At 38.1% G+C, this 130,692-nt stretch overlaps 2 protein-coding genes, 1 non-coding gene and 1 pseudogene across 5 annotated transcripts; 2 read left to right on the top strand and 2 right to left on the bottom strand.

The window, feature by feature from the left end:
• Window positions 1-865: 865 nt before the first annotated feature.
• On the bottom strand, window positions 866-16,985 carry DEPDC7 (DEP domain containing 7). Its single transcript, XM_029208381.1, has 9 exons — window positions 16,870-16,985; window positions 9,069-9,459; window positions 7,343-7,470; window positions 6,342-6,531; window positions 3,220-3,431; window positions 2,013-2,155; window positions 1,710-1,835; window positions 1,525-1,603; window positions 866-1,204 (listed from the first exon to the last, which is right to left on the bottom strand). Exons 1-9 carry the CDS (start codon window positions 16,940-16,942, stop codon window positions 1,011-1,013), a joined length of 1,536 nt encoding a protein of 511 aa, XP_029064214.1. The 5' UTR covers window positions 16,943-16,985; the 3' UTR covers window positions 866-1,010.
• A 35,424-nt stretch (window positions 16,986-52,409) lies between these two features.
• QSER1 (glutamine and serine rich 1) lies at window positions 52,410-129,274 on the bottom strand. Of its 3 annotated transcripts, none has more exons than XM_029207565.1 (13): window positions 129,177-129,274; window positions 96,888-97,000; window positions 96,330-96,491; window positions 89,439-93,137; window positions 72,641-72,969; window positions 71,585-71,701; window positions 70,855-70,988; window positions 69,269-69,486; window positions 64,022-64,159; window positions 61,435-61,532; window positions 57,942-58,094; window positions 56,600-56,695; window positions 54,680-55,359 (listed from the first exon to the last, which is right to left on the bottom strand). In XM_029207565.1, the coding sequence occupies exons 3-13, from the start codon at window positions 96,424-96,426 to the stop codon at window positions 55,219-55,221; spliced, it is 5,220 nt and encodes a 1,739-aa protein (XP_029063398.1). In that variant the 5' UTR covers window positions 96,427-96,491; window positions 96,888-97,000; window positions 129,177-129,274; the 3' UTR covers window positions 54,680-55,218. The 3 variants fall into 3 exon arrangements, with proteins under 3 accessions (XP_029063397.1, XP_029063398.1, XP_029063396.1); XM_029207563.1 differs by lacking the exon at window positions 129,177-129,274 and adding an exon at window positions 127,342-127,420; XM_029207564.1 differs by lacking the exon at window positions 129,177-129,274 and having other exon boundaries at window positions 52,410-55,359; window positions 72,848-72,969; window positions 96,888-97,115.
• On the top strand, window positions 107,938-108,545 carry LOC114886710 (annotated as a pseudogene).
• On the top strand, window positions 109,090-109,162 carry TRNAE-CUC. Its single transcript has one exon. It is a non-coding gene; the product is annotated as a tRNA-Glu (tRNA).
• Window positions 129,275-130,692: the final 1,418 nt, after the last annotated feature.

Here is a 130,692-nt window from a genome sequence, read left to right as displayed (position 1 = left end):
CTGCGTTGGGTTTTTGTCGCTGTGTGCAGGCTTTCTCTAGCTGCAGCGAGCGGGGCTACTCTTCATTGCGGTGTGCAGCCTTCTTATTGCAGTGGCTTCTCTTGTTGCGGAGCACGGGCTCTATGTGTGCGGGCTTCAGTAGTTGTGGCACATGGGCTCAGTAGTTGTAGCTCGCGGGCTTCAGAGCGCAGGCTCAGTAGTTGTGGCGCATGGGCTTAGTTGCTCCGCAGCATGTGGGATCTTCCTGGACCAGGGCTCGAACCCATGTCCCCTGCATTAGCAGGCGGATTCTTAACCACTGAGCCACCAGGGAAATCCCTGTGGTTATGTTTTTAATGTCCTTATCTTTTAGCTATACATACTGAAACTTTATAGATGAAGTGATAGGATATATGAAATTTGCTGAGGTGGGAGCACAGAATAGATTAAACAAGATTGGCCATGGGTTGACAGCTGTTGAAACTGGATGATGAGTACATGAGAGTTCATTATTCTGTTCTCCCCATATTTGTATATGTTTGAAATTTTCCACAATAAGCTTTAAAAGATGTTGAAGTTTTCAAAAGCATTAGGACAGCTCAATTTTTACTTGTCTACAGTTTATGGTAATTGACAAATTCACTGTAGCATAGCCTAAGTTTCTATCTTGTATCTTTAAGAAGTATACCTTTCAAGGTACAAACCATACTCCTATTAACTTGTAATTACAGACTTCCTTACTGTTTAATACTTTCTTATATAAACACTGCAATGTCATATCATTTAAATTCCTAGGATGTTCTATTAAGTGTCGTGCACAATAATTATAAATCAACCCACCTAAAAGAGGTCAATACTTAACAGCAATACACCATCTAATACTCAGTTTCAGACACAAAAAGTTATACAAAAAAGTTTTATTAAGTACAGTTTCATATCTGGAAGAACATCCAATATTACAATGTGATTGGATCTTTAGGATACATAATTTATTCTTAAAATACACAAGTTATATACAGACACTGGAACACTCAGTCCCCAAAATACTCAATAAAGATGTCTGGGTGACACTTATGGAACTGCCCTAGCAATTTTTTCTTCTCTTTGGCAGAAAGTTTTGAATCCTCATCAATATTTTTTAGTAAATTCATTAGCTCATCCTTGGTTGTCTTCCTTGTATGGTCAGAATAATCACTTTGATCAATTCTCTGGCAATAAATATATCCTTAAAGTTTAAAAGTAAAAAGTTCAGTTAATGAATCTATTCCTCAGACTTAACTAGAAAAATCAAGCAACACTTTTATACTTATATATATTTTTCCCCATTTTGTAAAATGCATGTAAAGATGCTAAGCACTGCTGACTTTCGAACCCTGTCAAGTTGCTTTTTGACATAAGGAGGCTCTCAGCTAAGTCTGGATGGCTCTGAGGAGATTGATTAGAGTCTAGTTGAAATTAAAGTGCAACTACTTACAGCAAAACACTTTCAAATAAACACCAGGAATTTATCCTTGTGAGACATGGAAGTAGTATTTCTCAGATTACCTGTGTCTCTGTTTGGATCTCTCCCCTTCTGAATGTCCATGAGCTTAACACTGACAATTTTATGTAGAGTTCCAGGAATCTTTAAAAAAAAAAAAAAAAAAAAAGGAACATGGAACATTATTCAAATGCATTTTAATCTAGTGATCTATTACATAAGATCAACTTAACTACTTTCAGAGTTTTACCTTAAAAACATCTTTTTGATGATCCATTAAAAAGAGTACCAGAAGATCAGTTTTGCCTTTGGATAAATTTTTATTGTCAACAATAGCTTTTGAGAATATCCTTTTCACAACCATTCGGTTGTCACTCTATAAAAATAAAACAACACACACCCAATGGTATATATTTTTAAGAATTGTAATATAAAAGGGAATGTTAAATATTAATAGCTACTATCCATTTCAGCATAATTGATGCTGATGACGGATATGTCCTATAAATATTACAGATGCTGAATACAATTAACATTTAGACAAAAGACTTACTTCTTTCTGTAATTTCAATTCAGAAGGATGTGCTGCAACAGCCATGAAATACAGTAGTCTTCTAAATTCTTCTCTATTTTGAGAATCCAAAAGCTTTAGAAAGAGCTGAGTAGCTTCTAATGCTATTTCAGTCTTCCCATTCACTTCAGCCAAAAGAAAAAAAATGCTTTTAATTTTGACCAGACACGACTATATCAAAGGGAACAAAATTCAAGTTAGAGCTTATGCTAATCAGTAAACTTATCCAAAATGATGTTCGAAAGCAAAACAAAAAGACTAGGAATTACAATGAATGACCAATACCATCAAGAAAGCCTATACTTGGGACTTCTCTGGTGGCACAGTGGTTAAGAATCCACCTGCCAATGCAGCGGACACAGGTTCGATCCCTGGTCCGGGAAGATCTCGCATGCCACAGAGCAACTAAACCTGTGCGCCACAACTACTGAAGCCCGTGTGCCTAGAGCCCATGCTCTGCAACAAGAGAAGCCACCGCAATGTGAAGCCCATGCACCTCAAGGAAGAGTAGCCCCCGCTTGCCGCAACTAGAGAAAGCCCGCACGCAGCAACGAAGACCCAACACAGCCAAAAATAAATAATTAATTAAAAAAAAAAAAAAAGCCTATACTCAAATTGGCCAGTCCTAAGTCCTTGTCATACACAAATCTTAAGATGTTAAATCTAACTTGGTTTGTAAATAAATTCTCAGTCTATGTTTTCCAATACTTCATTACATTTCGAGGGTACACTTTGTATACAGTACTGATGTATCCAACTCTACCTGAGAAAAATAAAGGATTCTCTGAAACCTGCAACTTGTTTTCAACAAGCCATATGGAACAGTCTGGCTCACTGGTACAGAGACAAAGCAGAGTGTCTGCCATTGTGAAGAGAATGAAGGGGGAATGGTGATAGTGCTGATAACACTTTCTGAAAAAGAGAACTGCTACTCTATGCTTATTAAGCTTCCAGTGAATGAGAGCAGCATTCTCCTGTAGCAACCAGAAGTCCCTGAATAATTTCAGAGCTTATTAAAGCCTCTTTCCAAATGAGGCCTAGAAGTTTTGGAAAAAACACACTTTCCATGGATTAATCCAGATCCACTCTCAGCTTGAAGTAGTACCATTTTGGTTAATTTTGAGGACAAGTAACGTTTTCCTGTTCCCTCCAAAAGAGAAATTCTTGTATCCAGTAACATCTTACTTACCTAGGAGTTCTGCAATTCCATTATGAACATCAGATAGGTGATTTAACAGAGGTTCCCTACTACTGTAATATTTGCTAATGGCATCAAACAGAAGTTCTTTCACTAAGTCTGTTCTATCTGGTTGCTCAGGAAAGTTTCTGCTTATGTCTACAACCATCTGGTCTGGAAGGTATTCCAAGCAGTCAATTGCTGAAGAAAGCCACTCATCTTCCCTATGGGAGAAAATAATTATTATTTTAAAAAGCAAAGGATAACCAACATATACTCAGTACCTAATTTACTAGCTATTTCAAGTTTCCTACCAGAATAAATCTCTAAACACCTAGATAAAGAGATGTGTAATTCTTTTTAATATATAGTTAGATCATGAATCACAGATAAAAAGTTGGGTTTAATATGTCTTTTTTTTTTTTTAAGTGAAAACAGAATCCATCCACTACAATATAGGCCTGAGAAAGACATCAAAATTCAAACTCTGCTCCTTAAATTTACTATGGAGGTCCAGAAACTCTAAGTTGCTTGCTCAGGGTCCCAGGTAGGACTAGATCCCAGATCTGACTCTTAGACCAGCATTTTTCTAATATAGTATTGCTTACTTCAAAGCTCTGTGTATGATCTATCATCTCTGACTTTGGCTAGAAGAGAATACAGGAAGATAAGGTACGGTTTCAAAATAATTAACTATTAATTACCATTTCTAATAAAATGCCAGTTGGGTTAACTTAAGAAAATTGCTACATTTCAAGGAACAGAATGACTAAGTTTTTTTTTTTTAATATCTTTATTGGCGTATAATTGCTTTACAATGGTGTGTTAGTTTCTGCTGTATAACAAAGTGAATCAGCTATATGTATACATATATCCCCATATCTCCTTCTTCTTGCGTCTCCCTCCCACCCTCCCTATCCCATCTCTCTAGGTGGTCACAAAGCACCGAGCTAATCTCCCTGTGCTATGCGGCTGCTTCCCACTAGCTCTATCTATTTTACATTTGGTAGTGTATATATGTCAATGCCACTCTCTTACTTCGTCCCAGCTTACCCTTCCCCCTCCCCGTGTCCTCAAGTCCATTCTCTACGTCTGCATCTTTATTCCTGTCTTGCCCTTAGGTTCTTCAGAACCTTTTTTTTTTTTTTAGATTCCATATATATGTGTTAGTATACAGTATTTGTTTTTCAATTTCTGACTTACTTCACTCTGTATGACAGTCTCTAGGTCCATTCACCTCGCTACAAATAACTCAATTTTGTTTCTTTTTATGGCTGAGTAATATTCCATTGCATATATGTGCCACATCTTCTTTATCCATTTATCTGCAGAATGACTAACTTTTAATATTCAATTTGTTAATATATATAGTTTAAAAAAAAATCATGTCCTCCACTGTTGTGGACTCAGGACAATTAATTCTGCCACCACCCAGGTCATGTCATTTCCTCTAGTCATCAGCTTCATCATAAGATGTAGATAGATGAACTTTAAGGTCAATTTCTGATTCTGTACTTAAAATTTAAGGTAATCATACATTTTTTTCACATGTTACTTTAGATTGTAGAAATGTAATTTAAATTCTTGTAGAATAATAAGCTTCCTCTTTATATAGAGTTCAATAAGTAGTATGTTGGGATTAATTTTTTCACATAAGGGTTTAAGGTACCTTTTGACATTCAACTGTTTATTAATAATTCATTAGAATGCAGAAATGGTAAAGTATACTAAAAATATAAGTTGTATTCCTTTCAAACATTTGCATCTTCCTAACTACTGGAACACTATCTGCTAAGGCAAAAATCACTAAAAATTAAATAAACTAGAAAATACAAGATTTTAACATTTAATAATTTTACTTAGGGGAAGAGTTTCAAGGTTATAAGGAATATAGAACTCCTCCTTAAGGAAAAATGAAATCATAATTCCCTTAGCACCTGGAGTTAAGCCTTCAAATTTTTAATCAGGAGAGTGTAGTCAGAGGTGAGAGCAAGAGTTATTTCATGATGTTTCTTGAATAAAACTAGTTAATTTAAAAACATACTTAGTTGTTTTTAATTGTTATTTTTAATATGGTTGTAAAACTAGATATAATGGCAGAACTAATTCTTAAAAGAGGACTCATGTATGAAAAGTATAGTAAACTCAATATAATAGATTTTTATCACAACAACCAGGAAGTTGGTGATGCAATAAATATATATATATGCTTAACTTATAATAATACATATGGGATAAGTATATATTCTGTTTTTTTAACATCTTTATTGGAGTATAATTGCTTTATAATGTGTTAGTTTCTGCAGTATAACAAAGTCAATCAGCTATATGTATACATACATCCCCATATCTCCTCCCTCTTGCATCTCCCTTCCACCCTCCTTATCCCACGCCTCTAGGTGGTCACAAAGCACTGAGCTGATCTCCCTGTGCTATGCGGCTGCTTCCCACTAGCTATCTATTTTACATTTGGTACTGTATATATGTCCATGCCAGTCTCTCACATTGTCCCAGCTTACCCTTCCCCCTCCCCGTGTCCTCAAGTCCATTCTCTACATCTGCGTCTTTATTCCTGTCCTGCCCCTAGGTTCATCAGAACCATTTTTTTTTTCTTTTTAGATTCCATATATATGTGTTAGCATATGGTGTTTGTTTTTCTCTTTCTGACTTACTTCACTCTGTATGACAGTCTCTAGGTCCATCCACCTCACTACAAATAACTCAATTTTGAAAAACACATATTTAATACACATTCTAGAAGACTATAAAAGCATATATAGTCAAAGGAGTCTAAGAATTTGACAAATCTGTTCATTTTGTTCCAGGTCCGTTTGAAGACCAGACAGCTTTAAGAGAGCAGACAGCCCTACATTTTAACAAAGAAGATGGAACATAATAATTTTCTTCACTTGATGTGCAAGTGAGATATATGTGAAACAAAAATGAATATGAAAAATAATGACATTTAAATCTCGGTAATTTTGACCAAGGTAATTTTGTTCATTTTTCCCAATACTGATAATATCAATTGACAAAGCATATCTAATTGTATGGACAGAAGAAGTCAAAAGATTATCTTAAAACTAATATCTTCCTATAAACACACTCAAATTATTATATGTATTTCCACATACTGAGATTCACTGTAAGCCTTGAGAATCCCTCGATCCAGATAGTTCCTGTTGCTGACCAAGTCAGGCTGCCTCTTAGGTTGAGTAACTTTAGGTACCACCTCTTGCCGTTTGAGGAGGGAGTCAAGGAGTGGAAGGTCTATAAGTTGTAGCAGACGCCCAACTGTTTCTTCTTGCCATACTTCATTAACAACTGCACAGGGAAAATAACAAGGGGAAAAGTAACAATTAATAGTTACTACACGCTCACCACAATATCTGCCTAGGCAGGTCTAAGCTAATAAACTTGTGGCAAAAGAAAAAAAAAAGAAGAAGAGAGAGAGTCAATTTTATGAAGTAGTTTCTTATAACAAAGTAAAACAATTCAAGATTTGTTTAAAGTGTAGGAGAACAGACTTTGGACAACAGGAATTCTTTTCATTTTTGTACTGTAAAAAGCAATATGGCTTGATAAGAGATCAAGTCATATAACATGTTAATAAGGACCTTGGAAGAAAGAATGATTCATTCAATCTGAAAACTGGTTTGAAACCATTGGCTGCAGATTATTCCGCTCAGGGTTTCCACAAATGGGATGGGGGAGGGAAGGTGGAAATCAGTCATTAAAACCACATTCCATTGCCACAGACAAGGAAGAACATATAACCCTGTTAATGTTTTAATATATTTCTCAAATTTTTATTTAACCTAATAAAATTTTAGGGAAAGATATATCTGAGAGCAGATTTCAAATAAATTTTTTAAAATCTGCATGTAAAACATTTCAGATTTGAATCTCTGCCAGCTGATAGGACAAAAGTCAGTGTTCCAGAATTGCAACACTGATCTATTTGTTAAAGATAATAGACCTCTGTTAAAACTTAATATAAACAGCTTTAATACACAGTGTGCTCTTTCTTTATGCTCTGAATATCTAAATTCTAATAAAGGTTAAGATTGAAAAAATTTAAATAACTTTATTTGAAGTTAGTCTTCTATTTCCTCCTGTATCATCTTTAGCTTACCTTGTGGAGACAAGTTTGCAGAGATATTTACGTGAGGGGATTCGGCAGGCTTTAAACTCAGATTTTCCCACAGATCCTCTAAACTTGCAGATTTGATATCAGAGGACTTAAATAATGCATCTGCATACCTAAAATGAAATTATTTCATAAATTCCTGTTTACTAGTAAGCCTACAGAAATATTTTTGAATCTGAGAGCTAAGAGCTTCTAGAAAGTTTATGTATTTCAGAGCAAAAACATAACAAATACAAATTCTAAGAGTAGAATGAAATACAAAAACATCCCACCTTCTTTCTCAAGCCTGAATATACACACTCTACATAAATTCTCCTTTGAGCATTTAGATTTAAGTAATTCAATGACTAAAATGTTAGTCGCCAATTTTAAAACATAATCAAACACAGTCAAACTTCATTATGCTTACTGTTTTTATTAGTTAGCTCTCTTTCTGGGGCATTCTCTGGTAGATAGTGCTCAAATACAGAACTATAATCTCTTATTCATAATTCTGAAACCCAAAAAGCTTTGAAAAACTTAAAGTTTATTCAGAATTCATATAGTGACAAAACCTGTTCTGAGACTATCACAGCCTTTATCTATCCCAGTTAGTGTGAATATATTCATTGCAGAAATACTAGTGTGTTTGATTACCAGATGCTATCCCAGATCCCTCTCAGAGTGTGATCTAGTAAATGATATATGTACATAATGACCTTTCTAAAATCTCCAAAGTTCCAAATTCCTAAACGCATTTGTTCCCAAAGGTTTCAGATAAAGCACGTGGACCTACATTTGGAAAGTACTGACTGTGCCCTACCTTATCCTCCTACTTCCTTCTTATATATAGACAGGTAAATTTTATCATGTTTTAGAGTTTAAAAAAACACATTTGAAAGTCAATACACTAAAACTCTGACTTTGGGCCAGATCTGAATTGTAAGAGCTTCAATTACATGGTCACCTTTTCAAAGCTTAGCTGAGGGGAATAAAAGGGAAAAGTTTTATCTCATGACAAATAACTACGTTAGCTATGCACTTATCACCTACATCCATTTCAATCACTGGGTTCTACAATTCTGTCCCCCAGGCTCCCTTTAAATGATTCCTGCTTCTCCACCACTGCTGCCTACTTCCCCCTCATCTGTAGACCACAATATTGCAAGATTCCTCTCCCCGTTAGGCTGTCCATAGAGCTGCTTAAAATACAATCTCATCATGCTTAACATCTGTCTGTGGCCTCCCCAACATCTGTGTGATCACGTGCAAACTCCTTAAAATGTCCTATGAAACTTTCTGCATACTGGCTCCTTTCATATTTCACATCTGCTATTTTCTGGATTCTAGCGACAACCCACCTGCTTGTCTTCACCTCTCCTGTTCTCATACCACTTTGTGTATAAACTCTCTAACATTTTTTATACTGTAATTGTAACCTGAAGCAGAAAAATCAAAGTTTGTTGATGGTTTCTGCTAAATATATGAACAAACGAGAATTCTAGGAGATACCAAATAAACAAAAGTTTGCTCTACTTTATCAAATTTACCCACAGACCCAGATTTTAGCCTAATTTACTGTTCCAAAAATAACAGACAGTCAGCATCTCATTAAAAAGTAGACAAAATCCTGCCAATATCCCCCCTGCCAATATTATGAGACATGCTACCTACTGCACTAAAGAGGCACCTCCCCCTGCCAATAGTAAATGAAAATCTAACATAGACTAACCTGGAAGGTGAAAACAGTTTGTTCTCTTTGCCTAATTGACTGTCTTGGTTAGGTATCGTTGTGAATCTATAAAGGCTGCAACTACTATCTTCAAATGTAGGCTTTTTGTCTTTTCCAAAGACTTTGGTCGGAACTGCTTCAAATACTTTGTAGTCCATAAGTGCTTGACACACTCTCACCACTTTGGCCCGAGGAATATCTACATCACCAAAGTATTTATTCTGAATTAGGTGAGAAAAAATGACATCCACAGCTTCCGAACCAACAAAACAGTCATTGTGTCTTTTTAAATGATGCCTTCGTTTTTTCACCTCCACTTGTGTTTGAAGAGTGTTTATAATGCTGCTCCATACATATGTGGCTCCAAATGGCTTCTGGGCTACACTGAAACCTGGAATGGGAAAAATCACAGTTACCTCACTCATTTGTAATAAGGTCTAAGCAATCCTTAAGCAAATCTCCAAAGTTATTAATAAGAAACAATTATGAGGGCAGCTTATTATTGAAATATGAAATTATTAGTAGCAACTCATTAAAAAATGTAGTGCTGAGCCTGCGTGTCCGGAGCCTGTGCTCCGCGACGGGAGAGGCCACAACAGTGAGAGGCCCATGTACCGCAAAAAAAAAAAAAATGTAGTGCCTACTATATGCTAAACACTGTTCTATGTGCTAGGATACAAGAGTGGGCAAAATAAAGTCCCTGTTCTTACAGACTTATTCTTTGTGGGAAGATACAGACATTATGTATATGTTAGATCAGTGCCAAGAAGAAAAATAAAGCCAGGTAAGAAAGAGAATGCTGTTTTAGATGGGAGGTCAGAAAAGACCTCTTTGACATGGTGATCTCATGGGATCTCCAGGGAAGTCCCAGCAAGATTGTTTTTACTTATCAAAATTATATTTTAAAATTCCAGGGCTTCCCTGGTGGCGCAGTGGTTGAGAGTCCACCTGCTGATGCAGGGGACACGGGTTCGTGCCCCGGTCCGGGAAGATCCCACATGCCGCGGAGCGGCTGGGCCCGTGAGCCATGGCCGCTGAGCCTGCGCATCCGGAGCCTGTGCTCCACAGCGGGAGAGGCCGCAACAGCGAGAGGCCCGCGTACCGCAAAAAAAAAAAAAAAAAAAAAAAATTCCAGATACTTCATAATTCATTACTAAACAAAGAAGGAAGTAATTGATGCTAGTTTTCCAAATATGTGAGCAGTTTTAAGAACTGAATTATGGAGACTCAACAAGATAAAGCAAGCTGAAACTAGACTTACTACTGGTACTGTATTTAGTCTCTACTGAGTAGAGCCAGAATCATGCACTGGATGGAATCTCAAAATATGTCCAGGTCATTCCCCTGGTATCCAGAACTAGGAGTAGCTGTACTGTTTCCAGCCACTATGACTAAATAAAAGGAGGATTAGCATTTAATATTCTTAACTTCCTAACATACCAGAGATTATAGCTGAGATTTAAATGAACTTAATGTCTGTTCTTTAGTCTTTTTTCAAGTCTTCATTATATTATTAATAGTAGCTAACATTTGAGGACTTACAATATGACTCTGCCTTCTCTCATTTAATAAACTGATAAACTTCTCTAAAATAGTTATTAATAATCGTATTTTGAAGAAATTGAGGCTCAATGAATTAAACAAACTTACCCTCAGTATTTTTTTTTCCCCCTCAGTTTTACAGGTAGTAAATATATACTAGCTTTTCTTAGTACTTAAATATAAATATATTAAAAGTAAGTCAGGGCTTCCCTGGTGGCACAGTGGTTGAGAGCCTGCCTGCCGATGCAGGGGATACGGGTTCGTGCCCCGGTCCGGGAAGATCCCACATGCCGCAGAGCAACTAACCCCATGCACCACAACTACTGAAGCCCTTGTGCCTAGAGCCCATGCTCCACAACAAGAGAAGCCACCGCAATGAGAAGCCCCCGCTCGCCGCAACTAGAAAAAGCCCACGCGAAGCCACGAACACACAGTGCAGCCAAAAATAAATAAATTAATTTTTTTTAAAAAAGCTTTGAAAAAAAAAGTTAGCAGATAGTTTTAGCATTAACCTTTCATTGAAGACTTGGATTAACTGAAAGAACTTTAAGTGAGCCAATGAGATTAAAGAAACAAACAAAAAAACAACTTTTAAGATTTTTGAATCCTTAACCAAGCTATTTAAAAACACTTAGTCATTACTCCTAAAATAAGATAGTTATCATAATTCTATGATATATACTATCCATAGTACACAGGAAAGGAAAATAAGCAAGGTTCAAACTTGTAGAGCTCAGATCGCCTATTAAGTACCAACAAAACAGACTTCTGGGCTAGTAATAATACTAAAGATGAAACACATAAATCATAACAGTTGAGCTACAAGTAAGTTAGCATAAAAACCCTAAAAGACTCACTTATTAATTTGAGATCAATAAGACAACTGATGGGGGTGAGAGCCTCAATGATGTGAAAAAGGCTAATCTTCACAGGGGAATTAAGAAATAAAGAATATATTTCCCCATATTAACTTGCTGTTTAAATATGGGAAATCAGGAAGTCTTACAGGTTGGATAACAAAGTATAAAAGATTAAAGAACAGGTTAGAGCAGGATAGTAGGCACCTGTGAGCCATACAATGTTTCCAGAGTTCTCCAGGCATAATATAATTCAGCCCTTTCAGGTCCCCTCTGTTCTCACTGACCATTAATTCCCAACCATTGCATCCTGGTTGCAAATATCCTGGGATATTTCCCCTTAAGCATCACCACCCGCAGACCCAAACTAACTCATGTTCGTACAGATATTTTAATACATAATCTACCCTGGACTTGATGAGTAAATGTGCCAAAACCCACACCAGGATAACCTGTTTTTTTAATGCTGCCTTCACCAGTTGAACATAGATCCCCCACATGCTGGTTTGAAACTTCTTATTTATCATCATCTAAGAGCTGAAATGAACATTGGTATCGCTGACCATGGCCCAGTAAGATGAATTATTGTGACTTCTAAACAGGATTCAAGAGACCCAAAGTATACAATGAATGTTTTGTAAGTCTAGCAATCAGAATTTAAGCTTCAGCTTGTCCTCAAACTTCACTTGCATATGAACTTGACAATTCCTGAAAATTCATCACTGTCTACATCTTGATGCTTCTTTGTTTACACTTGGTTAAGCATGTTCTGAAAGCATCATGACCTAATGATCAAAGTCTAGAGACCAGCTGCGATAACCCTGAAAAACAGACTTAACTTTTATAATTTGTTTTCTTCATTTACTGATACAAGAATTAAACATGTTTCAGGTCTAAACTGCTGATTTGCAGGACTTTGGAGACTAAAATTATATCTCTCTCCATTTAGACATGGTCATTGAACACCAAACAAAATATGTAAGAAATGAGGCATAGTAACAAATTTGACCTGTCGAATAAAAAGCTTTGAGAAGCTATCAAGAGGCTCAGAAACTGTTTTAAACTAGATCTATAACATACTACACATGCTCTTGAGCACTGTATAAATCTACACTAGTTAACATTCAGTTTTCAAGCAGGCTCTTCTTTATCTGTGTGAAAACAATAGCTATTTTTCAAAAGCAAAGACCCATCCTTTGCATGTGTTTGAAATCTACCCAAAAAAGTTTACCAGCCATAAAAAAGTTAAACTTCTAATATTGGACTTATGTGTATTTGTAACACTACTAATAATCATCTTTACTGGGCTTCCCTGGTGGTGCAGTAGTTGAGAGTCCGCCTGCTGATGCAGGGGACACGGGTTCGTGCCCCGGTCCGGGAAGATCCCACATGCCGCGGAGCGGCTGGGCCCGTGAGCCATGGCCGCTGAGCCTGTGCATCCGGAGCCTGTGCTCCGCAACGGGAGAGGCCACAACAGTGAGAGGCCTGCGTATCGCAAAAAAAAAAAAAAAAAAATCATCTTTATTTCTAAAAAGGTACACTAAATAATCAAGTTATTATAATAATAATTCCTTAAAAATCAAGTCATAAGGCAGATAGGTCAAGAAATTACATTTACTCATTAAGTCACAAGGGGATAATCAGCATCAACTATGGCCCTGCTGTGAAAACCAATTTAAGGGTGAAAACAATTCTATAATCATTTCAATCAGTGAGATTATATTAACTCCTTAGAAGATCAATAGACACATTATAAAACTGGATCCCACTGTAAGGTAAACATACACACAAGAGTTACTAAAACATGCTACTTCTAAATGAATATGTAACAATCGTATTTTCAATTTTGGACATTACACTGCCCCCACCCCCAACACACACAAAAGAAAAGAATTCAGAGAGCTCATGTTAGGCAGTTTTGCACAAAACTTAAAGAAACAGTGAGCTAGTGCCTTATTTCATTCAAATTTCCTTATACTTCACAGAGGTTCAAATTATTCAATACTTGTTAGTTGTAGATTACTGCCAACTATTAAAATATTTTAAAGAAGGGTTAACACAGTGGTTCTTAGTGGGTGATTTTACTCCCCCCGGACATTTGGCAATGTCTGGAGCCATTTTTGGTTGTTATAAGCTGAGGGAGAAATGCTACGGATGTTTAGTGGGTAGAGGGCCCAGGGACACTGCTTAACATTCTACAGTGACAGGCCAGCTCCCGCAACAATAAAGAAAATGTCAGCAGCGCCGAGGTTCAGAAACCCTAGGTTAATTGAATACTGTTTAGACATGGAAACTTGTGTTAATGCAGCAGGCACAGTGCTAGGTTCTGTGAATAGAAAAAGATGAGAGTGTGGGTTCTGGAGTCCCAGAGAACTTGGTTCTCTATTCTTGGCTCCATCATTACTAATAATGCAATCTTGGGCAAACTGCCTAACTTTTCTGGTGCAAAACAGAGTTAATTCCACTGCTCTCAGTTACTGTGAAGGTCATCTAAGATATATATGTAAAGTGGCTGGCACGTACCCAGCAATTAACAGACGTATAAAAACGAAAGGGGAAATTGTCTCAATCTAGAAGAGCCGAAGGACATGTGGATTCACTGTAATGTAATATCCTGGATGGGACCCTGGAACAGAAAAAGGATATTAGGCAAAAACTAAGGAAACCTAAGTAAAAGTATGGACTATCAATATCGGTTCACTAATTGTGACAAAGGTATTACACTAAACGTAAGATGTTAATCATAAGGGAAACTGAGTGAAGGGCATATGGGAACTCTAAGCGCTAACTTAGTGACTTTTTGTAAATCTAAATCTATTCTAAAAATGTTTAAGTTTATTTAAAAAGTTAAAAAAAAGGAAGGTCTCTTTCTTCCTCTTCCTTTCTTTGAACTAAGAAGACACAGTCCCCACCCTCAAAGAGTTTACCCTCTACCTATTCATACCACTTGGATGATGAGGTCAAGCGCTGAACAGTAGTCAGTCAAATAAAGACCACTAGCAGGTGAGATGACAAACGTGACACATACCAGAAGATTTAACTCCTCATCAGAAGATAACAAGTACATAAAATCCTAAATCATTTAGGATTTGAGAGAATTTTTCTTAAGAATTATTTTTTTTCAAAAGAGGTTTTAAAACATTACTCACAGAATTGTTAAGACAAAGGAAAAGGACTGCATTTATTGGACATTAACCAAAATTTCATGAAAATAGATAAATGTAGAGAGCTGTGCTTTGAGTGTTAAAACTAGGCAGATGTGACTGAGTGGGGAAAACTTCCTATACGCCAGTATCAATACTGCAACACTTTTACTGCATATTGGTTTTGGTAATCCAAAGTTTGTTTTCCTCTTACACAGCATTAGAGATGTCATGCTGAAGACTGACATTGCCTCTGAAAAGAAGGCTGCAGGTAAACTACGTAAAATAAATAAAGAACAATTTTAGAATATGTTTAGAGAACTATTAACAAAAGCAGGCACTGGCCCCTGCTTTAATTCATACAGATTAATGAGATAGCATATGGGAAGTACTTTGAGCTCCCTGGAAAAGTGATACCAGGTGAATTCAAAGAATTAGGTTACAGTATAAAGGGATAACAGGATAACATACCACTTTCTTGCTTGTCTATATTAAAAGACAAATTTCTCCAAATTACTTACTAAAGGTTAGCATACAGACTTTATTTCTTCTACATAAATCAGGTCCCTGGTTGTTACAGCCCCTTTAAACTATGGAAGGATTACTAATAGTTAGAGAAACAAAAATACAAAGCTGCTTGCCAGAGGACACAGAAAGAGAATGGCAGGGAACCAAGAACACAGGCTCCCATTACCATGCTCGCTAGGACTGTGACAAGGCAACTAAAGAGTGGGAAGGGGGATGAACATAGGATAACAGGTAGGGTTCCAACTGTAGCAACCAAAACAGATGAGAAAACACAGTGGGCCCTTCTCTGCCCACTGCACCTGGTGTGCAGAAGACAGTGGTCCTTTCCTTGGGTTCAAATTCGATGACCAGCATTTCAACTCTTCCCTCTGAGAGTCATCTACTTAATTTTGAATACATATTCCCTTATACGAAGAACTTGGTCACTAACGACCAAAGCTCAGAACAGGAATTTCAGCTGTTAGAGAAGACAGGACTTTTAATCACATAAAATTTGGCACTTTCTTTCACCCAGAAAGTAAGCCTAAAGAATTCTCAAGACTGTTTCCAATATTATTTGATTTTATATTCCTAAACAATGAAGTATTTCCCTTCTCTTCACACTGTAAACACTGGAGAAATTCTGAATGTAGCCATCATGCGCTTATTTGAATCCTTTTAATTGGAGAGTAAGATTAATGTTAAGATCGTTTTTAGAAAAGTACAAATGAAAAGTGGTTCTCTATCACAATTTATCATTAGCATTTTGAAGATTAAAAGGAGCATCACTAATTGTAAGTTAAACAGAAAACTGGGGGCACTGAGATGCACCCAATTTGTCCCACGTCAATCCACTGACCACTGTCACCTTGAGGAAGGAGTCACAGTTTCACTGGTTTGCTTTTACAAATGAAAGGCTTAATAATAAGGGAACTAATTCCTACAGCAACCCACATTGTAGCTACAGAAAGGGGGGAAAGTTGTAACTTCTCTAAAAGGAAAACAAAAAAGCCAAGTATTATCTGTACCCCTTAACTCTATTAACTGAGACGTAGGGTATGCTAAAATCGGAATTTTAGAACCGATCATCTGATTCCGTTCAATTGTTTGGACATTTAAAGAAACCAAGATGTTAGCATACTAACATCCTAAGTAACCTGCCTGCCAGGACATGATTAAGCTGGCAAAATTCACCAGTGTTTCTCCTTATCTCATGCAACCATTGAAAAGGAAAATCAAAAACTTCTACTCATTGAAATACTGCTTATCCAGAAAGTGTAACTAATAAATACCTTTTATGCCAAGTTCCTGCCGGTAGAACTTAATATAACAGAAACCTCTCACCACTCCCAGGAAGAGTCTGGGCAACAAACTGGGCAACAGAGGCACTGGGCCCCTGGCCATATTGTGGAGTCAAGGTTTGTGGCTGAGACAGTAACCAGTAATGATGTGGAGCACGTCTGGAGACCTACTGCAAGCGCCAGGCACGCAGTTGGCGCACAGACTAGCGCGCGGTGAAGTTAAAGTCCGGGTAACTTAGGAGAAAGCTGGCTGCGAGGGCACCAGGGTCCGGCACAGCAGCTCACCGGCGGGGGCGCCGGCCCGAACGGCCACAGCTGTGCGGAGCTCTCGGAGGCGGCCGCGGACCTGGCTGTACCTGGCGAGATCCCCCGCCCGCGCGAGAACCTCGGCCTGCGCCCCCCGCCCGCCCCGCGACCCCCAGCGTTCCCAGACCGGGTCCTCGACACCTACTGGGAGGCCTCTGCGCGGGACTTTGGAAAGCCGTCAGGTTGAGAGCCGCCGCCTTCTCCCGCACCGTGGCCATGGCCGCAGCCGCGCGGACACCGCCGCCCCAGACCGCCGCACAGCGAAGTGGGCGCCAGCGCAGCGGCCGCCAGTTAACTGGCCCGGGATGGGGCGGGGCTCCCGCCAGGCCCAGTCCCCGCCCTGTGATCGGCCGCTGCGCGCCGCACGCCGCCGGTCACGTGCAGGCCGGGGCCGACTGTAACCTGAGGCCCCGCGGGCGAGGAAAAGGTGCGGACCCCGCCTTCGAGACAGCCAGGTGGGAAGTATTTCGGGGTGCTGCGCCCTGCGAGTCCGCGCCGGCCGCACGCTGCCCGCATCCCACCCCCGCCGTCGGCACAGCCCACGCGCAGGCAGAGGTATGCGCGCGGCAGGCTCAGACCAGCTGGGTGCAAAGCGCGTCCCGCCGTGGATTAGGTCTGGGGCTCGGCCAGCTGTTTAACTGTCTTGGGCTTCTGTGTCCTCACCTGTGACGCGAGGGCAGTATTAGTATCCGCTTCGCGGAATTTTTTTAATGAAGATTACACGAACCAATTCATGTATTTTAGTTGTTGGGTCTGGAACATAAGTGCTTAAAACTATGTCACGGTGATAAGTGCCTCGAGTTTTTCACGCATCCCCACCTGTAAAGAACAAATCTTTATCTGTTTCAGGAGAGCAATGTCTAGAGGGCACAGTCAGGAGGGCAGCTAGCTGGCCTTGGGGCTGGCTGCCAAGGAAATCGGTGCCGCCTCCAAAGTAACTCTGGGTCAGGTGGGTAGGGACAGAGTTAGGAAAGAAGGGAAGGGGGCTGTTAAGGGGAATTTGAAAACAGGGAATCCAGGGATCCAGCGCTGGGGTAACTCTGAAAAGATGAGTGGCGTAAGAGACCGATAATTCAATTGTCAGATACTTAACCACCCCCCGCTTTTTTTTTTTTCAAATTTGGGGATTTTGCAATCATGTTAAACCTTTGGTACATATAATAAATGTCTTCTTAGAAGGAGGATGCCTGCGTGATCAGGTTATAAACCAGAATGGTTTTTTAAAAAAATTTATTTTATTTATTTTACTTTTGGCTGCATTGGGTCTTCATTGCTGCGTGTGGGCTTCCTCTAGTTGTGGTGAGCGGGGGTTACTCTTTGTTACGGTGTGCAGGCTTCTCATTGCGGTGGCTTCTCTTGTTGTGGAGCACGGGCTCTAGGCGTGTGGGCTTCTATAGTTGTGGCGCAAGGGCTCAGGGTTTGTGGCACGCAGGCTCTAGAGCACAGGCTCAGTAGCTGTGGCGCATGAGCTTAGTTGCTCCATGGCATGTGGGATCATCCTGGACCAGGGCTCGAACCCGTGTCCACTGTATTGGCAGGCGGGTTCTTAACCACTGTGCCACCAGGGAAGCCTCAGAATGGTTTTTAAATGGGAGTTCATTACTTAGCTTATTGGAGGAAGCTCCTACACGTAGTTGCTTCAAAATGCTAAGAAGAATACAAACGTGGTTATTTCAAAGAGCACATACCAAGAAATTGCGACCCTAGGGCCCCCAGTTTAGTGGGTTAGACGTGGGCCATTGCTGCTCCTAAGATTTAGAAACGGTTGCCAGGGTTGTCCTTTTTTTTAATGCGCTCTCTCCCCCTGGTGGTATTAAAACCCAACCGCACCTCTATTCAAGGAATTTTCCTTTGTCATTTCTCAGTTGACTACTCAGTTGACTACTGTATCTCAGAGATAAGATACAATTTAGGACGGGTTTCAGGTACTCAGCAGGCCAGTTAACTTTAGTCTACCTCATGCTGTGTAACTGAATGAACACACAAGTCCATCCTCACTACTTGGGGAAAAAAAAGATCTTATTTCTGAAAGCAAATCTTGACAAACACTAATATTGGGTCTTTTGAAAAAGGCAGGTGACCTCAGTGACTATTTTGATGATTTATATAACATTTCAAAGAATTTTTACCAGCTTGTGCTGTCTTTGTCTATCTTACCTGGTGAAATGCTCTCTTTTACTTGTCCGCATTCTATGTATCTTGGAGGCCTAATTCAAATCCCACCTTCTTTGCTGGACACATTTTTCCAGATTACACTGATATATTCCTTCCCTACAGACCCATGACATTTATCAAATACATTACTGTTTTATGGCCCCATCGTACTGATACTACCTAATTATTTCAGCACACACCTCTTGATTGCCTAGCAAAGTTGGAAAACTGTTCAGGGCAGGGAGAATATCTTAACCTCTCAGATTTCTTTCAGTATCTGTCGTGTTGGGCACATAGTAGATGTCTTATATAGTAATGATTATCCTCATTAAAATACAGAGCTTTTAAAAATATCAGCTTCATGCTTTTAAAACTTTAATTTTTTTGTTGTTGTTTGTTTATTTTTGTTTTGGCCACGCCATGGGGCTTGCAGGGTCTTAGTTCCTCGACCAGGTTTTGAACCCACGCCCTCAGCAGTGAAAGCGTGGAGTCCTAACCACCGGACCAGCAGGGAATTCCCCAAATTTAATGTTTAGGAGCCTCTAGTTAAAAAAACATTAAAAATCTCTTTCATATCTAGAAGTGTCACAATCAGTTTATGACATGAAAGGAAATTTCGTCCATCCCTTTCTGGATGAACCTAGTGCACTGCTGCACAGCCTGCAGCCTCTTTCTTTCTGTCCTATAAAACTACTATAAAACCGCATGCAACTAGGTAATTTTTGCAGTTTTTTTTTCTTAACAGACTGCTTTAAAATCATTTTTATTGATTATTAAACAAGTGTGTCAGGTCAATATTATGTTTAGCATATGGGAAAACTTCGCTTGTTCTAACTTGTCTAAGCCAGTTTAGAGGCAGGAAACAACTGTTCTGGTGCAATCCTGCATACACACACACACACACACACACACAATCACCCCCAAACAAACAACCAGCACTACCATTTTCTCTAGCAGTGGAAACTAGAAATGTAAATCTAGAAATGTAAAAAAATAATGAATAAAAATCTTTTGGAGTTTTTGAAAAAACTTTGTTATTAAGGTAGCAATTTAGTGCCATTTTTTCACTATTAAAACATGGAAAGTGTAATTTTAAATTTTCACCTCAAATTTTGGCTAAATCAAACTTCAGGCTCATATCTTAACCAAGGCTCCCCCTCCCCAAAATTGTTGTAGTGGACTATTTGTGTTTTAGGAACGGTATCCATCTCATATTCACTCCCGTTTTCGGTGGCCAAATGGTTGGGGAAATGAGGAGGAGGCCACTGAAAACAGAAAGGAATTGAAACCTGTTTTCTAGAAAAGATCTGATACACAATTTATAAAGCTGACTACTTGGTTTCCAGCCCATGACACTGAATATTTCCCCTGTCTCGCTGGTTGTTATTCCTCCATCTCCCTTCCTCTGATTCTTCCTCTTCTCCCTGCTACTAATAATGTTCAGGTGTCCCAGAGTTCAGGCTTTGTCCTCTTCTCTATCATTCACTCCTTCAGCCAGCCTCGTGTTTTAAAAAACCATTTGAAGGCTCCCCAAATCATATCTCTACTGTAAACATTTCATTAAAACTGCAGCCTCATTTATCTGACTGCCAGCTCTACATCTCCACTTGGATGTCCGGTAGGCATCCCAAACTTAACATGTCCAAAACCAAACTCCTGATCTTTCCCCTCAAAATCTCTTCCACACAAATTTCTCCAGCTAAGTTAATAGCAGCTCCAGCTCTATAGTAGCTCAGGCCAAATATCTTGGAGTCATCCTTAACTCCTTTTCTCTCGCTATACACCCACCCAATTCATGAGGAAATCTGTTGGCTCTATTTTCAAAATATGTCCAGAATATGACCATGTCCCAATACCTCCATTCCTACTACTCTGGCCTGAATCGCTACCACCTCTTACCTGGGTTACTATAGTAGCTTCCTAATTGGTCTTCTTGCTCTTCTCTTTGCCCCACCCTTTTCAGTCTCTTTTAACAGAGCGGCTAGAATAGTCCTTAAACCATAAGTAAGATTATGCCACAGATTAAACCTCTGCAAAGGCTACCCATCATTCCATTCCAGCCACACTAGTTTCTACCTGTTCTATTAACACATCAGTCACATTCCTACCTTAGGGGGTCTCTGTACAGTTGTTCACTCTGCCTGCAATGCTCTTTTCCCAAATAAACCCACAGCTAACTCTCCTGTATTCAAGTTTTGGTTTAAACGTCACCTTCTCGATGAGGATTTCCTTAACAATCCTATTTAAATACTGCTGTCATGACCTCATCTCTCATACTTATCCCTCAGCAATCCAGACCCTCCTTATCTTGGTCTTTTTCTCTTTTCCAAATTTCTTATCCTTTTCTAATACATGTACTAACTTCTAAAAATCTATGTTTAGTGTCTGTTTCTTCCCTCTCCCCCAGTGTAATCTCCATGTGGTTAAGATTCATCAACATATCCCAAGTACCTAGAACAGTGCTTGGCACACAATAGACATTCAATGAATACTTGGTGAATTAAAGAATAAAAAATAGACTCCACCTTGCTATTAAGTTCTCTTATTTACATTGCAGAATTGTCCCATAGGTTCCATTTTGAGTTTTTCAGTATTTTTTCATTCTTGAAAGAAAAGAGGTCTATTTAAGTCTAACATTTGCTTAGAAACAAAGGAAGGAGATCCTCCTTGGATCGCCACATTACACACTGTCGTGTGGTTGAGTATGTCCTCTCCAGTCTTTAAGTGGGAGAGCTCCTGTTGTAAATATGCATGACTAGGTCCATAATCCAACATCCTGAGAGTTTCTTTTTTGTGTTTGGTGAAATATCTGTACGAGGGTCAGCTTCCTAACTTTTTATTTGGTCCAGCTCCCATTCCACATAGATTGTATTCCGTGTCTTTCCTATTGCAATTTCCTCCTAGGTGGGGAAATACCACATCACCTGCGGGCTTATGTTTGGTGTGGGCGTGCTTACCCTGAGGATTTCCAACTGCTGTGGCTTTCAAAGGCCTTTTAAATGTGGCCTTCAGTTGGACTGCTCCCCTAAAGTCTTGTGACCTTATTCTTTCTGCCGCCCCCCCTGCTTTGGCTACATCACGTGGCTTGCAGGATCCCAGTTCACCGACCAGGGATTGAACCCAGGGCCATGGCAGTGAAAGTGCCAAGTCCTAAATACTGGACCTCCAGGGAACTCCCTTTCTGCCACTCTTTATTCCACCGAATTAGAGGTTGATAGTTGGATTCTACCAAGATCTCCTTTATTTACTTACCATACCACCATTCTGTTTTTTGTTTTTGTTTTTGTTTTTTTTTGGAAGAGAAGTTGAATGTCATCTCTGGCATATTTTTCTTCAGTCTGGTCTTGTTCAACACCCAGAATTTTTTTTTTTTAGGTTTAGAGCATTTGGATCCTATCTACTTATTGATGCAGATTTTTTCCTTGTTTTTTAGTTCCTTTGGCCTTTTCAGTTGTAGTTTGGCAGCAGCCTGTTATAAACTGGTGCCTGGAAGTCCAAGAGTGTATAATTCAATAATTACCTGTAAGATGTGTACAAAAGTGTTCAATCTCTTTTGCACTTGGAAATAAGCTCCCTAAATGATTTCAGGTTGTAGCTAGATTTGGGGACTGCTAGGATAGATCATCAGTGAGGCTTACATTTAGGACTGAAAAACGTTGTGCTGACTACAAATGTACCTGAGAGCTTTAAGCAGTACCCTCAATTTGTCACCACTTAGCTGCTTTTTCTTCTGGGAGTTCCTTTTTGTTTTCAAAACCAAAAGGCATTACCCCAAATAGCAAGATACTGCAGACATCAAATTATCATCACTGCTTGAGATGTGTGTGGACAAAGAATGTTGCCTGCCATTTCAGTAAACAAAGACTGTTACCTGCCATCCTGGTGTTTTTTGAATGGATAAATGATGAAATCCCATAATTAAGATCCAGGGAAATTATGGCACTAGACAGTGAATCCTAGAAAGAATGGTTCCCCTTGAAACATTGGGAAATTATAAGGCAAAAAGTCTAATTTGAAACAACTGTTTTTGTTTTGTTTTTTAGAGGATTTTATTTTCAAAGTGCAAGTGAAAGCAATCTTTTTAAAAATTAAATTTATTTATTTATATATTTTTTTCTTATATGGCTGTGTCAGATGTTAGTTGCGGTGCTCAGGCTTCTCTCTAGTTGAGGCGCACAGGCTCAGTAGTGCATGGGTTCTGTAGTTGTGGCACGCAGGCTTAGTTGCCCCGTGGCCTGTGGGATCTTAGTTCCCCGACCAGGGATTGAACCCGCATCTCCTTCATTGGAAGGTGGATTCTTTACCACTGGGCCACCAGGGAAGTCCCAAAAACAATCTTGAAGAGTCAGCAGCAGTTAGTTCTGCAGTGCCAGGTAAGGATCTGGAAGTAGCACATGGGATTATATAAATGTGTACACATCTTTGTATGCATGGGGATTATTATTATTATTTATTTATTTATTTATTTTTGGCCCACAACACGGCATGTGGGATCTTAGTTTCCTGACCAGGGATCACATCAGTGCCCTCTAGTGCCCTCTGCAGTGGGAGCACGGAGTCTTAACCACTGGACTGCCAGGGAAGTCCCTGAAACACCTGTTGACAGAAAAAAACCTGCACAACCTAAAAGTTGAGAATTATGTTTTATTTGGCCTACTTACTGAGGTCTATAGCCCAGGATAGTAGCCTCTCAGATAACTCTGAGGAACTGTTCCAAAGAGGTAAGAGAGTTGCCAGGATATATAGGAGATTTTGCTGGGAAAAAAAAAATTTAGTTGAACATCAAAAGATTATTGCTGGGCTTCCCTGGTGGCACAGTGGTTAAGAACCTGCCTGCCAATGCAGGGGACACAGGTTTGAGCCCTGGTCTGGGAAGATCCCACATGCCGCGGAGCAACTAAGCCCATGAGTCATGACTACTGAGCCTGCGTGCCACAACTACTGAGCCTGTGCACCACAACTACTGAAGCCTGCGTGCCTAGAGCCCATGCTCCACAACAAGAGAAGCCACTACAATGAGAAGGCCGTGCACCACAACAAAGACTAGCCTCCGCTCACTGCAACTAGAGAAAGCCCGTGTGCAGCAACGAAGACCCAATGCAGCCAAAAATAAATAAGTACATTAAAACAAAAAGATTATTGCTAATCACAAAAAACAGACATCTCAAGTTAATGATTTTAGTGCTTTTCTATGTATGGGAAGATACAAGAGTCTCTGCTCATTGAAATTATACCCGTGACATGCATCTTAGCTACCTAGGGCCAGTACCCTGCTTTTCTCCATCCTGAATTACCCTCAGGGCACACCATGGGAGTGGGGGGTGGGCAGCTACAGTGGCTGATGGCTTGGTGGCAGCAACCTGTTTTTTTCCATCCTGAATTCCCATCAAGGTGTACCATCAGGGGCAGCTGCAGTGGCTGATAACTTTATGGCTGCAACATCCTTTGTTTACTGAAATGGCAGAAAGAATATTTGAAGAACTAATGACCAAACAACTTTCTTAATTTGATGAAAAATCTAAATCAACACATTCAAAAAGCTCAGCAAACTCCTAGAAGGTAAAGTCAAAGAAATCCAAACCTAGGCAATCATCATCAAACTGTCAAAAGTTAAAAACAAAAAGAGACTCTTAAAAACAGTGAGGGATACTCAATTTGGTTAACAGATGACTTCTCAACAGAAATCATGAAGTGCAGAGGGACAGCATATTTCAAAGTGCTGAAAGAAAGAGACTATCACCCAAAAGTTTTATATCTGGTAAAACTATACTTCAAATGAAAGAGAAATTAAGACATTCTCAGATAAACAAAAACTGAGAGAATTGTCACTAGCAGAACTGTCTTACAAGAAATACTTCATCAGGGACTTCCCTGGTGGCGCAGTCATTAAGAATCCACCTGCCAATGCAGCGGACACAGGTTCGAGCCCTGGTCCGGGAAGATCCCACATGCCACGAGCAACTAAGCCCGTGTGCCACAATTACTGAGCTTGCGCTCTACAGCCCGCGAGCCACAACTGCTGAGCCCGTGTGCCACAACTACTGAAGCCGGTGCGCCTAGAGCCCGTGCTCCACAACAAGAGAAGCCACCGCAATGAGAAGCCCATTCACTGCAACGAAGAGTAGCCCCCACTTGCCGCAACTAGAGAAAAGCCTGCGCACAACAACGAAGACCCAACGCAGCCAATAAATAAATAAATAAATAAAATTTTAAAAAAAGAAATACTTCATCAGGCTGAGATGAAATGACACGAGACAGGAACTCAAGTCCACATAAATTAATGAAGAGCACAGGTAAGGTTAAATACATAGGTAAGTATAAAAAAATATAAATATATTTTTGTTTGTCACTCTTTTATTCTCCCAATTTAAAACAACTGTGGGAGTTCCCTGGTGGTCTAGTGCTTAGGATTCTGTACTTTCATTGCTGTGGCCTCGGTTCAATCCCTGGTTGGGGAACTGATATCCTGCAAGCCATGCAGTGTGACCAAAAAAGAAAAAGACAAATGCATAAAGTAATAGTTATAAAACGGTACTGATGGGTTTTTAATATAAAAAGATGGAATTTATATGACAGTAATAACACAAGGGAGGGGGAGGGAACACAGCTAAACTGGAGCAAATATTTTATTATTTAAATTAAGTTGGTATTAATGTGAATTAGATTATTTTACATTAAGATGTCAGTTAGGGCTTCCCTGGTGGCGCAGTGGTTGAGAGTCCACCTGCTGATGCGGGGGACACAGGTTCGTGCCCCGGTCCGGGAAGATCCGACATGCCACGGAGCAGCTGGGCCCGTGAGCCATGGCCACTGAGCCTGCGTGTCCGGAGCCTGTGCTCTGCAACGGGAGAGGCCACAACAGTGAGAGGCCCACATACCGCAAAAAAAAAAAAAAAAAAAAAAGATGTCAGTTATAATCTCCAGAGCACCACTAAGAAAATAACTCAAAAAATATATAGTAAAACAACAAAGGGAATTAACATGGCACACTATAAAGTACCTATTTTAACACAAAAGAAGGCAATAATGAAGGAATAGAGGAACAAAAAAGACATAAAACATTTAGAAAACAAATGGGAAAATGACAGAAGGAAATCCTACTTTATCAGTAAAGACAATAAGCATGAATGGATTAAAAAGTCCAATCAAGGGAATTCCCTGGGTCCAGTGGTTAGGACTCTGCTTTCACTGCCGAGGGCCCAGGTTCAATCCCTGGTAGGGGAACTAAGATCCCCTAAGCCACATGGTATGGCCAAAACAAACAAACAAACAAAAAAACATGATCCAACTGTATGCTGTCTGCAAACAATACACTTTATTTCCCTCCTCCCCCAAGCAATACACTTTAGGTTCAAAGATACAAATAAGTTGAAAGTACATAAATATTTATCAAGAAAATAATACATTGCTAGTAGTGTGCTAGGATTGTTACATACAAAGGGAAATAGCACACTGTTCCTATTTTTAAGTTCCATCAAGTGGGAACAACTAAGATGTTTAGAAATAATTCCATGGCCGTGTGAGTAGTGTTATAATAGAAGCATCTGCAGAGTTCTCTGTGACCACAGAAGAAGAAAGATCAGACTCTGTCTGAAGGAAAATAGAAGGCTTCCCTGTGGGTCTGTGTTAAAGTTGAGCATTTAAAGATGTTTACCTGATAGAGGAGGAATTAGAGGACTTCCAGTCGGGCAGAAGAAATATCATAAGTAAAAGCACGATAACATGCTTAAAATGGTGTACTCGGCAATAAAAAGCTCTGTAGGGCTGCAGAGTAGGGTCCATAAGAGTAAAGATGGGAGCTGAAGGGAGATTACATGAGAAATGTAAGGTAGGCTACATCATGAGGGGTCTTAGGTGATCAGGAAGCCAGTTTCTGCTGAGTGTGTAGAGATAAGATTGAAGGGTTAAGAATCTAGAAGTAAGGAGACCAGTGAAGCCATGAAAGATACAGATATGAGAACTAAAATAGTACTTAGTTTTTACTGAAGGAGAAATAGAAGGAAAAAAAGGGAAGACTTAACAGATCCCTTCCTTCCTTCTACATGTATTTCTTGAGCACCCACTAATGGACATGTATAGTGCTCAGTGAATATACAGAGCTAGGTGGACGATTACACATGGTCAGAGAAGAAAAGGGAAGAGTCAAAGATGATTCCTAGTATTTCTAGCTTGGGCAGTTATGGACAGTGAGGGTATCCACACTTTCAAAATCAAGGTCAAAGAATTAGAGGGAATCTTCCAAGAATTCAACTTATGTATCAATATGTCAAAGTCAAGACCTTTTGTAATTGATGACCAAAGTGATAAGCTAAGGGTGGTGGGAACAGATGGAAGTTTTGTTTTCCAAATATTTAAAAAATTTTAAAATTCTGGCAAAAAACACACAGTATTAATTTACCCTCAACCATTTTTAAGTGTGCAGTATCATAGTGTTAACTATATTCATACTGTTGTATAACAGATCTGTAGAATGTTTTAATCTTGCAAAATTAAAACCCTGTACCCATCAAACAACTGCTCCTCATTTCCCTTTACTCGCAGCCCCTGGCAACCACCATTCTACTTTCTATTTCCAGAAATTTGACTGTTTTAGATATTTCATATAAGTGGAATTATACAGTATTTTTTCTTTTACAACTGGCTTATTTCACTCAGCAAAATGTTCTCAGGTTTCTTCCATGTTGAAGCATGTAACAGGATTTCCTCCTTTTTTAAGGCTGAATAATATTACATTGTATGTATATTTTCAACATCCATTCATCTGTCAATGGACATTTGGGCTACTTCCACTTCTTGGCTATTGTAAATATACTGCAATGACCTCTTTGAAATCCTGCTTTCAACTCTTTGGCTATAAACCAAGAAGTGGGATTACTGGATCACATGGTAATTCTAAGTTTTTGAGGAACTTCCATACTGTTTTTCATAATGGCTACACCATCTTACATTTCCACCAACAGTATGCAAGTGTTCCAGTTTCTCCATATCCTCATCAACATGTGTTATTTGCTTTTTTTTTTTTTAATTTTGGCCATCCTAATGAGTATGAGATGATACCTTGTAACTTTGATTTGCATTTCCCAGTTGATCAATGATGTTGAGCATTTTTTCAGGTGCTTCTTGGCCATTTGTATAGGAAGAAATGACTATTCAAGTCCTTTGACCATTTTTTAATTGGGTTGCTTGTTGTTGTTGAGTTGTAGGAGTTCTTTATACATTCTGGATATTAACCCCTTATTAGATATATAATTTGCAATTATTTTCCCCATTCTACAGGTTTCCTTTTCACTTTGTTGATTGTTTCCTTTTATTTGCAGAAAAAATTTTAAGTTTGATAGATTCCCATTTGTCTACTTTTCTTGCCTGTACTTTTAGTATTATAGTCAAGATGTCATTGTCACATTTGATGTCATGAAACACTTCCTGTATGTTTTCTTCTAGGAATTTTATAGTTTTAGGTCTTATGTTTAGGTCTTTAACTCATTTGAGTTACTTTTTGTATATAGTGTAAGGTAAGGGTCCATTTTCATTATTTCACATGTGGATATACAGTTTTCCCAGCATCATTTATTGAAGGTAAATCCTTCCCCACTGTATGGTCTTGGCACCCTTGCAAAGATCATTTGACCATATACACAGGGTTTAATTCTGGGCTGTCTATTCTATTCCATTTGTCTATGTATCTGTTTTTGTTGTTGTGGTGGTGGTTTTGTGTGTGTGTGTGTGTGGTATGCGGGGCTCTCACTGTTGTGGCCTCTCCTGTTGTGGAGCACAGGCTCTGGACGCGCAGGCTTAGAGGCCATGGCTCACTGGCCCAGCCGCTCCGCAGCATGTGGGATCTTCCCAGACCGGGGCACGAACCCGTGTTCCCTGCATCGGCAGGCGGACTCTCAACCACTGCGCCACCAGGGAAGCCCTATGTATCTGTTTTTATGCCAATACCACACTCTCTGATTACTGTAGCACTGTAATATGTTTTGAACAGACTGTTGTTTTGATAGGGTCATTATTTCTGGTATTTAGCAGAGGATTTAATACAAATCCATCAGGGGTACTATTGTCATTGACAGAGTATTGGACTAATGTTTCTCCCTATGTTAAGAAAAGTATGCTAATTTAAAATAATATTTAAAACAATACTTGTTTGAGGATGTGGAGAAATTTACCCTCATATGTTGCTGGTGGGAATGTAAAAGAGTGCAATCACTTTAGAAAACAATTTGGCAGTTCCTCAAAAAGTTAAACATAAGAGTTACTTTATGGAAGGGGCAGACAGCAGAAGCAAGAAGAACTACAATTCTGCAGCCTGTGGAAGGAAAACCACATTCACAGAAAGACAGACAAAATGAAAAGGCAGAGGACTTTGTACCAGATGAAGGAACAAGATAAAACCCCAGAAAAACAACTAAATGAAGTGGAGATAGGCAACCTTCAAGAAAAAGAATTCAGAATAATGATAGTGAAGATGATCCAGGACCTCAGAAAAACAATGGAGGCAAGGATTGAGAAGATGCAAGAAATGTTTAACAAAGACCAAGAAGAATTAAAGAACAAACAAACAGAGATGAACAATACAATAACTGAAATGAAAACTACACTAGAAGGAATCAATAGCAGAATAACTGAGGCAGAAGAACGGATAAGTGACCTGGAAGACAGAATGGTGGAATTCACTGCCGTGGAACAGAATAAAGAAAAAAGAATGAAAAGAAATGAAGACAGCCTAAGAGGCCTCTGGGACAACGTTAAATGCAACAACATTTGCATTATAGGGGTCCCAGAAGGAGAAGAAAGAGAGAAAGGGCCCAAGAAAATATTTGAAGAGATTATAGTAAAATACTTCCCTAACGTGGGAAAGGAAATAGCCACCCAAGTCCAGGAAACGCAGAGAGTCCCAGGTAGGATAAACCCAAGTAGAAACATGCCGAGACACAGAGTAATCAAATTGACAAAAATTAAAGACAAAGAAAAATTATTGAAAGCAGCAAGGGAAAAAAGACAAATAACATGCAAAGGAACTCCCATAAGGTTAACAGCTGATTTCTCAGCAGAAACTCTACAAGCCAGAAGGGAGTGGCATGATATACTTAAAGTGATGAAAGGGAAGAACCTACAACCAAGATTACTCTACCAGCAAGGATCTCATTCAGATTTGACAGAGAAATCAAAAGCTTTACAGACAAGCAAAAACTAAGAGAATTCAGCACCACCAAACCAGCTCTACAACAAATGCTAAAGAAACTTCTCTAAGTGGGAAACACAAGAGAAGAAAAGGACCTACAAAAACAAACCCATAACAATTAAGAAAATGGTAATAGGGACATACCTATTAATAATTACCTTAAACGTGAATGGATTAAATGCTCCAGCCAAAAGACACAGACTGGCTGAATGGATACAAAAACAAAACCCACCTATATGCTGACTACAAGAGACCCACATCAGACCTAGGGACACATACAGACTGAAAGTGAGGGGATGAAAAAAGATATTCCATGCAAATGGAAATCAAAAGAAAGCTGGAGTAGCAATACTCATATCAGATAAAATAGACATTAAAATAAAGAATGTTACAAGAGACAAGGAAGGACACTACATAATGATCAAGGGATCAATCCAAGAAGAAGATATAACAATTATAAATATATATGCACCCAACATAGGAGCACCTCAATACATAAGGCAACTGCTAACAGCTATAAAAGAGGAAATCAACAGTAACACAATAATAGTGGGGGACTTTAACACCTCACTTACACCAATGGACAGATCATCCAGACAGAAAGTTAATAAAGAAACACAAGCTTTAAATGACACAATAGACCAGATAGATTTAACTGATATTTAGAGGACATTCCATCCAAAAACAGCAGATTACACTTTCTTCTCAAGTGCACACGGAACATTCTCCAGGATAGATCACATCTTGGGTCACAAATCAAGCCTTGGTAAATTTAAGAAAATTGAAATCATATCAAGCACCTTTTCCGACCACAATACCATGAGATTAGAAATGAATTACAGGGGAAAAAACGTAAAAAACACAAACACATGGAGGCTAAACAATATGTTACTAAATAACCAAGAGATCACTGAAGAAATCAAAGAGGAAATTAAAAAATCAAAGCCTAGAGACAAATTACAACAAAAACATTAGGATCCAAAGCCTATGGGATGCAGCAAAAGCAGTTCTAAGAGGGAAGTTTAGAGCAATGCAAGCTTACCTCAAGAAACAAGAAAAATCTCAAACAATCAAACCTTACACCTAAAGGAACTAGAAAAAGAAGAACAAACAAACCCAAAGTTAGTAGAAGGAAAGAAATCATAAAGATCAGAGCAGATATAAATGAAATAGAAATGAAGAAAACAATAGCAAAGATCAATCAAACTAAAAGCTGGCTCTTTGAGGAGTTAAACAAAATTGATAAACCATAGCCAGTCTCATCAAGAAAAAGAGGGAGAGGACTCAAATCAATAAAATTAGAAATGAAAAAGGAGAAGTTACAATGGACACTGCAGAAATACAAAGCATCATAAGAGACTACTACAAGCCAATAAAATGGACAACCTGGAAGAAATGGCCAAATTCTTAGAAAGGTATAACCTTCCAAGACTGAACCAGGAATAAATAGAAAATATGAACAGACCAATCACAAGTAATGAAATTGAAACTGTGATTAAAAATCTTCCAACAAACAAAAGTCCAGGATCAGATGGCTTCACAGGTGAATTCTGTCAAACGTTTAGAGAAGACCTAACACCCATCCTTCTCAAACTCTTCCTAAAAATTGCAGAGGAAGGAACACTCCCAAATGCATTCTATGAGACCACCATCACCCTGATACCAAAACCAGATAAAGATACTACAAAAAAAGAAAATTACAGACCAATATCACTAATGAATATAGATGCAAAAATCCTCAACAAAATACTAGCAAACAGGGCTTCCCTGGTGGCACAGTGGTTAAGAATCTGCCTGCCAATGCAGGGGACACGAGTTCAAGCCCTGGTCCGGGAAGATCCCACATGCCGTGGAGCAACTAAGCCCGTGTGCCACAACTACTGAGCCTGTGCTCTAGAGCCCGGGAGCCACAACTACTGAGCCCGTGGGCCTAGAGCCCGTGCTCTGCAACAAGAGAAGCCACCGCAATGAGAAGCCTGCACACCTCAATGAACTGTAGCCCCCGCTTGCCACAACTAGAGAAAGCCCGCACGCAGCAACGAAGACCCAACGCAGCCAAAAATAAATAAATAAAATAAATTTATTAAAAAAAATACTAGCAAACAGAATCCAACAACACATTAAAAGGATCATACACTATGATGAAGTGGGATTTATCCCAGGGATGCAAGGATTCTTTAGTATATGCAAATCAATCAATGTGATACACCATATTAACAAATGGAAGAATAAAAACCATATGATCATCTCCATAGATGCAGAAAAGGCTTTTGCCAAAATTCAACACCTATTTATGATAAAAACTCTCCAGAAAGTGGGCATAGAGGGAACCTACCTCAACATAATAAAGGCCATATTAGGCCAAACCCACAGCAAACATCATTCTCAATGGTGAAAATCTGAGAGCATTTCCTGTAAGATCAGGAACAAGACAAGGATGTCCACTCTCGCCACTGTTATTCAACATAGTTTTGGAAGTCCTAGCCACAGCAATCAGAGAAGAAAAAGAAATAAAAGGAATACAAATTGGAAAAGAGGTAGTAAAACTGTCACTTTGCAGATGACATGATACTATATAGAGAGAATCCTAAAGATGCCACCAGAAAACTACTAGAATTGATCAATGAATTTGGTAAAGTTGGAGGATACAAAATGAATGCACAGAAATCTCTTGCATTCTTATACACTAACAACAAAAGATCAGAAAGAAAAATTAAGGAAACAATCCCATTCACCATTGCAACGAAAAGAATAAAATACCTAGGAATAAACCTACCTAAGGAGGTAAAGGACCTGTACTCAGAAAACTATAAGACACTGATGAAAGAAGTCAAAGATGACAAAAACAGTTGGAGAGATATACCGTGTTGTTGGATTGAAAGAATCAATATTATGAAAATGACTATACTACCCAAAGCAATCTACAGATTCAATACAATCCCTATCAAATCACCAGTGAACTAGAACAAAAAATCTTAAAATTTGTATGGAGACATAAAAGACCCAGAATAGCCAAAGCAACCTTGAGGGAAAAAAACAGAGCTGGAGGAATCAGACTCCCTGACTTCAGACTATACTACAAAGCTACAGTAATCAAGACAATATGGTACTGGCACAAAAACAGAAATATAGATCAATGGAACAGGATAGAAAGCCCAGAGATAAACCCACACACCTATGGTCAACTAATCTATGACAAAGGAGGCAAGGATATACAATGGAGAAAAGACAGTTTCTTCAGTAAGTGGTGCTGGGAAAACTGGACAGCTACATGTAAAAGAATGAAATTAGAACACTCCCTAACACCATACACAATAACAAACTCAAAATGGATTAGAGACCTAAATGTAAGACCAGACACTATAAGACTCTTAGAGGAAAACACAGGAAGAACACTCTTTGACGTAAATCGCAGTAAGATCTTTTTTGATCCACCTCCTAGAGTAATGGAAATAAAAACAAAAATAAACAAATGGGACCTAATGAATCTTAAAGGCAAAGCAAAGGGAACTACAAACAAGACGAAAAGACAACCCTCAAAATGGGAGAAAATATTTGCAAACAAATCAATGGACAAAGGATTAATCTCCCAAATATATAAACAGCTCATGAAGCTCAATATTAAAAAAACAAACAACCCAATCCAAAAATGGGCAGAAGACCTAAATAGACATTTCTCCGAAGAAGACATACAAATGGCCAAGAAGCACATTAAAAGCTGCTCAACATCACTAATTATTAGAGAAATGCAAACCAAAACTACAATGAGGTATCACATCACAGCAGTTAGAATGGGCATCATCAGAAAATCTACAAACAACAAATGCTGGAGAAGGTGTGGAGAAAATGGAACGTTCTTGCACTGTTGGTGGGAATGTAAATTGATACAGCCACTATGGAGAACAGTATGGAGGTTCCTTAAAAAACTAAAAGTAGAACTACCATATGACCCAGCAATCCCAGTACTGGGCATATACCCAGAGAAAACCATCATTGAAAAAGACACATGCACCCCAATGTTCATTGCAGCACTATTTACAATAGCCAGGTCATGGAAGCAACCTAAATGCCCATAAACAGATGAATGGATAAAGAAGAAGTGGTACATATATATATAATGGAATATTACTCAGCCATAAAAAGGAACGAAATTGGGTCATTTGTAGAGACGTGGATGGATCTAGAGACTGTCATATAGAGTGAAGTAACTCAGAAAGAGAAAAACTAATATCGTATATTAACGCATATATGTGGAACCTAGAAAAATGGTATAGATGAACCAGTTTGCAAGGCAAGAATAGTGACACAGATGTAGAGAACAAACATATGGACACCAAGGGGGGAAAGAGGGGGTGTGGTGGTGGTGGTGGTGGGATGAATTGGGAGATTGGGATTGACATGTACACACTAATATGTGTAAAATAGATAACTAATAATAACCTGCTGTATAAAATAAAATTCAAAAATTTGTAAAAAGAAACCTTAAAAAAAAAGAGTTACTATATGACTCAGCAATTCTAGTCCAAAAATTTACCAAGGAAAATTGAGAGCACGTGTCCACCAGAAATTTGTATACAAATGTTCATAGAAGCGTTATTTATAATAGCTAAAAATGGGAAATCAACTCAAATATTCATGAACTGATGAATGGATAAACAAAATGTGATATATTGATACAATGAAATATTTAGCCAAAGAAAGGAACAAAGTACTGATACATGCTGCAACATGGAAGAATTTTGAAAACATTATGCTAAGTGAAAGAAACCAGATGCAAAAGATCCCATGTATCATATGATTCTGAAACCACGTAACTCAGATTGGGACTTGAGCCCACATGCTGGGACTCTTACCCAGCCAAAACCCAGGTTGGGACTTGAACTCACTGAGATCACACACCTGTCTCAGGACTTAATGAAGTTCAGGTTCTTGATGTCTCATCATAGAAAGAATTCAGTGAGAGACAAAGTGATAGGTAAGAAGTGGATTTATTTAGAGAGAAACACACTCCACAGTCAAACTGTGGGCCATCTCAGAAGGCGAGAGTGGCCCCAGGGTATGGTGTTGTCAGTTTTTATAGGTGCGGGTAATTTCATAGGCTAATGAGTGAAAGGAGTATTCCAGTTATTTTGGGGAAGGGGTGGAGATTTCCAGAAATTGGGCCACTGCCCACTTTTTGACCATTATGGTCGGCCTTGGAACTGTCATGGTACCTGTGGGTGTGTCATTTAGCTTGCTGATGTGTTACAATGAACATATACTGAGGCTCAAGCTCTAGTGGAAGTCGATGTCTGCCATCTTGGACCCGTTTGGTTCTAATCTGTTTATGTCATGTCCTTGGGCTATGTCATTCTTTTAAAAGTTGTGCCCTGCCCCCTTCCCTCCTGTTTCAATTCCATTTATATGAAATGTTTGGAATAGGCTAATCCATAGAGATAGAAAGTAGATTATCCAGGGGAGGGGAGGAGAGGGGAACTGGTATGAGATTTCTTTTGAGAGTGATGAAAATGTTCTGAAATTACACAGGTGGTGATGGTTGCACAACATGGTGAATATACTAAGAACTGTTGAATTGTGTGCTTTAAGGGTAAACTTTTTCATATGTGTATTTTGTCTTAATAAAAAAAAATACTGGGAATTCCCTGGTGGTCCAGTGGTTAAAACTCAGCACTCTCACTGCTAGGGCTCCGGGTTCCATCCTGGTTGGGGAACTAAGATCCCACAAGCCACAAGGCGTGGCTGGGAAAAAAAGCTTTGCAAGACTCCTATTTTTTTTTCCCTAACCACTGGACCAACAGGGAATTCCCTGTAAGACTTTTATCTTTTTTTAATACATTTTTATTTATTTATTCTTAAAATTTTTATTGGAGTATAGTTGCTTTACAAGACTTTTTTTAAAAAGTGTAATGTAGATTTGCTTATGCTTTTTTTTTTTTTGGCTGCATCGGGTCTGAGTTGCGGCACGTGGAATCTTTGTTGCGGTGCGTGGGCTTCTCCCTAGTTATGGCACTCAGGCTTATTTGCCCCACGGCATGTGGGATCTTAGTTCCCTGACCAGGGATCAAACCCGTATCCCCTGCATTGGAAGGCAGATTCTTAACCACTGGACCACCAGGGAAGTCCCACAAGACTCTTATCTTAAAAGCACATCATTGTGTAGTGAAAACTTTGAAATACATGTGCTCGATATAAGTGATATATGTGATAGATGACTTCAGGACATATTTATTGCCATATTTTGATCACCTTTATTTTGTTACATAAGATTTCTAATACGAAGAGTTTGATCACTACTAGTGTAACATGTATTTCCAAGGATATGTCTGTATTATTGTCGACAACATTTCCTGTCGTAGATTATCAAATTCACTCAATGTTAGGTACTTATTGAGAGTTGTTCAAGTGTTTGTCTGATTGTGTGTACTATTGAATTAGGACCTTGATTTTACAGTTAAGACAATGAGCTTTGGAGTCACAAGACTTACATTTAAATACTAGCTCCACCACACAGCTTTGGGTTATTTACTTAATTTCTCTAGTTTCCTTGCCTGCAAAATAGGATAACAGTAATTGCCTCATAGCTCTGTTATAAAGATTGAGATATTAGATAGTTAAGCATTATTAAAGTGTATGTTAATTAAACTAATTGTTTATGGGGCTGGGATGAATTGGGAGATTGGGATTGACATATATACACTATTGATACTATGTATAAAATAGATAACTAATGAGAACCTACTGTATAGCACAGGGAACTCTACTCAATGCTCTGTGATGACCTAAATGGGAAGGAAATCCAAAAAAGAGGGGATATATGTATACGTATAGCTGATTCATTTTGCTGTACAGTAGAAACTAACACAACATTGTAAAGCAACTATACACCAATAAAAATTAATTTAAAAAATAAACTAATTGTTCAGCATATAGTATGTATTTAATAAATCATTCTTATTCCTGTTGTATTATGTGCCCTAGTTTTTGTTTTTTTTTTTCCGGTACGCGGGCCTCACTGTTGTGGCCTCTCCTGTTGCGGAGCACAGGCTCCAGACGTGCAGGCCTAGCATCCATGGCTCACGGGCCTAGCCGCTCCACAGCATGCGGGATCTTCCCGGACCGGGGCACGAACCCGCGTCTCCTGCATCAGCAGGCAGACTCTCAACCTACTGCACCACCAGGGAAGCCCCATGTGCCCTAGTGTTTTGAAAAGCCAAGGATGAATGGCCCAAGCATCCAGAATAAATAATTTGTACTTCTACTACTAGTGGAATCTTCACTTATCTTCATCTTAATTTTTATTGCTGTGTAAATCTCAAAAGCAGAGCACCTAACACAAAGTGGGTGCTTAATAAACTAGGTGATGAATTATAAATATTGTTTGCCAGTTAGCCAAAAAAAAATTGTTTATAAAGAATGGGATTTGGGTATGCCCACTAAGTTAATCATCTACTTTAATAAAACACATGTACACAAAGCACTTAGGGCATGCACCTTAATAGCATATATAGCTAGATAAACAATGAGTGCAATGACAGTTAGGTTGTGACTTCAAAGTTCAGAAGAAGCAGTTCTAAATCCAATCCAGTTTCTTTTGTTTAAAGAACTGGTTGCAATGTAGTTAGTAAGTCACTTTCCTGTAGTCTTAATATGTAATAAAAAACTAATCATACCAACATGTGTATTTGGAGTAATGCTTAATCCCAGTTGAAGGAAGGTTTTGATGTTCTCCGATTTAAAAAAAATACAAACCCTTTTTCTATTAAGATTAATATTTGTGGGCTTCCCTGGTGGCACAGTGGTTGAGAGTCTGCCTGCCGATGCAGGGGACACGGGTTCGTGCCCCGGTCCGGGAAGATCCCACATGCCGCGGAGCGGCTGGGCCCGTGAGCCATGGCCACTGAGCCTGCGCGTCTGCAGCCTGTGCTCGCAACGGGAGAGGCCACAATGGTGAGAGGCCCGCGTACAGCAAAAAAAAAAAAAAAAGATTAATATTTGTAAATACATGTAATCAGAAAAAGTGGAACACAAAGGACTAAGGGACAACAAAAGATAAAAGAAAAATATATTTCTTACTATTTCATGCATATAATACCTTCAAAAACCCTAATCTAAATTAGAAAAATTTTTTTATTATACATATGTTATATATAATGTATATTTTAAAAATTTTATACGTTTCTTTTTTTTTTTTCTTTTTTGGCCTCGTTGCGTGGCTTGCAGGATCTTAGCTCCCCAACCAGGGATTGAACCTGGGCCCGCAGCAGTGAGAGCGCAGAATTCTAACCACTGAACCGCCAGGGAATTCCCATTTAATTATTATTTTTATCAAATGCAAACATGGTACAAAGACTCTTATGCTTATATTAAATATGGACCGTTGCATTTTTGCACAAAAACTTACATTTAAAAATTTAAACAGCTGGAGATTCCATGTTAGTGTGAGGAGCTTCACTGACCCACTCACCAATGAAATTGGTGAAAATTATTTTTAAAAACCCAACGAGTTAAAGCCTCTAGGAATGATGCTAAGCACAAACAACAAATGAAGAAACATCTATTCAAGAAAACGTATGAAAATTGAGTAAGAAAGGCGAGTCTATGATACTGAACCAAGACCACTCTCTCCTTCCCAACTCAGCAAGGCAGAGACTGCACTCCAGATAGCTGCAGGGCTCCCTATTCCCCCAGCTCCCAGTGGGAGGACTTTCTGGGTGGAGCAAAACATCAGCATTTCTCACCCTGCCCCCAACTACCTCTTCTGAGGCTACGTCCTTGAGTATGGTTGAAAGGTGGGGACTCCCTTCTGCCCAGCTCCTGCTCATGGAATGTAGGCTCTACCTTGGGTGTGACATGCTGAGAACTCTGGGATCCTGATCATCCTTGCCCTCGTTCATAAAGCAGTGGTTCCGTGCCAGGAGAGGCAAGCCAAGAGGACCCCACGCAACTGCCCCCCACACCCCCACGAGCACCCGGCTCCTAGAATGGAGGTGTTATTTGGAGAGAAGCTTGCCATCATGCCCCACCCAGCTTCAGAGGCCCGTCTCAGAGATTATCTCTGGCAGCAGAAGCAGGTCGTAAAAAAAAGATAACTACTGGGCTTCCCTGGTGGCGCAGTGGTTGAGAGTCCACCTGCCGATGCAGGGGACACGGGTTCGTGCCCCTCTCCGGGAGGATCCCACGTGCCGTGGAGCGGCTGGGCCCGTGAGCCATGGCCGCTGAGCCGGACAAGAAGATAACTACTAATCTCTTTCAGAAGGAACTGACTTCCTTTGCAGCAGAGCATGGAGAAGACCAAGCCTAAGAGCATTCACAAGGACAGTGCATGTTTTGGTGAAAAACATTTGGAAGGAGATTCAAGATACATGCTAAACTGTAGGCTGGTTAATTTTCCGAAGAGAACCAGAAATAAGGCAGCAGGAGAAACCCCCCTGGAGTCAGAACAGATATCGAACACTGACCTCTGAAACTATCCCTTCAAGTGAGCCTTGACTGGAGTAATCTGAACAGAAATTTATGCCCAGGCATAAATTAAAAACAAGAGAGCAATCGGCTGGAAATTAGTGAAGTTTAACCCCAGGTGTGTTCAAGGAAAGACAGGAAGACAACTCTACCAAAACCACTGTCATCTCGGCGTGACTGTGGGCATACCACTTCGCTGAGGGGCAGCCCCACAGCTGACGGAATACTAAAAGGTGAAAGACTGGATGCTTCCTCCTAAAGTCAGAAAGAAGACAAGAAGTCTGCTTTTCAGCATTGTATTAGGTGTCCTAACTAGAGCAACACTGTAAAGGAAGAAGTGAAACTTTCCCTATTTGTGAATGATATGATCTTTTATATAGAAGATCTCAAGGAACCCATTAAAAAATGATTAGAATGTTCACCAAGGTTACAGGGTAAAAACCCAATATACAAAAAAACAAAAATTCAAGTTATCTATTTTTTTCTTCAATGAGCTCTGATAGTTTCTATTCAAGGAATTTGTCCACTTTATCTAACTTGTCAAATTTTTTTTTGTTTCTTTTTTGCCTTTCTTATTTTTTATATATGTATTTATTCTTTTTCAAATTCTTTTCCCATTTAGGTTGTTACATAATATTGAGCATAATCCCTGTGCTATACAGTAGGTCCTTGTTGGTTGTCCATTTTAAATATAGCAATGTGTACATGTCAACCCCAAACTCCCTAACTATCCTTTCCACCCAACCTTCCCCCCAGTAACCATAAGTTCATTCTCTGAGTCTGTGAATCTGTTTCTGTTTTGTAAATAAGTTCATCTGTATCGTTTCTTTTTAGATTCTGCATATAAAGGATATCATATATCTCCCTTTCTCTGCCTGACTTACTTCCCTCAGTATGACAATCTCTAGGTCCACCCATGTTGCTGCAAATGGCATTATTTCATTCTTTTTAATGGCTGAGTAATAGTCCATTGTATATATGTGCCACATCTTCCATTCCTGTCAATGGACATTTACGTTGCTTCCATGTCTTGGCTAGTGTAAATAGTGCTGCAATGAACAATGGGGTGCATGTTTCATTTTGGACCATGTTTTTCTCTGGATATATGCCCAGGAGTGGGATTGCAAGATCATATGGTAGCTCTATTTTTAGTTTTTAAAGAAACCTCCCATACTGCTCTCCCCAGTGGCTGTACCAATTTACATTCCCATCAACAGTGTAGAAGGGTTCCCTTCTCTCCACACCCTCTCCAGCATTTATTGTTTGTGGATTTTTTGATGACACCAATTTTGACTGGTGCGAGGTGATACCTCATTGTAGTTTTGATTTGCATTTCTATAATAATTCGTGATGTTGAACATCTTTTCATGTGCCTATTGGCCATCTGTATGTCTTCTTTGGAGAAATGTCTATTTAGGTCTTCTGCCCATTTTTTTATTGGGTTGTTTGCTTTGATGATATTAAGCTCCATGAGCTGTTTGTAAATTTTGGAGACTAATCCCTTGTTAGTCAGATAATTTGGAAATATTTTCTCTGAATCAGTGGGTTGTCTTTTCATCTTGTCTATGGTTTCTTTTGCTGTGCAAAAGCTTTTGAGTTTAATTAGGTCCCATTTGTTTATTTTTGTTTTTATTTCCATTACTCTGGGAGATGGATGGAAAAAAATACTGCTGTGATTTGTCAGAGAGTGTTCTGCCTATGTTTTCCTCTAAGAGTTTTAGAGTGTCTGGTCTCACATTTAGATCTTTAATCTATTTTGAGCTTATTTTTGTGTTTGGGGTTAAAAAATGTTCTAATTTCATTTTAAAAAAATATTTATTTGGTTGCACCAGGTCTTAGTTGCAGCAAATGGGTTCCTTAGTTGCAGCTTGCGGGCTCCTTAGTAGTGGCATGCAAACTCTTAGGTACAGCACACATGTGGGATCTAGTTTCCTGACCAGGGATCAAACCCAGGCCCCCTGCCATTGGGAGCACGGAGTCTTAACCACTGTGCCACCAGGAAAGTCCCAGTATTATTTTTCTTTTTAATATTTATTTTGTTTTTTGGTTTTTTTTGGCCGTGTCGGGTCTTAGTTGCAGCACATGGGGTCTTCGTTGAGGCATGTGGGGTCTTCGTTGAGGCGTGTGGGATTTTTCATTGCAGTGCGTGGGCTCTTCATTGTGGCACTGAGCTTCTCTCTAGTTGTGGTGTGCGGGTTTTCTCTCTCTAGTTGTGGCACATGGGTTCCAGGGTGCGCAGGCTCTGTAGTTGTGGCGTGTGCGGTGCAGAGCACGTGGGCTCCACAGTATGTGGCATGTGGGCTCTCTTGTTGAGGCGTGCAAGCTCAGCAGTTGTGGTGTGCGGGCTTAGTTGCCCCACGCCATGTGGGATCTTAATTCCCCAACCAGGGATCGAACCTATTTCCCCTGCACTGGAAGGCAGATTATTTACCACTGGACCACCAGGAAAGTCCCCCAGTATTACTTATTGAGATAGGTTTTACAACCAATTTTATTTCTGTCCTTCATTTTTTCTTACATAAGAACTAGGAAACGTTGTTCTTATAAATAATGGATGAATGAAGGAATAAAAGGTATTTTATTCCTTTTTATGCAATGTCACTGAATTTTGAAAATACACTCTTTCTAAGTTACATGGCAAAACAAATCACATAGCTATCTATGAACAAAAACAGAGATACGGCCTCCAGCAGACCCTCAGAAAAGAAAACTGTAAGGGACATGGTTTAGTCATAAGCTTGTCATCCCAAAGAGAAGATGTAAGGTGCAAGAAAGAATGGAGGGCAATATGGTAAATATATAAATAAACCTAAGCAAACACTGACTATTTAAAACACTATTGCTTGTTGAGTATTAGAAAACAGGATAGAATTAAAATATGTGGGGGTGGGACTTCCCTGGTTGCACAGTGGATAAGACTCCACACTCCCAATGCAGGGGGCCTGGGTTTGATCCCTGGTCAGGGGACTAGACCCCACATGCATGCTGTGACTAAGACTTTGCATACCACAACTAAGCTCACGTGCCACAACTAAGGAGCCCATGTGCTGCATCTAATTTCATTGTTTTACATGTAGCTGTCCAGTTTTCCCAGCAACATTTGTTGAAGAGACTGTCATTCCACCATTGTATAATCTTGGCTCTTTTGTCGTAGATTAATTGACCATAAGTGTGTGGGTTTATTTCTGGGCTTTCTATCCTGTTCCATTGATCTATATTTCTGTTCTTGTGCCAGTACCATACTGTTTTTATGACTATACCTTTGTAGTATAATCTGAAGTCAGGGAGCCTGATTCCTCCAGCTCCGTTTTTTTTCCCCAAGATTGCTTTGGCTATTCGGGGTCTTTTGTGTCTCCATACAGATTTTAAGATTTTTTGTTCTAGTTTTGTGAAAAAATGCCATTGGTAATTTGATAGGGATTGAATTGAATCTGTAGATTGCCTTGGGTAGTAGAGTCATTTTGAAAATATTGATAATTCCAATCCAAGAACATGGTATGTCTTTCCATCTGTTTGTGTCATCTTCAATTTCTTTCATCAGTGCTCTTATAGTTTTCAGAGTATAGGTCATTTGTCTCCTTAGGTAGGTTTTCTCCTAGGTATTTTATCCTTTTTGATGCGATGGCAAGTGGAATTGTTTCTTATTTTTTAATTAATTAATTAATTTGGCTCCTCTGGGTCTTAGTCACGGCACACAGGATCTTCATTGCCACGTGTGGGATCTTCGTTGTGGCATGCAGGATCTTTAGTTGCAGCATGCGGGACCTTCAGTTGTGGCATGTGGGACCTTTAGTTGTGGCATGCGGGCTCTTAGTTATGGTATGCGGGATCTAGTTCCCTGACCAGGGGTCGAACCTGGACCCCCCCTGCTTTGGGAACACAGAGTCTTAACCACTGGACCACCAGAGAAGTCCTGGGATTGTTTCTTGAATTTCTCTTTCTGATCTCTTGTTGTCAGTGTATAGAAATGCAACAGATTTCTGTGTATTCATTTTGTAACCTGAACTTTACCAAATTCACTGATGAGCTCTAGTAGTTTTCTGGTACCGTCTTTAGGACTTTTTATGTGTAGTATCATGTCATCTCCAAATAGTGACAGTTTTACTTCTTCTTTTCCAATTTGGATTCCTTTCTTTTTCTTCTTCGATTGCTGTGGCTAGTACTTCAAAACTATGTTGAATAAAAGTGGCGAGAGTGAACATCCTTGTCTTGTTACTGATCTTAGAGGAAATGCTTTCAGCTTTTGACCATTGAGTATGATGTTAGCTGTGGGTTTGTCATATATAGCCTTTATTATGTTTAGGTAGGTTCCCTCTACGCCCACTTTCTGGAGAGTTTTTAATCTTAAATGGATGTTGAATTTTGTCAAAAGCTTTTTCTGCATCTATTGAGATGACCATGTGGTTTTTATTCTTCAATATGTTGATGTGGTGTATCACACTGATTGATTTGTGGATATTGAAAAATCCTTGTATCCCTGGGATAAATCCCACTTGATCATGGTGTATGATCCTTTTAATGTATTGCTGGATTTGGATTGCTAGTATTTTGTTGACAATTTTTGCATCAATGTTCATCAGTGTTAGTGGCCTGTAATTTTTTTTTTGTGGTATCTTTGTCTGGTTTTGGTATCAGGGTGATGGTAGTCTCATAGAATAGTTTGCGAGTGTTCCTTCCTCTGCAATTGTTTGGAAGTTTCAGAAGGATAGGTGTTAGCTCTTCTCTAAATGTTTGGTAGAATTCGCCTGTGAAGCCACCAGGTCCTGGACTTTTGTTTGTTGGGATTTTTTAAATCACAGTTTCAAGTTCAGTGCTTGTGACTGGTCTGTTCATGTTTTCTATTTCTTCCTGGTTCAGTCTTGGAAGGTTGTACTTGTCTAAGAATTTGTCCATTTCTTCCAGGTTGTCCATTTTATTGGCATATAGTTGCTTATAGTAGTCTCTTATGATCCTTTGTATTTCTGTGGTGTCAGTTGTAACTTCTCCTTTTTCATTTCTAATTTTATGAATTTGAGTCCTCTCCTTTTTTTCTTGATGAGGCTGGCTAAAGGTTTATCAATTTTGTTTATCTTTTCAAAGAACCAGCTTTTAGTTTGATTGATCTTTGCTATTGTTTCCTTCATTTCTTTATTTTTGGCTGCGTTGGGTCTTCATTGCTGCACGTGGGCTTTCTCTAGTTGCGGTGAGCAGGGGCTACTCTTTGTTGTGGTGCACGGGCTTCTCATTGCGGTGGTTTCTCTTGCTGTGGAGCACGAGCTCTAGGCACGCAGCTTCAGTAGTTGCAGTGCTCAGCCTCAGTATTTGTGGCACGCGGGCCCTGGAGTGCACGGGCTTCAGTAGTTGCAGCACGTGGGCTTCAGTAGTTGTGGTGCACAGGCTTAGTTGCTCTGCAGCATGTGGGATCTTCCTGGGCCAGGGATCGAACCTGTGCCCCCTGCACTGGCAGGCGGATTCTTAACAACTGCACCACGAGAGAAGTCCCCTGTCTCTACCTTCTTGAGCATATATATTTAGAATAGCTGTTTTATTATCCTTGTTGACTAATTTTATCATTTGGATCTTTTCTGCTTCTGTTTCTATGGATTGATTTTTCTTCTCAAATGAGATGTATTTTCTTGTTCTTTGCATTCCTGGTAATTTTTGGTTTGATGACAAAGTTAATTTTACATTGTTGGGTATTGGAAATTTTTTTGTATTTCTTTATATATTTTTGGGCTTTGTTCTGGGATGCAATTAAGTGACTTAAAAACAATTGAATTTTTTTCAGGATTGCTGTTAAGCTCTGTTAGATAGGTCCAGAACAGCCTTTATTCCAGGCCCAATTTTGTTGCACTAGTGAGACAAAAATCTCCTGAGGATTCTACTAATGCCCAGTGTTAGGAAGTCTTTTCAATCTGCCTAGTGGGAACATGAACGCTGCTAGTTCCTGTGTGAGCTCGGGAGATTGTTCTGACTCTTTCTGGCGGTCCTTTACTTGACCTTGGTAGTTTCCTGCCACATGTAAGCTGGTCAGTCAGTACTTAGTTGGATTCTTGAGGGGAACCCTCTGCAGGTCTGCAGAGCTCAGTTTTTGTGCAGCTTTCTCCTCTCCGGTACTCTGTGCTTCAAATTCTAGGTGCCTAGGCCTCCCCAAAACCTGAAGTTTGTCTCAATTTAGCAAGACCTAAATGCTCTGGGTTCACTGTTCCTGTGCTGTGTCCTAGAAACTTTCCAGAGAGTAAGCTGTGACAGCTGGAGGGCTCAAGTCATTTGTTTCCCTTCTCTCAGATTACTATCCTGTGCTGCCTATTGTTTAAATGTTTGAAAACCATTTTCATAATTTTGGCCTCCTTTATAAGGCAGAGTTACATCTGGTCCCTGTTACTCCATCATGGCTGAAAGTGGAGGTTGCCAGTAAAGTTTTGGCCTTTATCCTAAGAGCAACAGACGGCATTGAAGGGTTTCCAGTGGTGTTTAAAATCACCGACTGCTCTGTAGAGAATGGATGGAAGGAAAGCAAGATGGGAAGTGGGGGAAACAGCAATTCATAGATTACTATAGTAGGCCATTACTACAGTTGATGGTGGTTAGGACCAGTAAAATGACAGTGGAAGAAGAGAACTGGGGAAAGGTGAGGTTTAATTAAGATTAAACAGGATGTTATTGCCTGTGTGAATTTCAAATAATACGTCTCAGTGATGAAAGTCTTTTTTTGTGTGTGTGTGTGGTACGTGGGCCTCTCACTCTTGTGGCCTCTCCCGTTGCGGAGCACAGGCTCCGGATGCACAGGCTCAGCGGCCATGGCTCACGGGCCTAGCTGCTCCGCAGCATGTGGGATCTTCCCGGACCGGGGCACGAACCCGTGTCCCCTGCATCGGCAGGCAGACTCTCAACCACTGCGCCACCAGGGAAGCCCAGTGATGAAAGTCTTTGATCTCTGTGATGAGGGAGTCTCACTGTGAACCTCTGAAAATCTTATAGCAGATGAGAGCGGTGTATATAAACTGTGTTCTTGCTTCCTGGTAGACCAGAGATAATTTCAAGAAAATCAGTGATGATTTTCACCTTTTCTATGCCATAGTTGATAAGTTAGTGGTTGTTATGGACTGAATGTTATTTGTCCCTCCAAATTCATATGTTGAAGCCCTAAACCTCAGTGGGGTAGGCTTTGGAGATGGAGCCTTTGAGAGGTAATTAGAGTTAAGTGAGGTCATGAAGTGAGGGGCACTCATGCAGGGATCAGTGCCTATATAAAAGACACCACAAAGCCTGCTCTCACTGCCATTTGAGGACACAGCGAGAAGGCAGCCATTTGTAAGCCAGGGAAGAGAGCCCTCACTAGCAACTGACTCTGCTGGACCTTGGTCTGGGAGTTCTAGCCTCCAGAACTGGGAGAAAATGAGTTTCCGTGGTTTAAGCCACATAGTCTATGGTATTTTGTGATAGCAGCCTGAGAAGACTAATGCAGTGGTGATCAGACTCCAGTCAGTGACGACTTCTCATCGTTCTCATTTGGATGGCCATGTGTTTGTTAATGAGCAGTACAGGTATACCTTAAAAAGAGATTTTTTTTTTTTTTTTGCGGTACGCGGGCTTCTCACTGTTGTGGCCTCTCCTGTTGCAGAGCACAGGCTCCGGACGCGCAGGCTCAGCGGCCATGGCTCACGGGCCCAGCTGCTCCGTGGCATGTGGGATCTTCCCGGACCGGGGCATGAACCCATGTCCCCTGCCTCGGCAGGCGGACTCTCTACCACTGCGCCGCCAGGCCGCCAGGGAAGCCCAAAAAGGCAAATTTTTGCTTTGCAGTGCTTCGTGAATGGTGCTTTAATACATAATCCTTTTGATAGTGAATTGTTTGCAGACTCCTGTGGTAATGTTAATGTATTTGCATTAGTGTTGGCTGTGAAAAACCTTAACTTCCTGACTTCTACTTTAGTCAAATAACATTATCTTATAATAAACTCAATGAAGGACTGGCATTGGAAAGACCTTCTGCTCATTTGCCCATTAACAGTTTTTAAGTCATTGATAAATAGTCTATGTAAACAAGGATAATTAAAAAAATTCATTCTGAAGCCAGGTTCTTTCTGTTAGGCTTGTTGCTAGCGTTTTGATTTTCTCTGCTTCACTGCTTAAAGACAGCTGCTGTCTGATGATAGCCCATTCACTTCCACTGACTAAACGGAAGTTAAATATAAGAATTAAGAGAATGGACTCTGGTCTGTTGAGAAGTAAGCACAGAGTGAGAACTCAGAGTGACATGCAAAGGATGCGTTCTATAAGAGATGTTTTCCTCTAAAAATAGAGAAAGCAGGGAATGGGCCACTGACTATTATATTTTGAATTACTTAGAGGTCAACCTGAAAACACTTTGAACTGATTCCAAAAAAAACCCCATTTATCCATTCACCCATCTACTCAACACATACCTATTAAGTGCCCGTTGTGTAAAAGTCTCCGTGCTATTGGAGATATCAAGATGAAGACTATGTGGATACTGACCTTAAGTACTTCACAACTGACTGGTGACATCAGACATGATTCTACTTAATCTTATGCTAGTGTCACAGATGAACTAAGCGCTGCTAGGGTGTGTGCGTGTATAAGATACCTACTTAATGACTCTGATACAGTCTTGCAAGTTACTAAAAGACTGTAAATAATGGAGTAAAGCCATTCTTACCATTCTGCTGTCCCTCTCTTTTGGTGCTGCCAAACTGAACCGCCTTGCATTTCTCCCAACATTCCAGCCTCTCTATCCAGATTCAGAGAAGATTAACAGCTTTAGAAGACTTTCTTACCTTATTTTCTGGATGAGAAAACATCCAGATTAGGCTTCACATGACATGCCTGAGGATAGAGCTAGTTTATCTAGAGACAAAACCATTCTCCCGAATACAAACTAAGTATTATGCCTTCTTCATCCAGCCCTGTTTAGAAGTCCTCCCAAACTCTGAGGCTCCACTTGATCATTACTGCTTCCATGAAGCCTTCCCTGACCCTCCCCAAGAAATGAACCCTCCTCCCAAGAGTATTTTGCTCACAGTGAGTACCTCTAACAGAAACATTCATTTATTTTTACCAGGACTTTGTTCCCTAGTTATTCTGTCTAGAGAGTCTCAAGCCCCAAAGACAGAGGAATGTGAAGTCCTCGTCCCTGGGCTCTCTCTGCATGAGGGCAAAATGGAGAAAATCATGGCCACTACATTCACTTTTTCATAAAATACCAGCAACTTTCCTATTATACAAACTCTTGATATTGTCATTTTTTTCTGATGTCACAATTACTATTGCTCACTAAGATCATGAACACCTTTACTGCAAAATTCATTGTATACTTTTCTGTTTTTACCTTTTTAATGTTCCCTGTAAGTTTCCTTTCATATATCCATTTATTCATCAAATATTTAATGAGAACAGATACTGCACTAGATGCTGGGAATACAATGGTGAGGAAAACACACATGGTCCTATCATCAGACGACAGGACCAAGCAGCCACAACAGTGTGGTAAATCCTACATTAGAGGAATCACAGGGCATATGATCTGGTCCAGAGGGTTAGAACCTAGTCTGATTACTTTTCTCTAAAGAAGACATACAGATGGCCAAAAGGCACATGAAAAGACGCTCAACCTCTCTTGTTATTAGAGAAATGCAAATAAAACTACAATGAGGTATCACCTCACACCTGTCAGAATGGCCATCATCAAAAAATCTACAAACAATAAATGCTGTGGAGAGGGTGTGGAGAAAAGGGAACCCTCCTTAGTTAGTCGGAATGTAAATTGGTACAGCCACTATGGAGAACAGTATGGAAGTTCCTTAAAAAACTAAAAATAGAGCTACCTTATGATCCAGCAATCCCACTCCTGGGCAGGTATCCGGAGAAAACCATAATTCAAAAAGATACATGCACCCCAATGTTCACAACAGCCAGGACATGAAAGCAACCTAAATGTCCATCAGCAGATGAATGGATAAAGAAGATGTGGCACATATGTACAATAGAACACTACTCAGCCATAAAAAAGAATGAAATAATGCCATTTGCATCAACATGGATGCAACTAGAGATTATCACACTAATTAAGTCAGAAAGACAAATACCATATGATATCACTTATATGTGGAATCTAGAGTACGACACAAATGAACCTATCTACAAAGCAGAAACAGACTCACAGACATAGAGAACAGACTTGTGGTTGCCAAGGGGGAGGGAAGTGGGGGAGGGGTAGACTAGGAGTTTGGGGTTAGGAGATACAAACTATTACATGCTGAATGGATGGACAAGGTCCTACTGTATAGCACAGGGAACTATAGTCAATGTCCTGGGATAAACCATAATGGAAAAGAATATAAAAAAGAATGTATATGTATCTATAACTGAGGCACTTTACTGTACAGCAGAAATTAACAACAGTGTAAATCAATTATACTTCAAAAAAAAAAAAACACCTAGTCTGATTAAACAGAAGTGATGTTAAAGTGAAATCTGAAGATTAAAAGATGAAGAATAGTTCAGCAGAGGGAACCTGAAGGCAAGAAAAAAATACACGTTCCTTCAGGCTGGGCCACAATGGGGAAAGAAGAACCATTCCTTAGAGGACTTAGTACACTGTGACAAAGTCTGGGCTAAAGGCAATGAAAAGCCATGGAAAGGTTGTGAAGAGGGGAAGGACAGGAGAAAGATAATTTTGGCTGCAATTTAAGAAAAATTTCTACCATGTCCATTATTTTTTAACTCTATGTCTTCAATGATTTTCATTGTTGCCTTATTCTAAATACTGTAAGGAGCTAAATTAAAAGAAAATCTGTATTTGATTTGAGAGAAAACAATATATACATCATAGGTAAATTACATAAAACATAAGCTATTCTTATAAAGCAATTTCTTGACTCCTGATTAACATCACAAAATAGCTAAGGCTTAACAACAGACTAATAGGTAATTGTATCTTCCTTTTATTTGAAACCAGTCAGTTCTAAATTATGCATGCTAACTGAAGAACAGATACATACGTAACCTGAAATGATCAATGATCCAGATAATTTCTATTTCACTTAGGAATGTGCTTTTCAATTTTCATTTGAACATGGGTGTCTCTGAAATTTAGGACTTTACTTAAAGCCATACCACAGAAATGGGCCAATCCATACAGGCTTAAAATCTTGTGACCCATCCCATACTGGGAACTAACAGTATGTTTGTTCTAGGCTGATGTCAAGACTTAGTAGAGAGTGATTTATATCTTTTTAAAATATATTTTTTGACTTTTTTTGTACAGGAATGAGTAGCTTTATTATTTTTCTGGTAATAAAAACATTTCCACATGGAAAGCAAAGAGCAGAAGTATCCTCTTTCACATCTTCCTTGAGAAGGTCACGTTAAATAATTGAGTTTAGAGAGCTTCTCTGAGATACAAAGTATATATTTTTTAAAATGCTAATAAAAAGAACCATATAGTAACAAGACAGTTACGTGCAGTTATGTGTCAAGTGTAATTAACAAAGCAGTGTAGTATAAGTACTATTATTTAGGTTTGCCATATGTATAATTTGAATAATGACTATTTTCTAAAATATATGAACGATGACCATTTTCTAAAATGAACAGCGATTTCAGCAGCCAGTGGAGAATAAAACAGAGATGTTACAGAATTTTAAAAATTTTTGATAGAGGTCATTGATTAAAGATTTATTTTTGTACTGTGTAAAAAAAAATCAAGGAGTGAAAAGTGCTTTTATAATCAAAACTAAAACCTAGCAAATATGCTGACAATATTTTTACTTGAAATACTTAGTATTTTAAAATATTACATGAAAGTAAAGGCAGAATCTTATTCTGAAAATTAAAGGATCAGTCAAGACAAAATCCTTTTTACTTATTCAACAGTTTATATAAATAAAAAGTATCTGGATATCAGCAATTACTTCTAGCTATGCATTATTTTCAAATAAAAATTAGAAATTATAGAACTTATACTTCTTTATAGGAGGAAAAGGGCTAAAAGAGTTGTATCTTAACACAGAAACTCCTAAATACTTTCTGATATTGTCAGCTTAAGCTGAATAATTCATCAAATATTGACTTAAATCATTTGAGAAAATGATGGGTGGGCCCTTTACCATTTGTACCTAATAACTTTACTTAGGACTCTATAATGTACGTTGAATCTGTAACATGATGATGCATGGATAATACCTCAGTTTTCAATTCTTAAAAATAAAAAAACCAAACCCCAAAACATTCTGATCTTGTTGTTTAAAAAATTGTTTTCATTTTAATGATCTGAGTTAGTAACAAACAAATATACAAAATTGTCTTTCACATTTCCATACATTGTATTATGGACCACTTAAAACTCTGGACTACAAATGCAGGTTTCTTTGTATCCTTAACTTCAATTATTGTCACTTATAAATAACAGTGATTTGCCAAAACATGCACTTGTGAACACAGGTGCCAAAAGTCGTATGTGTAAGTTAATGTACAACCAATAGTGTACATTGTTCATTTGTGCAGTTATGTGTCAAGTGTAATTGACACAGAAGCAGTTATCCTGGGATATTTCACTCTTTGAAAAGTATTTCTGAGAAACAGATGGAACTACAGTTTAAAACAAAATTGTATTCTATAGATACAATAAAATTCACAACGTGCACATCTGAAGCAACTTCTGGGACCCAAAGCTGATTCAATAACCCTGCTGCCATATTAGCTTTATGGGTATATCTCCAAAATCACAGGTTGGAAAATAGCTGCTTTAACAAAAATAATATGTATATTAAAAGGAAAGTGAGACTTTGAAAATAGTAATGATGTGAGCCATCAATAATTTTCACTATTTTAGAAATTAAAAGAAATTTAGAAATTTAAAAGTAATCTGAATATTTTCTAGGCCATTTTAAGTTTAGATTTTTCCATCTCATCAATGTTTTCTATCTGATAGTATAATAGAAAAATGGGCAGTTTCTATTGTTTACTATAATTCATAAATCATTATAAATTTATGACTTCATTAGAAGATCAATTAAGTAGAAACTGGGTCATCATGAAATGGGAATAAGGAGGCCCCTTTTCTCTAACCACTAATCTGAACTAGAAGTAAATACCAATACAAAGTGATTTTTTTAAGGAGTAAATCGTTTCTAGGTTTCTGTAGGTAGGAAAATCCAATCTTTCTTAAACAGGTTTTCCTGGGTTGTAGCAACATGTGCTTTATCTCTTGAACTCCATCTACAACCTAAGGTTATTCCTATATTATACATTTCAAACTCCCTGGCAAGGAATGTGAATGCTAACCAGCTAGGCATTTATTCAACTTCATACAAAGAAAGGACTCATGTATGGATGTCATACTAATAGTCCCACTTCACTAAGGCCTGAGTTTGATGTCTTCACCTATGCTATATGGATCAAATGACAGAAGATGGTACAAAGCAACTGGCTCTCCTCCAGGCAGTATCACACACCTGGCCTCTGATTTGACTAATATGAATGCAACTGCAGTTGAAAAGGAAATGGGTTATTTTCTACAGGAAACAAGGAAAGGTCTCTGTTTTCCATGGGTCTTATCATGAAGGAAATGTGGCTAGTGATTTCAAACGTGTACATCAAGCGTTACCTAAGTGCAGGATGGCTTTTAAAAATGTTTAAACCATCAATGCTTCAGGGAAGTAAGCTGGGGGAAATAACGTAAAGGTGTATACTTACAACACTACGTTAGGAGATGTAGTTATTTACTTCTGCACTTTGGAAACGAAAGAAACCAATTCTGTCCAGAGTCAATATCAGAAAGAAATATGGCTGCTTCCTACTCTTCTCCACTTAGCAAAATTAATTTTATGATGCTCTCACTGCTGATATTCTCTCATTTGAGTTAGTTAGGCAAAATGAATCTAATAGGTTACTTTTGTTTTCAAAATAAGCTGCCTAAACAGGTTTTCAAAAGACTTTCAGAAATGGAACATTTAATCCTTGAGAGAAATTTCCATGATTATCTTGTCTAATGGCAGGTACAAGGATTGTTGGATTAAGGATTATTGCTTTCAATAAGATAACCATCAGAAATAAATATGTAAGCTTAACTCAAATACTCATTTTTCACCCAATGCTACAATGTTTATTCTCAAATCAAGTCACGTGTTACTTTTAATTCTTTGCCAGTTTACCAAGGTTTTAAGTGTAAGAAGTTGGCCTGTTAACTCAAAATCAAGACAATAGCAATATCCACATAAGCACGTCTTATTTGGGCATTGAGCAGTAACACTGCTTTCTTGATAGGACTTACTTAAGGCACTAAATGGTGGTAAAATAAACAAAAGTATGATGATTAACAACTTCTTTAGAATCGTAAAAAAGGAGATCATTTAGAAGGACACTAGTAAATCTTTTTCTCAAACAAATAAGGCATCCTGTTGGCAAACACAAATAAAACACAAGGTCACGTTGAACCTAATACATTCATGGTCTCAGCTAAACTACTTGAAGAAACACTAGCTATCAAACTAAAGAGAGCTACCATAGCATATATAAAGGTTGGAAAGGCACCTAAAGGAGGGCTCTACCACTTCCAGTTCTAAGAGTTGGGTAAGCTGTGTTTAACACTGCATGTAGTCTAATTATAAATTTTATTCTTCAAAATGTATAATGTGGTTAATTTTTACTTCGACAGATCAGTTAACCAAGTGCTAGTTTACTAAGAAATTTATTTTCATGAATTAGAAAATTCCTGCAGTGTCTAACACAACCCCATTTATAAAGCTAAACTAATTCTAGTACTGAATGCATATTTTGGATAACACTGAAGCAAATCTGTATAAACAAAAATGGTTACCTCAAGATAGAATTCACAATAGAAATTCAATATATAACTAAATAAGATTTACTGAAAATAATGAAAAGTGTAGTACAGATACATCAAACATAATTATAACCACAACACTTTCCTTGTGAAAAATACAACTATTAGTGAAATAAAATGTACAATTGAAAATTTTTCCAAAGGAAAAACAGTATAAAGGAAAATACTTTTCTTTGAGATAGGGAAAATAGTATGTCATTGTTTTTTCATCACCATATAATTTGACACAAAAAGCAGTCATAGAATTGCACCAATTCCACATCCAGTTTCCTGAACATGTTAAGAGTAAAAGGAGTTCATAAACCAGAATGCAGTTTCTGAATTTTACATTTTAAACTGATAATGTTCTCATACAGAATGTCACATCACACCAGATATGTTTACATAATGTACAATACTTTCCATTTTGTGGTCAGACATGAATATTAACATGTTTTCTGCCACCTCTCTTTCATTCTGGTGTTTAGTTGGAGTCAGGAAAAAATAATCATGTTACTTAAGTGTTATCTCTCTAGCAATAAAGAAAAATTATATTTAGTGCATGCTTCATCATTTGTCAAAAAACATTTCTGAAAATAAAACTCAGTTACCCAATGGTTTACAAAGTAGAAAGATCGTTCATTAGGATAAAAACGTGGTAGGATTTTAGGTCCATTTCCAAAGGACTGACTTCCTTGGCAGCACCACTGTCCTTTAGCAGAGACCAGGATGCAAGTTCATGATCAAAGCAGGCATGCTTGCAGGAGACCACTGCTTGACACTCAATTATCTGAGGCCCCTAGACCCCCTTTGACCACCCGCCTCTGCCGTCTTATTAGTGCTAGAAAATAGATGGAATTTTTGTGAAAATGTTAGGAACATTTCTGCTGTACATGATTTAGAAGTTCTCCAAATTTTTCAAATAGGTCTTCCACCCATTTTACATTTTTCATACAAAGTTGGACAATTTCTTCCTGTCCTAAATCTTCATTTTTTTTCTGCACAGAAGAAATCTAAAATAAAAAGAAATACCAAATTGGTTTATACTTATCACTTTATAAGCTCTTCATGAGGGCTTACTGTTTCTATATCCTGAATGAAAAGAGGATTTATAAATTCACCTAACAAGTACAGATTTTTTTGTAAAATTCCATCCACGGAGAATGACTATCTCATATAAATTTGGGTGGTCTGATCCTATCATTTTTGACTACATGGGGGCAGGGAGGAAGGCTAGGAAAAGTGGTTCAAACTTTCTCAATTACTTCCATTTGTGTTAAAAGCCGAATGACAAATTTTGGGGTAAGTTCTGCGTTTCAGGGCATTGTAAAAATAGCCAACATACTTTACATGACCATCTTTACTTTCTCCTTTGCTAGACAGAGGTTAGATCTATGAACGTCTTTCCACACTAGACCATTATCAAACACATGATTGTACAGCCTTGAGCCAACTTAACCCTTTTTAATTAAAAAACTGATAATGCTTGTCAAAAAAGCTTACTGTCTACAACCATTTAACCTCTGAGATTAATCCTTACATCCTATCCACCAAGTGTTATTATGGTCATACATAATTTCTGAGCAACTTAAATTGATACTTAAAAATTACAATTAAATTTTGACTATCATTTCTTCATGCCAAGGGACAAAACTCCCACTTTCTCTGCAATTAACTGGGATAAGGCCATTCTACAGATAAGGAGGACAGCAAGATATTCAAAGCAGTGACTAACGAGAATTAATTAAAGTAGGATCATTATACGTATGAGAGAAGAAAATGCAATAAAGTGCCATTTATTATGGCAACGTAAAGCGAGTATAACAGCTTAAAAACATTACCACTTACAGCTCCTATGCGATGGTGAGCCTCAGATTAATCTGAGCACAACGCTTAGAGTATAGACACATTTTTTAAAACAATTTTTAACAATTCTCTTTAAAACATTAAAAAATACTGTAGCTAACTAGTGCATATAACAAAAAAGCAGACTCACAGATATAGAGAACAAACTAGTGGTTACCAGTGGGAGGCGGGAGGGGCAATATAGGAGCTGGGGAGTGAGAGGTACAAACTGTTGGGTGTAAGACAGGCTACAGGGATATATTGTACAGCACAGGGAATATAGCCAATATTTTGTAATAACTGTAACTGCAGTGTAATCTTTAAAAATTATATATATAAATGCTACAGCTACAGTCTTCTTAAAGTTCAGAAAAACATACATTTCTAAGTAAACGAAAAAGTAATTACCTCATCTTTACATATGAGATAAACATGATATTTATAATGATGGAGTGAATGATACAAAGAATACAACTGTATTTTCTCTGGATCAACGGCAAACTCCTATAAAAAGAAAAGAGTTTATAGACACATTTATTTCATGGAGCATCTGAACTAAGAATACTTTTATGAAAATACTAGACCAAAAGTCTCAATGGAAATCTTAAAAATGACTTACATGGCTAGATATTAATATGTATTAATATGGACAAGAGACTTATTCAAAATAAGATTTTAAATTGTATTTTAAAATCTTTATTCTTTTTCCTGAATATAAATATACACTATTTCAAAAAAGTTAAACATTACAAAAAATTTAAACAGTAAACATAGAAGATGACTTACAAGGTAAAGAATTCTATAATTCTTGCTTCAGAGGTAAACAAGGTTAACAGTATGTCACATATTCTTCCATGTGCATGCTTCCATATGTATAACATATATCAATAACACTAATTTTGTAATGGGAAGGGAATCATACTATATATATTGTTTTGCAATTTTATTTTTTAGAATTCTTTTTCTTTAACCAAAGTAAAACTTGGATATCTTTCTATTTATTAAGCACCACCCTCCCAAGAGAAATTATATGAGGGCAGGATTTTGGACCATTTTTCGCTGTTGTATTCCTAGTACTCAAAACTATATTTGGTATACTATAGGTACCAAATTTTTTAATTGAAAGAATGAATGAATCTATCTCTTCTTTTTAAAAAGTACATAATATTACATTATCTGGGTGGCTCTTTATTTATTTAGTCTCACACTGGTGATATATAACTGGAATTGTTCTTACAACTAATTCTACAATGAGCAAAGGCATACGGTTTTATGCATTTGTGAATGATTCTACAAAACACATTTTTGATGGGGAACTGATATGTTGCTAAACTGCTTTCTGAAAAGGCAATAATTTAGACTATGTTTGAAAATAAATGAATTCCAATTTTAATAATTTTACAGATATGGAATATTGAATCTTATGGAATGTGTGCACATCCACTTATCTGTATGCATTTGTACCCAGTGACACACAAAAATATTAAAAATATAATTATAAGCATGGGACGATTATTAGTCTTATTTAGAAAGTTTGTGAGCACTCACCATATACCAGATACCGTGCTAGGCAATGGAGAAAAACAAAGAGTAAGAACGAGTCCCTATTCTGTAGGCCAGAGCTGCTCATTCCTACCTGAAACCATTTCACATTTAACAACAGAGTAAAATATTTGCTTGTTTCAATGTTTGAAGTAGGATTTTTATTGACAACTAGAAGGTATAATTACATCAATCAATATATACTTACTTGTGCAGATTTAGTAGTTGTTTTAGAAGTTCTTAGAGTTTTTTTATTATAAGCTTTGCCATTCATTTTGATTTTAGAAATAGCAGATCCCCCACTTTTTGTTTTAGAGTCTCGAGTAATTATTGTTAGTTCAGGAAAACTTTCCAAGGCATTCTTTACAATAAAATAAAGCAAAAATAACTGACATCAGAAAAGTGATCTCAACTACTTCCAGCTATTCAAAACTTATTTTTAAAAAATATAGAAATATATTCATACATGTACATATACTCAAAAAATATATGTGGGGGGGTTACTGATGGGGTGCGGTAAATATATACAATCTATACATACATACACAAACATATGTGGGGTGTTAAACGTGGCCACAAATTCTCTGTAGCTCCTCCCATCAAGATGTGGAGCCTACTTCCCCATCCCCTGGATCTGGGCCAAACTTATGACCTGATTTAAGCAACAGCATGTGACACTATGGGGACTCCCGAATGAGTAAGACTAGTAATGCCTCTCTGGCTTCAAGGCAGCGGAAAGAAGGACATTTGTAAGCTTCAACTGTTTATAAACAGTTTCAACCTTCAAGGTCACTCTTTCCCAAACTCTATATAGATTCCCAAGCACCTGGTATTGTGACCCCTCAAACAGTGCATTTTAAAACAACTTAATTTTCTAAATAAAAGTGTAGGAGTGAACTGTTTCATTAATAGAAATAATAGAATTTTTGGCATTTCCTACCATAGTGAGCTATTTGTTTCTAGCTTCATTCTAACTTTTAATACTGTATGCATATTTTGGCTTTGAAATGCAAATTGCTATAAATGAAAACTATCTGTCACAGACATCACTATTATCATTTATAGTTATATTAAATAACTATAATTTCAAAAGTAGAAATTTTGTGTTTTTTCCTGTGAAAACAAGAATATGAAAATGAATATTTCAGTTGTTCACCATAAACTATTGCATAAGATTTAAATATCTACTGAGGGCTTCCCTGGTGGCGCAGTGGTTGAGAGTCCGCCTGCCGATGCAGGGGACACGGGTTCGTGCCCCAGTCCGGGAAGATCCCACATGCCGCGGAGCGGCTGGGCCCGTGAGCCATGGCCGCTGAGCCTGCACGTCTGGAGCCTGTGCTCCGCAATGGGAGAGGCCACCAACAGTGAGACACCCGCGTACCGCAAAAAAAAAAAAAATTCTACTGAGTCTATTAAATTCCAAGTGGTGGCTTTATTTTTCTTTTTTTTTAAGATTTATTTATTATCTATTTATTTAATTTATTTATTTTTGGCTATGTCGGGTCTTAGTTGCGGCACGTGGGATCTCCGCTGAGGTGTGCAGGCTTCTCTCTCTAGTTGTGGCGTGCAGGCTCCAGGGCGTGGACTCTGCAGTTTGCGGCACACAGGCTCTCTAGTTGAGGTGCGTGAGCTTAGCAGTTGTGGTGCATGGGCTCAGTTGCCCCGCAGCACGTGGGATCTTAGTTCCCTGACCAGGGATTGAACCCAGCTCCCCTGCATTCTAAGGTGGATTCTCTACCACTGGACCATCGGGGAAGTCCCGGTGGCTTTATTTTAATACAAGTTGTTAGAGAACTGGTTTGACATCTCTAAAATGGTTAGCCAAAACCGGTCATTTTTAAGATTTAGTAAATATTCAGATAACAACATTCCATTGTCTGTAGAAAACATGGTATTTCTCCCCAAAATATTTCATTTGAAGACAGCAGTTAAACAGAAAATACTGGACCAGGGGTGAGCAGAACAAATTCTTAGCACGGGGTGTCTTACTAGCTTCTGACCTTTTTCTTTCCCCTCTGCAAGTATCAATACATGTCAGTGAAGAATACAGGACTACTAGTCAGAGTTTGGTGTCACATAAACTCTAAATCAATCTCAGAGCCTTAATTTTCACCTAGCTAAAATGAAGTCGATTTTCACTTTTATGTGGAGTTCAGATAAAATAGGGATGTGAAAAAGCTATTACAAATTGCCCAAAGGAGTTGACAACTTATGTCCACACGTAAGTTCACACAGACTTGTCTAGCAGTAATTGCCAGAACTAGGAAGCAACCAGTCCTTCAGTAGGTGAATGGATAAACTGTGGTACATTCAGACAGTGGATTATTATTCAGGCTAAAAAGAAAGAAACTATTTCACTATTGCCGTGAAAAGATACGGCAGAACCTTAAATGCATATTAGTAAGTGAAAGAAGCCAATCTGTAGCCAAAGCTACATAGTGTATGGTTTCAACTATATGACATTCTGGAAAAGGTAAAATTATGGAGTAAAAGTAAAAAGATCAGAGGCTGGGGGAGAGAAAGGGATGAACTGACAGAGCACAGAGGATTTGGGGGGCAGTGAAACTACTCTGTACAATACTATGACAGTGGTTATGTCTGCCCAAATCGATGGAATGTACAAGAGTGAACTGTCACGTAAACGATGGACTTTGGGTTGTAATGATGTGTCAGTGCAGGTTCATCAGCGTGACATTCTGGTGGGAGACGCTGGTAATGGGAGGTTATTCAGGTGTGGCGGCAGGGGGCACATGGAAACTCTGTACTTCCTGCTCAATTTGGCTGTGAACCTAAAACTGCTCCAAAATATAGTCTGTTTTTTAAAAAGCTAAAAACTTCTCTTGAGAGAGATATAATCAAGTGATTCCAGGTGTTACATGTTATACTTTTTTTTTTTTTTTTTTTTTGCGGTACGCGGACCTCTCACTGTTGTGGCCTCTCCCGTTGTGGAGCACAGGCTCCAGACGCGCAGGCTCAGCGGCCATGGCTCACGGGCCTAGCCGCTCCGCGGCATGCGGGATCTTCCTGGACCGGGGCACGAACCCGTGTCCCCTGCATCGGCAGGCGGACTCTCAACCACTGCGCCACCAGGGAAGCCCATACGTTATACTTTGAATAAGAAAAGGCGGGAAAGTTTTGACTACTAAGTAGCTTCTATGATATATTTTCTGAGTTTAGATTAGCTTTTTGTTCTCTATTTCTGGTAACACCAAAAACCAATGTATAGTGCCAAGATACGTTAACAGACGTATATACCTCCTACCATTAGGTGAGGATCAATTTTTCCTCAGATACTGAGTAATGCAGGCAAGTAAAGGGAATTTTGATAACTGTGCTAAGGCCAATTTTAAGTATATATGAAATGTGAAATTTTTAAAGAGGTTTAAAAGAAAAACAAGATTGGAATACAGTAGTTTAAAGGAAGTATTTTTGAAAACATTTGGAAATTATTATATATAAGGAATACGAGATGAATATAAAAAATGAATTTAAGCAGAGAAAAGCAAATGATTAACACTAAGAATATATTTAATACAATAAAAAGACAAGCTCAGACAAGACTCATAATGAATAAAAATCAAATTTTTGTTGGGTGGAAAAATCTTATAAAACTGAGAATGACTTCCCAAAATTTTCTTTCCTATTATATCTAAGACTATGATTGCCACTGAGTTTGCTAATAAACCACCTGACGGAAATACCTTGAATGACTGATCCAAATGAAGATTCAAAAGGAGTCTCTTTCGGTTATCATTCAGCATGCTATCTATTTTTTTCATATGAGGCAAAAGTAGCTCATCTAAAACAAGATAAAAATTTACTGTGACAGGATAAACTATCAACAAAAAAACTTGTTAGAAATACAGCTTTTCTTTAAAACATTAATAGACTGACATTAAATTCATTGATTAAGTATTGATTTAAAAATATTGCACATGAAGCTTTTTGAACAAAAGTTACCTTGAAAAAATAGGTTTACAATAGCTAAGTGAGAAAGAAGTAGCATAGTGTGATGACAGAATCAAAAGTCCTGGGTTTTAACCCCATCTATGCCACCGGAATTGATCAACCAGTGGGCAAACTGCCTAATCTCTTCAGACCTCATTTACCATGTGAACGATAACAGTATTCCAAAACATAAATTTAACATTAAAATTTTTTATGAAATACTGAGTATGATATTCTTTTTTTTTTGCGGTACGCGGGCCTCTCACTGTTGTGGCCGCTCCCGTTGCGGAGCACAGGCTCCAGACGCGCAGGCTCAGCGGCCATGGCTCACGGGCCCAGCCGCTCCATGGCATGTGGGATCTTCCCGGACCGGGGCATGAACCCGTGTCCCCTGCATCGGCAGGCGGACTCTCAACCACTGCACCACCTGGGAAGCCCCTGAGTATGATATTCTTAATTCACTATAGTTTGGGGCAAAGAAAAAGTAGGGCAAGAAAAATAGTCAAAATCCAGTTTCAAATACACAAGGGAAGAGTCAAAATAGTTATTTGAGAAAAGGGAAGAGTAAAAGTATGATGAAGGTTTCTTACCCAAAGATTATGATTTCTTTTTTACCCTTCTGAAACTTTAAGCTCTTTTAAGAGAAACACTTTCAAAGTATAAGTTAATTACTTTTAGTGCTGTATTAAATATTTTAGGTTACTAAACTATTTCTTAATTTATCAGCATAACAACATTTTATAATACTAATTAGCTTTAATGACCCTTCTGAAAATGTATATATAACCCTCAGAATCTGGTTACTAATTTCATAGCTAAACAAAATGAGTCTTTATAATTGGAGAATAAACACAAGCACAGAGACCAGAAAAAGAACACTTTCCTCAAATTGAAGAAAAAGTCCTCAATAAGGAATGCTTTCTAAGATCACCACAACACACCTGACAGCTTTCTTTTTATCTTTCTAGCAGTGGTTAAATCTATTCAAGTATTATAAAAATTTACATTTCACACAAATAAGTTTTAAACATTTGTGGATTATTTTTAAATATAACCATTAAATTTTTCATCCCTCATTTTAAATGGAGAAAATTTTTAAAAAATGATAAGCAATAGAAAAAAAATCATTTAAAATACAACCACCCAGAAATGATCACTACTAAGAAATGCATATTTTATGATGCAAGGAGTTTTGATTGAGAGAGAAAATGTTTATTGGCAAAATGCTGACCTAGGGAATTAATTTTGGGTTTTGATTGTGGCTCTTCTACCACTAACTTGTTCTGTAACTTTAGGAAACACATTTAATATCTTCTCTAACATCTCTTCCAGCTCTACAATAGTTGATGTATGAATTACTGCCTCTGATTATATAGTCAAAAAAGCAAGACTAGAAATTAGAAGACCTTGGATTTAATCCTTTCTCTGCTACTTGCAAGTTGTGAGCTCTTAAGCAAGTCACTTAACCTTTTTCAAAAAAGGCTCAGCATCATTGTCTTCACCCAAAAAATGGCTGTCTAAGTTGTTCTGGGATTAATATAGAATAATGTATGTCAAAGTATGTGGAAATAATAAAACAATATACATTATTAAGCATTGCTGTTGAAGTATATTGTTACTGATTATTCATTGTTACTATCTTTTTGATCTTACACTTGTTCAACTCATTTTGATAGAAGGATAATGGAAACTGACTCGTTAATCCTTTTATTCTCTCTTCTAGTTGTCCCTGGTGAATGCTATAGTAGCTGAAGGGTAAATGTTAGTGAGCAACATTAGATATATAAATTACCAGTTTATTTCTTATGTCATTTTCATCCCTACTCTACCATAAGAAAAAGTTACTAAAGGAAGAGTAAAAAAGGAATAATATTAATAAATATAACCCATGGCATTTATTGTTTTACTACTAATTGATTAGAAAATAATTACTCTGTGATGTATCTTTTACTGGACACGAATATACAATTTTAATCTTTACACCATTATAATCTTTCCAATTATTAGAAAACAGAATATATTGACATCTGGACCTTCCATGCAACTCAGACAATTGGTGAAATGTTATAAGGATGATAAAGATTCTAGAATTGAAAGAAACTAGTGGGTAGTTACATAATATTCTCATGAGTAGAAATCAATAAAAATATATTCAATATAAAATTGTTCATATATTCAAACAATTCATGAAAAGCTATGACCCCATTTTATAGAATCAATATATCAAGTTTGTTAACTGACAACATATACAAAAACCATATATTAAATATGTAACTAACAGAGAAGAATAAAAAAGATCCAGAAAGTACTACCAAGAAAGTACTACTTAGCAGACTGTACCGTTGCTCTTCTCTAAGGCTTGCATTGTGTCAGGATCCAAAGCAATGCTAACAAGCAATTCCATGTAACTCTTAAAGGTTTCCTTCATTGCTCTTGTGTTCAAAAAACGAGTGACAAAGGGAGCTGGAGGATTAAATTCTGGGAGGGAGAAAAGATGAAATATTAAATACTCCTTCCTGACAACTTTAAAAACACTCTGCTCTATAGCAATTGTCTATAAGCAGATAAAAGGTTGTAGATAAAATTTCTTCAAATTCAAGGTTCTCCCACTCTGCCTTTAAAAACACCGTGGGTGAGAGATTCTCAAAGGTGGTTTTGCACATCACAATCACTGGAGAGCTTTCAAAACAAAACAAAAAAAACAGATTGCTGGACTTATTAAAACAGAATCTGGGGTGGTAATGGTGGTAGTGGTGATGAAGCTTAAATGTTATACTTTTTAAAAAGTTCCCAGGTGCCTCTGAAGCCCAACACCAGCCCAGCATTTGGAAACATCTGCCCCATAGGAACCTGTTTCTCCTCCCCTGGCCCTACCAGACATCTGCTGCCAGGTCGTGCTACTTCAAAACTGATGGTTTCTATAAAATTTCTATAAAATTCTGGTCTAGAGTCAACACATATTAAAAAAAAATTTTTAATGTAAACATAGCCTGTGCATAAAGAAAATTTCACTCAAATTCAATGGCAAGAACTGCAAGATTAGAGGTGTGTCTGAATTTTGACTCTTTTCATTCAAGTACAGAACTATTATCACAGCCTTTAACAGGGGTTCTTAGACTTTGGTCCACAGACCCCTCGGGGTCTCCCCTCATAACCATTTCAGGGGTCTCTGATGTCAAACTGTTTTCCTAATAATATTAAGATGTTATATACCTTTTTCACTCTGTTGACATTTGTAAAAGGAATGTTGGGTAAAACTGCTGGGGCCTTACCTAGCCTGAATTGAGGCAGTGACACCAAACTGTACTAGTAGCCATATACTTTGCCATGACTGTCATCTAACTGCCATGAATTTGAAGGAAAAAAACAAACAATTTCCCTTAAGAATAATCCTTGATGAAGCGGTAAGAATTATTAATTGTATTAAATCTCTACTCTTGAGTAAATGTCTTAAAATTCTGTGGGATGAAATGAGAGGTACATATAAAGCATTTCTGCTATGAAGTATGACAGTTTTCTCCAGGAAAAGCATCCATGTAATTGTTTGAATTACAAGATGAACCAGCCACCTTTTCCCCCATTGGGATACCAATTTTATCTGAAAAAAATGACTGACAGATACACTATGCCTATTCAGACTTGGGTATTTGGCAGACATTTTCTTAACGAAGTGAACCTGTCACTGCAAGGAAAACAACTGACAGTATTTGTTGCCAATGATAAAATTTGAGGTTTCAAGTGAAAATCAGAATTCCGGGGGACTTCCCTGGTGGCGCAGTGGTTGGGAGTCCGCCTGCCAGTGCGGGGGACGCGGGTTCGGGCCCTGGTTCGGGAGGATCCCATATGCTGCGGAGCAGCTGGGCCTGTGCACCACAGCTACTGAGCCTGCACTCTGGAGCCCGTGAGCCACAGCTACTGAAGCCCGCGTGATACAGCTACTGAAGCCCAGGCACCTAGAGCCCATGCTCCGCAACGGGAGAGGCCACCGCAGTGAGAGGCCCGCGCACCGCAACAAAGAGTGGCCACCGCTTTCCACAACTGTAGAGAGCCCGCGCACAGCGGCGAAGACCCAACACAGCCAAAAATAAATTAATAAAATTGATTAATTAATTAAAAAAAAAAAAAAAGAATTCCGGAAAACTTGTTTCCACCACTGTGAGCCTGACAGCATTCCAATACTTAAGGACTTCATTGATGAAATCAGTGTTGATATTAAAAATGTCATTTCTTTGATACTGCAAAAATGTATGAACTAAAACCATAAGACTCTTAGAAGAAAATACAAGGATAAATCTTCATGACCTTGGATTTGCAATGGATTCTAAGTATGATACCAAAAACATGAGCAATGAAAAAAAAATAGATAAATTTGGCTTCATCAGAATTTCAGACTTTTGTGCATCAAAGGACATTATCAAGAAAATGAAACACTGTGCTCACTTCAGCAGCACATATACTAAAAAAAAAAAAAAAAAAAAAAAAAAAAAGGGCTTCCTTGGTGGCGCAGTGGTTGAGAGTCTGCCTGCCAATGCAGGGGATGCGGGTTTGTGCCCCAGTCCGGGAAGATCCCACATGCCGCGGAGTGGCTGGGCCCGTGAGCCATGGCCGCTGAGCCTGCACGTCCGGAGCCTGTGCTCCACAACGGTGAGAGGCCCGCGTACCGCAAAACAAACAAACAAACAAAAAAACTGAAATATCTACAGAATGGGAGAAAATGTTTTCAAATCATATGTCTAATAAGGGTTTAATATCTATAATATATAAAGAACTCCTACAACTCAAGAACAAAAGGAGACATGAACTGGGCAAAGGATTTGAATAGACATTTCTCCAAAGAAGATAAGCAAGTAGCTAGTAAGCAACTGAAAAGATGTTCAACATCATTAGTCATTAGGGAAATACAAATCAAAACCACAATGAGATACCACTTCACACCTACTAGAATAGCTATAATCAAAAAACAAAATATAACAAGTATTGGTGAGGATGTGAAGAAATTGGAACCCTATGCATTGCTAGGGGGAATGTAAAATGGTGCAACCACTGTGGGAAAAGTTTGGCAGTTCCTCAAAAAGCTAAACATATAATTATATGACTCAGCAATTCCACTCTTAGGTATATAAATAATTGAAAACAAGGACACAAACAGATATTTATATGCCAATGTTCACTGCAGCATTACTTACAACAGCCAAAATGTGGAAGCAACCCAAGTGTCCATCAATAGATAAAAAGATAAACAAGAACATACAATGGATAAACTTACAATGGAATTGTATTCAGTCATAAAAACTAGTAAGTTCTAATATATGCTATGTAACATGGACGAACCTTAAAAACATTATGCTAAGTGAAATAAGCCACGCTTATATGAGATATGTAGAGTAGGCAAATTCATGGAGACAAAATAGAGTAGAGATTCCCAGCAGCTGGGGGAAAGGGAGAATGAGGAGTTATTGCCTAATGGTTACAAAGTTTCTGTTTGGGATGATCAGGAAGTTTTGGAAATAGCTGTGACAGTTGAGCAACAGTGTGAATATAATTAATGCTGCTGAATCGTTCACTTAAAAATGGTTAAAAGTGGCAAGTTTTATGTTATATATATTTTACCACATTTTAAAATGTGGAAAAAACATGAAATAGACTATGTACATCAATGAGCTAACAGATAGTTTCACATTACAAAAAAATGTTATAAAATCATTCATGGATGAAAGATACCTCAAAGGGTAAAACAAACCAATAGATTTAATGTAACAAGCATGAAAAGTTGAAGAAGCTACCACTTGTCAAGTTTATCAAATAAAATCCTTTGAGTATCAAAGAAAAATATACATAATTATCTGAAAAGGTAATCAAAATACTCCTCTCTTTCCCAACTACATAGCTAATGTGAGGCTGGGTATTCTTCATATACTTCAACCAAAATAATATATATACAAACTGAATACAGAAGCAGATATGAAAATGCTATTCTTCTAACTAAATACAATTGTCTAAAAAAACTTATGTGAATATGTAATATGTAATTTTTATTTAAAATATCTTAAAATTGTCTGTTTTAACTGATACTTGGTGATATACATAGATACAGGCCACACACACACACAAAAAGTGTTTTGGAATCCTCAGTAAATTTGAAGATTATAAAGAAGTCTTGAAACAAATAGCTTGAAAATCACCAGCCTATAAATCTACGTTTATTATCAATATTTGCCTTCTTTTTAAGAAGCACTAAAAATGCTTGCCTGTTAGTGACACCTAGTGGTAACTCAAGTTACCAATGAAAGAAAATTTTCACCTTAATTGTCATTTGAGGAAGCTGTATAAATAACTGAGTGCAAATTCAGAACCCAAACTTCTCTAAACAGTAGGCAGAAATGCTAACTGCGAAATTACGTATAATGCCTTCCACACATACTCAAAGCACTAAATTTCTTTATAAATTCCAACGTGCCTACTTCTAAACAACAGTTCAAAAGTAGCTTTTAAAAACAATACATTTAAAGTAAACTTCTGTACTGAAAAGTTTTTATTATAATTCTGTTTCTATCCAAGTAATCTCTAAGATCAGCTCCCTAGCAGTGATACTTAAAATGTCAGAAACCATCCTGGACATCAACCTCAACAGTTCCCCCAACACCCAATTCATCATTCAAGTTCTGCCAAGATTACATCCTGAATTTCTCAAATGTGTCCTCTCTCCTCCATCCCTGCTGCCAAAACTTAGGTTCAGACTTTCAGTTTATACCTGAACTGTGATGTCACGTAATTCAAATTCAGATTTTACCATGTTGCTCCCTTACTTAAATCCCTCCAAGGACTCCCCTTTGCTTACAGGATCCCAAGCTTTTTAGCTTTAGCATATGCAGCCTTCCATCATCCTTTCGTCTTTTCCCGACTACCTTCAAATGTATGCTCTAGAAGAAGAAGGGTCAGCAAACGTTTTCTGTAAAGGGCCAGATGGTAAATATTTGGGGCTTTAATGGTCATATACTCTCTGTAGTAACTACTCACATCTGTCACTGTAATGGGAAAGTAACTGTATGAAAATATGTAAATGAATCCCAGTGTTCCAATAAAATTTTATTTACAAGAATAGGCTGCAGATCAGATTTGGCCCACTAGCAGTAGTTTGCCTACTTCTGCTCTAGACTACTGAACTGCTAGAAATTTCTTGCATATATTACACAACAAGTTTGATGGCTGATGGAATGTTTCCTGGTATATTCTGTGTTTTACAGCTATCTCAGGTTTAAGTTGTAATGAAGTAAATTTCAATATATATAGCCTACATAAATGCTCTTTAGTGTCTTCAACAGTTTTTAACAGCGTAGAAGGGTTCTAAGGTCAAAAAGTATGATAACTGCTATCTATTTCAACCTTTTCACTTTATAAAAGAGAAACTAAGGCACAGTTATCTAGCTCAGTCATGGGCAAATATATGCCTAAGCAGAACTTAATTAGGTAGCTAAATTCCCTAATTAAGTAAAAGTAAATACATTTTGAATTGTCAGCATCACTGCTCCTCCCCATTAATGTACATAATCTAAAGTTATCAAGGTATTCATTTCATGGAGAACTCACCCTCATCATCACTACTACTAGAGTGGATCTCGGGAGATGAGTCAGATTGGGATGATGAAAATTCTTCTTTCCATTTCTTCCTTTTCTTTGGTGGTGGCTCAGCCTTTACTTTTAGCTGTTTAACTTTGGGTTTCATGGAAGGGGCTTTTGTCGTTGTAGTTTTTGGTGTTGGAGCATCAGAAGTTTTACTGCTACTACTTGGCTTAGCCTGAACAGTTCTGCAATGTTACAAACAGACTTCATGAATGCACTGAAATCTTGTCAAATTAAAATAAATTAGACGAGGGATTTCCCCGGCGGTCCAGTGGTTAAGACTCTGCGCTTCCACTGTAGGTGGGGGTGTGGTTTTGATCCCTGGTCAGAGAACTAAGATCCCACATGCCGTGTGATGCAGCCAAAAATAAATAAAATAAAATAAATTAGACAAAAACCTGAGAAACACTGGTGAAGAAAAGTTTATTTACCTCACCAGTATCTCCAAAATAAAGTCTAAGTCCTACACATCTCCAATGGTGATTCCTCCAAAAGTCTCTTGTAATATACTCTTTAACCACTGACATTCAATATTCAGTTAATAAGGGACTATATTAATTCCGTCCCTATTTCTCTCTCTCCCTCCACTCTTCCTTTCCCTTTGTAAATCCATTTTCCTGACTATGAGGCTGTACACGGCAGATGATCAATGGACTTATAGCCACGTCAGAAACTCTCACAGGCTCTGGTGGTGCCAGGTTCTGATGTGGAATCCCAACTGCACCTGTTCTAGAGCCCCTCAATAAGATTTACTATACACTAGTTCTGGAGATTTGAGGGAGTGGATAAAATTGCACCATAAAAATAAGGTGGGCTGTGTCCAATACGTTGGAATCTTCATTAAACTAGATCTTCCTAGCACTAGATTGAGAATATCAAGGTTCACACCCCCTTTCCCACAAAGATCAAAGGGAATGTGGCTAGGTCATCTGTTTTCCAAATTCACGCTCCAGACAACCCAGAGTCACATTGATACATGATGACAATTCTACTGTACTTGTAATGTACAGGCTCAATTTTTTTCATTTTAAATTTGACATTCTGTTATTATTTTCACTTTATTTATGGATAAAAAAGAGGGCTTAGAAAGGTTATCTTTTTTTTCTTTCTTCTTTGTTTTTGGCCACACTGCACGTGGGATCTTAGTTCCCCGACCAGGGATCGAACCTGGGCCCTCTGCAGTGGAAGCATGGAGTCTTAACCACTGGCCCACCAGGGAAGTCCCTAGAAAGGTTATCTTAATCTAGGTCACAAAAAGATGGATTCAAACCTTTAGACTGTAAATCCAATTTTTTTCACTATACTAGGGTGACACCAAAAGGACTCGGAAGAAAAGGGTACCCATCCCACCATGATAGCCATGGGCTTTACAGTTCCTGTCTCATTACTTCAAAAAGAATCACTTATTACATCAGGCACTGAATTTTCAGACTTGTACATAATGGAAAAAAAAAAATCAGCCTCTTTAATTTATGTAATTCTTTGTACAAGACATTGCCAATAATAAGCCTTCCAATAATTACTACAAACATATTACATAAAATAATAAATACCTGATAGTTTGTGAAGGCTTATTTCGTGGCTTTTTGGAACACACTCTGACATACTCCTTTTTGTTAGTGTTTTCAATGAACTTCACATATATCCTTTTGTATTTACTCTTTGCATCTCCAAAATATCCAAGGTACTAAGGAAAGAAATATTTTGAATTACATAATTGTACATTCTGTACATAAAATATTACTTTGTTGTCTTGATAAGACTGTCACAGAGCCATCCTTCAAGTTTTTCAAAATGCAGCTCTGGTCAGGCTAATTGTACCCTCAGTAAAACTGATTCCAGCCTCACTCTTAACTGCAAGCCCATATATAGATGCAGTCTTATTTGGCTGATCATCAGATGCTCACTTACTCAGTGCTATGAAACAACTACTTAGGTAGAAAATAATTCTGTAAGTCTTCTTGGTAAATCAGGATATCTGACTCTGGCAGAACAATCAATATAAGAGTCTCTGAGTCCATCTGAATTCTTCACAGACTAACACTAATTCCTTTCCTTTATTTAAAAAATAAAAAGTTAAGCAATTTAAGTAGCTGGTATTTAGACATTAATTTTATTTTAAAATCAGTATCATATACTCTGTAGTTCAATTTTAATATTTTATCTCAGAAATGCTCAATATACATACATTAAACAATACATTTAAATTTACATCATTCTGTATTTTACCCAGGATCACTGTCAAAAAATAGGAAGGTTAATGTAAACAAGCATTTTACTTACACTATTTGTAGCAGCAAATTCTCTTTGCCCATCTCGAATTTCAGGAACAAACTTCTGTAATAAAGCTTTTTGTACTTTCCAAATAGCTGGGGGTTCTTTTCCTGCTTTTAAAGCCTCCTGTAATAAGAAGTATTAACAACATTTATAGAAACTAGCAACATATTCTAGATTTATAGAATCTTAGAGCTGAAAGGAATCTTAAAGACCTACCTAGCTCAACCTTTTATCTTTTACCTAGCTGAACTTTTGCAGTAATCCTTTTAAGTGGGCTATTCAATCTCTGCTTAAATTCTTCCAGAAACAGGGAGCAAAAAAATGCAATTGTAACCCATTACCCTTTTGTATAGCTATTGGAAAGTTTTCCACTAATGATATTGTCATACATTATTTATGCAATTTTATAACAGTATGTATATATTCAAAAAGACCAGAAACAAATATGCTAAAATATTAACAATAGTTAATTGTGAATGGAAGGAATATGGATAATTTAAATATTATGTTCTTCATTGTATTTTTAATACCATTTCTCTCCACCCCAATTAAAAAATAAAATCAAAAGCAAGCAAACAAAAACCCCAAAATAAGTTTTCTTAAACACTGCTAAAAATTTCTTATATGAAATTATAACATTCTGCAATTTGAAAAAAGTCTAATTCTACTTTTACATTGTATTCCTGTTATTTTCTTTAAACTTTTAAGTTAGATAAATAACCATTTTCTCCAAACTTCTAATAATACAAATGACTTGGAAGCTTTGAAAAAAATTAACATTTCAAAACTGCTCTAATTACTAGTAGCTAAATGCAATATACTGACCAGTCAGAAATACACAAAACTCAGAGATGAGTTAAAATTATTTTAAGCTATTTTCCTTTTCAAAATACCTGACATCTCTAGTTTGATTTCATTATTTAACAATTATGACAACAGAATTATAAAAATATAACTTTTCACAATTCAGGCTAGATGCATGGTATTAAAAGTCATCATGAAGGCTACCATAGGGCACGCCCATTAAGCTATGACCTTTATACCTGTGAACATTCACATCACCTTAAAAGTCTCTATGTCTTCTATCTTTACCACAAATTCATCACGCTCTCTGTATTGGCCTTCTCCTCCACTTTCTGTGTTCTCCTCATCTGTAAAACCTTCTATGGCAACAGTGTCCTGTCCTTTTGCAAACTGGTCTGAAGGAAGACCATCATGTTCGATGGACTTTGGGGGTTCTGCAGAGTTTATATTTTCCAGGATATTTACTGCAGATGAAGTAGAGTAGAGAGGTTCTTGCTTAACTGCACCCACAGTGGTGGAGGAAGTAGTAGCAGTACCAGTAGTATTGGCAGTTGGACTAGTAGTTGCCACCTGTAGGGCTTCTGAAACTAGATCAAGCAAATGCAAATTAGTAATACAAATTATTAAACATTTACTTGCTTTGAGTAAAATCTGAACAGTTTACAAAGAAAGACCTTATTATTTTTTGCCATCAAATTGTTTGAAACAATGAAATTAAAGAATGGTTGTTAACTTCCAAGAACCAAAGTGGTGAGAATTACATCTGGATGACAATTAGACAGAACCTCCATTGACCTAAACTCACCCCTACTTCCACTTAAGTACTTAGCACAAAAATATTTTTAAAAGAATAGAGACAAAAAAGTGATGCAAAAAAACAAACAAACAAACAAACAAACAAACAAAAAAGTGATGCAAGACAAGGAAGGGTCAGCCAACTGAAACTGTGAATTCCTAGAAGAAAAGCTGATTGGACGTGGAAAACAAAAACAGCACCTCCCAAATACTTTGAAATACCAGTAGAAGCTACCGAAGTAAAAAGGATTATAAAGTAATGTAATGAAAAACTGTATGCTAACAAATAACTTAGATGAAATGGACAAATTCCTAGAAAGATACAAACTACCAAAAGAACTCAAGGAGAAAGAGAACATCTGAAGAGACCAATAACAAGGGAATAAAAGAAATTAAGAACATCCCACAAAGATAAGCACAGACCCAAATGGGTACACATGGGCTCTATCAACAGTTAAGTAAGAATTAATACCAATCCATTATAAACTCTAAGAAATAAGAGGAAACACTTCCCAACTCATTCAAGGCCAGTATTATTCCAATACCTAAACCAGACAAAAATATCATGAAAAAACTACAGACCAGTATCCCTTATGAATACAAACACAAAAACCTTCAGCAAAATATGAGCAAATATACCAACACTGAAAAGAATTATACATCATAACCAAGTGGCTTTTATCCTAGGAATGCATGCTTGGTTTTAACAGCTGAAAATCAATCAATCACCATATTAATATAATAAAGGACAAAACCACAGGATCATCAGAATAGGTACAGAAAAAGCATTTGGCAAAATTCAGTATCATGAATTTAAACACTTTCATGATAAAAACACTCAAGAACTTAAAAATAGAAGGGAACTTCTTCAACCTGATAAAGGCCATCTACAAAAAACCCACAGTTAACATCATACTTAACGGTAAAAAATGAGATGCTTCCCCCTAAGAAGGATGTCTGAAGAAATAAAACTGTATCTGCAGATGAAATGATCTTGTATACAGAAAATCCTAAGGAATCCACTAAAAAACTATTAGAATAAATAAATTTAGCAAGTTTGCAGGGCATAAGATAAATATATAAATCAATTGTATTTCGAAATGCTTTCAATGAGCCATCCAAAAACAAATTTAGAACAAAATTCCATTTATAATATCATCAAAAAGAAGAAACTATTTAGGAATAAATTTAATGAAAGAAGTACAAAGTTTATATTCTGAGACCTATAAACATTGTTGAAAGAATTAAAGGTCTAAATAAGTGGAGAAACATCCTGTGCTCATGGATAGGAAATGTCAACGTTGTAAAGATGGCAAACTCCCAAATTGATTAAAAGAATCAAGGACTACCCTGTCGGTCCAGTGGTTAAGACTCCACGCTTCCACCCCCACTGTAGGGGGTGTGGGTTTGATCCCTGGCCAGGGAACTAAGATTCTATATGCTGTGTGGTGCAAGCAAAAAAAAAAAAAAAGAATCGGCATAATCCCTATAAAAATCCTAGCTGCATTTTTGGCAGAAGCTGACAAACTATTCCTAAAATTCATATGGAAATGCAAGAGAGCCAGAATAGCCAAAAGAAATCCTGCAAAGAATAAAGTTGGAAGACTCACATTTCAGAAATTTCAAAACTTTACCACAAAGCTTTAGTAATTAAGACAGTGTGATGGTGGATTAAGGATTGACATATAGATCAAAAGAGTAGAATTAAAGTCCAGAAATAAACTCTGTATTTATGGTGAAATGATTTTCAACAAGGGTGCCAAAACCATTCAATGGGGGAAAAATGAAAAAGTTTTTTAACAAATGGTGCTGGGACAACTAGATAGGAATGAAGAATAAAGTTGGATGTCTACCTCACACCATATACAAAAATTAACTGAAAGTGGATCATAGACATAAATGTGAAAGTTAAAATCATGAAACTCTTAGAAGAAAAACAGGTACAAATTTTCATGACCCTACATGTAACAAAAGAAAAAAATAAGCTGGACTTCATCAAAACTTAAAACTTGTGCTGCAATTGATGCCATCACAAAAGTGGAAAGATAACCTACAGAATGGGAAACACTGCTTACAAATCATGTACTTGCTAGAGATTTGTATCCAGGATATATAAAGAACTCTTACACCTCAATGATAAAAAAGACAAATAACCCAATTTAAAAAGTGAGCAAGGGCTTCCCTGGTGGCACAGTGGTTAAGAACCCACCTGCCAATGCAGGGGACACGAGTTTGAACCCTGGTCTGGGAAGATCCCACATGCTGCGGAGCAACTAAGCCCGTGCGCCACAGCTACTGAGCCTGTGCTCTAGGGCCCGTGTGCCAAAACTATTGAACCCACGTGCCACAGCTACTGAAGCCCGTGGGCCTAGAGCCCGTGCTCCACAACGAAAAGCCACCGCAATGAGAAGCCCATGCACCGCAACGAAGAGTAGCTCCCACTCACCGCAACTAGAGATAGCCTGCGCGCAGCAACGAAGACCCAACACAGCCTAAATAAATAAATAAAATTTATTAAAAAAAAAAAAAAGTGAGCAAGGACCTATTTGTCCAAAGAAGACATAAAAATTGTCAATAAGCACATGAAAGGCCATTCAACGCTATAAGTCATTAGCTCAATGCAACTTCAGTAGATAATTGCAATCTCACATGCAATAACATGCTAGCAGGTGTGAGGAGAAACTACAACCCTTGTACCTTGCTGAAGAGAATGTAAAATGGTACAGCCACTATGGAAAATAGTTCAGCCATTCCTCAAAATGTTAAGCATATAACCAAGGAATTCCACTTCTAAATTCCACTTTCTAAATAAATAAATCTACACAAATACCTGTATATGAATGTTGACAGCAGCATTATTCCTAATGGCCAAAAAGTGGAAAAAACCCAAATGTCCATCAGCTGATGAATGGATACACAAAATGTGGTATATCCACATTATTAGGGAATAAAAAGGAATGAAGTACTGATATATGCTACACCATGAATAAACACTGAAAACATTACATTAAATGAAAGAAGCTAGTCACAAAAGGTCAAATATTATATGATTTCTTTTACATGAAATGTCCAAAAAAGGGCAAATCTATAGCAAAGATAGATTAGTGGTTGCCTATCATTGGGTGTGAGCGTGGGTGTAGAGACTGACTAATAATGGTTTCTTTTTGGATAATGAAAATATTCTAAAATTAGATTGTGGTCACGGTTATACAATTCTACAAACCCACTGAATTGTACACTTTAAATGGGTGGATGTTATGATATGTGAATTATAATTTAACAAAGCTGTTAAAAAAGGACTTTGAAGCCTAGAGCTGATAGCGAAGCTCCAGGCTGAGAAACAAATATAAAGAACATGTAGCACTGCAGCAGTAATTTTGAGTAGTGCTGATGAACTAAAATAATAACATATACAATAATAAGTAAATAAAACAGGAAGGGCAGTGATCCCCTTGCTTATGCTGAGCTGTAGGCAGCAGGGGTGGCTTGATCACAGGCCAAAATGTAAAAACTGTTCCCTGAAGAAAGTGAACTCTATCTGCCTACAGGAGGGGTTGAGAGGGAATCAAAGCAGAGCCCAACACAAATCCAGACCTATGAAACACAAAAGAAAATGGAAAAGCAGATAGGCAAGGGAAATGAGTGAACTACAGTGCTTGGCAACTAGAGTACATCTCTCCCTTATTCTAGCTAATTAGGGGGGAGGAGGGGCTGGGGGTGGTGGTCTAATAGCTGTCACCAGCCAGCCTACCTGATCTGTATCCCAAATTAAAACTATCCTCATACATTTATATGACTCCTCCCAATCAAAGGGAGGCCTGTTGAGGAAATACAAATGAATAATCTAATTATCAAGTCACTGTGCTGTATATCTTGAACTTATACAGTTTGTACATCAATCATATCTCAATAACAATGGGAAAATAATCTAATCATTCAAGATTAGATTACAGAATTTTATCCTAATGTAAAATATTTTTATGCTACTATAACTATACATCATACTTTCTGCCTCAAAAATGTATATAAATGGAAATCAATTTTTTATGTCTTGTGACCAGAAGGCTCTATATATTAAACACTTCTAACATTATAATACTTACAACACATAATACCGTAGATCTAAATTAATATTTTTTCAAATTTAATGTAAAACAAATGTAAATGTAAAACGAATGCTTCTTTTGAGTGGATGTGGCATTTAAAACTTACTCGTTTATGGACTCATGGGTGAATATTACTTATTGAGATAGGTTTTACAACCAATTTTATTTCTGTCCTTCATTTTTATTGATAAAGGAACTGGGAAACATTGTTCTTATAAATAATGGATGAAGAAATAAAAGGGATTTTATTATAGCAATGTCACTGAATTTTGAAAATACACTCTAAGTTACATGGCAAAACAAATCACATAGCTATCTATGAACAAAAACAGAGATACGGCCACCAGCAGACCCTCAGAAAAAGAAACTGCAAGGGACATGCTTTAGTCATAAGCTTGTCATCCCAAGGAGATGTGAGGTGCAAGAAAGAATGGAGGGCAATATGGTAAATATATAAATAAACCTAAGCAAACACTGACTATTTAATACACTATTTCTTGTTGAGTATTAGAAAACAGGATAGAATTAAAATACGTGGGGGAATTCCCTGGTGGTCCAGTGGTTAGGACTCCGCACCTCTACTGCCGGGAGACAGGGTTTGATTCCTGGTTGGGGAACTAAGATCCCACAAGCCACGTGGCGTGGCCAGAAAGAAAAAAACGCAAATATTAAAATACATGGTAACATTAAAGTTAGGAGGGGGTAAAATGGAGTTTTAGTGCTCAGAGTCTTTATGTTATTCAGGAGGAGAGTAAGATACTAATGGGTTTTGAGAAAGTGAAAATGCATATTGTAATCCCTATTATCTCCAGGTAAAGAACAGAAATATTTCATTAAAATCATCGGGGGGGGCGGGGGGTGAGAGGGTAGGTAAAGATAAGAATGAAATAAGACTGACCATGTATTGATGATTACTGAAACTGAGTGATTCATAGATCGGTTTAATTATACCAACCTTTGTAACTTTATGTTTGAAATTTCCATAATAAAAAGTTAAGGAAATATTTTATAAAAAGAATAGCTTCCAAATTAGCAGAAGGAAAAACTTATCAATACTGTATGATGCTCTTTATAAGAAGTTTTTAAATGGGCCAAACAAAAGTACAGGGATACATACACAGGTGGTAAAATTTATAAAAGAAAAGCAAGGAGGTGATTACCATCCAACTCAGACAGTGGTTAGTTCTACAGATTATGAGCTGGATTTACTTTAACACTCAATTTATTTTTGAACTTTCTTGCTTTCTAATGAGTAGCATTTAACACCATAAATTTTCTTCTTTGCCCCACACATTCCTGGCACATCCCCTTGGTTCCAAAATATGATGCTCCACTGTCCTAAGTGAGTTGTCATTTCAGCTTTGGTTTCCTTTTAAAGCCATGAGTTATTTAGAAGTTAGCAGAAGTTATTTAGAAGTTTTAGAAAGAAAAACTTACTTTTATTTGTCTCTTTTTTCCTTTCTGCTATTTTTTTATGAAATTACTGCATTGTGGTCAGGGAATATGTCTTAACTAATATCTGCATTTTCAAATTTATGGGAATTTTCTGCGTGTTTTTCTTATGTGTATCATATTTCCATATGTGAGTTATATCTCACAAGAAAAAAATATTCTGAAAGAAGAGATATGGAAAATATACTAAAAATGCTAACAATAAGATTAGTATGGCAATATTAAAAACCAAAATGGGAAATTAAATGTGAAAAAGAGATTTTATTATGATAAAAGGAAATTTAACTGTAGTAAAATTTCAAACACCCAATTACATGGGTTCAAAACAACTACACAGTATTAGAAAAACAATAAAACATAGCTGGATACTTCAACACACCCTTTTCAGTAATCAACAGATGAAGCAATCTAGAAACAAATAAGGATAGGGAGGATTTTTAAAAACCTTTTTATTAAAGATTTAAAACATATATAAGACTATACAAACCCTCACATACCATAACCCAACTGTAACAACCACAAACATTTTGATAAATTTATCTTTCTGTCACCTCTTTTATATTTGCTGGGATAGTTTAAGGCAAATTCCAGACCTATCATTTACTTGCAACATGTACATACACATTTTGTTAAATAACCTAATATCATTTATTACATTACACAAAAAATAAAAAGATATAAAGGACTTGAACAATATTACAAATAAAACCTATTAGCACTTGGTACTCATGGGATATTTATAAAAATTGACCATTTACCAAGCTAGTAACAAAATTTCCACAAATTTCAAAATGTAGACATTACTTAATTCATATTCCTTTGACCACAATACAACAGGGCCATAAGTTAGTATTAAAGGAATACCAAAAACAACCAAAAAACCAAAAATCTACTGGGAAACAGGCAAGACCCCACTATTCTTAATAACTCTTGGGTTAAAAGGAAATCAAATGAAATGACAAACCATTTAGAAAGGAAAGTGAGAGCATTAAAAATTGAAACCAGAGGAATAGAGCCAGAGTGTAGTGAAAGAAAAAAGGAAACATACAACTTTAATGCCATTCATTAGACAGCAAACAAATAACAAACTAGCCAGAAAGAGAATATTCAACCCAGGGAAGATAGAGAAAAAGAACTGATAAAAACAGAAATTAAGAAAAAGTGAATAAAAAATGATGAGAAAAAAAAAAAAAGAAAAAAAAAGTACATTGGTTCTTTGAAAAGAACGATTAAATAGGCAAGTCTTCCATAGATTGATAAGGAAAAAGATTCAAATAATCAGTTGGAACAAGAAAGAACATACCTACAGAAACAGAGGAGACTACAAACTTATGAGGTAATAGTATGTACAACTTTATAACAACAAATTTTAAAATCTAAATGAAAGAGATGATTTTACTAGAAAATATGCCATTCTTAAATTGGCCCAGATAGATCAAACTATCAGGAAAAAACTAGAGAGTTCCAGATATATTCTTAGAAATCCCAATTATATATAATAAGCTTTTTAAAATTTAAACAAATATAAAAGCTTTCCTAATTCAATTTGTAAGGTCAGCATATTCCTGAATACAAAAATGAACAAGATTAAGACAAAAAATACGATACATTCACTTCATTTATGAATCTAGGTGTAAAAATCCCAAATAAAATACTAGCAACTTAAATCTTACAGTGGACTAAAGCAATTCATCATGACCAAGCAGAGTTCATGGCAGAAATTTTTAAAAAGAGGTTTAGCATTAAGAAATCAAGTAATAGATGAATGTGGGGGTAAAAGAAAGCAGATTTACCAGAACCAGCTCAAAAAGGCATCTGACAAAATTCAATGCTCATTGTTAATTTTAAAATAATCTTAAGAACTTCAAAACATAAGGATATCTTCTTAAAGAGTATGGTATACTAGAAACTGACAAATATATTTCATAGTCAAACACTACATATTTTACTAAATATCAAGAAGGAGGCCAGGATGCTTGCTATCATTGCTACTGTTAAACAACAGAGGCCTGAGCCAATAAAATAAGTTACCAAAAAAAAAAAAACAGATAAATTACCATTATTTTTAGAAGATATAATCATCTACTTAAGAATGCAAGAGAATCAGGTGGAAAAACTGTTAAAATAGAAATGCAACAAAAATGCCAAACACATGATGGAGACACAGAAATCAATCATTGCCATATATTATCAGTAACCAATGAGAGAACACTATGGGGAAAATTATATTTAAAATACTAGTAAAACTAGTATTTTTTAGATACTATAATATAGAATATCTATGTGGAAAAAAATGATAAGATATTAAAAGACATAAAATAAGATCTGAATAAGTAGAAAAACACTACATTCCATAAGTGGATGAGAAGACAATATTGTAGAGATTAACAATTCTCCCTTAAAATTAATTTGTGAATTCAATGTAATCACAATCAAAATCTCAAAACATTGAAGGGGCTCCTACCGGCCCATTACAGGACAGTTTGAGCATCAGAAATAACGACTTAACCTGTAAGACAAATTTTTAAAAATTCATGAAAGGCTTCTGGTGCCAACCAAGATGAAGTTAAGTCCACTAGACCTACTTATTACAAATAAAAACTCTGGACAAAACATAAAATGCAACTACCTGAAGACTCTGCAAAGTTAGTAACTGCAGGCAGACTGGGGAGGGAAGCCCAAACTGAAATAATTATATAGAGGTGTTTCCTCACTTTCCTTCCTCTCTTATCACCTAGCATTGACTAGAGGGTGGCCCTTATGCAGAACTACACAGGACACAGACAACAAAAACTCCAAGAAAATTTGTCTTTCTGGACCTCGAGGAGTGGAAAGGAGCCCCATGCGAAGTAAGAATGTGGGGGGCCACTGTCATTTCTTTTTTCTTCTCTTTCTCTCTCCCAGCCCTGCCGCAAGGGCAACCCAAGTCACAGAGCTGCAACGCAAAGGCAGTAAACCTGACATCTTAGGTTTACTTAGACAGGAACAGAAGACCTGTCTTTTTGGTGTACCAGAGGCACCTGGATGGGGCATGGGCTCCTATGGCATGAAGAGAGTAGAAAATGTTGTATGTCAATTATATCTCAATAAAGTTGGGGAAAAACATGTAGGAGGATTCCCTGTCCTTTTTTCTCTTCTCTCAGTGTGCTGCCCCAAGGGCAGTCCTAGTTGTACAGAATTGTGTTAAAGCATAAGCAGCTAAAAAAAATCCAAGGAAAATTCCAGCTTTCTAGCCAAATGTCTGGGAAAGGGAACCCTGAGAGCTGGGCATGTAGGGAAATTCCCAGGGAAGAGAGAAGTGGAGAGTGGTATCCTCTAATTCTGTGCATGAACCTACACAAATCTTAGTTTCATGCCTAAACTGCACATATGCAGAATATACCCGAACTAGTATAGCAAAGTCTTTGAGATCTAAACTATAGCAGTCTACCATCCACCCAAGTTCCAGACTAACTGCTCCGACAGATCCAAAGCACCAGAGCAAAGGCTTTGAAAACTGAACTAACTTCAGACCATCACTCAAAGATGAGACAGAACTTATGGTCTGACTGCCTGCTAAAACAAAACAAATCAACACTCTGCAGAGGATTTTAATAGAACCCAGAGTCTTACAGTATTGTACTCAAAATGTCCAGGATATAATCCAAGACTGCTCAATATATTAAGAACCAGAAAAATGTGACCAATCTTCAAAGGGAAAAGATAATTGGCAGATGCCACTCTAAGGTGACTCAGATGTTAAAAATTATCAAAGACTTGAAGGCAGCTATCATAACCATGGCTCCCTGGGGTAAGGTGAACATACTTTTGAAATGAATGGAAATATGTAAGTTCTCAGCAGAGACATTGGAACTAGAAAAAAGAACCAAATGTAAATTTTAGAATTGAAAAAAATATCTGAAATAAAAAATTCACTGGATAGGCTCAGTAGCAGAATTGAGAAGGCAAAAAAGTCAATGAACTTGAAGACAGACCAATAGAAATTATAGAATCTGAAGAACAGAGGGGGAAAAAAGATTGAAAAAGAAATAAACAGAACCTCAGGAACCTGAGTAACAATATAAAAATATTTTACATTTATGTCATTGGAGTCCCATAGGAGAGAGATTGGTGCAGAAAAAAATAACGTCCCCAAACTTCTCTAATTTGGAAAAAGAGATACATTTTATAGATTCAAAAAGCTCAATGAACTCCAAACAGGATAAACCTTATCCAGACAAATAATTACAATCCTGAAAATCAAAGAAAAAGTCTTAAAAATGGAAAACTTCTTTGTGTTGAAAGGAAATGATACCAGAGGGAAACCTGGAACATCAGGAATAAAGGAAGTGCAACAGCAATTATAAATATCTGGGTAAATACAATAGACTATTCTGCTCCTGTTAAGTTATTTAGAATATATATGACTGTTGAAAGCAAAAATTACTTCTCTATCAGGGTTTTCAATATATGTAGAGGTAATATATAGGACAAATATATATAACATAAGGGCAAGAGTAAAGAGATCTCTATGGTTTTCAGGTTTTTACATTTTAAGTAGCAAAAATATTAACTAAGTGGATTGTAATCACTATGTCAACTACTAAAAACATAATACAAAAGGATACAGCCAAAAAATAAAGAGATAAATTTAAAAATAAAATAGTAAAAAAGTTCAAATAATTTTTATTTTAAAGATAGGAAAGAGGAGACAGGAACAAAAAAGGGGGGAAACAGAAAACGATAAAATGGAAGATTGAACTATATCAATAATTACATTAAATGTAAATGGTCTAAACATTCTAGCTGAAAGAGAGATTATGAGATTAGAGTTTTTTTTAAAAAAGACAAAACTGAACTATATACTGTCTACAAAATACCCACATTAAATATAACGTCACAGATAGGTTAAAGGTAAAGGATGGAAAAAGATATACATGCAATTCATCAAAAGAAACCTGGAGTGGCTACATTGATAACAGACAAAGTAGACTTCAGAATAAAGATTATTATCAAGGAAAAAGAAGGATATTATATACTGATAAAAGGGTCAATTCGCTAAGACTTAACAATCCTAACTGTGTACATATCTAAAAACAGAGGTCAAAATACACAAAGCAATAACAGATAGAAATGAAAAGCAAAACAGACAAATCTACAAGCATACTTGGAAGCTTTGGAAATCCTCTCGCAGTAATTGACAGAACAAGTAAACAGATAACCAGCAAGGAGAAGAATCTGAACAGCACTAACAACCAACTTGATCTAATTGACATTTATACAACAATCCACACAACAGCAGAATACACATTCTTTTAAAGTGCACTGGAACGTTTATCAAGATCAACCATATTCTGGGCTATAAAGCTAACCTTAAAAATTTTAAAGAATTGAACTTACACAAAGTAGAAATCAATAAAGGACAGATGTCTGGAAAATTCCCAAATATTTGAATATCTTAAAATATGATTCTAAATAACTATAGATCAAAAAGAAAGCACCAAATGGAATTTTTAAAGCTTTCAGAACAAAAGAAAATAAAAACAAATAATAAAAATAAAATCTGTGGGACATAGCTAAAGCAGGGCTTAGAAAGAAGTTTGTAACATTAAATGCTTAAAGCAGAAAAGAATAGAGGTCTGAAATCAGCAATTTAGGCTTCTACCATATGAAACTAGAAAAAAAAATACTAGCACATAATAAACCAAAATCAAACAGAAAAAGGAATTAATGAAAATAGCAGAAATCAGTGAAATTGTCAACAAAGGAGAAAAATCGATGAAACTAAAAGCTGGTCTTCTGAAGAGATCAATAAAATTAATAAACTTCTATCCAGACTAACGAAGATGAAGACAGAAGACACAAATGACCAACATCAAGACTGTAAGAGTGGGACCCATGTGCTACAACTACTGAGCCTGCGTGCCACAACTACCGAAGCCCACATACCTAGAGCCTGTGCCCCGCAACACAAGAAGCCACTGCAATGAGAAGCCCACGCACCGCAGTGAAGAGTAGCCCCCAACTCGCTGCCACTAGAGAAAGCCCACATGCACCAACAAAGACCCAGTGCAGCCAAAAATAAATAATTTTTTTTTAAAAAAGGCCATATTTTATTTTTTAAAAAAAGACTGTAAGAGTGGGAATCACTACAAGACCTACAGAAATTAAAAAGATAATGAGGAAATGCTACTAACAACTCTATATTCATAAATTTGACAACTTAATGAAATGGACCAATTCCTTCAAAGATACAAAACACAGTCAAGAAGAAACAGACTAGTTGAATAGTTCTGTCAGAGAAATTTAATTCATAGAAAACTCCAGGTCCAGATGGTTTCACTAGCAAATTCAACCAAACATTTGGGGAAGAAACAATACTACCCAATCTCTTGCAGAAAATAGAGAAGAAGGGAATACTCCCCAACTCACTTATGAGGTCAGCAATAACCAGATACCAAAACCAGACAAAGGCATTACAAAAAGAATACTACAGACTAATATTCATTGTGAACACAGATACAAAAAAATTAGAAAACTGAATCCATCAATGTATAAATGAGATAATATATCAGTCAGTGGAGTTTATCCTGAGAATGCAAGGCCACAGATATATTTAACAATCAATCAATGTAATTCACCATACTGACAGACTACAGAAGAAAACTACATGATCATTTAAATAGATGAAGAAAAAGCATTTGACAAAATTCAACCTCCATTCATTATAAAAACTGTTGGCAAACTATAAAATATAAGGAACTTCTTTAATGCAATAAAAAAAGGCATCTACAAAAACCTACAGTGAACATCATAGTTAATGGTGAAAGACTGATTTCTTTCTCCCAAAGATCAAGAACATGTTCAGGATGTCCACACTCAGCACTCTTATTAAACATTGCATAGGAAGTCCTGTATATTAAGACAGGAATGAAAAAGCATTAGACTGGAAAAGAAGAAATAAAACTATCCTTATTTGCAGATGACATCATTTTCTACATAGAAAATCCTATGGAATCTAATTTTTAAAAACCATTTTTTTTTTTGGCCGTGCCACATGGCTTACGGGATCCTAGTTTCCCAACCAGGGATCGAAACTGTGCCCCCTGCAGTGGAATTGTGGAGTCCCAACCACTAGACCGCCAGGGAATTCCCATTAAAAAAGTCTTAAAATAAATCAGTTGTGCGGATTTAAGATCAACGTATAAAAAATAACTATTTTTATAATCTACTAATGCATAATTGGAATCTGAAAATTTCAGAAAGTGTCACTTACAATAAATAGCACCCCAAAAAACTTAGGAATAAATCTAACAAAGCAGGATCTATATGCCAAAAACTACACAAGACTAGTGAGAGAAATCAAATGTGTGCATGAATTAAGGCTCATTGTTAACAGTTTAGTGTTCCTCAAATTGCCACAGATTCAAGGAAATCAAAATCCCAGAAGGATTTTTTTGTAGATACCAACAGCTGACTTGAACATTTAAATGGAAATGGAAAGGAACTAGAATAGGCAAAACAATTTTGAAAAAGAACAAATTTGGAAGACTCACACTGCCTTATTTCATTCAAGATTTACTGTAAAGCTATAGCAATTAAGACAGCGTGGTACTGGTGAAAGCATAAACACATAGATCAATGTGACAGAATTGAGAGTCCAGAAATAGATTCACACAAATATGAATTCACACAATTAATTTTTGACAAAGGTGCAAAAAGCACTCAATGGAGAAAGGACTGTCTTTTCAACAAATGTGCTGGAAAAGCTGGACTTCTATGTGCAAAAAAATTAACTTCAACCCATACCACATATGTTATACCAAAAAAAAAAAAAAAAATCAAAAGGGACCCTAGACTTAAATGTAAAATGCAAAGTTCTAAAATTCCTAGAAGAGAACAGGAGAAAATTTTTGTGACTATGGGCTAGGCGAAGATTTCTTAGGATACAAAAAGCGCAAATCATAAAAGGAAAATTGGATAAACTAGACCTTGCTGCAATTTAAAACTTCTGCCCTTCAGAAATATTTAAGGGCTGTGGGAATTTAGAGGATATGAGCACTAATTCTGCCAGGAGTAACTTCCACAAAGTGACTTTGAAGATGGTCTTCAAAGATAACTAAGTGTCTGCTGGGCTAAAAAATCAAGAGGAAGGCCTAGGTAGAAAAAAACCTGCCCAAAAGGAGCACAATTGTGACAGGGGCTCACAGGTCCAAGGAACAATGAGAAATTCAGTTGTCACAGAAGAGGGGAAGTGGAAAGGGCGGAGCAAGAGTGAAACATGGAAAGGGAGAATTTTTACACATTATAATTTTTTCCCATGGAGCAACAAGAAGCATTTCAAAGCAGAGAAGTAACAATTGGTTTTCCTTTTTTGTTAAGTTTGATGACAATGCGGAGGACGGACTGGTGTAGAGACTGATGGGAAGGATTCTAATGAGAAGTCCGTTGCAATAGTCCAAGCAAGAGATGATGAGTTCTCACAGATGAGGAGGCAATGGGGATGGTAAAGGGAGAACTTCAAAGACCTATTTGTAAGGATCGGGTTGATGGTGGTGATTTTTAACTAAAAATGAGATAATAACTGTTGTCTGGAAGAAACTAGTTCTAGATTCATGTTTTATAACAGAGATTATAAAATGTTTGCTCTAGGAACATAGGAGGGAATATAACAGTAATTGCAAAGAACTCTGAATTGGGGGAATAGAATGTAAAACCTTACTAGGATTAGCCACATCTCTAATGTTTTGACTCTAACAATGATTTTCCATTATGCTAATTTCCTTGTATAACAAAATGAGAATTCTTTGCAAATGTTTTAGCAGAAATTTATGCTGATAGAGTATTTGGGATACCAGCTGTTTCATATTACTCTAGTAGTTAAAAAGGTAGTCTCAAATCTGGAGAGAAGCTGAAAAGTACATCACAAAACAAGGTTTTACTCATAAAGCACCACTCTATTCATACAAAAGAGGTAGGCAGGGGCTTCCCTGGTGGTGCAGTGGTTAAGAATCCTCCTGCCAATGCAGGGAACACGGGTTCAAGTCCTGGTCTGGGAAGATCCCACATGCCATGGAGCGACTAAGCCCGTGCACCAGAACTACTGAGCCTGCGAGCCACAACTACTGAAGCCTGCACAGGTGTGCTCCGCAACAAAGACAAGCCACTGCAATGAGAAGCCCGTGCAGTGCAACGAAGGGTAGCCCCCGCTCACCGCAACTAGAGAAAAGCCCGCATGCAGCAACAAAGACCCAACGCAGCCAAACAATTAATTATTAAAAAAAAAAAAAAAAAAAAAAAAAGGAGGAAGGCAGGAATACAGATTCTAGAACCAGATAAACCTGAGTCTGGATTTCAGCTCTTCCATTTACTGACTGTATGGACCTGGAAAATTCATTTAGTCTGTTATATCATCTGTATATTGGAGATAACAAAGCACATCTTACAGCATTGCTAATAGTTCCTGGCACAGAGGTGGTAGCTATTTTATTGTTATAAGTATGTTTTTCCTTAGCATGATTTTTTTTTAAAGCTTTTATTTTTCAAATTTATTTATTTTATTTTTATTTATTTTTGGCTGTTGGGCCTTTGTTGCTGTGCGCGGGCTTTCTCTAGTTGTGGCGACTGGGGGCTACTCTGCGTTGCAGTGTGCAGGCTTTTCATCGTGGTGGCTTCTCTTGTTGTGAAGCACGGGCTCTAGGTGCGCGGGCTTCAGTAGTTGTTGCTCGCAGGCTCAGTAGTTGTGGCTCGTGGACTCTAGAGTGCAGGCTCAGTAGTTGTAGCACACGAGCCCAGTTACTCTGCGGCATGTGGGGTCCTCCTGGACCAGGGCTCGAACTCTTGTCTCCTGCATTGGTAGGCGGATTCCTAACCACTGCGCCACCAGGGAAGCTGAGCATGCTCTTTAAAATAGTAACTTTTATACTACTTGTCAATCATTTACATAAGGCAGTGCTTCTCAAAACAGTTCCTCGAAATGTTCCCTTAACTACAGAATAAAGTGAAACACACACCCAAGGATTTGGGCATATACTTTGGAACCAGCACAATTTTTTTTTTTTTTTTTGTGGTACACGGGCCTCTCACTGTTGTGGCCTCTCCTGTTGCAGAGCACAGGCTCCGGACGCGTAGGCTCAGCGGCCATGGCTCACGGGCCCAGCCGCTCCGCGGCATGTGGGATCTTCCCGGACCGGGGCACGAACCCGTGTCCCCTGCATCGGCAGGCGGACTCTCAACCACTGCACCACCAGGGAAGCCCCAGCACAAAATTTTTAAAGTTTTAACTTAATTATATTAATCTGCATGCTGCACACAAAATAACCATACTTAATAGTAAAATGTTAATCTTTAGGCAAAATTAGCATACCAAGAAAATATGCCAGTTTATATAACAACATGGCCCTCAATACAATGCCTCATATCCATGAGCCACTTCAAGATGTCTCAGGTTAGAAAAGTCTGGATAGTGCACTATGTAAATGATGCTGCATGTGGTAAAAAGCTGAGAAAAACCAGAACTACTCAGCCTAAAACCCAGAACTTTCCTATAGGCAAGGAACATTTAAAAAAATAAGTCTCCTTATTTAATAAGGAGATACCTACCTATGCATTTTGTCCCGAAAAATGCAGACCTGCTTCAAGCTAAGAAAGCATAAAACTTGGTATAGAGCCAGAAAAATTAAAGTGGAAAGCCATAATTATGAATCTAAATTTTAAAACTTTACCTGTTTTCTTCTTTTTATCAGAAGTGGCATCCGAAGTATTTAAGGTAGTAGAGGTGCTTTTATAAATATCACGACTGCATACTCCAGGATCATCTTCATCAGAAGAAAGTGAAGATAAATGTTCCGAGTTTTTAAGTTCGTTATCAGCTTTTTCTGACGGACTGTTACCCCCAGTTTCAGACACTAAAGGTGTGGGTGTTGCACATGCAGTCTTTGGAAGTGGTGGGGGACAAAATGTACGAACGGTCTGGGTTCCTGGTCGTCTAGTCCTGTTAGGCATTCGTACAGCAAGAGTGGAAAACTGCTGCTTGGGCCCAGACTTCAGAAAATCTAAGAAAGAGGCAATGAATCCGGTTTTGACTTCTGGCTGTTTTTCCTCTACTTCTTTGATCTTCTGTCTCATTTTTTCTTGATGCTGATAACCATCATGGCAGCTTTCCGAGGAAGGGGGAGTATACGGCAAATATATATCTGTTCCCCTTGGATTCTGGCGTTTGCCTTGGGCGGGTCTTTTCAGCTGTTTTTGATTACTGTTGTCTTCCTCTTTAGTTTGCCCTTTTCCTTTAGTTTTCTTCTTCTGAAGGTTAAAATGCATTAAATCTTGGTTTTCCTCTTCAATCTTGATGCTGATTGGCTCCCCAGGTTGGGCCATGGCCAACAGTGCAAGTGTACTCCTAGTCGGGTTCACTGACACACCACTGTCATCACCCCCTAAAGTGAATTCACTCTCCGATGTAGCACTCTCTCCACTTATACTTCTACTACTAGAAACAAACTCTTGATTTCTGTTATTATTTAATGTACTATCAACAGGTACTTCGCTATCTTCTTCAGGTTCATGATTGGTAGCAGACTGTTTCTTGAATGGGCCAGAACTTTGCTCCTGGACTTCATGACCCGGCCCAACCACTGGTGAAGTTACTTTAGAAGCTTTAGTTTGACCAGGTGTTTCAATGTGCTGTTGATCAAGAGTCATCTTTGACTGAAGAGTAGGTACTGGTGAAAGGTTTACAGTAACTTGATTTCCATTTAAGGAAATATCATTTATATTCGGTGGCTTTCCTACTGTAGCTGCTATGGAGTTAAAATCTGACGTCACATGCCCGACATCTAATGATTGCTGAAAATGAGATTTAGAATCACCATCTTCAACAGCAGGAATGGTTTCATTTGAAGTTGACTTGGAAAAATCAGAAGGTGTGACCCCACAAGCTGCTGCTGTAGCTGCTAAGATATCATCTACATTTGACAAAATATTTCTTTCATCACTGAGGAGCATCGCCTCTGGGAAACATATTGATCCAAGAGAAACAAAATGATTCTTTGAATCATGTTGATTTGTTTCACTAAAATGGCCCTTTGTTGTTAGATGTTGTTGTAATGGTTTTGAAGACTCAGAGAGGTCCATTTTCATAATTTCAGAATTTTGAGGATGGAGTTGCTGCTGAGAATGATCGCCATTGCTCTGAATAATATGACCATCCATTTGAAGGAAAGGATGTACTATTTGTTGAGGACTTTGAACACGCTGTACTTGTAGAGATGCCTTTACTTGTCCTAAACCGGCCTGTAGTATTGACTGCTGAAGAATTTGTAAATCACAGGCAGAATCTAAAAGGACCTGTGTATTAGGAAGAGATGCCTGATGGCCATGCCCTAAAGCATTATTTGGAATTTGAATCTGAGATGAGGCATTAATTATTTGATCATGCTGCTCCTGGACCTTGGCTTCATGTACCTTCTGTATAAGAGAATGCTGCTGGTTTAGGTCTTTAGTATTCAACCTTATTTGTGGAGTTTGCATTAAATTAGTTGTCTTCTTTATATCAAGGGTTGCTGCATTATTGACTTGGCCAACTTGCTGGTTAAGCTGTGCCACTGAACCAACTATGTTTTCTTCTTTTTTTGACTCCTGTAGAACAATCCCAACAACTTGATCTTCAAGATGGGAATTACTTCTGATTATGCTCTGGGAATATCTGTCATCTGTCTTTGACACCTTATAAGCTGACTCTGGAACATTAATTTCCCCATCAGATAGCCTTTGGGTTGATGACTCAAGAGATACTTGCGGCTGTAATACCTGTAACTCTTGCATTGGAAAATCATCCCCTTGCTTTGAAGATGTATACACATTTGAGTCAAGTTTTCTTTCAGCGTAAGACTTTGGATCAGGGGAAGGTATGTTATTCTGTAATGTCTGACAATGAGTAGAGGACGCAAAAGATGATGACTGGACAACAGGCAAAAACTTTTGGGACTGGGGAGATGATGACCCTTGAGTCTGAGCATTTTGGGAAGAATGCATAGAAATATAATTCTGAGTTGGGCTAGAATCTGGCATATTCTGAGCCCGAGAGGCAGAAGAATAAGAAAGAGAAGGGGCTGTTAATGTTAGGGACTGCCCTGAAGCATAGCTTTCTGAAGGACTAACAACTGACAAAACTTGTGACTGAGATGAGTAGCTAACCTGTGTCTGGCTAACTGGTGATAAACCCTGAGAGTGACCAGATGAGTAGCTCTGAGACTGGCTAACTGAAGACAGATCTCTTGTTTGAGCAGGGTAATTCTCATTTGTAACTGACGATAATACCTCTTGCTGATCAGAAGAATAATTAAGTGTTGGATTTTCAGAAGTTATAGTCTGAGATGACCCAGAAAAAGTCAATGTTTTATATAAAGATGGCAACTTCTCAACTTTGCTGGACCTATAAACATGTGAATGAACAATAGATGGCACATTATGTGGCTGTACTAAACCATAATTTTGAGACTGACTAACTGATAAAAGGCTTGGTAGCTGCGCTGTAGAATAAATTTGTGCTTGGCCTGATATTACAGAACTCTGGTTATGTAAAGGTTTGGAATAGCTTAGTGTTTGCACAGGAGGAATTACACTTTGAGGTTTGGGGGACTTGGCTGATGTTAGTGGTTGTTTTGTAGAACAGCTTTTTACTTTTGTAGTAGAAGGAGGATACCCTGATGATGGAATTGCAGATGAATAGGACTGAGCAAGTTCCACTGAGACCTGGGATGTCTTCTGTTGCAATCCTCCATTGCTCACCTGAGTAGAATCTCCAATTGGGTTACAGGATAAAGATGACTGCCTGCTTGTTTCCTGAAAATTAACCACACTTGCATTTGATAGATAACTGTGTAAGGAATGCTGTGAACCAGTCAGTTGTGCCTGAATAGACTGAGTACCTGAAGGCCGCTGATGGTGTTTAATAACACTACATTCTCGAAGAAGAGCTCTTTCGATGGAAGCAGTAGAACTAGTAAAGAGAGTTGAACCGTAGGCTTGAGGAGTTTGCTGGGCTCCTCCAAGTGCTGAAGGCAACAAACTAAATTGAGGTTGTAAAAGATGGGGTGCAGACTCTTGAGCTGAGCGGTATGTTGAAGACTGAGGTGGTATGCTGTTACTTATCGCAGAACTGCCCAGGCGCTCAAATGCCAAAGCGGTTGGAACAGTTCCCTGGGAAGTCTTGATTTGCAGCAAAGGATCATGAGGATTTAAAATTCCATTGGATGTAGTGTTAAAAGTTGAATCCTGAAGCACCAAAGGTGAGGTGGTGGCAAAGTTTCTATTGCTGAAGGTGGTGGGATGCTGATAAGCAGGGAGGGCGGAGGGTGGAAGTGCTCCAGTGGTTGGCAAAGGTCCAGTAACAAACAGCTCAGTTGCTGCTGAGGAATGCATACCTATGAAAAGAAAACAAATATGCTCATGCAGTTACAGCACAAACACTTGTATCTGCTTTCATAATACAGACTTATAAAACTTACATAACCTTCAATCCATCAAAATCTCTTTAAAACTGAAAAGCCTGACAAATTAGTTCTGCACATAAATTTTCAAAAATACATTTCAAAATAGCTAGCTTTCATAAGGCAGGAACAAAATTACAAAGGTATCAGCAATTCATATGTGTGATTGTTACAAATATGAGATTATACATATATATAGTCAGATAAGGTCATTTGATAATTAAGAAAACAGTGAAAATGTACATAATCTCTAATGATTAATTTCCCTTGAAATCCCAATGCAAAATACCAATGGACAAACTAAAATGTTCATAACATTAAAATTGAAACTGAACTGCCTACATTTAACATAATAAATCTGAAAATAATAGTGAGATTAATAGTGCAGCTTCTTTTATCAAAATAAATGCATTTTTAAAATTCCTTGCATTTCAAGTTTTGACTTCCTATGAACAACTTCTCATAACAATAGATGCATGCTTATCAAAAGAAGCTGATCAGAAATTAATAAAGCACTGTCAAGAAGAGAGTATTAACATTTCAGGACAGCATTCTTGCCACATATGGCAAAAGTAAAAACATGTTATACCCATGCGATCCAAAAGTTCCATTTCTAGAAATTTACCCTATGGAAATAAGTGGACACAAAGATTCAAACAAGACATTCATTATAGTTATTGTGAATAACAGGTAGAAACAACCTGAATATCCATCAAGAGGAGACTGGTAAAATAATTATGGCATATCCTAATAATACTGATGCTATAAACATTGCTTAGGTGGATATACAAAAAAAGTTTTGATGTACAAAGATATTAAAGAAGAGTAAATACCAAACTGTTAACTCTTCTCTAAAAAGGGGGACTGTAATTAGGAACTATCACTTTCCATTCTATACACCTTTTTATTGTTTACATTTAAAAAATTTTATCTTATATTGGAGCACCACTGATTAACAATGTTGTGTTAGTTTCAGGTGTACAACAAAATGATTCAGTTATACATATACATGTAGCTATTCTTTTTCAAATTCTATTCCTATTTAGGTTATTACAGAACACTGAGCAGCGTTCCCTTTGCTGTACAGTAGGTCCTTGTTGGTTATCTATTTTAAATATACCAGTGTGTACATGTCAATCCCGAACTCCAAGTCTATCCCTCCCCTCTACTCTTCCTCCCTGGTAACCATAAGTTCGTTCTCTAAGTCTGTTTACATATTTTTTAGTGAATTTCCTTTAAAAAAAATTCTTTTTCATTTTGGAAGAATTGGGGAAAAAAGATTCTCTGGCCCTTTTCAAAAATATTCTTCTTTCAACTCTTCCCATTAAACGTCAAAAAAGTGGGAATTCCCCGGCGGTCCAGTGGTTAGGACTCGGCACTTTCACTGCTGGGGCCCAGGTTCAATCCCTGGTCAGGAAACTGAGATCCCACAAGCCTCGCAATGCAGACAGAAAAAGGATTACCATTACAAGGACAGAAAATATCTAGCTACTCTTGAAGGAAAAAACAGCGCTTAGAATTAATGTTTAAAATAATGTAATTATAGAAACTGAGATAGAAAGTCTAACTCAATACATGTAATGTAAAATTATTCCAGGAAGCAAAAAATGAAGCTATTGTGTAGTTTTATTTTTTTAATATTTATTTATTTATTTGGCTGCATTGGGTCTTAGTTGCAGCACATGGGATCTTCGTTGCAGCACATGGTATCTTTTATTGTGGCGCATGGGCTTCTCTCTAGTTGTGGCCCGTGGGATCTCTAGTTGCGGCGTGTGGGCTTAGTTGCCCAACCAGGGATTGAACCTGCATCCCCTGTGTTGGAAGGCGGATTCTTAACCACTGGACCACCAGGGAAGTCCCCTATTGTGTTTTTTAATACTGTTTTATTTCACAGTAAAACATTGTTTCTTTGGAAGCAGAAAAAATGTTTCTAAGACATAGTGAGAAGCTCTATTAATGGAGTTTATATCAGAATGTAAAATATTATTTCCTATAGCTATTACTTAAAAATATATTCTTTAAAATGAAACCTTAAAAAAAAAAACTAACCTTTCTGTCATCCGGCAAAAAATAAAAGTATATACAAACACTTTTGGGGCGGGGGAACAGTTGAAAAATGAAATAAGAAAAATAAAACAGAAAACTACATAATAGGACTTCCCTGGTGGTGCAGTGGTTGAGAATCCGCCTGCCAGTGTAAGGGACATAGGTTCGAGCCCTGGTCTGGGGAAGATCCTACATGCCGCAGAGCAACTAAGCCTGTGCGCCGCAACTACTGAAGCCCACACACCTGGAGCCCATGCTCCGCAACAAGAGAAGCCACCACAATGAGAAGCCTGCGCACTGCAACAAAGAGTAGCCCCTGCTCACCCCAACTAGAGAAAAAGCCCGTGCACAGTAACGAAGACCCAACGCAGCCAAAAATAAAAGTAAATAAATAAATTTTAAAAAGAAAAGTACATAATATATCAACTTGGAATGGCTTTTATTAAAGATTGACTTACTCTGTTCAGTTAAAGATAACTTTACATAACTCTAATGATGAAATCAGTTCCAAGATTGTTTTTTTTTTTTTACTATACCACACCTATCCAGCCCAAAGTCACTAAAAGAAATGAAATTTAATCTTTCACCAACTGCCCCCCACAAAAGATAAATATGTGAAGTGATAGCTGTGTTAATTAACCAGATGTGGGGGTTCTTTCACAATGTAAATGTATATCAAATCACCACAATGTACACCTTAAATATCTTACAGTTTTATATGTCAATTACACCTCTACAAAGGTGAAATAGGAAAAAAAAAATTAATCTTTCCTCCTCTCAAGTAAACAAGTAACTACTTAAATTGCTAGATAAAAACTTGATATCTAGGATTTATCTTTAACAATTACCTACCTTCTTCAACTTGCTAGTTTTCATCAGAGTGCTAAAACCGAATTTCTGCTAGTAACAATTTCTTGAATTTTGTCCACCTTAAAATAGTGAAAAATTCCAGGTTTTAAAGTTCACTGGAAAATCAATTAACATCACTCTCAGCCACACTACTATAATGACAAGATTATCAAAAGTGAAATTTTATCCATATTTTTAAAGGACTTAAAAATTCTGAAAACAAAGAATCACCTGTCTGCCAGGATGGGGCCCTGAATTGTGGTAAAAGAGTAGTTCCTGAAGAAGCAGCCTGAGCAGTTCGGGATTCAACAGCAGAGAGAAAATTCATCACTGAAGATTCTTTAGTGTTAGTGCTGGCATTGTTCACACTAGTATCAAATATTCCAGAAAGACCTACATTTGAAGATAAAATGTATCCCAAAGTAAAAATATATGTTAATATAAAATGATATTCCGGATCCTATTTTAAAAAGGAATCTCTGACATTTGAGGCCAGAAGTTCTACAACCCTAAACTGTTTTATTATGAATAGCAACAAATATTAATTTGCTCAAGCATAATTATAATTTAAAATCTACAGAGATGCATGAAAAAGAGATCTCCCTACTAATTATACAGATATTCCCTAGCAGTAAAAGACAAAGCTTTTAATCTCATTTTCATTTTAACATTTCCCATGAGACTGTTATGTTCCGTATACTTTCATAACCCAACATGTGAAAATTGATTTTTCTTCTTATTCACTAAATGCACCCAGATTTGTGGTATATTTCATAAGAGAATTTTTACCGGTTGGCTGAGGTGTGGCAGCATATCCAGGAAGCTGATGAGAGGCTGCAAAAGTCTGTCTCTGAAGGAGATCTGTTTCAGAGTGAGAAGGATGTCCTTCTTCATAGCTTAAACTAGAGGATGATAAAAATAAATGACAAAAAACACAGAGCTCAAACCAGATGATCAAAAAATTTCTAGGAGAGCAATTATCAAAAGTAGCATAAGTCTTTGACTAAATTCCTGACCTACAGATCAAGAGATCAAACACAGTCTGACAATACTGTCAAAATGCGGGGGAACATATTGAAGATACACTGGGAAGAAAAATAATACACAGTATTTTTCTTAGTTCAACTTTACCTACAACAAAGTCCTTTTACTGGAAGAGGTAGCATGGTACATTGGGAAGAGCAATATCCTGGAAAATAGGAGAGCTGAATTCACTGTCCAAGTGCTACTACTGGCTTACCATGTGATTTCAATAAGTGACTCTATTACTGTTGGACTTATTTCCTCAACTGTATGAATAAGGGACCCAGATAGGATAATCTCTAAAGTCCCTCTAATTCTAACAGTCTCTGGAATATAGTAGACAGTTCAAATGAATTGAAAATTAACACTATTTGCCAATAACTCTCCTAGAAAATTTCAAGCTTATACATCTTGAGAGTAATTTAGAATAAGATATTTTTCTCCCCTTGATTTTTATTCTGAATATTTTAAACCCACAGAAAAACTGAAACAGTACAATGAATAACCTGTATACCCATCACTTAAGTTTCAACAACTGTTAACATTTTGTTATATTTGTTTTATCTTTATACACAGACATATATACTCCTTTCTTTTAATCTACTTGAAAATAACTTGTGGACATCATGAAACTGTATCCTTAAATAATTCAGTTGCATCTCCTAGGAATAGGACATTCAGCTGTATAACCAAGTATCATTATTAGACTTGAAGAAATTCAACACTGTCATTATAACATGTAATACAGAGGTCACATTCCAATTTTCCTCAATTGTTGTCAAAATGTTTGATATTTTAAAGCTTTCTGTAGGATTCAATCAAAATTCAACAATTACATTTGGTTATGTCTCTTTACATTTAGAACACTGCCTCCACTCTGCCTCTAATGCCAAACCCCTTTTGCCTTGACTCCATGGACATGGACTTTTTATTTTGAGGAGTCAGGTGAATGTCAGTTGAAGTCAGTTGAATGTACGCTATCCCAAATTCTGGATTTGTCTGATTGCTACTTCATGAGAAATACATAATGATGCTTCGTAATTCTTATTGCACTCATGAGGACACACATAATGTCAGTCTGTCTCACTGGTGATGCTAAACTTGAAGTGGTTAAGGTACTGTCAGATCTCTCAATGTAGTTATTTCTTCTCTTTGAAATAAGTATGCAATTGTGAGGTGTTACTTAAGACAGTGTCAGTATCTTGTCCCAACAGCCAATGGTTTCAAACACCCTGCATTCATGATCTTCATTTCAATTATTGCACTGAAGATTAGAAACAGTAGTGTTCTAATTACACTACCTTCCATATTTAAAAGTTAGCATTCTTCTATAAAATAAAAATTAGCTTTTTCCCCCTTTTCTCTCTCTCTTATCTACATACGTACTTAAATATAATATATAAAATATATACTAATGTTTTTTAATGTATATACGTTATGCTTAAAAAAATATCATCGTAGACTCTTCATATTTAATTTATAGTGTCCCTTCAATCTTGTTTCCTTTTGACATATCCTCCTTGGTGCTCAAACACATTCTTACCTCCTAAAACAAGATGCTTCAGGTTCACCTTGTTTTTTTAACCCTGTACCACACCTGAAATCAACCATTTCCACTAGGGGTTTTTTAGTGGGCAGTGGCATTTTGAAACCAAGATCTGGGTGTCAGGTGTATTCAATGCCTGAGGTGTCACTGCTTCTAGGCCCTTTAAGTGGACAAAGCTAGGAAATACATGTCTTTTTAAAAACGTGAGTTCATAATGACAACTCTAACTCAAATCTAATGTAGTATTCCTCACCTTCCTCCATTTCACATTTATTTCCCTTTTCCTACAGTCAGAATCCCAGTTCACAACTATTGATACATCAACATATTTACTCATTAGTTCTATCCGAAAATACTGTAACACAACCTCTTTCAAAAACAAAACCACCAAGTAAAGTTAAGTATTTCTTCACAGTACTTTCTGTCTCAAGATCATGTCCCATTAAGTATATACAGTTAGAATACTGATTCGAAAGTTAAGTAAATGATTGTTTTAGTTTGAAGATTCAATTTTAGGATTAATTTTATATCTATTTTAAACTTTATAAATCAACTTATTAAGGTGTAAGTTACATACAGTAAAGTGCACCCATTTTAAGTGTACAGTTCAATGTGTACACATTTTTCGATAAATGTACACACCAGTATAACCATAATCCCAACCAACTTGCAGAACATTTCCATCACAACAGAAGGCTTCTCATGCCCCTTTGCAGTCAATATCTTTTTCATATCACCCCTGGCCCCAGACAACCACTGAGAAACCTAATGTTATGAAAATTTAGGCTTGCTTGTCCTAGAATTTCATATAAATGGAATCATACAGTCTGTACTCTTTTGTGTCTGGCTATTTTTCGTTTCAGCATAATGTTTCTGAGATACAACCATACTGTTGCATACATAAGTAGGTCATTCCTTTTCATTGAATTATATGAATTTATCACAATTATGTTTATCCATTCACTTACTGATGAACATTTGGATTGTTTGTAGTTAGAGGCTACTATGAATAATGTACTATGAACATTTTGTATACGAGTCTTCTGTGGACATATACTTTCATTTCTCTAAGTTAAATATCTAGGAATGAATTACTGGGTGATAAGGTAGGTGCACGTACCATTTTACATCAGCATCAGTAATTAATCAACATTCCGTTTTTGCTTTACATCCTTGCCACCACACGATCTTTTCAGTCTTCTTAATTTTAGCTATTCTAGGTAGGTTAAGTGGTATCTCACTGTGGTTTAATTTGCATTTCCCTAATAACAAATGATGAGGAGCATCTTCGTATATGCTTATAGACTATTCTTGTAACTTCTTTTGTGAAGTTTGTTCAAAGATTTTGCCCTTTAAAAAAAATTGGGTTGTTAGCCATCTTACTGGGTTGTAAAAAGTTTTTAAAATACAGTCTGGGACTTCCCTGGTGGGGCACTGGTTAAGAATCCTCCTGCTAATGCAGGGGATATGGGTTCAATCCCTGGTCCGGGAATATCCCACATGCCGCGGAGCAACTAAGGCCATGCGTCACGACTACTAAGCCTGTGCTCTAGAGCCCGTGCGCCACAACTACTGAAGCCCGCGCACCTAGAGCCCGTGCTCTGCAACAAGAGAAGCCACCACAGTGAGAGGCCCTCACACCACAACGAAGAGTAGCCCCCGCTCGCCGCAACTAAAGCCCGTGCACAGTAACGAAGACCCAATGCAGCCAAAAAATAAAAATTTTTTAAAAATAATCAAATGTTTTAAAATAAATAAATAAATAAATAAATACAGTCTGGATCCACATTTTTTTTGGTCAGATACATGTATTGTGAATGTTTTCTTCCAGGCCGAAGTTCTAACCAATTAATTTAACTGTGGTAAGAGCACTTAACATGAGATCCACCCGCTTAAAGTATATAATACAGTATTGTTAACTATGTGCACCATGTTGTACCGCAGATCTGTTCATGAACGATGAAGAGCTTACTCATCTTGCATTAACCAAACCTTTGTATCTGTTGAACAAATAGATACGCCTGTCCTCCTCTGACAGGCTCCCATTCGTAAACTGCGCGGCCAGGCTGCCCACCAGCCCTGGCCGGATGCCGCACTCCATCCTGTCTGCTACTTGGATGAGCTGCCTGGCGATGTCCCAGATGACTTCCTCTTGACTCTCAGAATCTCCCACAGTGGCGCAAGGCAGGTGGGAAAAGACCAATGCCCTCAAGGCGTGGAGCGTGCCCACTTCCAGTAATTCATTATTTTTTATTGTGGAGCAGCACTCCATTATATAGATGTACCAAATGTTGATGGTTGTTTTAAATCCGTTCATCAGTCGAAGGAACTTTGGGTTTTTCCTGTTTTGGCAATTATGAATAAAGCTGCTATAAACACATGCCTAAAGTTTAGTCTGAACATAAGTTTTCATTTCACTTGAGTAAATAACTTAGGAGGGGGATGGCTGAGTTATACGGTAATATGTTAACTTTAGAGAAACTCCTTGTTTTCCAAAGTAGCTATACCTCTTTGCATTCCCATCAATAATGTACGTCTGGTCTAGTTACTCTGCATCCTCACTGGCACCAAGTATTTTAAGTTTGTAAGTTGTTTCTTTTCCTTTTCTTTAAAAAAATTTGAGCTATTCTAATTGGTGTGCAGTGGTATCTCACTGTGGTTTTAGTTAGCATTTCCTTAATAACTAACAATGTTGGGCATCATTTGTTTATCTACCATGCAGAAATATTCTTTGGTAAAGTATCCACTCAAATCTTTTCCCATATTTTACTGGGTTGTTTGTTTTCTTATTAATGAGTTTTAGGAGTTGCCTATATACTCTGGAACCAAATCCTTGGACAGATACATATTTTGTAAACATTTTCTCCCAATCTGTGGCTTTCATTCTCCTAGCAATGTATTTAGAAGAGCAAAATAATTTATTTTATGAATTGTACTTTTGATGTTGTAGCTAAGAAATCTTTGCCTAATCCAACATCTCAGAGATTTCTTCTTATGTTTTCTTCTAGAAGTTTTATAGTATTAATATTTCCACTTAGGTCTGTGATTCATTTGGAATTCATTTTTTGTACATGTTGTGATATAAAGCTTGGGATTCATTTTTTTAAAATTTGGATATGCAATTATCCCAGTACTACTTATCAAAAAGATTATTTATCTACTGAATCTTTACCTATTGAACCTATATGAACCTATGTCCAAAAAAGTCAACTAGCCATATATTTGTGGTTCTGTTCTTAACTACTGTGTTACATTGATCCATGTCTGTTCTTAGGCCAACAACACACAGTCTGATAAATGATTCAGGTTGTACAGATTTTCTAATTTTGTTCTTTTTCAAAATGACTTTGTCTATGCCAGGTATTCCCATATAAATTTTAGAGTCAGCCGGTCAATTTCTACAAAAACACTGCAATGACTCTATACATCAACCGGGGCAAACTACCATCTTAAGAGTATTGGGTCTTCTAATCCATGAGTATATCTATTTATTTGGGTCTTTAATTCCTGTCAGCAATCTTTTGTAGTGTTTAGTGTATGATTCTTACAAGTATAAATCCCTAGATATCTCATTTTTCTTTTGTTCTAAATTTTTTTAAATGACCGCTTTATTGATATATAATTCACATACCATAAAGGTCACCCTTTTAAAGTGCACAAATCAGAGCTCTTTTAGAATACTCAGGGTTGTTCAACCATCACCATAATCTAATTTTAGAACACTTCACTGCCTCAAAAATAAACCTGTACCCATTAGCATCACACCCTATATATCCTCCTCTACCCAGTCCCTGGCAATCACTAATTTTTCTGTCTCTATGCATTTGCCCACTCGCAACATTTCATATAAATGGAATCATATTATATTATATGCAGGCTTTTGTGACTGGCTTCTTTCACTTAGCATAATGTTTTCAAGGGTCATCCATGTTACAAACATGGATATATCAGTACTTCATTTCACGGCTGAATAACATTCCATTGTATAGATATACCACATTTTGTTTAGCCATTCATCACCTGATGGACATTGGGTTGTTTCCACTTTTTGGCTATTATGAATTATGTTGTGATGAACATGCACATACAAGTTTTTGTGTGGATGTATATTTTTAATACTCTTGGGTATATACCTAGGAGTGGAATTGCTGGGTCTTATGATAACTCCATGTTTCACATTTTGAGGAATGGCCAACCAAACTGGCTGTACCATTTTACATTCCCAGCAACAACGTTTAATGGGTTACAATTTCTCAACATCTTTGCCAATACTTGTTATTGCCTGTGTCTTTACTTTTATTATAATACCCATCCTAGTAGGTGTGAAGTGGTATCTCATTGTGGTTTTGATTTTCATTTACCTAATGATGTTGAGCATCTTTGCATTTTCTTCCTGACCAAACAAACAGAAAGAGAGAGGGGAAAAAACCTTACACTTATGGGGATATGTCAAAGGGACAAAGAGGCAAATTGAAAGAGCTCCCAATGACCAAAACTGGAACATTTTGAGCAAAAAAAATTTAGTAGTATATATCTGTGAGTCCATACTGATAAATTTAAATGATTAATAAATAAGTGGAGGAGGAAACACAAATCTCCCTTGAAGAATTCTAAATAATTTACGTAGCAACTCTACATTGAAGCAGGTGGGCCATAACTCCCCACTCCTTAATGGGCTGCACATAGCAACTTTCTTCCAAAGGGGATAGTATTGAAAGGAGGAAATAAACAAAAAAAAAATAACTTTACAGTGCAGAAACCTGACAAACACTATCTCAGCCAGGAGGTAAAAATCAACATCAACAGTGATAAATCACATTGATAAGATATACCCTTAATATGATGTAACGAAAGTAACACTTTACCTCTATGATCTCCCTCTAGAGAACCCATAACTCCAGTCTGATTATGAGAAAAAAAACATCAGGCAAATTCCAAGAGAAGGGCATTCTACAAAATACTTGACCAGCGCTGCTCAAAAATATAAAGGTCATCAGAAACAAGAAAAGTCTGAGAAATTGTGATGGCAAAGAGGAATCTACTGAGACAAGATAAACAAATGTAAAGGGGTATCCCTGGAGAGACCAAAAAAACACATTAAGTAAAAACTAAGGAAATTTGAATAAACTATGGATTTCAGTTGACTACAATGTATCAGTTAATTACTAGTAACAAATGTACCATAAGAATATAAGAAGTTAATAATAGGGGAAAGTGGGTGAGGGTGTATATGGGAACCCTGTAACTACCTATAAATCTAAAACAGCTCTCAGGGAATTCCCTGGTAGTCCAGTGGTTAAGACTCCATGCTTTCGCTGCTGAGGGCTGGGGTTCAATCCCTGGCTGGGGAACTAAGATCCCACAAGCCACGTGGCATGGTCAAAAAAAACTCCAAAACCCCACAAAAAAAAGAAGAGGCTCTCAAAAATACAGTCTACACTAAGAAAAATTTGTAAGCCATGTCAAATCTTGAAACCTCTTTAAGAGTAAGAATAATGATCAAGATAAACTGTAAATATCAGGAGGTTCTAGGGGTGGTTTTTTGTCGTCTTGCTTCTTAGAAATCCATGCTAACTCCACTTCTTTAACAGGCAAGGAATAATTATAACCTCCTAGTTGGTCTCTCTGCTTCTGCCCTAACCCCTCCCACCCCCTATTCTCAGCCTGAGTCACTCCCTTAAAAAATGAAGTCATATGATAGTTCAATTTTTAGTATTTTGAGGAATCTCCATACTGTTTTCCATAGTAGCTGCACCAATTTACACTCCCACCAACAGGGTACAAGGGCTCCCTTTCCTCCATACCCTCTTCAACACTTGTTATTTGTTGTCTTTTTGATAATGGCCATTCTGACAGGTGTGAGGTGATATCTTATTGTGCTTTTGATTTGCATTTCATTGATGAGTGTTACTGAACATCTTTTCATGTGTCTGTTGGCCATCTGTATGTCTTCTTTGGAAAAATGTGTATTCAGGTCCTCTGTACATTTTTAAAAAACCGGTTGATTTTTTTTAAAAACATTGAGCTATATGAGTTCTTTGTATATTTTGGATTTTAACCCCTTATCAATAGAATTAAAATTAAAAATTAAATTAAAAAAATTGAACTACCATACTAACTGGCAATTCCACTTCTGGGTATTTTTCTGAAAATTCAAAACACTAATTCGAAAAGATCTATGCACCCCCTCCCCATGTTCACTGCAGCATTATTTACAGTAGCCAAGATACGGAAGCAACCTGAATGTCCACTGACAGATGAATTGATAAAGATGTGGGGTGTGTGTATATATTACACATATAATGTGTGTATCACATACAAATATATAAATAAAATGGAATATTACTCAGCCATAAAAAATATGAAATCTTGCCATTTGAGGCAACATGGACAGACCTAGAGGGTACTATGCTAAGTGAAATAAGTCAGAGAGACAAATATGTGGAATCTAAAAGACCAAATAAATGAACAAACATAACAAAACAAAAACAGACTCATAGATACAGAGAATAAACAGGTGGTAGGTGGGGGGGATGAGCACAATAGGTAAGGGAGATTAAGAAGTACAGACTCCCAGTTACAAAATAAATGAGTCATAGGGATGAAATGTACAGCATGAGGAATATAATCAATAATGTTGTAATAATTTTGTATGGTGACAGATGGTAACTATTTCGTAATGTACAGAAATACTGAATCACTATGTTGTGCACCTGGAACTAACATAGTGTTGTAAGGTCAATTATGATTAAAAAAAAAAAAAAAAGTAAAGCCAAATCAGGAAACTCTTCTGCTCAAATCCTTCCAATGGCTTCCCATCTCACCCTAGTAAAAGCCAAAGTTCTTACAATAATCCTCAATGTACTAAGTAACCTAACTGCTGCCCCCTTAAACCTCCAATTTTATCTATTTTCCACTCCAGCCACACAGGTCTCCTGGCTCTTTCCTCAAACATACTAAGTTGGTTCACCTCATTTCCCCTCAGGTCTCTGCTCAAACTTTATCTCACTGAAGACTTCCCTGACCACCTGATATAAAATAACATCCTTCCTCTATTCTCTCTACACATTGCCTAACCCTCTTTTCTTGCTTTATTCTTCTCCATAGCACTAATAAACATTCAACATTATTTACTAGTTTGCCTATTAGCGACTGAAATGAAAACTCCATTAGGACAGGGTCTTTGCTTTCATCACTGCTATAACCCCAACACCCAAAATATTGGGTTGGCAAAAAAGTTCCTTCGGTTTTTAAGTTAAAAAAAAAGAGGCACATTTTCCATTTTCACCAAGAACTTTATTGAATAACGTATTCACTGTTTTGTTCCACTACCTTCTGCCATTTTTCAGGCAAGTTCATTAATTCCATCTTCTCAAAACTTTTTATATTTTTGAGGAAGAACTGTTCCAAGTGCCTTTTACAGTCTTGCAGAGAATTGAAATTTTTTCCATTAAGAGAATTTTGTAAAGACCGAAATAAATGGAAATCCAAAGGTGCCATGTCTGGTGAATATGGCTGATGAATCAGAACTTCCCAGCCAAGCTGTAACAGTTTTTGCCTGGTCATCAACGAAACATGCAGTCTTGTGTTATCGTCATGGAAGATTATGCGTTCTCTGTTGACTAATCCCGGACGCTTTTCCTCCAGTGTTGCTTTCAGTTGGTCAACTGGAAGAAGTTCTTGTTGGAATTAATCGTTTTGTTTCCTGGAAGGAGCTCATAACAGAGGACTTCCTTCCAATCCCACCATGTACACAACATCACCTTCTTTGAATGAAGACCGGCCTTTGGTGTGGTTGTTGGTGGTGTATTTCTCTTGCCCCACGATCTCTTCTGTTCCACTTTATTGTACAGTATCCACTTTTCATTGCCCATCACAATTTGTTTTAAAAGCAGAATGTTTTCATTACATTTAAGTAGAGAATCGCACGTGGAAATACGGTCAAGAAGGTTTTTTTCGCTTAACTTGTGTGGAACCCAAACATCAAAGTGATTAACGTAACCAAGCTGGTGCAAATGATTTTCAATGCTTGATTTGGATATTTTGAGTATGTCGGCTACCTCCCTCGTGGTATAACGTTGATTGTTCTCAATTAATGTCCCTATTTGATGGCTATCAACTTCAACTGGTCTACCTGACCGTGAAGCATTGTCCAGTGAGAAATCTCCAGCATGAAACATCACAAACCACTTTTGACACATTCAATCAGTCACAGCACCTTCTCCATACACTGCACAAATCTTTTTTTGCATTTCAGTTGCGTTTTTACCTTTCTTGAAATAATAAAGCATAATGTGCTGAAAATGTTGCCTTTTTTATTCCATCTTCAATATTAAAATGGCTACACAAAAATTCACCAATTTTTATAAGCTTTTTGTTTAAATGCACGCTGACATGACAGCTGTCAAAATACAATCGAACAAAATTGTTTCAAATGAAGTTGAAGACAACTAAGCGCTACTAGAGCCGTCTAACGGAGAACACCAAACGAACTTTTTGGGCAACCCAATAGTATCTGGCACATTGTAGATACTCATAAATAATTACAATCTATGTTCAGTTTCAGAAGAGAAATCACCTTTAAGTTACAACTCAATCACCTCTCAAGCAAATACGTACTGAGTACCTAACCTGATTGCCAGACATCCTGATAAGAATTGGGAAATAAAAAAATGAAGGATTGGGCTTCCCTGGTGGTGCAGTGGTTGAGAGTCCGCCTGCTGATGCAGGGGACGCGGGTTCGTGCCCCGGTCCGGGAAGATCCCACATGCCGCGGAGCGGCTGGGCCCATGAGCCATGGCTGCTGAACCTGTGCGTCCGGAGCCTGTGCTCCGCAATGGGAGAGGCCACAACGGTGGGAGGCCCACGTACCACCAAAAAAAATGAAGGATCAAGCTAGTAGGTCAGCCCTTTCTAGAAAACTGAATACCTGGAGACTTCTATCAATTTTAAGCATTGTATGAGCATTTTCAATATAAAGCAGAGATCTAACTGGGCCACTATTCAATGGATTTAATTATTGAAGCCCAAATTAAGAACGTTCTACACCATACGTCATAGAGGGAGCAATACAGATAATTTTAACCTCTCAATAATTATATAAAAATAAACTGGATTCTTTTTAAAAAACAACATATATAAAGCACAATGGGATAAAGATTATACGTGATATAAAAATTAGCTTTGAGTGAAACAGTAGTTCAATGAATTTTTAAAAACCAGTTAAAATTCCATGCTTCCCGCCTTTTCGAGGGTGGCGGCAAGAGCGCCATGGAGGCCTTGGGCACACTTCGAGAGTACAAAGTGGTGGGGCGCTGCCCGCCAAACGGCCCACACCGCCCCTCTGTCGTATGCAAATCTTTGCACCTAATCATGCTGCCAAGTCCCGCTTCTGGTACTTTGTGTCTCAGCTGAAGAAGATGAAGAAGTCTTCAGGGAAACTGTCTGCTGTGGACAGGTGTTCAAGAAATCTCCCAAGGCTGAAGAACTTCTGCATCTGGCTGCACTATGACTCCCGCAAAGGCCCCCACAACATGTACCGGCAGTACCGGGACCTGACTGCAGCCGGCACCATCACCTAGTGCTACCAAGACATGGGCACTCGGCGCCTTGCCCGGGCCCACTGGATCCAGATCATGGAGGTAGAGGAGATCGCAGCCAGCAAGTGCCACCGAGCAGCCACCAAGCAGTTCCACGACTCCAAGATCAAGTTCCCACTGCCCCACCGGGTCCTCTGTCACCAGCACAAGCCACACTTCACCACCAAGAGGCCCAACACCTTCTTTTAAATGCAGGCCCTCCCCATCCCCAGGTCTGCCCAAATAAAACTCATTGGGAAGACCAGAAGAAGAAAAAAAAAGTTCCATGCTTCCCTCAAAAAATTAAACATAGTCACCATATGCCCTAGCAGTCCCATTTCTAGGTATATATACTCAAAAGAACTGGAAATACATATGTTCACACAAAAACTCGTATATAAATGTTCACAGCAGCATTATTCATGACAGTCAAAAGGCAGAAACAATCCAAATGTCCAACAATAAAGGGATAAGTAAAATGTGATACAGCCATACAATGGAATATTACTCAGCCATAGAAAGAAATGAAATACTAATACATGCTACAACATGGATGAACCTTGAAAACACTATGCTAAGTGAAAGAAGCCAAATACAAAAGTCCACATATAGTATGATTCCATTTCTATGAAATGTACTAAATGATCAAACCCCTGGAGACACAAAGTAGATACTGTGGTTGCCAGGGTTTAGGGAGAGGGGAGAATAGGAAGAGACTGCTTATGAGCATGTGTTTCCTTCAGGGGTGATGGAAAGTGTTCTAGAACTATATAGTGGTGATGGTTACACAGTCTCATGTAACTACTACTGAACTGTACATTTCAAAATAGTGAATTATGGGAATTCCCTGGTGGTCCAGTGGTTAGGACTCCGTGTTCTCACTGCCGAGGGCCCAGGTTCGATCCCTGGTCGGGGAACTAAAGTTCCATAAGCCATGCGGCACAGCCAAAAACAAAACAGTCTTTATTAGCAAACAACATAATTTTAAAAAATAAAAATAAAATAAAATAGTGAATTATATGATTTGTGAACTATAGCTCAATAAAAGTTACGATCATCCAAACTTAGTGATTATGGGTAATTTTTCATGAAGTGTGAAACATCAACAAACAAGAAGGTGGTTATAGATAGGCTTGCTGTCATGCATGTATTCAATCTCCCTCCTGTGGTTGGCCCATCTCCATATACCATATAATAAGGATTTTTTTTGTTAATCTGTACATAATATTTTTAAGGTTTTAAAACAAGTTTCAAAAATATATATATATTTTATGGTTTTAAAATAAGTTTCAAAATAATCTGATGGTCACTGGCTTGCTGAAGTTGTTTATTTTTTTCAAACAAAAGCCAGCCTAAGAAAATAAAAATTTATCCTGGAAAAAAAAAAAAGCCTCAAAACATGGTCTTTGTTTCTAATTCCTATACCTAAATATAAGCTCCTTTGAATAAATGTACATTTATTTAATATAATAGTACCTACCGTAGTATAGCCCTTTCTAGCCCCCAAGGCCTGAATGGGTGGTAGGGTGGGAAAGAGGACTTTTACTACCCCTACATACTCCAAGCACTACAGGAGCTAAGGTCTAGGGAAGAGGAAGGAACCAAGGGCTAGCAGTGACAGTTGTGTCAATCTTCAGATTCCCAACCAAGCACAAAACTTCCATCTTCCATCCCCTCCCCATACTTTCAAAGTCGGGTACAGACTTAATCTTGAGGATAAGAACAGTCAGAATTTTGCAGGGGGAAGTAACATTTTCCTTCAGTTCCTGTTACTTAAATTCCAAATTTAAAAACTGACGTTTTCCTCAAAATTAAAACAAACCAAAAGAGATTATGCTTTACCACTCTCTACCTTGTTTACTATAAGTATGACATACTTTCCGTAAGCCTCTTTCCTAATTTTAATCTAATTTGTTTAACAAAGAAAATTAAGTTTTAAGGCAGATGAGAAAGCTGTGACAAAAATCTTATCTAAAATGGCAAATTTGTGCAGTGAAGATGGCATATGATCATAAGAAAAAATGCTTTGAGTGTATTACTGAGAATAAGCTGTCTTACGGTTTATATCCAGATATTAATAACATGTACAGATCTTCTCCTTGGGTAGCATACTCTTATGTCCGTAATACTTAAGAAATAAAACACATTCCAAGTTTTAAAATCAATCAGCAAAAATTCCATGAAATATGTTAAATCCCAGGTAAACAAGCCAGTACTTGCACACAAGTAATAAGTTACCCAAGACTGAATGATTTTGCCTTAAGTAGTCATATTATTTTCTTCTCTGTTAAAGAACTTGGTCACTGAAAAAATATATATTCTAATATAATAAAAACAGAATTTTCTTTAAATTTGGAAAATAATGTTTTAGTCTTAGGGTATTATCAACCTTTCAGAGTTGAGAAAGATAACCCTGGATTGGAAGTTAGGAGGCCCAGATTCCAGTCCTGATTCTGCAAATTACGTACTTCAAGACTTTCAGCAAAGCACAGGGAGTCCTAGTTCTTCTCTTTATGAAGCCTAATGTTCTGCATATTTCTAATATTCTGAGTTAAGCTAAATATTTTTACTTCATCTATCACACAGTATTCTTCAGTATAAAATCTGTCTTCAAAATGAGTACAGTGATAACACCAAGTTCACTGAATTAACTTTGCATGTATGTAACTTTGCATGTATTGTAGTCTGAGGATTAAAAACAAAAAAAACCCCTGAAGCATAAGAAGAATCAGCCCTTATTAAGGAATTATTTATTGTGAGTTTGAAAAAATAAACTAATGAACCATGAAACAACTATGTAACAGCTGTAAAAAAAAAAAAAAAAAAAACACACACACACAAGCTTTGCAAATAAACCACAGGATTCAAACCCAGCTCTGTACTTTACAAATTCTGCAACTTGAGGCTAACCACATAGTCTCTCTATGTCTCAGTTTCCTCAACTGTAAAATATGGTGAATAGTAACATGCACATTCATAAAGTTGTGAGAGTAAACAATAAGGCATATATATATATATATATATATATAGCATTTAGCGCAGTACTATATGTTTGGCACATAATGTTCAATCAATGCTATTATTACTGCACCTAAAGGTGAGGTCTGAATTTATACAACTGACATTTACTGACTGCCAAGCATTATGCTAGGCACTAGAAGGCACAGAAGTAAAAAGGCATAAGTAAATGAACAAACATTACATAGTATAAGAGGCTTACCTCTAGGAAATGCAGCTGAGTACTGAAAGAAAGAGAAGAAAGTATTCAAGGGAAGAAAAAGAAGATTATTTCAGGAAGAGATAATACCATATGTAAAGACCTAGAAATGTAAATAAGATGGTACATTAGTAGACCTTTCAGTAATTCTGCATGGGTGTACTAGGGATGGGGCTATGAATCAGACAGGACCCAGATTATAGAAAATTATATGACAAAATCACATTTATCTTCAAGGGAATCAAAAGCCTCTAAAGAATTTTAATCAGTGTTAAATGATTAAATTTGTATTTTAAAAGAATGGTTTTTAACCAGAGGTGCTCATCAGCATCATCTGGCGGGTTTTTTTCAAACTATACACTCCCAGTTCTCATTTTCAGAAGTTCTTTATTAGTAATTCTAAGATGGGACCCTGTAAGTCACTTTGAAAAAGCTCTTAAAGCAATTCTGCCATATACCAAGAGGAGAGAATGACTCTTAGAAGGATAATCTGATAAGCACTGTGAAGAAGAGCAAGCCTAAAAGTTGGAAGGCCAAGATCCTACTGCAGAAATCCAGGTAAAAAATTATAAGGACCCAAACAGTGGCAATAGTTATAGACAGTTGAGAACTCTTAAAATGTGTTCATAAGAGATAAAGTGGGAAATACTCAAAAGAGGGCTAGTGAACATTACCACTTAGAGCTGGAAATTAAAAATTGGGTATCATTACCAGTTGGGTTATTTGTGAAGTCATGAAATGGATGAAATTGCCAAAAGAGTGTCCTCCCTGAGAAATGGGGCTGAGGGCAGAAGCGATTGAGACATTACTTTTGGAAGACACAGCAATCAGCGAAAGTCTCCACGGAAAGGGGATATTAAGCCAACCCTGTGCCAAACCACAGGAAGAGGAGAGGAAAGAGTTATGCATGGCCTGAGGTTGGAAAGCTTGCTATATAGAGCAGCGAAAGAAGACTAACATGCTTCAAGTGTACTGAGGGAAGGGGAGAGTGGCAGGAGACCCAGGAGACCCATTCACCTGTAAAGTAGTAGGCAAGGGGCAAACATGAAAAACCTATGGGGGTACAGTAAGGAGTCTGGATTCTATTCCATGCGCAATGGAAAACAACTGAAGGATTTTTAACCAAGGGAGTGACTAAATACATTTTTAAAAGGTGACTCTAGCTGCTATGTGCTACAAAACTTACCTTCAGTTCCCAAACTAAAATTGAAAGCAAAGGGAATCTTAAACTCAAATAAGCCTTTCATTGTCATAACAGCCCTTTCATACAAGTATTACTATGTAAGTCTCCAAGTTTTACTAAAAATTGCTTTAAAAGCAAGTGTTAAGGGATGTAGAGCTTAATGAACTTGGCTACCAACTGCTGAGTAATTCCACTGTGATGTCCTGTAGATTAAAAAACAGTGAAAATAATAAAGTTGTCGATGGTAAAAGATACCTCCCTTCTCTTGAACCTGACTGCAGAATATCATGTGAGAAGAGACAACTCTGTGTTAAAAATAGTGAACCTTTCAGGAGATTAATGGCTATAGTAAAAAAATAAAAAAAAAAAAAGGCTATAATCACAAGTGTTGACAAGGATGTGGAGAAACTAGAATCCTCATACACTGCGGGTGGGAATGTAAAATAAAATGATACTGTCACTTTAGAAAAGTCTGGCAGTTCCTCAAAATGTTAAACACCATTATCATATGACCCAACAATTCTACTCTTAGGTACGTGTGCAAGAAAAGTGAAACATGTTTTCATTTAAATACTTTTATGAAAATGTTCACAGCAGCATTATTCACAAGAGCCAAACAGTGAAAACAACCCAAATGTCCATCAACCAGTGAACAGAAAAACAAATGAGCTATATCTAAACAATGGAATATTATTCCATTATAAGTATTTATAAGTACTGATACATGCTACAACATGGATAAATCTCAAAAACGTTATGCTTAGGCAAAGAAGCCAAACACATTTTTTGATTCCATTTCTATTAAATGTCCAGGAAAGGCAAATCTATAGAGACAGAAAATGGATTAATGGTTGCCTAGGGAGAATGGGGAGTGAGGGGGGAATGAAAATGTTTGAAGATTAGACTGTGGTGACACTGTGGTGACATAAACATACTAAAAATTATTGAATTGTACACTTAATACAGGAGAATTTTATGGTATGTAAATTAAATCTCAATAAAGCTGTTAATTTTTAAAAAGTGCTGGAGGAGTCAAATGGCCTGGAATCACTATCTCTAATGGGACCTCAGCAACTTACAGCTTCTTTGGGCCTTCATTTTTCTTTTGTTAAAGACTACCTCACAGCACAGGTAACTTCTATATACTGCATCCCCTTGGCGCTTCAGGGGCCATTAGGGGTAGGTTCTGCAGGAGATCAGAAGGCAGAAGAGAGGAGCCTGAGTATTATCTGTCCATTCCCTCCCTGTCACAACCACGGTTCCAGCCATGCTGCATCTCTACACAACTACAGTTCCTTCTGGGCTCCAATAACTGGTGCCCAGAAGTGGCCCTTCACAGGCCCAGAAGTGGCTTCACACTGCTGCTACTCACTCAGTGTCTCAATATCCCTTTTTGGTTCCCTTAACTCTGCTCCCAACCATAATACTGAGCCCTTCACCAAAGTAACTGCAAATGAATCATCTAAGAGAAATTATGTTTCATGCAGGCCCCCAACTGATAATCGTATAAAGGAGGTACAACTGGTATTTTGTACCAACAAGTTACTGTTAAATCAAGTATGATTTCTTGAGATAAGTAAATGTATTTTAATTTTATATACATCATTAATGATCTTTCTTAAAAAATCCTACTTCATTTTGTGTAAACGATACATTTAAGTTTATTAAAAAGAAGGTGTTTTTGTTTTCACTAACAAGGTGAAATGAGTAGTATGGTATTTCCTGCCTAGTGGAGCAGTAGAACATATTCAAAAAACAATCTACCAGTTCCAAACATTATCCACAACAAAGAGAGAGAGATTTTGGCATTTGTAACAGATGCCCAAGAAAGACAATGCCAAAGTCAAGGCTACTCAGAGTTTCCATCTGTTGTTCTGTCGGAAAATAAATGAAATGTGTTGGTGATGTGGCATATGCTTGGCTATATGCATGATAACAAGAGTCTCCAAGACCTGGATTGGACACAATTCCAAAGTTCCATCTCATCTTCCTTTTTTATTTCTGCCATCACCTGTATTACTGACCTTTCCATTGAACAAAGAAAACATTTCAGGTCCAATTTTTCCCAACTCCAATATTTTTCTAGAACACTTTTCTTTTAAAAGAAATACGTCTGTCAAAGCAAATTATTTTGTGATTTGAACTGCTGCAGTAATGTATTAACTATCTGTAATGTCCAGACATTAACATTCATTTAAGAGGTAGACAAAAATGGTCACGTGGGCCCTGGATAATTCTCTCTCATTTCAGGCTATGAAGGGATTATCGAAAATGAATTAATACATAGCTGGTTACTTCTTACAATACACAATAGAGTCCATATTTCCATGATTCAAATGTATAGGTGCTATGAAATATTTTAGTTTAGTTTCTTCAATGCATCTTGTTGTGGCTTAGTCTTTCCCTTACCGAATTAAATTTCTTCCTTGTTTGAGAAACTAGTAGAGCTGAATTTTTAGTCATCACAATTTTCTTCACTAATATTAACATGGCCTAGTATTTCTGGCATTAAGTAAGGAAGTCTTTCTAAAGATATACACTTATCACAATAATTCACACTTGTGAATAGTTTTGTAGACAAACATTTATACATCTTTGGTTTAATATAAGAACTTAATAAATAACATTTTAGAGGAAGGAAAAAGATTTTCAGGAGAATCAAAATCCAAAGCTTAATATTCATTTTGATACTCATTGTACTTTTTCTTCTTTCCCTATAAATTAATTTTTATTGGAGTATGGTTGCTTTACAATGTTGTGTTAGATTTACAATGTTGTATTAGCCTCCACTGCACAACAAAATCAATCAGCCATACACATATAGATATCCCCTCCCTTTTATGTTACCACAGTGCACTAGGTGAGTTCCCTGTGCTATACAGCATGTTCCCCATCAGTTGTCCATTTTATACATAGTATCAATAATGTGTATGTGTCAATCCCAGTCTCCCAATTCCTCCCACCCCACCCTTTTCCTCCTTGGTATCCATACATTTGTTCTCTACATCTGTGTCTCTATTTCTGCTTTGCAACTAAGATCATCTATACCATTTTTCTAGATTCCACATAATATGCGTTAGTATATGATATTTGCTTTTCTCTTTCTGACTTACTTCACTCTGTATGACATTCTCTAGGTCCATCCACGTCTCTACAAATGACCCAATTTCATTCCTTTTTATGGCTGAGTAATATTCCATTATATATCCCCTATAAACTTAAAAAAAAAATTTTTTTGTTGGAGTATACTTGATTTACAATGCTGTTAGTTTCAGGTGTTCCCTATAAATTTTAATAAAAATTAATCAGAAATTTTCCAGATGCTCAAAAGGCTTTCCTAAGGAAATTTCCAGAAATCCATAAGCCCATTAACCAAAGACTTATAATAAAACCACTAGTATTTTATACAATTGTATTATTTATACTATTTTAAGATTGACTTCAGGGACTTCCCTGGTGGCACAGTGGTTAAGAATCCGCCTGCCAACGCAGGGAACACGGGTTTGAACCCTGGTCCAGGAAGATCCCACATGCCGCTGAGCAACTAAGCCCGTGCGCCACAACTACTGAGCCTGTGCTCTAGAGCCGGTGCTCTGCAACAAGAGAAGCCACTGCAATGAGAAGCCTGTACACTGTAAAGAGTAGCTCCCGCTCGCCGCAACTAGAGAAAGCCCGCGCCCAGCAACAAAAACCCAACACAGGCAAAAAATAAAGAAAGAAATTTATTTTTAAAAATTATATATATATTTTTTAAAAGAAGATTGACTTCAGATACCAAAGCAGGTAGAATATTTATAGATTGCCTTAAAATATCCTACATGTTGGGGCTTCCCTGGTGGCGCAGTGGTTGAGAGTCCGCCTGCTGATGCAGGGGACACGGGTTCGTTCCCCGTTCCGGGAAGATCCCACATGCCGCAGAGCGGCTAGGCCCGTGAGCCATGGCCGCTGAGCCTGCGCGTCCGGAGCCTGTACTCTGCAACGGGAGAGGCCACAACAGTGAGAGGCCCGCGTACTGCAAAAAAAAATTTTAAAGCCTTTATCTTTCAGAGACATACTATGGTTGAAAGAGGCACATACATGGCATGAAATTTGCTTTGAAATAAAACAAAGCAAATATAAAATAGGGAGACAAAGCTGGTAGGAACATACATGAAACAAGACTGACCATGTGCTGAAACTGTCAAAGCTGGCTAATGGATACATAGGGATTCATTACACCAGTCTCTTTAAAATGTGTTTGCTTTGAAATTTTCCATAATAAAAATGTTGCTGTTGTTTGTAGTAGAGAAAATCAACTTCTAAGTGGCTAATTTGTGTTCTAGATTTGTTGTTGGTCCACAACAAAGGTTAATGCAGAGGAAGAAATTATAATGAACATTAGAGAAAAGCTATATATTCTGAAACAACAGTTAAAGAAGATTTCATAAAAATGTTATTCAAGTGCCATATTTTACAAGCTGAAGTACCTTAAAATTTCTTAATAAACATGTCCGTTAAGCGTGAATAACAGACATACTCATTCCAAAGTATATTTTAGGAGGAGGATGCTAAAATGTCCATAAAAAGGTACACAATACATAAATGTTAATTAGCTGATACTACGTTAGCTGTTAATAGCAAGTTTGGAACCATCATCTTCTATGCCATATTAAAATCAGGGAAGTTAAAGAGGATCATATTCAGCCCAACCTTGCTCTTGTTAAAAATGAAAAAAGTAATACAAAGATATTAACTAACAGCAAAAGACCATCTCTAGTTGTTTTTTGTACAGCCACAGTTCTACTTTAATCCCATCCTTCCAAATGGTTCACTTTTATTTTGGCACTATACCACTAGACCTTTTCTGGCTCTGGCCAAATCAAACTCTGACTTCAATAGTTTACTGTCTGTTTAAGTGGGGATAGTATCAGCTGTTTTTACCAGATCAATATTCATTTTTACAGTCTGCTCAATATGAGATATGTTTTAAAATGTTAAGCCATCTAATTTAAGCAGATCCAAGCAAAAGTACTTTAGCTTATCCACATTTTTGTGTTTGCCAAGCTTCATTGGGTCAGACAAATCTGGTCTCAAGTTATTTAAATAAGATCAGTGATCACACAGTAATGAGAATGATGGCATTAAATCATATGAAAATTTCCTTATTTTATGTTGTTATATCCCATAAATGCCTACAGGCTTACCATCAAAGGTTAGGCTACATGGTCAGGATCCCTAAAGAACCTTAAACTTATGGAGGGCAAATTTAAACTCTGAAATATTAGATACTAAGTCAAAGCATAATATACTCTAGTATTAAATATATTCTTTATTAAAATCAGTATCTATTGAAGACTATTATGTGACAGATATATTGGGGAGGGGGAAGGTGGGAGGGGAGGACTAAGCAGCTCAAGTTGGATTGTTAAGAAACACCCAAGGGTTAATGGACAGGGACCAACAATAAACAAGAGTAAAGAAATATTTAATATCAAGGACTGATAAGTGCTATAAAGAAACTTAAAGCAGGGTACTAGGCAACACAATGATAAAGCAGGGTATTGATGGGGGCAGGGGTACTAAGGAGAGGCCTCTCTAACAATGTGACACTTTGAACTGAACGCAGTGAGGGAGAAAGCCATGTAGATAATCAGAGGGAAGAGTGGTCCTAGTAGAGGAAATCGCTCAAAGACCTGGAGATAAGAGCATTCCCGCTGCTGTTCAAGAAACAATGGAAAAATGGCATGTTTCACTCAGAGATAAAAGAGACAGAGGGCAAGGGAGAATCTGTGGTCATGATTCTAGAAAAAAATGAAAGAAAAATGAGTGGATATGCTAAAACCAGATCCATGTCCTCCCATTTACCTCTTCACATAATATCTTCACACATTTTCTAACACAGCTGGCACGATGATTAACAAATACCTACTACTGATCAAAAAGAAAAAGAAAAACTGATTGCAAAAAGGCCCAGGCTGGAAAACGTCTAGTGAAAATTCAGAAACTGTGTGTTGGTAGCAGCCTGGTAACAAGTTATCTAGCATGCTCCTAAAATTTAAAACTGCAGTAGCAGCAACAAAGCATAAACAGTTAACAAAGAAATAAGATTTTTTGTAAGTTTAGCAAAAGAGCAGGCAATATGTTTTTAAACAAAACCTGCAGTCTCATTTGAATCACTGGAAAAAAAAATTCTCTTATTGAAGATTACCACCATCAAATCTTTGTTCAAATATCACTATTTCAATTAGCCTGCTATTTAAATCTACAATGCCTCCCCCATCCACCTTCCATTCTTCGTAAGCCTGTGTTTTCTCATGTCACCTACCAACATACTAGATAATTCACAAAGTTATGTTTATTATTTATCATCTGTCTCACTCCACACACCCAGTTTAAATTCCACCAGGGCTGGGATCTTGGTTTTGTTCGCTGATGTATTCCAAGCTCCCAAAGCACTGTTTAATATATGAGAGGTGCTCAGGAAACATCTCTAAAACTCCCATACCTTATGGCAACCATTCAAACTGGTGTAAGCCCATGTTCCCCAGTTTTCTCCAAAAACTTTTAGTCTAAGTATGCTCTGGGAAAATAATTCTAATTTTTAAATTGAGAAAGTACAACCTTCCAGCACAAACACCCAAGAGACCCAACATCTTTTTTCCCCCCAACACCCTTCTTAAAAGTCTCCCATCACGGGGCTTCCCTGGTGGTGCAGTGGTTGGCAGTCCGCCTGCCGATGCGGGGGACGCGGGTTTGTGCCCCAGTCCGGGAGGATCTCGTATGCCACGGAGCGGCTGGGCCTGTGGGCCGTGGCCGCTGGGCCAGCGCGTCTGGAGCCTGTGCTCTGTGGCAGGAGAGGCCACAGGGTGAGAGGCCCGCGTACCGGGGGGTGGGGGTGGGGAGTCTCCCATCACGAATGCCTTTGACTTTTTTCATCTGCCAATTCTACTTCATTCTAAATCCCCACAGCCAAAAGTTTTCCCCGAGAGCCAGGACACTGACTGTCTCTGAAGTCACACTTCATGGGTTCAAATCCTGCCTCTGCCACTGACTAGCAGTGACCTTGAACATGTAACAGCTCTCGGTTTCAGTTTACTTGTCTGTGAACTGGCTAACACTACCCATCTCACAGAGTTGTGAGAATTAAATGAGATAACACATGTAATATTAGACCAGTGCGTGGCACATGGTAGGCATTCAGGATCTGCTAGTTATCACTAACAGCTAAGGCTCAGGTCTCAGCCCTCTACCCTTCCTTCCCAGAAACCTTAACCTCTGAGATTCCACCGTTGTCTCTATACAAATGTCTATTCAGACTCCCTAAATTCGCCTTTCTGGTCTTGTCGGCTGAGGACAAATACTTTAAAGAATATACAAGTGTTATAAAAGAAAACTTGGTGGGGCTACTTAGATTTGGCAGTAAGGGAAGACCTTTATGAAGAGATGATTTTTAAGCAGAGATAAAAAGGGCAAAAAGAGGGTGATAAGATGACAAACAGCATTAGCATCACCTAAGAACTAGTCAGAAATGCAAATTATTGGGCTCTGCCTCAGACCTACTAATTCAGAAACTCTGGAGTTAGACCCAGCAACCTGTGTTTCAACAAGCCTTCTGGGTGATTCTGAAGGACTCTTAAATTTGACAACCACTGATCTAGGGTTAGATTGTGTCAGAGAAGGGAATTACCAGACTTGTTTTAGCCTTAGGACATCTGCACGTGCTCTTTCCTCACATTTCAGGGAAATGCTACTTCTTCAAGCAGGAAATTTTCTCGTTTGTCTACTTTCTGACTCCCACTCCCCACAAGAAAGTAAACTCCACAACAACAGATGTTGTCTATCTTAATTACCATCGAATCCCCAATGCCTAGAGGAGGTACATGGAATATCTGTTGACCAAAATGAGTGAACATTTTAGGTATTTTTCTTCACTGCATCATTCTCCAGTCACCAGAAAAAGGTCAACAATATTTCCCTTGTTCTTACTTTTTAACTTGTACCCTTGTCAACAATCTCAGGCAATTTGATCTTTAATGTCTCTCACATCCATTCCTTCCTTTCTATACCAGTATCACCACCAGTCTCCTATCCCCTCTGTGAAGATTAATTTTACGTGTCACCTTGATTGGCCATGGGAAGCCCAGATTAACCACTGTTTCCGGGTGTGCCTGTGAGAGCGTTTCTGGATGAGTTAGCATTTGAATCAGTGAAGTCAGTAAAACAGACTGCCCTCCCCAGTGTGGGCCAGCATCATCCAATCCATGGAGAGGCTGGAGGAATCTGTCCTCTTTTGCCTGTCTCACAGTTTGAGCTGCGACACCTCATCTCATTGTCTCCTGCCCCTGTACTAGGATTTACATCATGAGCTCCCCTGGTTCTCAAGTCTTTAGAACTCAGACTGAATTACACCACAGGCTTCCCTGGTTTCAAGGCTGCAGAGAGCAGACACATTTATATTATATATCCCCTATTGGCTGTGCTTCTCTGGAGAACCCTCACACCACCTCCCTCCTGTCTGGTCTGATGAACTGCCTCTCATTTGGTGTCCTGTTTTCTACCTCTGCCAATTTTAATCCATTCTGTACTTGACTGCCAAATTAATCTTATTAAAACACTTTTCTTGCTAATATCATCATCGTTGTCATCATCACCACCATTCTTCTCAAAAACGTGAATTTCAAAGCTCCCTACTGAGCTGTAGAGACTGAACTCCATGGCCTGTCATCAAAAGTCCTCCAAAATCTAGTACTGATACCCTGTTCAAGAGTATTATTACTCTGGTGACCTCCCCAATGAAACACACCTTTGTGTAGTCTCCCTCCCATAACTCTTCACTAGGCCCAGGACTGCTTTGACCAGCAGACTGCGACAGAAGTGATGCTGTGCCAGTTCAAGCACCAGCCCTAACCAGTTCAGCAGATTCCACTTCCTCTCTCTTTGGAACACCTGCTCTTGGAAGCTCCCTCTTTCTGCTAATACTTTATTCCATTTACTCAACGTTAACAATAATTCAGATCAGTTTGTATGCAATACACCTGAAAAATGCTTCCTTGATCCCCTTGAGCTCGATTATAATTTTTCCTTCGAAGCCCCCAAACATTTTCATACTTCTTAAAAAGAAACAAATCTTCTGCCTAGTACTATAGTTATTTCATTTATTCACTGAATGCTTAACAGGCACTTACAACGTGCCAGACGTTGTTCTACGTGCTGACAATATCGCTAATATTCTATTTTTTAATTAATTAATTTAAATTTTTGGCTGCACTGGGTCTTCATTGCTGCGCGCCGGCTTTCTCTAGTTGCAACGAGCAAGGGCTACTCTTCATTGCGGTGCGTGGGCTTCTCACTGCAGTGGCTTCTCTTGTTGCAGAGCACGGGCGCTAGGTGCACAGGCTTCAGTAGTTGTGGCACGCAGGCTCAGCAGTTGTGGCTCGTGGGCTCTAGAGCGCAGGCTCAGTAGTTGTGGCGCGAGGGCTCAGCTGCTCCGCGTCATGTGGATCTTCCGGGACCAGGGCTCGAACCCATGTCCCCTGCACTGGCAGGTGGATTCTTAACCACTGTGCCACCAGGGAAGTTCCAATATTGCTAATAGTCTATACGCTATTCTATATGCTAGACACCATTCTGAACACTTTTCTGTGTTCTCATTTAATCTTCAAAAAAGCTTCCTCCTTTCACACAGGGAACTTCAGGCACAGGGAACTTAAGAAACTTGTTTAAGATCATACTGCAAGTGTTGGAGTCAAAATATAATCCCCCCAAATTCTGACTTCAGAGCTTATGCCATCAACCATTTCTCTAAACTGCCTTCTACAGATGTGAACAAGACAGCTTCCTGTTCTCATGGAATATGCATTCTATTAGTAGTGGTTAGTGGTAATGGGGAAAGGGTAGTGATAAATTATACATATAAATCTATAAAATTACTTCAGAGAGTGATAATGCTATGAAGAAAAATAAAACTCTGTGCTGTAATACAGTGACGAGAAGTTACTCTAGATAGGGCAGCTAGAGAAGGCCTTGCTGAGGAGGTAACATGTAGGAGAAGACCTAAATGTCCAGAAGAAGCAGCAAAGCAAAGACCTGTAAGGCAAGTTCAGATAAAAAGAACAACTAGTGCAAAATTCCTAAGACACAAATATCTCAGCATGTTTCAGGAACAGAAATAAGGCCCATGTGGCTAAAGGATGGTGGTGGGAGCGGAATGATGAGGTTGGAGAATTAGCCAAGGCCTTGTAGGCCATGATAAGGACTTTGTATTTTCCTCTGAGTAACACTAGGAGGTTTTAGGAGGGTAATGACATTATTTGATTTATATTTTGAAATGTTAACTCTGGCTGATGAATGTTTAATAAACTCTAGAAAGGCTAAAGTAGAAACAAGGAAAGCAAGAAACAAGGAGGCAACTGCAATTGTCCATGTGGGAAATTATATATATGGAGATCAAACCAACAGGATTTACTGAGGGACTGGATATGGGAGGAGAGAAATGAATCATAGATGGCTCCAAATTCAGGCATGAGCTACAAAGTAAACGGTAGTATTATTTACTGAGGTAGGGAAGATGAAAGGAGGACTTGGTTGGGGGGTTAGGGTGAAAATCATGTTTTGGACATATTATGTTTTAAATACTTATTCAATATCCAAATGGAGATGACAGGAAGATACCTAGATATGAATCTAGAGATATAAATTTGAAAATCTTTTAATATATATGGCAACTTCACCGAGGGTGAGTTGAAAGAGAAGAAAAAGGGTGGAGCTCCAAGTGTCACTTGTTGAAGGGCACTCCAACATTTAGAAGACAAGTAGAGAGGCAGCAAGTATATCATCCTGTCACCCTTCTGGATTACAAGTTTTGTTGTGTTTTTTTTTTTTTAATTGAAGTATAGTTGATGTACAATATTATATTACACCTATATGTTACAGGTGTATAATATACTATTTCACAATTTTTAAAGGTTACACTCCATCTACTGGATCACAGGTTCTTTCAGAGGCAGGACAGTGTCTCTTTCATCTTTATGGTACCCTGTAGAACTTAGCTTAGTAACAGAAGCTCAGAGATGCTCAGTACATTCTAATGAGTGAATGAATGTTTGCCATTTGATTTCTCAAGCTTTCACTGAAGAAATATAATACTTGATAAAGGCAACAGTGCCTTGTATATAGTGGACACTCAAATATTTGTTTAATGAATGAAAGAAAAATCCTGGACTGTGTTTTGCTATACACATTTTAGTACTCAAATTGTCCCAGAGAGCATGGCAAGGAAAGGCAGCAAGCAAGCAGCAGCCTACATCTCCATACTTCCAACCAAGGACAATCACAAATGCCCTAAACCCTACATCCTGGTCCCTCCTACAGGGTAGCAGGGGAAGATGGGGAATGGTACTAGAGACTGCAGCAAGGAAAAGAAGGGCTTTCAATTCCCACACTAAAGCAGAGTTCTGGCTTTCATGTCATAAATATGTATTAAGCACATATTATGTGCCAGACACTAGAGTTAAGTATCAGGTATACAGCAGCAGGCAAAACAGATAGTGTCCTTCAAAGAACTTCCATTCTAAAGAGGAAGGTATCTATTACATAAATAGCATATAAGTATGTAGTTATATTTCTAAGAATTTTGTGGAAGCACAGTAAACATATACCATTGCTCAAAGTAACAGGGGGCCGAGGGTGAAAGGCAGGAGGTTTCTAACAGGAAATACCTTAAGAAGTCAGGTTGGGAGGTAGGGAAGGGGTGAGAATTAGTTAGGTGGAGGTAACAGCACGTATCAGGGTTTTAAGGTAGAAAGGAATTTAGGATGATCCAAGGAATTTTAGATTGGCCAGTAAATGCAGGGCCATACACAGCACATTCCAGATTTTTAAAAACTTGACCTTAAGGTGTAGGAGTAGCAATGGAAAGGTTTCAAGCAAAGGAGCAACACGATCAAACTAGTAGATCTGTGTTTTTAAAACTCACTCTGAATGCTATGAAGAGAGTGAATTGAAGGGGGGGGGAGGAAGAGGGAGGGACTGGGAATTTGGGGTTGGTAGATGAAAAATATTACATTTAGAATGGATAAACAATAAGGTCCTACTGTAAAGCACAGGGAACTATATCCAATTCATATTTTAAAAAACAATATACATATATGTGTAGAACTGAGTCACCCTGCTGTACAGCAGAGATTGCCACAACTTTGTAAATCAACTCGACTTCAATAAAAAAATAAAGAATAAAAAAATAAAACAATGAATTGAAGGAAGGAAAGAAAAGGTTTAAGATTACTTAGTTATCCAAGTGAAAAATAATGGCTTGGATCAGGGTGGAGCAGTAGAAACAGACAGTAGACAATTTCAAGATATATTTAAGAGATAAAAAAAAAATAGCAAGGCTTGGTGACTGAGCACACCCAACTCTCAGGTTGTGGCCTGAGAAGCTAGGTGGACAGAGGTGCGACTTACTGAGAAAGGACTCACTAGACAAGCAGAGGTGGGGTGGATGGGGAAAGTATGAGTTCATCACTAATGATTCTCGCTATACACCCAAGTAAAAGCTCAAAGAGGTAGATGGATACGCGATTAGGTGCTCAGAAGAGGTCTGGGCTTTAGAAACATATATGGGCATCTCCAGAGATGGTATTTAAAGTAACGGGCATGGATGTGATATCCTCAGGAGAAAGCACAGAATGGACAAGAAATCCTATCAATCCCAAGCCCCAAGGAAACAACATGTGGAGATAGAAGAGTAAGAACTAGTGAGGAAGAGGAAAAAGCAGTGGGCCAGAAAGGAGGAAAACCACAATAGACAGTGCTATGGAAGTGAAAGGAAGCATGTTTCAATCAGGAAAACAAACGGACAGTGGTGATAAAGAACACTGAAATAAGGATATTAATGATGGTTAGGTTTCCAGGCCAGTTACAAAAGGTCATTAACCCATTACTTAGGTAGATTACAGCATTAGACTATCTTACCATGATGTAGTGCAGTACAGTAATGAAACATGCAGGCTTTAGATCCACAATGCCCAGGTTTAAATCCCAGCTCCACTACTTACTTGCTATGTGGGTCTAAGTTTATTAATGTCACAATGCCTCAGTTTCCAATTCTTAAAAGAGAAGGTAAAAATAATACCTACCTCAAAAGACTACTGTGAGGATTAAATAAACTAGTGTGGGTGTTTATCACTTAAAACAGTAGCTAGCACAAATTAGTTGTCAGTAAATGATAGCTACTATTACAACATTGCTTTTATGGGAAAATACTTTCTGAACAACAGAAGTTTATAATCTTTCACTAATTTGGGATTGTCTCTACTCCTTATAAATTGTGATCTTACAGGTCTCATTACAAAAGCCTTGAGGGAAACGTTAGATTTAAAACTTACTCAAAAAGTCCTCAATATAGTAGCTGACCATTTTTAGAGAAGCTAATCATTGTTTTCTTTTACGGAAGGGTACCTCTCACACTCACTGCACATTCATACTATAATCAGAAAGAACTTATGTATTAGGAAATTCTAAAAACTGGTGGCAAAAAAAAAAAGGCTGTTTCAAGTCAAAAAGGCAAAAAGCAAATATAATTCTATTTTAAAACAAAATATTTCCATTTAGTCACTTTCTGGTGTGACTAAACACAACATGTATCATCACCATGATGAAACAGTCTGTCTCTTCCTGTTCTGTACAAGGTACAAATGTCAGGGAGAGAAAAGGTGCAGGTCTGTAGCTTTCTGATGATCATCTTATTTCCAAAAGCATGGAGAGGTATTTATAGTATTTAAACTAGCCCCATAAAGAGTATTTCCAACCACATGGTGATAGGCAAAGATATGCTCATTTGGTCCCTGAAACTGAGAAGATCCCAAATAAATGGAGATTTATCGATATATGACCAGGTCCCATCTCTGAACTTCCATATACGTACTAAGCACTATTTTAGAAACATTCAGAAATCTCTCTATACACTCTATTTAAGGTATCAATAAAATGCTTGAGTTTTCCCATTAGCGCTTTATTTTTCAATTGTTAAAACAATGGAAATACCTAATACCTTATGGAGCTGTTATACCAAAAAATTGTTTACTATGCTGTTTCCTATCAACTGATGAAAATGTTTCATTTCAGGACCAAGTAAAGACATAAGGTAGGATGTAAGATCCCATGTCAGTAACAACTGAATGTCATTACCATCTGTTAGTTTCTGAATAGGTTACTGGAAACAAGGTGAGAGGCTAACTCCTTACGGATAAGTATCCATACTACGTCATCACAACTAGTATTCATTTCCACCTTCAAGAAAAACTGCCAAAAGGGGGAACAAAAATATTCAACTGATACACAAATTATGAAACAGCTTTTTAAAATGTTACAAAAATATGAGTAGGCTCCTGAAAGCACAGAATACTTAAAGGGCATATTTCAGATTCAGTATTTTTTATAGAACTGAAATGAGCGAGGACATCACAGTTTGAGGAATAAAATGAGGTACAATTAAGAAGTGTGTGTAGCCCTGTACAGATGGCCTGATCCTAACACAAGATGTTAACAAAGCAAGTTGATGGGGGAGGGGGAAAGCCTGCATTTTCTATGCTATAATTTAGCTAACTCCACCCCAAAATATATTTTAAGAGGGGAGGGGCTTAGCATTTAAGAATCAGTAATTTCCAATAAACAGAAAATAAATCCCTTTTAGATTATGTGTTCCAAATAAATCTACTTACTGTTTTCAAATGTGTTTGGGAAGTCATTCTTTGTTACTTTGATAAATAACATTTGGAAAATATGACAAGTAGATTTTAGTTTCTTGACTCAGAAGTATTCTGCTAAAAGAAATAACAGAAATAACTAGATAGCATTTGTTTCATGTACCTAATAAAACAGTTGTCATTTAAAACATAAAATATGCTGCACAAATACCTATCACTGCTGTTCCCTGAAGAGAAAGTAATTTTAACTTGTAAATTATGGTATTTGATGCAAAAGCTACTTAAAAAATGATAGTCAAATTACCACCAAAAAAACCCCCCAAAAAACAAAAAAAGGGAAAAGTGCCATACATTTTTCATAAAACTCCTTAAAATGTCTTAACTGTATATAATACAAAGTTATGACTATTTCTGAAAAGTCTCAGCATTTAAGTATTTAGCTCCAAATTGGCACATCACATTATTTTTTTAACCCCATCTCTTTTAAACAAAGGACCTAAAATTTTCTAAGAAAGCGTACTTCCCTTTTCTTGAACAAATTTTTTCTCATTCTCTCACAATCACCCCAAGGTACTATCTAAGACAAAGACCAGCTACTCTTCGCACATATTTTCCAAATCATGAACGTGGAACTTTTATAAAAACAAAGAAGATAACCTAGAATACTGTAATATATAAAGTAAAAAAAAAAAAGTTCACTTCTGCTGTGACAATAATAAAGAAATCTGATGAGATCATAAAACCACGAAGCTTCCTGTTGGTAGCTGAGGATGAAGTCATTAGCAACCCAGGATTCCCTGGTCCTTGTAATCAGAAGCTGCACCTACCAGATTCTTCATTGTTCGGCAGAGGTGTCTTTAAAACACCCCGCTCCCGAATGGTCCAAACCAAACCACGCCTTCCAGTTATCATTCAAATGGACCGTTTCACGTTTCACTGTGTGGCACTACTACACATTTCCCGCGAGCTTAAATATCTAGTAAGAGTCAACATTTTGGATTCCCTTGGTCATGCTGGAGCAAAGATGAACTCTTGAACCCCACGCTACATAATGAACCGGGGCTTCAGAAACCGAGATGGAGAAGCATGCTTCTGTTCTTCAACCTTTATGGCCTTCACCGACCGCCCCTCACCTCCAATTTCTTCCCAACTTTAGTCACCCCAAGGCAAAGAGAGATTCCATACTTCCTGCTGTTGTTAAAAGAGGAGGACACCCAAGAGTAACTTTGAACCTGTATACGAGAAATAGCTTCATCTTGGCCACCACTGCAAACATATGTCACCCAGCCACGGCGCAGCGTTCGCGCCCCAACGGGCCCCCTCCTAGGGCCCACGCCCCCGGGGTTCTCCCGCAGCACAGCCCTCCCGGGTCCCCCAATGTCAGGGACGCAGCTCCGCGCCTCTTCCTCTCCCGCCTCCCCCACCCTCACACTCACCGCCGGGGCCCCCAAGACCACATTGTCGGTTCCAATACAATGGAATGTCACTGCCCCGAACCCCTCAGCGCCCCCCTCGTACCCCCGGAACCAGTCCCGAGTCTCCCTGATCGCCGAGTTCAGCCACGAACCCAAACTTCACCATGTGAGAGCCCGGACCCCGGAGGTGACGGGGACCCACGACTCCCGCCCAACCCTCCCTTTTACCCACGGTCCCCGACCAGCCCGCACCCACCCCGAGACCACCCCACAGGAGTCCTCAGCCGTCTCTCCCGGCCAGGGCTAGGGCGAAGAGACGAGCGGAGGGCTCCCAGCCGGCCCGGACCCCTGGGCGGGGCTGCACAGGGGCGAAGGCCCCAAACGCATCCCTGGCCTTTTCTGGCTCACCACGACCCCGCCGCCCACCCTCCCTACCTGGCCTTGAGGCTGGGGCTGCTGCCGCTGCTGCAGCTGCTGCTGGAGGCGGCGGCGACCGCCGCGGCTCGGGGTTCGTAGGCCCAGGCGGGGGCGGGGGGTTGTGCGGTGGCGTTGGCGGGGGCGGCGGGGGGTGCGGGCGGCGGCGGCGGGTCGGCGAAGCCGGAGGTCGCGTAGTTCCTGTCCATCGTGGGGGTTGCGTAGGGAGGGCGGGCAGCAGCGGGGGCTCCTCTAGGGCGCAGCGAGAGGGGGGCGGGAGGGGAGGGAGGGGGCGGGGGGAGGAAGAGGAGGAGGAGGAGGCGGCGGCGGCGGCGGCGGAGGGAGCTGGCCCCCTCACATGGCCTCGGCGGGCGGACGGGTGAAGGGCGCGCTGGCCGGTTTGTGTCGGGGAAACCCGAGCCGCGGTGCGCGGCGAGTCCCCAGCTGGGCGTCAGAGAAGCGGCGGCATCCGCGGCCGGGACTCACGGCAGCGGCGGCGGTCGAGGCGCCCCATGTTGGTGGATTTCCCAGGATGCACCTCCCGCCCCCTCCGCCCCGCGGCCTCGCCCCGCCTCTCCTCGGCGCCCCGCGCCCGCGACTCGCGGGCCAGGCGGCCGGCCCGTGAGGCCTCCGCCGCCACCGCCGCCTCTGGAAGGCCAGCCGGGGCGGAGAAGGCTTGAGGCCTGTCCGGCCCAGCCGGCTCCGGGAACGCGGAGGGGCGCCCGCCAGCCCTAGCCCAACGGGCCGCGGACTTCCCGCCCTCGTCTGCTCCAAGGGGAGCTGTCCGCGCTCGCCGCGCCCCGCGTGGGAAGGGGCCGCGCCTGCCGTTAGTCCTCGCGAGGGAGGGGAAGTTGAACGGAAACCCAGCGCAGGGTGCTGCAGAGGGGGAGGCTTGTCAGCGCTTTGCCTGGACTTCGTTATTTGACCCTTCGAGTTATTTTGAGCGATACAAATACTCAGTTCCCACATCGCGATTCCTTTTTCTGCTCCTCGTCCCAAACCAGAAACAGCTGAGCGGGCTGTTTTACAGTTCCGTTTACTCCCTTCCTGCCCAAAGCTTGGTGGGCTAGAGGACCCTTTTCCTGCTGTTAGGGGAGATTTACATTCAAAAAGATTCCAATTCAAACGTATTATTTTCCAATCCTAGTTGAAGGACTTTTCCCAGGGGCTCTTATTAACTGTCCCCACCCCCTCCTTGGCGATTTTTCTCATTCTGGGTTTCAGAACCGTCTGTCCCAAGATAAATACTGCCTCTTCATTGATTAATGCAGCTACCATCTGGATGACTTTAATTACCATAAATTTAAACTCACTGTGCACACGTTGTGTTGGACTTTTTGTTTGAGACTTGGAACTTCAGCAGGACTCTACCCAGACATTTCCGGTCAGACCTCCAAGCTGTTTGGTGGGGGGTAAATTAAAGATTATTTGCGGTTCTTCTAGTGTATGTCAGAGCTGTGTTTCTTTAGTAACTCACGAGTAGTGAAACTTCGGGATCATAGAAATCATCATTTGGTCCTTAAGGCATAAAGTAAAA

Source organism: Monodon monoceros, unplaced genomic scaffold (assembly GCF_005190385.1).
Source record: "Monodon monoceros isolate NGI ecotype Baffin Bay Population unplaced genomic scaffold, NGI_Narwhal_1 Super_Scaffold_7, whole genome shotgun sequence".
Classification (NCBI taxonomy): domain Eukaryota; kingdom Metazoa; phylum Chordata; class Mammalia; order Artiodactyla; family Monodontidae; genus Monodon; species Monodon monoceros.
Note: the sequence above shows the minus strand (reverse complement) of the source record. Positions and strands in the feature narration are given on the sequence as shown.

What these genes read in the sequence shown, in the direction of transcription:
- DEPDC7 (XM_029208381.1), bottom strand. Translation starts at nt 16,942, where the DNA reads ATGGCCACGGTGCGGGAGAAGGCGGCGGCTCTCAACCTGACGGCTTTC. An exon ending in AAGGCTTACAGTGAATCTCA is followed by an intron (nt 3,432 to 6,341) that starts GTATGTGGAAAT and finishes TTTCTCCCATAG; the next exon opens with GGAAGATGAGTGGCTTTCTT. An exon ending in TGGAATTGCAGAACTCCTAG is followed by an intron (nt 2,156 to 3,219) that starts GTAAGTAAGATG and finishes TTTTGGCTGAAG; the next exon opens with TGAATGGGAAGACTGAAATA.
- QSER1 (XM_029207565.1), bottom strand. Translation starts at nt 96,426, where the DNA reads ATGAATTTTCTCTCTGCTGTTGAATCCCGAACTGCTCAGGCTGCTTCT. An exon ending in AATTTGCTGCTACAAATAGT is followed by an intron (nt 70,989 to 71,584) that starts GTAAGTAAAATG and finishes TTCTTTCCTTAG; the next exon opens with TACCTTGGATATTTTGGAGA. An exon ending in CAACTACTAAATCTGCACAA is followed by an intron (nt 56,696 to 57,941) that starts GTAAGTATATAT and finishes TTCTTTTTATAG; the next exon opens with GAGTTTGCCGTTGATCCAGA.